Source organism: Setaria viridis, chromosome 1, assembly GCF_005286985.2.
Source record: "Setaria viridis chromosome 1, Setaria_viridis_v4.0, whole genome shotgun sequence".
Taxonomy (NCBI): Eukaryota; Viridiplantae; Streptophyta; class Magnoliopsida; order Poales; family Poaceae; genus Setaria; species Setaria viridis.
Window position 1 is genome coordinate 38,663,613 of NC_048263.2, and position 111,109 is coordinate 38,774,721.

At 47.0% G+C, this 111,109-nt stretch overlaps 14 protein-coding genes and 2 long non-coding RNA genes across 24 annotated transcripts; 7 read left to right on the forward strand and 9 right to left on the reverse strand.

Moving 5' to 3' along the window:
• Positions 1–14,024: 14,024 nt before the first annotated feature.
• LOC117851952 (lariat debranching enzyme) lies at positions 14,025–20,535 on the reverse strand. 3 transcript variants are annotated; one of them, XM_034734032.2, is made up of 11 exons: positions 19,237–20,535; positions 18,069–18,239; positions 17,830–17,946; positions 17,604–17,761; positions 17,033–17,154; positions 16,816–16,868; positions 15,977–16,159; positions 15,782–15,900; positions 15,543–15,682; positions 14,723–14,803; positions 14,025–14,537 (listed from the first exon to the last, which is right to left on the reverse strand). In XM_034734032.2, exons 2-11 carry the CDS (start codon positions 18,072–18,074, stop codon positions 14,434–14,436), a joined length of 1,083 nt encoding a protein of 360 aa, XP_034589923.1. In that variant the 5' UTR covers positions 18,075–18,239; positions 19,237–20,535; the 3' UTR covers positions 14,025–14,433. The 3 variants fall into 3 exon arrangements, with proteins under 3 accessions (XP_034589923.1, XP_034589791.1, XP_034589999.1); XM_034733900.2 differs by having other exon boundaries at positions 16,675–16,868; positions 19,237–20,533; XM_034734108.2 differs by lacking the exon at positions 19,237–20,535 and adding an exon at positions 18,552–18,673 and having other exon boundaries at positions 16,675–16,868.
• Positions 20,536–26,151: 5,616 nt separating this feature from the next.
• On the forward strand, positions 26,152–28,479 carry LOC117839667 (1-aminocyclopropane-1-carboxylate oxidase 1). The gene is made up of 3 exons (XM_034720064.2): positions 26,152–26,384; positions 26,701–26,930; positions 27,576–28,479. The coding sequence occupies exons 1-3, from the start codon at positions 26,262–26,264 to the stop codon at positions 28,171–28,173; spliced, it is 951 nt and encodes a 316-aa protein (XP_034575955.1). The 5' UTR covers positions 26,152–26,261; the 3' UTR covers positions 28,174–28,479.
• A 1,670-nt stretch (positions 28,480–30,149) lies between these two features.
• LOC117839650 (glucan endo-1,3-beta-glucosidase) lies at positions 30,150–33,154 on the reverse strand. Of its 2 annotated transcripts, none has more exons than XM_034720049.2 (3): positions 32,978–33,154; positions 31,511–32,866; positions 30,150–30,922 (listed from the first exon to the last, which is right to left on the reverse strand). In XM_034720049.2, the coding sequence occupies exons 1-3, from the start codon at positions 33,054–33,056 to the stop codon at positions 30,900–30,902; spliced, it is 1,458 nt and encodes a 485-aa protein (XP_034575940.1). In that variant the 5' UTR covers positions 33,057–33,154; the 3' UTR covers positions 30,150–30,899. The 2 variants fall into 2 exon arrangements, with proteins under 2 accessions (XP_034575940.1, XP_034575933.1); XM_034720042.2 differs by having other exon boundaries at positions 30,150–30,481; positions 32,978–33,153.
• A 5,669-nt stretch (positions 33,155–38,823) lies between these two features.
• LOC117839679 (uncharacterized) lies at positions 38,824–44,505 on the reverse strand. Its single transcript, XM_034720072.2, has 10 exons — positions 44,143–44,505; positions 43,946–44,029; positions 42,524–42,665; positions 42,124–42,411; positions 41,875–42,028; positions 40,863–41,801; positions 40,532–40,770; positions 40,380–40,453; positions 39,984–40,095; positions 38,824–39,244 (listed from the first exon to the last, which is right to left on the reverse strand). Exons 2-10 carry the CDS (start codon positions 43,999–44,001, stop codon positions 39,221–39,223), a joined length of 2,028 nt encoding a protein of 675 aa, XP_034575963.1. The 5' UTR covers positions 44,002–44,029; positions 44,143–44,505; the 3' UTR covers positions 38,824–39,220.
• Positions 44,506–45,832: 1,327 nt separating this feature from the next.
• LOC117844030 (putative transcription elongation factor SPT5 homolog 1) lies at positions 45,833–53,030 on the forward strand. The gene is made up of 21 exons (XM_034724814.2): positions 45,833–46,507; positions 47,682–47,929; positions 48,022–48,165; positions 48,232–48,393; positions 48,461–48,544; positions 48,864–48,934; positions 49,019–49,376; positions 49,470–49,625; positions 49,721–49,818; positions 49,908–49,956; positions 50,032–50,184; positions 50,283–50,426; positions 50,510–50,606; positions 50,741–50,911; positions 50,981–51,029; positions 51,100–51,191; positions 51,716–51,785; positions 51,947–52,001; positions 52,084–52,309; positions 52,439–52,539; positions 52,629–53,030. The coding sequence occupies exons 1-21, from the start codon at positions 46,186–46,188 to the stop codon at positions 52,869–52,871; spliced, it is 3,093 nt and encodes a 1,030-aa protein (XP_034580705.1). The 5' UTR covers positions 45,833–46,185; the 3' UTR covers positions 52,872–53,030.
• Positions 53,031–54,708: 1,678 nt separating this feature from the next.
• LOC117865531 (uncharacterized) lies at positions 54,709–57,478 on the forward strand. Of its 3 annotated transcripts, none has more exons than XM_034749851.2 (8): positions 54,709–54,896; positions 55,399–55,501; positions 55,738–55,787; positions 55,922–56,251; positions 56,424–56,497; positions 56,598–56,640; positions 56,729–56,797; positions 57,005–57,478. In XM_034749851.2, the coding sequence occupies exons 1-8, from the start codon at positions 54,828–54,830 to the stop codon at positions 57,023–57,025; spliced, it is 759 nt and encodes a 252-aa protein (XP_034605742.1). In that variant the 5' UTR covers positions 54,709–54,827; the 3' UTR covers positions 57,026–57,478. The 3 variants fall into 3 exon arrangements, with proteins under 3 accessions (XP_034605742.1, XP_072147308.1, XP_034605680.1); XM_034749789.2 differs by having other exon boundaries at positions 54,710–54,896; positions 55,738–55,817; XM_072291207.1 differs by lacking the exon at positions 56,729–56,797 and having other exon boundaries at positions 55,738–55,817.
• Positions 57,479–57,708: 230 nt separating this feature from the next.
• Positions 57,709–58,255, reverse strand: LOC140221697 (uncharacterized). The gene has a single exon (XM_072291443.1). The coding sequence runs from the start codon at positions 58,253–58,255 to the stop codon at positions 57,833–57,835; it is 423 nt and encodes a 140-aa protein (XP_072147544.1). The 3' UTR covers positions 57,709–57,832.
• A 5,038-nt stretch (positions 58,256–63,293) lies between these two features.
• On the forward strand, positions 63,294–67,072 carry LOC117840040 (homeobox-leucine zipper protein ROC8). Its single transcript, XM_034720495.2, has 10 exons — positions 63,294–64,044; positions 64,140–64,257; positions 64,391–64,576; positions 64,711–65,193; positions 65,336–65,434; positions 65,541–65,756; positions 65,865–66,045; positions 66,136–66,398; positions 66,490–66,579; positions 66,668–67,072. The coding sequence occupies exons 1-10, from the start codon at positions 63,947–63,949 to the stop codon at positions 67,067–67,069; spliced, it is 2,136 nt and encodes a 711-aa protein (XP_034576386.1). The 5' UTR covers positions 63,294–63,946; the 3' UTR covers positions 67,070–67,072.
• Positions 67,072–67,753, forward strand: LOC117840050 (uncharacterized). The gene is made up of 2 exons (XM_034720505.2): positions 67,072–67,401; positions 67,449–67,753. The coding sequence occupies exons 1-2, from the start codon at positions 67,085–67,087 to the stop codon at positions 67,567–67,569; spliced, it is 438 nt and encodes a 145-aa protein (XP_034576396.1). The 5' UTR covers positions 67,072–67,084; the 3' UTR covers positions 67,570–67,753.
• A 4,444-nt stretch (positions 67,754–72,197) lies between these two features.
• LOC117839703 (uncharacterized) lies at positions 72,198–81,563 on the forward strand. Of its 3 annotated transcripts, none has more exons than XM_072295555.1 (12): positions 72,198–72,756; positions 73,798–74,212; positions 74,435–74,770; positions 74,874–75,483; positions 75,572–75,740; positions 76,436–76,790; positions 77,370–77,492; positions 78,146–78,500; positions 78,845–79,067; positions 79,589–79,810; positions 80,352–80,976; positions 81,101–81,563. In XM_072295555.1, the coding sequence occupies exons 1-11, from the start codon at positions 72,254–72,256 to the stop codon at positions 80,503–80,505; spliced, it is 3,465 nt and encodes a 1,154-aa protein (XP_072151656.1). In that variant the 5' UTR covers positions 72,198–72,253; the 3' UTR covers positions 80,506–80,976; positions 81,101–81,563. The 3 variants fall into 3 exon arrangements, with proteins under 3 accessions (XP_072151656.1, XP_034575995.1, XP_034576003.1); XM_034720104.2 differs by having other exon boundaries at positions 81,104–81,563; XM_034720112.2 differs by having other exon boundaries at positions 72,199–72,756; positions 77,370–77,480; positions 81,104–81,563.
• A 153-nt stretch (positions 81,564–81,716) lies between these two features.
• Positions 81,717–85,172, reverse strand: LOC117839716 (uncharacterized). 2 transcript variants are annotated; one of them, XM_034720124.2, is made up of 5 exons: positions 84,513–85,172; positions 84,231–84,397; positions 83,624–83,741; positions 82,624–82,959; positions 81,717–82,287 (listed from the first exon to the last, which is right to left on the reverse strand). In XM_034720124.2, exons 1-5 carry the CDS (start codon positions 84,727–84,729, stop codon positions 82,013–82,015), a joined length of 1,113 nt encoding a protein of 370 aa, XP_034576015.1. In that variant the 5' UTR covers positions 84,730–85,172; the 3' UTR covers positions 81,717–82,012. The 2 variants fall into 2 exon arrangements, with proteins under 2 accessions (XP_034576015.1, XP_034576023.1); XM_034720132.2 differs by lacking the exon at positions 82,624–82,959 and having other exon boundaries at positions 84,513–85,163.
• Positions 85,173–90,764: 5,592 nt separating this feature from the next.
• Positions 90,765–93,866, reverse strand: LOC117833448 (UDP-D-xylose:L-fucose alpha-1,3-D-xylosyltransferase MGP4). Its single transcript, XM_034712964.2, has 4 exons — positions 93,089–93,866; positions 92,843–93,004; positions 92,544–92,759; positions 90,765–91,391 (listed from the first exon to the last, which is right to left on the reverse strand). The coding sequence occupies exons 1-4, from the start codon at positions 93,566–93,568 to the stop codon at positions 91,182–91,184; spliced, it is 1,068 nt and encodes a 355-aa protein (XP_034568855.1). The 5' UTR covers positions 93,569–93,866; the 3' UTR covers positions 90,765–91,181.
• Positions 93,867–95,968: 2,102 nt separating this feature from the next.
• LOC117838275 (uncharacterized) lies at positions 95,969–96,568 on the reverse strand. The gene is made up of 2 exons (XR_004636549.2): positions 96,525–96,568; positions 95,969–96,328 (listed from the first exon to the last, which is right to left on the reverse strand). It is a non-coding gene; the product is annotated as an uncharacterized lncRNA (long non-coding RNA).
• Positions 96,569–102,156: 5,588 nt separating this feature from the next.
• Positions 102,157–102,642, reverse strand: LOC117840998 (uncharacterized). The gene is made up of 2 exons (XR_004637140.2): positions 102,605–102,642; positions 102,157–102,483 (listed from the first exon to the last, which is right to left on the reverse strand). It is a non-coding gene; the product is annotated as an uncharacterized lncRNA (long non-coding RNA).
• A 1,678-nt stretch (positions 102,643–104,320) lies between these two features.
• On the forward strand, positions 104,321–106,403 carry LOC117839774 (universal stress protein PHOS32). The gene is made up of 4 exons (XM_034720194.2): positions 104,321–104,809; positions 104,930–105,039; positions 105,814–105,932; positions 106,028–106,403. Exons 1-4 carry the CDS (start codon positions 104,632–104,634, stop codon positions 106,116–106,118), a joined length of 498 nt encoding a protein of 165 aa, XP_034576085.1. The 5' UTR covers positions 104,321–104,631; the 3' UTR covers positions 106,119–106,403.
• Positions 106,404–106,576: 173 nt separating this feature from the next.
• LOC117839765 (D-cysteine desulfhydrase 1, mitochondrial) lies at positions 106,577–109,975 on the reverse strand. Its single transcript, XM_034720182.2, has 10 exons — positions 109,713–109,975; positions 109,500–109,565; positions 109,187–109,381; positions 108,993–109,103; positions 108,561–108,652; positions 107,976–108,065; positions 107,785–107,842; positions 107,602–107,715; positions 107,252–107,349; positions 106,577–106,973 (listed from the first exon to the last, which is right to left on the reverse strand). Exons 1-10 carry the CDS (start codon positions 109,953–109,955, stop codon positions 106,769–106,771), a joined length of 1,272 nt encoding a protein of 423 aa, XP_034576073.1. The 5' UTR covers positions 109,956–109,975; the 3' UTR covers positions 106,577–106,768.
• Positions 109,976–111,109: the final 1,134 nt, after the last annotated feature.

The following is a 111,109-nucleotide window of genomic DNA, read 5'->3' on the forward strand; positions in this document are numbered from 1 at the left end:
TCCTTAGTTTTTGCTCGTTGGTACTACTTTAATTCTTCCTCTCGTAGCAATTCTGCTAGTCCATTATTAAGAGAATGTTTAAGATTAAGCACATTGGTGTCTAAAGGTGTAGTTTCTAACTTTTTATCTAACTCACCCAGTTTATTCAAGAGCCTCTTTTTTCCCTTTTTATAAGCACCACTGATATTTTTGGCCCACCCCCTCAGATATTATGGTAAGCGTCTGATTTTTGCTTGCCATGTCTCTAAGGGGTATTTCCTTTAGCCACTCCTTGCCAGACATCTCTATATAAAAAAAACCTTCACGTAACAACCATTCCAGCTCAAACTTGAACAACGGAGTGTTGTTAACTGAAACTGTTTCACCCATATTTAAGAACAACGGATTGTGATCAGATTTCTCTAGTCAGTACTTGTACTGTGGTATATGCGGAAATTTCAGCTCCCATTCTGTGCAAGACAGGATTCTATCCAACTTTTCGAAAGTTGGGACCTTTAGGCTATTGGCCCAAGTAAACTGACTCCCTGAAAGTTCTAATTCTCTTAGATTAAAGGTATCTATTATTATGTTAAACAGGAACAACAACCTATCATTATAATTGGCATTATTCTTTTCGTGTGGTTCACGTATAATATTAAAGTCACTACCTATTAGAATAGGTAAAGTTTTTTTTATACATAACTGGACCAGCTCGATTAGAAAAGCCTCTCTGTACTATTATTGTGCTGCCCCCATATATACACACACCAACACTCATCGGAAGCCATCATGTTTATTTCTCACTTTAAATTTAACAAAATAATCACCTTCCTCAATTTCACCAATATCAAACGATAGTAGATTAACTCCAACCAACATGCCACCAGATCTTCCGCGAGAAGCTTTTCCATGCCACAAAAAGTCCTTCCCACCACAAAGATTTTTAGGAAATTTTGTGAGTAGTTATTCGTCCCGGTTTCTGATAAGGTCACGAAATCTAAACTTTTCTCATGAACAAGGTCTGAAAAAATTTTGTATTTTTTTTTGTCTCCGAACCCATTGCAATTCTAAAATACTAGTCCATCAACCTGTGCTCCCGCACGGGCTAATACTTTTAGAAGCTATTGTATAGAAAAATTATTTAAAAATTAAACTCTTAGCTAATTAAAATTATTTACCTATTACTCTCTTATTTTTCTAATACTTCAACATAATAATTATATAGATATGTACCTATCTTTGTCCAGTTGTGATTGCTTTTTAATCAATAATTACTCTAACTTTTTCATCCATATTCATACTTTTTCCATTTTGTATCACACCTCCAATCCTTCATACATTATGTTTAGCATACAAATCAATATTTTTCATCGATTCCTCACATACATGTATAAGTGGTCTAAATGGTGGCACTCATCATGTGTATATACTTTAACTTAGTATTTTTATATTAACAATGACATAAATAGGTAATTTAGAATCATATATTAATTTGCTTTTTGATATTTTTGTATGATGCACATGAAGATAATTAGATTAAGATTTAGGTGTTTACTTTAGGTTATTTTTAATATCGACATACGTGGGTAACATAGATAAAATTTTAAAATGACATTTTAAGTTATTCTTTATAATGATGTGTATTAGTAAATTGGATGAAGATTATGAGGTTACTTTATATTATTTTTTATAATAGCTGAGCTCGGTAATTTAGATATAGATTTAGAGCTCATTTTTTATATTTTCACAATGATAGTGGCAGGTAACCTTTTAAAAAATTATAATAGTTCAATGGCTATGATTATTAGAGTTTACATGATTGGTGTTTGATGTTTTTAATTTTTATGAGAATTTCTCTCTTTTTTCTAGCTTGTCTCGTGGGAACTAATGTGGAGTCTCCAATGAAAAAAAATGTAGGGTTACCTCATGTTATTTTTAATAATAGCATGTGTGGGTAATATAGATGCAAATTTAAGGGTTACTTAAAACTTTTAAGTAATAGTGGTAGGCAATTCAGTTGCGGGTTATTTTAAATATTGTTTATAATGGCATAAGTGGGTAATTTTGATGAAGATTAGGGGGTTACTTTAATTAATTTTATATAATGGCAGAGGTGGGTAATTTATATATAGATTTAGGGGGTTACTTTAGGTGGGTAATTTTTTAAAAGACATAATAGATTCAATAGCTATAATGATTTGAATCTATCGATCGATGGTCGATGTTTTGCTTTTTTTGATAATTTCTAGAATTTCTCTCTTTTTCTAGAGTGTCCACCTAGGAATCCTAGGTGGCTTCACCTGGAGGCTTCAAAAGGAGCCTCCAATTAGTAATAGTAAGATTCCTTTCACTTTTTCTTTTTGGAACTAGATTTTTTTCTTTCTAGGAGCAGCTAGTAAATCAAAAAGATCACTGCCCTCCCCATCACTCAAACCCTCCACCACGTCACCACAAAACTGGTTTAATTTAAGGATATTAAGCTCATCATCTATATCAATTTCATTTTCTAGAGTGGAGACTAAATTATTTCCATTTAACTCTATTACTTGAGGTGCAACCCGAATCCTTCTACATTCAATATTCCTAAGGCTGCTAACTGACTTACAAGTTCTAGCATCTGTTGAGCCTAAACAAATTCCCGTCTTACTAATTTTCTTGACTCGTTACCTTGTTTATCGGGCGCCTCTTAAGTTTTTTTGAGCTTTGACTTTTGCAGCCTTCTCAACTGTCTCTTGATCTGCTGGCATCGCACTCCTCTTACTCTTGCGGGTGGGAGTAGCTGTAGCAACAGGTGTAGGCGCGGGAGAGATAGCATGTGAAGGGAGTTCAGCAACAGATGGCCTGCTAGCTGATTTCTTCCCTGTAAAATTTTCAATGGCCGGCTGCCAATAAAATGCTTCAGCTACCCAAGCTTTGGTGCTCTCAGCTATACCTGTAGCTTTAGAGCCACAGTGTGTTGAGCTCTGCTTGGGTTTGCTGGACCAGTGTAATGACCGAAGTAGTCAATGAGGCACTCAGCGCAATACTGCCACCAGTGACATTCCCTCCTTTTCCTTTTCCTGATTCCTTCTCACTTTGGCCTGTGTTTCCATTTTCCTTTGCAGGATCTTCCTTGTTAGCCTCCTCCGGATCCTTCTCTTTATCCTTATTTCCATCCTCGTCAGGCTGAACATCCATATCAATTAGCTGTGGATTACTTTCACCCCAACCTTCTCTCCACTTGAAAAGAAGGGAAAGCGACAAGACCGGAAACACTTTTGACGATCCGGACTACGAGGAGGAACCCCTGAACGACCCAGACTTCGAGGAAGGCAAGTCTCACAAATTATCATCATCTTTTGATCCCAAGTGTTATTAATAAAACAAACCTAGATAATAACCAGTTTACTTTGTAAGCTTTGCATATTTTCTTTATTTCCTCTACTTATAGCCCAGCCTAATAATTTTGAGTCCTCCTTGGTGTCATGAACCCAATATACAATAGGTCATATCATGATTCATAAAATCCTAAGGAAGAGAGTGGGTACTTTTAAAAATAGCATAAAAACAACTAAAATAAGACTAACAACCAATTAAGGTTGGACCCGTGAGTAAGACGGTAGCCTCGACAAAGAATCCTATCCTAAAAAGCTTACTATGGTAATATGAGGACCGGCTCTGGCTCTTGGGAAAGTCTCTTCGGTGGACGGTACAACCGCACGTGCCAAAAGTTGATACATGCATGCTCTATATGCAAGTTGAGATTTCGTATTCCTTGCTTCCTTTTCCTTCTCATCATATGGTGTGAAGGCTTTGTAATCAAAGGGATAGTTGGCTATGTGCATCTTGGATGTACATGCATGGCTGAAATCCAATCAACGCGCATGCGCTGATCTCCTCATCGTGGGTAAAATGGACCTCTTGGAATGAAATAAAATTAGTTCCTAATATATGGCCTAGTTTTGACTTTTGAGCCTGGTCCATCATCTAAAAAACTGAAGCCCAATGGAGCCAAGCCCACCAGCCACAACTAATCAATCTCACTCAAGATCTCCGACTTGTGCCTGCATTTTGCAGCCAATAGGACAACAGAGGCTAAGTCACTTGCAGATACCTTGCTTGCCGCTGCAAAGGGCACGCCCCTCGAATGCCTTGAGGCATGTGCGTCGAACCTTACTTCAATGGATGATGTGTTGGCCAATCTCCCTGCTGGGCAGGATGACATGAATGCCTATCTCACAGCCAAGAATTTCAGAGCAAATTTCAAACACGATGATCCACCGATTTGCGAGAGGGATTGTCGGAACAAGGCGTCTACAGCTGACGAGACCATCATCACATAAAAGTTCCATGATATCTGGAATGTGGTGAAAGTTGTTAATAGCCTCATCGAACTTATGTTTCCATAGTCAGACAGCGAGGACGACGACAACAACCTTGCTTAAAATATCTCTTCATGTATTTATGTCTAATCCATGCCACCATGGTGTCATGGTGTCACCAGACTAGAGAAGTCGGATGCTAGCCGCTAGACAAGCTTGAGCCTCTGCACAGGAGCATCATCAACTTATTCTTATCTCCCTGCACCTGCCATTACTGCAGCCTTGTCATTAACTTTGTTTCATCAGGAAAGTTTCATCATTGTTGACTTTTTTGTAGTGCTTCTCATTTGTTTTTTTAACATAGTGCAATGCCATTTTTCTTGCATGATCCACCCCTTCTTCCACTATTCTTCTTTGTTCACCGGCAGTAGCTTCCATGCAGAACACATCAATTTTATTGCCTTCTAATTATAAGGTATGCAAGAGTGTTCATTCACACGCGAACTGGCAAATAGGTTATTTTTTTACGGGTCCTCGCAAAACCCGTAAAATGATTTTATTTACAGTCTTGTGGGCAATATTTTAGTTCATAGCTAAAGTAACATATTTTTTGCACTCTCTTTTTGTTAGGATAATCTCTCTTAATAGAATTGTGTGAAAACAAACACATGAACTTTTGGGGGTGATGTCATGAGCCACGAATGCAGAACACATGAACTTCCTTGTGCTGACATTTCTCCACTCCTTTTTACTAGTCTGTGTGTAATTTCTTCTTTTGGTTGGATATAGGGAAACATTGCATTCTCAGATATGAGAACTCTTGAGCTGGCTGTTGCTTATAAATCTGCCAATCAAAGGGGAACATTGATCAACTTCCTTAGATCCTGTCCCTACCTAAGAATCCTGATCATATGGGTATGTATTCAACTTTATCTGGTTCAATTCGATGGAAAAAATGATGTTCTGTTATATATGTCTTTGATGGATCAGAAAGTACTAATGTCAAGCAATGCCTTCTTTATTATGGCCGCACAGAGGGCAGATGAATCATCAGAATAAGAAGAGATAGGTGTTATCATCGATGATACATCTGCTAAACTAAAGCAAATTTACTGTGTAAGATTACAACTTGAGGTTCTGAGGTTGAAGGGATACAGAGGTGGATCAGCAGAAACCGTTATCGCATCAAGTGTTCTGGAGCATGCAGCAGCGCTCCAGACACCTTAACATTGAGACTGATACTGACAATCGAGTCAAGAGTTTTGCTTGAGAAAGCGCAGCAAATACTTCAGAGTGTTGATCGCATTTTCCCTCCCGCTAATATGCACTTTAACTGAGATCAGAGTCAGCCCTCAACGTAAGTTGAACTGTCTTTTTATTTGTGCGATCCATGTCTGTAGTCTTTTGTGGACTCTTGTGGTGCTATATGGTATTGAAATAGTAGTCGTTTTTTTCGCTGATGAGGAGTATTGAAATAGTGATCACTGATCAGGTGGTGCAATAGTGTGATGATGAAATCTACATTTAGTTCTGCTCAAAAGTAATTTTTGGTTCATGCATGGAAGTAATATATGTGTGCAATAGTTGATGAAGAAATCACTGATCAGGATGGATCGAGATCGAGTAGACGGTAGGGATCTCGATCTGCTAGGCGTAGGCTAGCTAGCGCTGACCGATCGATCGAGTACTATATGTGTGCTTAATTAATTACCAGCTTTTATTTTCTCTTCTTCTTTCTTACCAGAGGAAATGCATGGTTATTAATTAGAGGATCGCATCGGACGAATTAACGTACAGCTAGCTGTCAATTCTCTTGTGTATGCGTGGCACAAACATTAAAGGTACACTCATATATGTATGATTTATATGAGCCACGATTAAGCTGCCCGCCGATCATGATTCTCTAGCTTTATTAATTCCACCGATATTTAGCTTTCTTTCATGTTGTGCAGACATCAATGGTCTACCAGCATGCATATACTCCCTCCCTTCTAAAATATATAATATATGATCCCTCCCTTCTAAAATATATAATATATGATGCGTGACTTTTTTTATTTGTTTGACTATTCATTTTTTCTACCAATATTTTTTTCAAATAAATTTAAAGCACATTTGACAATAGACATAATGATACACATTTTATTTTAGTTAACTAACTCGTTCAATAAATACTGATGGTCAAAGTTGGAGTAAAAAGTTAATGACGTCATATATTTAAGAACGGAGGGAGTATATAGTTGCATTATATTACTACTACTACTACCACCACCACCACCACCACCACTACTAGAAAACTAAACATTCATCCCGAGGCTCAGTACCGGTTGAATTTTTGCATAGTACTAATATGATCATTAGTACCAGACCTAATGGATAGTTTCCGAGAAGCGCCCTGTGACCCCCTTTAGTACCGGATGGACTTCCCACCCTGTACTAAATCCATCTGTCCACCCGCACCCGTCCATGAGAAAAGCAAGGCAGCAGGAGGCCCCTTATCCATCCGTCCGTCCGCTCCTTATCCTCTCCTTCCTCTACCTCAGCACCCTCATCCTCTCCTCTCTCTCTTAGCTCTCTCTCTCTCTCTCTCAGCACTCCGCCTCCCCTCCCCTCCCACCTCCGCTCGCCCCTCACCGGTAGTGAGGAGCAGCGACGGGGCGAGGTGAGGCGGCGACGGCAGGTGGCGGCCGGGCAAGGTGAGGCAGCGGCGGGGGTGGTGGGAGCGGCGGCGGGCGAACGTGCGGGCGAGGGCGGGCGGGTGGAGGAGCGAGCGGCAAGCGGAGGTGGGTGGCAGGGGCGGGCGGGGGCGGGCGGCGGGTGAAGGCGGGAGCAGTGGTGGGCGGAGGTCGGAGGCGGGCGGAGGAGGGCATTGGGGCTGGGCGGAGGCAGGTGGCGGGAGGGGACAGGTGGAGGTGGATGACTTCAACGTGCTCGCCTGCTACCCCGTGGGGAGCTAGCGGTGGTGCACGTTCTCGCTGCCGCCATTTGTCCACGACCCCAGGTACAGGGCTCCCAACGACAAGGCTGCCGTCGCGGTGGTCGGTGGCGGTGCCATGATATGTGTGTCTGCCGCCGCTGCGACCTACGCGTTCGACACAGTGGCGCGCGCGTGGAGCAAGGCCGGCGACTGGGTCCTGCCGTTCCACGGTGAGGTTAAGCACGTTCCTGTGCTCGGCCTTTGGATCGCCATCTCAGCTGGCAGTAGTGGCAGCCGCAATGACGTGTGCGCCATGGACCTCGCCGCCGCTGGGATGGGCTTGCCGCCGGCAACGCAACATGTCGGGCTGGATCTTGTTGACCTGCCTAGAAACTGGTCGCTGGCGGCGAGCATGCGGGCTGGTGGAGCGCCAAGGGCACACGGGCCGCCGCCGGCCTACTCGCGATGCTAATGGGCAGGACGGGTTAGAGGCAAAGGGGCAGGGGGCATTTGCAAAAGTGGCCGGCGGGTGGCAGGGCGTTTAACTGCAAAATAATCTCACCACTTCATTGGATTAGCATCTTGTAGCCTTGATTCATAGTTTCAAAGTTGCACGGGTAGATGGTTTGCACTCGATACGTTCCCTCCCAACCGATACTAATGACGTTTTCCCTAGTAGTATACTACTTCTACTACTATTATTATTATGAGAGATAGAGGGGGGAGGGAGGGAGGGAGGAAAAGGAAGTACTAATATAATTATGCTAGGGCGGCAGCGCCATCGATGGTCGTCGATCATTGATTCATCCATATGATATGCTTTTTGATCGATAATTCATCGCCAAAAGATATAGTAGCTAGATAGCTCCATCTCAAGTGCGTTACGTACGATTTCGCGCACTGTCGACATCATCTTTTCCCGGCCCGGCCCTCTAGTGACAAGTAGTGCAGCATGCATGTGCCCTAGCTTCTCGCCCAACCCTAACCGTACGTCCCTAGAGCAGACAGAGACAGATCCATAGAAATGTATGGAGAGATCGAGCAAGTCTCCAGTAGCTAGCAAAGAGAGAATGGCAAATTGCCCTTTCCCTGTTGGCAGGCAGCACCAGCGTCCCCCCTCTCCGTCTCGTGTACGCATACGAGTATATGCAAACACTAGCTAGTCTCCCATTTTTTTGAAAGGCAGCATGCATAAGGTGTGTTTACTCATCACGTGGAAGCCTAACTTTTACCACACTAGCTACTGTGTCTATAGAGACATTATAGCAACTGTACTGTGTGTACCTACAACTCTACCATATATATACCATTTATAATATATATATATATATATATAATCTCAATATTTAATTACAAAGAGCAGTTTAGTGGCCTCTGGTAGTAATTCATTAGAATACTGCACCAGAATTCATGTGAACAAAAACAAGCTTGTAATCGGCATTGTCATGTTTACTAGAAGATTGCTATATTATTCTCACACCGAATTGCATTTTTTTAAGAAATTAAATTTTCTCAACAATTTGGACTTTTGTGGTAACAGACAGCGCCATTACAATACATTGCAGTCCGGTGAGCAGTGATAGCCAAGAGATGTGGCTGATGCTCATGACTTTAGCAAATTAGGTTAGCAATTAAAAAGTAGTACTTACCCATGCATGCGAATCAGAGTTAAACGTTACAATAATGCAGCACCGTCAACGTCATCTTTTCCCGACCGGCCCGGCCCTCTAGTGACAAGTACTGCAGCATGTGCCCTAGCTTCTCGCCCAACCCTACGCCCGTAGCAGAGAGAGACAGATCCATAGAAATACATGGAGGGAGCCAAGTCTCTGGCAAAGAGAGAATGCCAAATCAAAGTCTCCAGCTAGCACCAGCTCTCTCTCTCTCTCGTGCACGCATATATATCCAAACACTAGTTACCATTTTTGAAAGGCATGCACTAGGCACGCATGAGGTGTACTCATCACGTGGAAGCCTAACTTTTACAACACACTAGCCCATGCAAATCAGAGTTAAACGTTACAATAATGCTGTATGTAGTTAAAGGTAGGAAAAGTGTCATCAGAATTAACTCTTCTGATCAAGTTTTTTCCCTTCAGAGAATTTTTTTTCTAGAAAAAGGAATATTCTTTGAACTCTGCGACTTCTCTTCAGAGATGGATCCCAAAGGAATATTGGTTAAAACAGTAGCTATCATTTGGATGAAATGTAAATACATGTACGGAATATTTCATTTTACGTACCTTCAGTGCCGCCCTGCCCCGGCGCCTGAGAACCGAAACCGGATGGTCCGCCCCGCCGCCGCCGTCCTCGAGGGTCGGACGGGCTTCCGGCGGCCCCCTTCGGTAGCGGCGAGGTGAGGACGAGGGGCGGTGGGGGGTTTGGCGGCGGCGGCGCGGGCGTCACCTGGTCACCCGCCCGGGGGGGGGGGGGGAGGGGAGCGACGTGGGTGAGACTGGGGACGTGAGAAATTGCGCAATCATGCTAGCTCTCCCTGGTCAGAGGAAGCTTTTGCTGGAGGAGACCGGAGAGGCCGAGTGGGTAATCCTGCAGTAAGGTGATTGCGCGTGGCGTAATGGGGGGCGTTGGCAATGGCGTTCGTTGAGGGAATGAGCAAAGCAATAGAACACTGGTAGAACGGCGCCAGGGTGTTTTCAGACGTGTAGTCTGTTGCAGGTTTAGCTTGCGTTTGGTTCGGAGACAAGTGAGATGGGATGGGATGATCCCGTTTAACGTTTGGTTGAAGTGGGATGAGATGAACCTGTCTTGTGTTTGGTTGGATAGGGTTGAGGTGGTGGTATGGATGATATTGTTGACACCGTTAACTACAGTTTTGTGTGAACCCCACATGTCTTCCTGTGCACATTTTTCTTTTTTTTTTGGCCGTCCTTATCTTCTTCCTGGAACTGCTTGGCCGGCTGGCCGCTCGCACTTGTGGCTGCTGGGGGTCGGAGCTCGCCCCACCAACCATGGAGGTCTCCTCCGTGTCACCGTCATCGCGTGGCTGCCGGAGCTCACGCCGCAGCCCGTCGGGGGAGCAGGCACGGCTGCCGGAGCTTGCACCGCCGCCCGTTGTCGGGGATACATCCCCAGTACCCGCAAGGAAGGAAGAAGTCAGACTCCTACTAGGATTCCCCTGTAATCCGACTAGGACTAGTCCCGTGTACTCCTACTAGGACTCCTCCTTGTAATCCGACTAGTACTCTGCCCCCTGGAGTATATAAAGGAGGGCAGGGGTACCTAGCTCGGCAGGTCATACCTCAACACCCAAGCCCAGGACACACAACAACAACTCCAATTCATCAATCCCCAAGATCAATACAAACCAACACACAGGACGTAGGGTATTACGCGATCTAGCGGCCCGAACCTGTCTAAATCGTGTTCCTTACGTCACCATTGATTCCTTCATTCTCGACGACCCTTACCGCATAAAAGACCACCTAGGGTACCCCCTAGGCGGGTTGCCGGTCTAAAACACCGACAGCTGGCACGCCAGGTAGGGGTGCTCGTCGAGTTTCTCAGCGCGAACTCAATGGCAAAGACCATCATCAGGCCCGCCTTCTTCATCGAAGCCGGCGCAACCTTCGTTTTTGGATCCTGGCTCTGCATTGCCGATGGCGCCGGATCGTTCCGGCGCCAGATCGTCAACTCCGACGGCGACCTCGGGTTCCACCGCGATTCAAACTCGAACTCCGACGGCAACTCCGGATCCGACTACAACTTGGAGTCCGACGGCGACTCTGGGTCCAACTCCGACTCGAAGTCTGACAGCGGCTCTGAGTTCGACAACAACTCGAAACTCCGACTACATCACTAGCCCGCCGACGACTACGGGCGGCTCGCCGATGATTTCCTCGACTATGTCACGGGCACGCCAATGACCACGGTCGGCCTGCCGACGACTCCGTCGACTACGGGCAGCTCGTCAACGACTTCAACTACGTTGCGAGCTCGCCGACTACTATGGGTGGCTCGGCAACGACTTCGACTACTCTCCTTGACTACTTCGCTCGGCAAGATGCTGACGAGTACTTCGTCCTGATGCTCGCCGACGACTTCTCCGAGTACGTCACGGCGCTCGCCGACTACTACGAGCGGCTTGCCGACGACTACTTTGACCACATCATGACGCTCACTAACGACTACTTCCACTACTCGTCTCGACTACAAGGCTAGTCGAGGACGGACTACTTCAACTCGTCTCGACTAAAAATTAGTCGGGGCAAACTTTGCATCACCGACAACTCGTCAGAATTGCCTCCGACTAGTCGCCAACAACCGTTACGGCTTCATCAACGACTGTCACGGCTTCATCAACAATCATCCACAAATCAAGCTAAGTCACTTTTCTAAGTTATTTTCCGGCTTATTCTCCGTTTGCGCGCAACACGCGCTCTACTCGACGGAAACTCTTGCGCGCAACGCGCGCTCTATTCGCCGGAGGGCAGCAAACTCTTTCGCGCTACCGCGCTCCCTTTTTATCGCAACAACGAATTTTCCTTATCTTCTCTTGAGGTCACTACTCTTCTCGAGTAGTACACGCCTTAACTTGTGAAAGCCTCAGGCGCATCTGTCACGCCTAAGCCCATACACGTATACGAGGCCGATCTCACACACGCAGCGGCAACGGCTACCCAGAGACTGAGAGCCTAAGCGTAACAGGCTAACTACTCGGGAAGAGTATGATTGAAACAAGAGCTTGACTCGCAATCGTGCAGTCTCTTTCTTGTTGCAGCAGCGACTACTCTCACTTTTGTCTTCTCTTAAGATCACTACTCTTCTCGAGCAGAACACGCCTTAACTCGTGAAAGCCTCAGGCGCATCTGTCACACCTAAGCCCATACGCGTATACGAGAACGATCTCACACACGCAGCGGCAACGGCTACCCAGAGACTGAGAGCCTAAGCGTAACAGGCTAACTACTCGGGAAGAATATGACCGGAATAAGAGCATGACACAACTTTCATACCGATCACTGAATAAATTTCAGCAATTTCAAAATCCTACAAATATGCTACATAATGTATGCATTTTTTCTTTCAGGTCAAGCTTTGGCGACGATGCTCGTCGCAACGCCCACTAAGCATGCCTCCAACGGCACAGGCTAGTTCCCGAACTCGGGGGCTAAGCACCAATCAGTACTCGGAATATCTCCAGTGGCTCAGCTAGCTCCCAGGCTCGGGGGCTGGACGCCACAAAACCACTCGACGTGGCTCAAACGACTTACCTGGCGTATAAGCTCGGGGGCTGGACGCCGCAAGACTACTCGAATGATGACCTGAGTGAAGATTCAAGACCCTCGGGTTGATTATTCAATCAATCCAAGGCTCGGGGGCTGATAAGCTACACCCAACAATCGATTTTTTCAAGTCGAAAGAGGAAGATTCAAGATTTTGACCCTCAGCCTGATTCTACGATTCAACCTAAGGCTCGGGGGCTACTCCATATGGAGTGCGACTTTCGCCGCCCTCCATACATGAAGACTACAATATCATGTTGATCAAGACTTTGAGCACACCATAACCTCATGGCAGCTTTGAGAAGCATTGAAAGATTCAGCCTGACAAAGTACTCGAAGAGCACCAAGACTACTCGGCGAATATCTCAAGACTACTCGAAGACTGCTGCATTAGACTATGAAGCGTTCGGGGGCTTGTCGGGGATACATCCCCAGTACCCGCAAGGAAGGAAGAAGTCAGACTCCTACAAGGATTCCCCTGTAATCCGACTAGGACTAGTCCCGTGTACTCCTACTAAGACTCCTCCTTGTAATCCGACTAGTACTCTGCCCCCTGGAGTATATAAAGGAGGGCAGGGGTACCTAGCTCGGCAGGTCATACCTCAACACCCAAGCCCAGGACACACAACAACAACTCCAATTCATCAATCCCCAAGATCAATACAAACCAACACACAGGACGTAGGGTATTACGCGATCTAGCGGCCCGAACCTGTCTAAATCGTGTTCCTTACGTCACCATTGATTCCTTCATTCTCGACGACCCTTACCGCATAAAAGACCACCTAGGGTACCCCCTAGGCGGGTTGCCGGTCTAAAACACCGACACCCGTCGGGGAGCAGGCGCGGCCATCCCTGCTGGGGAGTTGCTCGTGTGGCCGGCGGAGCAGCTCGTGGCGGACCTCGCTCCCCCGGCCAGCGGCACGGCCCGCGGTGGACCTGGCCACGGACGACCACCAGCTCGCGGCGGAGCTCCTGCTCTATGGCCAGTGGCACGGCGGAGCTCCAACTCGCTCGCGGCCAGCGCTCGGGGGAGCTCCCATGACAGCGCTCCAGCTCGCCCAACGGAAGAAGACAGAGAGAGTGACGGGCAAAAGTGGGACGCCCCTGTCCGCTCGATTCGAAGGGATGGAGGCGCCCCGCATAATGATGGAATATTCCCCTTCGGCATCCCCCTCATCTCCCAACCAAACATCCCTAAAAATGGGATTGTCCCATCCTGTCCCATCCTCAGAACCAAACGCACCCTTAATTTCTGGACAAGGCATGGTCAAGGGACTGATGTCCATGAATTTCTTTCATAATGTGATACTGTGATCTGAGAAAGTTATTGTAAGCTTGATAGCATGATCCAAGAAAATTATCTGTAACGGTAAAGCATATTACTTCTGCTTTATGTACGTTTTGGGTCAAGGAAAACAGCAATGGCAACTGACTTCTGCAGGTTGGCTACAGCCTAATATTGAAAAAAAAAACGCAAAATTACAGCGTTCAGTCGTAAACTGCCCTATCATGATGCTACAAGTATGAAGGTGGATGAAAATAAGTAAAGTTGATAGAGATATTTTTGAAAAAAAAAGGGAATGCCACGTGAAAAGTATTTGTGCAATATAAAGTGCTCCAAAGTATTGAGTATTCATACATAGCAGTATTCTAGAAAAGAGCTAGGAGTTACACACACAGGTTTAAACCGGATGGGTTTTGGAAGTTGACCTCAATTTTGCTAGTAGATGTCATTTGGGTTAACATTTCCACCAAACACAACCTGTTGACTAGTGGACGTAGTTTTAAGGACACCAACAATTTAACACTGAAGAAAGTTAGCATTGTACTTAGCCCTAGCCAGTGAGTCCACAGACATTCTCCCATAAACAAGCAGCTATGTCACTACAATCAAGTACATTTTAGTTCCTCTCTCTACAGAGACAAAGCCATCCATCAAGGCAAAACCTGCAACTGGATGGTGCGATGGAACTTCTACAACTACTCCGTCTCACTCATCATCGTCTGCGGCATCTTCATCTTCATCTGGTAGTTCTATATCTTCATCACCAAGCGTGTTTCCTGGCTGAGAGCTTGACTCGTTTCTTTCAACCCCTGTAGACCAAAAGTTCAAAAAACACAAGATATCAGAAGCTCGAAGCATAGGTGACGGTATCAACTTTGTACGGAGGAAAATACAGTAAAGCCACAGCCAAAACTTTGTTACTTCTCGCCTTTACAAAATATGAAATACAGTGCTCAATATAACAGAAATGATATTAACCATTAAAAAAGGACACCTTCAGAGTTAGATGAATCCAGCAGATATGGGAGTTCCAGAAGCTGGAGAAAAGACTCAGTTTGCGGATTCCTGCAACTTCCTGTGTAAAAGAAAGGAAAAATGTTTTAAGCACAAGCTAGAAGTTTGATAAGAAGCATATAGATTCGAACAGTTTCAAAAAATTATACACGATAAATGTTTGAAAGATAACTGGAAATGCTTAGAATCACATATGAATTTTGTGCTAATTCCGACTTTCGATAGGAAATTCATGATGCCCAAACTAAATGACTGAAAAGTTTGACTCAATAAACATTTTCAATAGAAGCTGTTCGAGGTCAAAATTGGCATAGCTGGGCGATTAGGTCTCTGAACCGGTGTCCCCACCGGTCAGACCGGTTGGACCAAAGTCCTCAAAATGCAAATTGGACTTCACCATTGTGTAGCTCTTGCCGAGTAGATCAAAATGCATATGTAGAATGTCCAATTTGAAGTTCGGATGAGAGAGTTATGACCTCGGGAAGATCTGCACCTAAGAAAATTGGTCGGACCGGTTTGCTAGGGCGGTCAAACCGGTTTGGTCTGTGTAGTCCGAGTTAGGAATTGTATTTTGACACGGGATTTGTTAGGGTTTCGATTCTTAACGGGGCATGACCTCACCACCCTATAAATATAAAGGGCAACGGCCGATTGAGGGAATCCAATCGATCACAAATCAGGTTACAAGGAGCGGCTCTACGCGCTGCACGTTCGAGTGCGTTCGTGTGTTGGCCCGATTTTAGCGCAACAGAAGCTATCTTGTATAGAACTCATAGTTAAGATGTGAATATCAAACTTACCTATAACGGAGGAATTGGAGACTGGATTGGAAGGATTGAAAGCTGGTGCGGTCTGGACAAAATCAAATGGCTTAAACCCCCTAGTGTTCAACTTGCTCCGAACCCATTGTCGGTCATCTTGAGTGTCAAGCTGCTCATCCCTTCAGTAAAAGAATTAAACGACTCCACATTTAGTAATTGCTAAAAACTTTTAGAGTGCTGACTATATGCTAACAAAGAAAGACACTATATGCACCAACCTCATGGTAAATCGCCTTCGAGTTAAGGGGAAAACGCTATTGAATCTTCGGGTTATTGCAAGCCATTCTTCATCATAGTGGATTTCATATGGTCCTGGATTGGATGGAATGTCTATAACCTGAAATGGAATGGTACAATTTCAGAGACAACATACAACACAACTTTTTTTTAAAGAGAGAAACTATCCTAACCACCTGCAGAAAATTGCGCCCACGAAAGCACTTATCAAGGGCAAGAAACTTTGTCGTAGGTCCATTCTCTCCATGTTGGATGATGGCAGGAAACCTGCAGTGTAAATGCGCTGAAAACCAGTAGGGTGGTTTTAGTTTGTTCAGTAATTCAGCTGCAGGTTTGCTGCCTAGCGTTCTATTGTTAACCTGAAAATAAATGGATATTGACAATAGTATAATATTCAGATGCAGCAATATTCCAAACGGTATAGGAATGAGTTAGGGAAGAGTGAAACATGTACTCTGTAAGAAAGTGAATTCACTCAAAAACATACTAAAATCAAATAAAAAAAACTTATGAGCAGAAACCGTACATGCACATACAGAAGTCTATCCTACTATTGCTTTTCCAAATAAAAACAAAATTAAATTTTCGAGGCCCTGAGTGAAAGGAGACAACAAGTTGGATCCAAAGGAGGTGCCAAAGCAAGAGCAAGGAAGTCAAGACCCAAGAGTCTGAAGAAAACAACAGACAAGTTGGCTAGGTTCCACCTGGTAACTCTTGGCAAAATTTATTATTTGTAAAAAAATGCAAGGACCAGTGTATATTCTAGAACTAACAGGGTTTTGGTTCTCAGAATGAATCGTGCAGTATTCTAGCGTGCTATGAAGTTATAGGTTATAGGGAACATAAGGCAATGTCTTAATCCAGTTGACATTACCTCAGCTTCAAAGTGGTTTTTTGCCCTAATGAGTTCCTGCCAGTTCCCATACTCAGTAATGCCCAGAGGCCAATCATGTGACAAGAATATATCTAGTGGCTCCTTCACATGCATGAGCTTGAGAACATCATAATGCCTTACATGGTACACAGACCGTATAGTCTGTTCATTGTATGGAGGCCTCTCGTAGTGCCCTGCATCAGTAGCAACTAGCAATAAGTTCAGAGAACTCAATGCATAACAAAATTTACACTTGGGGTCATTTTTCATTAGGCTTCTCTCCTTCTATGCTATCTTCTAGATGCAAAGGCTAAAAAATAACAAATCCAAAGTGCCCCATGTAAAATAAAAGACTTGCCTGAGTGATAATTGTGTTGCTTATGTATTCCTGACAGTCCACCAATTCGGATGTTTCCAAACTTAACAACACCAGCAAATCCCAAAAAGTATATATTAGGTGCTGCCCATCCTCCATAGTACCTAACAGAAGAGCACAGCGCAAAATAGCAGGCATTACACCATGAGCAAAGAAACACATCAAACCAAGGTGCAGTATGGAACAAATGTACCATCGATCTCCTTGTTATTAATTTCTACATTAATTGTCAGTTAGAAGCAAAAGAGAGCCTAGTCTAATAGTAATAGCAACCAAGAGTGGGTTCAATTCCTTAACATGCCAGTGTTTTAATGTGGTCCATACACTGACTACAGGCGCACGGGGGAACGACTATAGAGGTGGCTACTGAATACCATAGTTCCACAATAGTCACTCCAATACTTGAGTTATGCTACAAAAATGTTCGCAATACTAAATTCAGCCCACTTGAGGCAATTCTAGTTATTTGCAAATGAAGATGAAGATATGTTAACAAAGATCCACTCCTACATGCAAAGGGAAACCACAAATTATAAAAATGACAAAGACTCACAATTCCCACAGATAATTGGATGCTTCATGATTTCCACCGATAAAGATGGTTGGGTAAGGAGCAACTGCTTGCCCTGAGTAGTACTTCCAAAATGAGTTCATGTTACGATACTTTAGTGGGACGTTAACACACCGTAAATCATCTGTATTCCTAACGGCCTGCGGAAGGAAAAAAATGCAATGTCATGATATGAGATGAATTAACATCTAGAGAACTACTACCAAACCTGGAAATCTCCGCAGCAAAGGAGGAGGTCAATCTTGATCCCCTCGGCCTCCTCGAGCTTCCGTAACGTGTCGTAGACGATGTCCAGCTCCCCATGCATGCAACCCTCCACCGCGATCTGCACGGGAGCGCCCGGTGAGGCATTGCGTCGAACACCTAGCCCCGAACCCGGAGTGGACGGTGCAGCAAGAGTACGCGAGCGAGGGGTCAAGTGATACGGGAAGTGTAGCGTTCGCTTACCTTCATGGCGAGCGGGCTGGAGCTGGCTGAAGAACGCCGGCGAGCAGCGGATGGAGCGCCGGAGGGGAGAGTGGCCGGGAGAGAAGGACCCGGCGGGAGTCGTGGGGTAGAAGTCGCGCGAGCCCGCGAGACGGAGCTTTTGGGGATTGTTTTATGGTCCCCGCGGTAGACCTGTAGTTCGGATTGATATGGGCCTCAGTCCAGAAGTGTAAGTTGGATTCAGAACTAGTGTCTAGAGGAGATTAGGCCCAGAGCTGTAAAAAAACAGGTTGACAAGTCAACTATAAGTATTCTGCTCGGACATTGACGTGCCAACTAATCATGGAGGGATTTTCATCGCAATTGCTTCCTACCTGATGTGCTGATGTTGGTTTTCCGGTGATTACGTGCGTCCGATGAGGTATTAACAGTTTTATTTCGAAAAAAGAGATTAGACACTAAGAAACTTTGGTTCTAAACTCTGCTTGCCTCGCCCCGCCTTACCTCAACGGCACGAGCAACGACGAGCTCGCCTGGGCGAGCCAATTTTACTCTCCCACGGAAGCAAGTTAAAACTCGCCCACAGAACACCGCCCAAGCAAAGAAACCAAACCTCTGCGCTGATCCTCTATCCTTGCTCAGTGAGGTAACATAATAGTCGGTGAAGGAACCAAATGTGCCCTAGCTCATTCCAGTGCGACCTACCACCGATTTCGACAAACTCGGCGCTGCAACTCGAGTACAGTCAAAGTGTCAACGAGTTGACCCATAGCCTAAGCAGCCAAAAATGATCGCGAAGGCGACTACGAGCGCACGTAAATCTCAAGAAAATAACTCCAGCATAACGAAAAGGCTACGCAACAAGATTATTTTACATGAAGGATATGCACAGATCGAATTCAAAACAAAGATGGAGTAGTAGTTAGCTAGCTAGCATATTAATTAATTTATCTACTCCCTCCGTTCCAAATTGTAGATCATTCCAACTTTCTTGGAGAGTCAAACTATTTTATGTTTGACCAAAATTATAGAGAGGATTAAGAAGATTTATAGCACCAAATACTATGAAAATATATTTAGTGAAGAATCTAATGGTGCTTATTTGGTATCATAAATGTTCGTAGTTTATTGTATAAATTTAGTCAAACTTAAGATGATTTGACCCTCCAAGAAAGTTGGAATGACTTACAATTTGAAACGGAGGGAGTATATTACTAGCTCGAGAACCAAAGGAGAACGAAGCAATCCGCACGCAATCCCTCGCTTCGACTCGGCGGCATGCACGCGTCTCCGCTTCGATCGTTCACGAAGACCAGCAGCGCCTCCTCGAACTTCTCTTCCAGCTCCTTATTTTCCGACGACCACTTGATGTCCTCGCTGGCGTCGCGCTCGTGCACTGTCTTCCCCTCCGCCCGCACCGCCGGTGCTGCAGCCTCCCGCCGCCGCTCAAACATCGGGATTGAGAGAACACTGCTCAGGCTGATCCGGAAGCCGCCCGCAGCCGCCTCCTTGCACGGCGTCACCTCCGCTGCCGGCTGGTGGAGCTGGTGGTAGCTCAGGAACAGCATCGGGGCCGTCGATCGCCTGCTTGCTCTCTTGCTAGCTTTTCAATCGAAGATGCCTGCAAAACGAACACGGAATTGTACTCGGATCGGTGGCACCGTGGCGGTAACGAGTTGCCGATTCCGGGTGGGAGGGTGTCAGGCGATTGATGCAGGCATGCAGGAACACAAGGATCAGGGGTGATCCACTTGGGATACGGTGGGTGGGGCAGCGGCCAGCAGGTGGTGTCCCGAGGTTTTTGTGGGGAAATCAGTGGGCTAGATTCAGAGTTTAAGAACCATAATCTAAGACTATAATCAGAAGACATCAAATATTAATCACAAGTAGTAGTAGTTTACAGAAGATAACAAGAAGTCCACAAGTACTAATCACAAGATAACAGTAACATAAGTATTAATCAGAAGTACAAGACATAGATCAATATTACAGAGCACAAGACATAGATCAAGTAGTAGTACAAGAACTAATCAGAGCGCAACACATAGATCAATCTTACATAGCACAAGAAATAGATCAATCACAAGTAGTAGTATTAATCAGAGCACAAGACATAGATCAAGTAGTAGTAGTAGCATTAATCGGAGCACAAGAAATAGGTCAATCACAAGATCAAGTAGTAGTAGTAGTAGCCTTAATCAGAGCACAAGAAATAGATCAATCACAAGTAGTAGTATTAATCAGAGGCTCAGAGCACAAAACATAGATCAATCTTACAGAGCACAAGACATAGATCAAGTGGTACTAGTATTAATCAGAGCACAAGCCACAGATCAAGACAGGATCGAGCACACCCAGACCACACCCTCGAGCCCTCCGTCGTTGACGTCGTCGGCTCGGCGGCTCCGTTCCTCAACAACGCGCGGCCCCCATAGGAGACCTGCCAGAGGAGCGACAAGTGAGAAGAGGAGGAACGAGAGGAGGATAAGAAGAAGAGGAACGAGAAGAGGAACAAGAGGAGGATTACCTGCGCAGCCGGACCCCGGAGCCGGAGAAGACGAACCGCAGCGGGTGCAGGGTAGGGTTTCGGGGGAGATGGGCCGGCGCCAGCCAGCCTTTCACCGGGCTGAGGCAGGCCTGGCAGGCCTAAACAGGCCGTGCCGCCCGTGCCATGGGCCGGCCCACGGTCCGCGGGCCAAATGACACTTGCTGGTAGACCTCCTAACCAAATTGTATTTCTTTCAGCGCCTAGCGTACCTTACATGTCATCTCTACCCACAGACATCACAGACTTTTGCCCTTGTTTACTTCACCCCCAACTTCCAACTTTGGCACTATGCAAAAAGAAGATTCCCCATCACATCAAACTTGCGGTACATGCATGGAGTACTAAATATATATGAAATTAAAAACTAATTGCACAGTTTTGTTGTACTTTGCGAGACGAATCTTTTGAGCCTAATTAGTCAATGTTTGGACAATAATTTACAAATACAAACGAAACGCTACAGTGTGCTACAGTGCCGGCACAGTAATTTTGACACTCCCAATTTTGGCAACTAAACAAGGCCTCGTCGTGACAACAAGACGATGCACTGCCACACGGCTGTACGCTCCGTACGCGGATAATTCCGTGCCGGCCGGTGCTCCCATCATGCATACTTGGATATCTCGCGACGCGAGCCATGCATGGCTGCCATGCGGCCCATGCCATGCCCTCTACATGTGCACTGCAGAGTGAAGAACGGCTGCTCGATTGGCGATTGGGGGTTTGGTTGGTAGCTGGTACGTGACATGATTGGTGAGCAGCCACCTCGTTTTCAGAGCCCTCGTGCGGACCGGGCCTACGGCACGTAAACACGCATGGGCCGCAGATTCGCCATCATCTCATCATCTCTCTCTCCTACTCCTAAATGAGTCCTACTACTACGAGTAGAGTTGTTCTTCAGTCGTCTTCTCCAGCTTTCCGGGAGGATAAACACAACAGATTAAAGTTCATTCCACTTCATACCTGGCCACTAAGATGTAGTAACAGGCTGATTATGATAAGATTGGCTATCTTGTTACGTCTCAGTGTATAGGTGTTATCCGCTAACCTGCTGTTGACACGAGTTCAGATTCTGATTATTTGAGGTCGTCACCAAGTTCGTCAGGGTTGGAAAGTCGCCCACTCGCAGGAAATGCTGAAGATTTCTTAATCGTGCATAATATAAAGTGGTAAAAAAGCTGCACTAAAGCTTGTGTTCCCTGTCGCCATCAACTAAGCACATCCTATTAGTTCAGTGCAATAGTGCAAACGTAAAGAAGGATAACTTCATGGGCTAGTGAACTTGATTCCCAAAATCTACCTGTCCACATCGAGTGCTCGCCTTCGCCTTTCTTTCTCCCCCATCTGGAATTCTTGGTTGAGGTTCGCAGGAGCACATATGCAAATGCAACCGAACCAATTATACGTGCCAAGGTTGCGTCTCCTCCAAGGGTGGCAACCGCTATACACAACACCAGAACGAAATATTCTTGCACCAACAGAAACAGGCGACGAAGCTGCCCAACATCTTCACCGAAAAAGAAGAGCACAGTGTTTATCCAAAGGGAATCCCAGCATAACCCCAGCTAACCTTCCACACTGTACTGTGTAAAATCTTGCTTTTTGTAAAGCAGCTAGCGCGCTCGATCTACCCCGGAAAGAGGCTGGAAAATTCCTGCTTTGCTTACGATGCCCGATTAAGGTTGTGCGATCTTGGGAGAACATTTGTAGGATTGGATGGATTGGATTGGATTGGATTCCCCTGTCTGCTGCTGCTGCTGCAAATGTTCTTCCCAAAGGTAGCCGCCGGAAAGCATGTTTGTCCGGGGATTGCAATCTGAATAAACTCATCACGTGTTCATGCTGTAGCATGCAACATAAGGCGGGTACTGTACAGTGATACTAGATCTCGATCACATTCTGGTCCAATCTGACTGTAAAGAGCACTACCTCTGCGCGATCGATCACCGCACTCTCGTTCGTATTCTCGCACGAGAGATTCTTTGCCAGTTTTCTGGAGCTGGAGCTCAAGTTGAACTTGAACACAGCTCGATCGAGGTGACGAGGCGTGGGCTTCAGTGCGCGTGACTGCATGTACGACTGTACGGACAGTGCCGAATTGCACGTCAGAGTCTAGATCGAGTCTACGCCCTAGTGAAAAACACGGCATTGACAATTTGTCATGGATGTACTACTCTCATCAGCCGTCAATTTGTGTTGTGTAACTTTTTTCTTCTCTGAAAAAGGCGTCCACTTGCAGTTTGTAGGTATAGTACAGAGAACAGCAACGTCGACAATCTGACAACGTCCACAGCTTAACAAGTCCACCATGAAGCAGGCCCAAGCTCACGGAGCAGTGCCAGCGCCACACATTGCCGACAGCACAGCACTGACTTTTCTACTGCCCCATGCCACGTTGCCAACACCCCCATAGCTAGGCGCCCAGGCCGCAGGGCGTGTCAATGCACATAGCGCCAATGCCATCGTGATCGTGGCATCGTCAAGAACACTCCGCAAGGCAGCAGCGTGCCGCCGTGAAAGCAAAACACTGTCGCGTCGGCGTCGCGGTTCACTCGCCGTCGCCGATCATACCCGTATGAACGAACGATCGGCGTCGGCCAAGCTGCTGTCGCTACGTACGGCCGGGTTAAATCTTTAAATCGTTCTTATCTGCACGTACGTGATCGCTGTCGGCGAACGGCGACGGCGCTTGGTGTTCCCGTCTTCCCGAACCCTCTCGCACGTCGTCTCTCCCTCAGCGACACAGTGCACCGCACGCGACGGGTCGCCGGCCGGGGGCTGGGCGTGCCAGCGCGTCGTCGTCGGCCGCTCGATCCTTTTCCGCTCGACTAATAAGTGTCCCAATTATTCGAGGCCGCTGCAAGCGTGGGCTGCCTTGACTTCCCGGGCGCGCCCGTGATCTGAATCTTGACCTGGGCACTCGACCGGCAATATAATATGTGTACGGCAATAACAAATTCACTACAGGTCTCTCCCTTCCCTTTTTACTGCAGTTGGAGCACGCGCGAGGAATCACGTCACGTCCGCGTTCCAAGTGGATTCGAGAGGCCAACGGCCGATAGAATATTTCTATCTGAACGATTAGGATCATAAAATACTCGACCGATGCTTAGATTAGAAGACTAGTCTTAGTGAAGTTTTATAGAGAGTTTTATCAACATTAATTTCTATGTCACATCAACAATTTGCTGATTTGGCAAAATCTTTACGAGGAGAGAGGGGACATAGTTTCATGAAATTAAATGAGAGAAAAGTTTCATCCCATCAAACATATTAGGCACAGTTACCTAATTTGTAGTCTAGGTAATAGGATAATAAAATTGTGCATTGAGTCTAGCCGAAGGCCGGTTAGGCTTTCCTATGCCTTTTGCCGGAGAACCCGGCTGGCCGGCTGGCCGTACGTGCGCGAGTGCGCGCACGCGCGCGTTCGCGTCGCCTCGTGGTCCGGAAGCAAAAGCCCCCGCCGGCGAGGTAGCTCGATCGGCTATAACCATATCGTCCCAGACTACATAAAAAAAAAAAACCCCCGACGCCGAATCCAAATCCAAACGCAACGCAAATGTAAACGCCATAATTCTTGTGAATTCATCGTGACGCCGGCGCCGACGCAACGGCACAAGCGACTAGTTGCGCGGGGGGGCTGTCGCGTAACCAAATCTTGGTCTCGGCTGGCACCGTGTCGTTTTTATGGCGACGGCCGATGGTGGCGAATCGGAGGTGGTCGAGATCGACACGCGCGGCGCGCGGGAGCCCACCTTCCGCCATGCCGCGCCAGCTCGCTCGCGCCGCACCCGTGGCCCCCCGTGGGTGGCCCGGCGGTGGCCGCAAGCTAGCGCGACGTGCATGTTGCGTCGCCGCGGGCTTGTCAAAGCAAAAGGCACTACGCTGTAGCAGCTGCTGCTTCCGTGACAAAGGAGACGGCGAGGACGACGCCGATCCATCCGCCGGGGTGTCCATGCGAAAGGCACGGCTCCGATTTGACCCGACGGCGAGCAATCAGCCGCTGCCGCCCCGCCAGCTCGATCGCCGTGGGAACATGGCTTCGTCGAATCGCCGGTGGGTGATCGTCCATGGCCCGCGACACCTCAACAGTAGTGGGAGCGATGCACGCACCTGCGCATGTGTGTCGAGCAGCCGAGTAGGTTGAGGTGGCCGTAGTAGGGCCTATGCAGCACAGGCATCCTGTGTAGCAGCATCTGCTGCATTATTCGCTCGGATTCCAGAGAGAAGGCTGTGCAACTTGGATGATATATTCTGGCACGTATCTTGTACGAGGACTATATTGAGTTTAGTGGCCACTAAGCTTGTCCCCGGCGATCGTGCCGCCCAGCTAAAAAGGTGGCCTCAGTATGCATCGTAGGCCTCATGTAATCAAATGCAGGTACAACAATGATTTGACGCTTTTATGCTTTTGCAGTTTACGTCGATTATCTAGTCTTTTTTTTTTGAAAGTAAACCGAGCCGATTTACAAAGCTTCTGCCATGCTTTTTGTTTGCTTTCCGCAGCTACAAAGTTTCGGCAACGCCGAAATTGGCGCGACAGGGTAAAGGACTAAAGGTAAAAGGCTCGCCCATTCGTCGATCGCGAGGACGATTAATAGGTCAGAGAGAAACTGAATCATTTGAAAGATTGCATAGATCGGAGCGACGCGGCCGTGTCTAATCCGGCCCCTACTGGTGATGGGCAACGGAGCGATCAGGAACAAGGGACACGCCGATCAGAGATGACGATACACTCTGCAGATCGACCAGATTTGGGGTGGTCCAGCTGCAATGTCGGGTCCAGGATAAACTCAGCAGATGGAATTGTTCTAGTTGGTTCCAGCAGATGCGCCTATGGAAGTATTGAGCTCCAAGAGCACAGTTGTCAGTTTTCCAACACTCATCATATGTGTATATACTGGTTCCAGTAAATCGATGGAGAGTGAACCTGTTGATTTCGAAGAAAAAATTGTTGGCTAATTTGCATTTAACCCACCAGTGACTATCAGACTATGTACATGCGTACCATGCTTTTTAGGATTAAAGTGTTAAACTTTGACTTATATAAATGGAGGAGCCATTACATCATTGACCATTATCAATGACTTAAATCCCAACATGCCTAAATTTGGTTTGTAGCTGAACTGACGTCCAAATTAGTTCATACTGAATTTGGCTTGAAAGTCCAGCCAGGTGTAGTTGCCAAATTTCCTAATATATATACCTTGACCCCATCATCAATCTGTAATACTAGCGAGGTTAGGTAATAGAATAGCAGCATATGTAGTGGTAATATAATATTATACTACTACTTCTGCATCATATCAGGCATTAGCTGGGTCAGTTGCAGACTAGCAGTGCTCTGATCGAAGAGGACTTGTCTGCATCAGGAAGCCTCATTGCCGGTGAACATCCACACTGCTTTATTTTGCGCACCACGTACACTTTGTTTCCTAATCCATTTGACCGAATTAAACATGTAGTAGGAGTACCTCCCAAGGTCATTCTGGTAATCTAGCATTCTAGCTCAGCGCTGCCTTCACTCTTGCGCCTATAAATTGGGCACCACTCACCGCCTCGGTCTGCACACATACTCATCAGCTTACTGAGCAACACCCAGAGAGAGCACGAGAGAGTGAGTGAGAGAGAGAGAGAGGGAAAAAGATCGAAGGCGAGCAAGAGAGATGGCAGCTACAGGCACCACGCTCTCGTTCCCGGTGATCAACATGGAGAAGCTCCAGACCAAGGAGAAGCCCGCGACCATGGCGGTCCTCAACGACGCCTGCGAGAACTGGGGCTTCTTCGAGGTGCCACTCGCAACCACATACATAACCAAACCATAAAACCTTATGAATAATTTGATGCTAACATGAAGAGTTCATATGCTGTTTATCGCGTCTTCAACATTCTGTCAGTCTGTCTCTAGCGCCGTGGGTTTCTTTAAGCATTCTGCCTTTACCTAACAAATAGTACTAGTCTCGAACAGATTCTTATTCTCTGCATCAACCGGTCGACCATAATTGATTTCTATTGCGTCTCCCGGTTGATTGGAGCATCAGTTCTCATGCCGAGCGATGATATATCATTTCATCTCATCATGTTCTTTTTTTTTCTAACATGCAGCTGCTGAACCATGGCATCTCCCACGAGCTGATGGACGAGGTGGAGCGTCTGAACAAGGCGCACTACACCAGCTGCCGGGAGCCCAAGTTCCAGGAGTTCGCGGCGCGGACGCTGGAGGCCGGCGAGAAGGGCGCCGACGTCAAGGACGTGGACTGGGAGAGCACCTTCTTCGTCCGCCACCTCCCCGCCTCCAACCTCGCCGACCTCCCCGACCTCGACGACCACTACAGGTGTGTTCAAACAGACAAGTGCGCGTCATCAACGACGTTATTCGTAGGAGTATCATATTATTAGTTGGTTACAATCCACTCGGTCGTTGATAAACCTTCTGTTGGCTTCTGAATAAAAGTTGAAGCGCCATGTCACCAGCTTTTGACTCTGGTCGCAAAACCTTGGGGATAATCAATTTTTTAATTGGGAGATTCTCAACTTGAATGTCTTTGGTCTACCAAGTTGAACTTGTTTAATGGCTTTGATGCAAGCCTACAAATAGAGGCTGACGAAGCCACCTATTGTGTGCTAGGCCCAATCAGACGCTTTGTACGCATCTCAGAAAAAGCTATACTACCTGGCATGACCTGCTCCTATTAGCAAATTAAATAATGTTTCAAATGCTCGTACAGAGTTATATCAAAAGGTTTTTTTTCCTAGAAAAGTAAGTTTTATAGTGTGCGTGCGTGTGTGTATAATTTTGCCTGACGACACGCTAGAGTTCTATCCTGCCGACCATTTCATTGCTTGACAGTGCGCATCAGAATGGTGTGTTAGTCCATCACAAGTCGAATCACTCTTTAGCAAGTGACAGTGAGATGGACGCGCTTTTATCTGCTGGAATGTTCCTGTGATTAAAAGAAAAGCCTTCCGTGTCGCTGCAGGCAAGTGATGAAGCAATTCGCATCGGAGATACAGAAGCTGTCGGAGAAGCTGCTGGACCTGCTGTGCGAGAACCTGGGCCTGGAGAAAGGGTACCTGAAGCAGGCCTTCGCGGGGTCCAACGGCCCAACGTTCGGCACCAAGGTGAGCGCGTACCCGCCGTGCCCGCGCCCGGACCTCGTCGACGGCCTCCGCGCGCACACCGACGCCGGCGGCATCATCCTGCTGTTCCAGGACGACCAGGTGAGCGGCCTGCAGCTGCTCAAGGACGGGGAGTGGGTGGACGTGCCGCCGATGCGCTACGCCATCGTCGTCAACATCGGCGACCAGCTGGAGGTGATCACCAACGGGCGGTACAAGAGCGTGACGCACCGCGTGCTCACGCGCCCCGACGGCAACCGCATGTCCATCGCCTCCTTCTACAACCCCGGCGCCGACGCCGTCATCTTCCCGGCGCCCGCGCTCGTCGCCGCCGAGGAGGAGCGCGCGGCGTACCCGAGGTTCGTGTTCGAGGACTACATGAACCTGTACGTGCGCCAGAAGTTCGAGGCCAAGGAGCCACGGTTCGAGGCCATGAAGTCCGCCATCGCCACCGCGTGAGCAAGAAACGCCGAAAGCTAGAATGGGCGTGGTGGCTGCGTGCATGCGAGAGCTAGCTGGACACAATGGCCACGTGTATCGTGTACGGTACATAGCCTGCTTATAGGTGTGGTGTGGTGTGGTGTGGTGTGGTGTAATGTATTGTATTGTTTAAGTTGCGTCTCGGATCTATATGTACGTATGTATTGCACTGTAAAGTGTGTAGCGTGCCTATTTGTACGAGCAACGTGTGCGTGACCAGGAGTTGGTCTGTTACTGTTACTGCCACATCATGTTTGGCGATAAGTAGTTTTCATCTTTGAGGCAGTGAGTTATGTGATCCACTTGTCGGGAACAAATCAATTGAAGCTTAAAAAAGAGTGAAACTAGATCACTAGTCTCTAAATAAACATGCCCCCCGTCCTCTACAAATTCTCAAATTGCATCCACGTAGCAACCTATGGATTGTGCGAGTCATATGTGCACCTAGTATATATTTTCAACGACCTGGTTCTTCAGGTTAATGGTTGGAGGTTACAATGACGTATATCTTTGCAGTAATGGGTGAAGGAAACCCGTTACGTATTTGAAACTTTGGTCATGTGTTGGCACATACTCTTTGATTTTTTTTTTGTTTGCTTCTCAATTTAGGTCAAGTTGTAATAACAAAAGAATATATGCATCGTTAATCGATGCATCGTCTGTTGTTTAAAAATTGTAAAACATTGCTTCTCAATTTAGCTCCTTGAGGACTTGCCTAAGTGCTTTTGGGCTCTCAATCTGCGCTACATATCACATACTAAGCCCAATAGCCCACAAAGGGGACCCGCTCCAATTCTTCTTCGTGCCAATCCTGTACGTCCAAGCACGGCCCAACAGCGAACCGGCACATCTAACTCGGTCCGTTTTCTGTTCGTGTGCGACCGGCTCGGCCGCTCGGGCTCAACGCTCACCGCGCCAGTCAAAAAGCTTGCACCAGAAAAGAAAAGGAAAACGAGCCACGCACAGCACGCTCGGCCAACCCGCAACACCCAGGTGCGGGGCGGGCACGGAAATCACCGCGGATGACGTCGGCATACCTCTCGTCTCGATCGGTGAAATCAGTGGGCCAATATTCCCTTCTCGGCTTCCCCTCCGGTGGTGGTCCAGCCTGCCGTGCCGACTCCAATTGGCCGCTTCTTCACATGCGCGCCAGCCGGCAGTCGCGCACACACCGCACACGCGGAGGGTCGGACTCGGACGCAGCGGCCTCACGCCCGCAGGTGGAGGCGGAAGAGGCCGGAGGCCACGCCACCACCTACCGCAGGTGATGGCGAGGGGGCCTAATGGCGGTGGTGGCCAATGTACATGTTCCCACCCCATGTGGCGCCAAGCCCCGGCCGCCCAGGCGCCGAGCACTACCGGCACGTACGCCCCGTGGTTGTCGAAAGGCTAAGGGAACATGCGCCCGCGGTGGCCGTACAATGGTGCGGGGAGGACGGCAGAATTTGGGGAAGTTTGGATCCGTTCCCATGCCTGTCCAGTGTCCACTAGACCACTACCGTGCGTGCCAATACCAGTTGAGCAGTTGCGCCGCTTTTCATGGGATCAACGACTTCTCCATTTCTAGAGCGATCGCAGGTGATTTCGGGCAGGTTTTACTTACAAGATGCCAAAAGCAGCGTTGCTTTGTGACCTTAGACTTTCCAACGCGGCTCGGCGCAAATCCTCGTTCCTACGGTTTTGTAGCCAAAATGCTCGCCAAACTACCTAGACAGTTAGCTTAAAGAAGTTTTAAGGATTAGGGGTTGGGTGCTAAAAGCCAAACACTGACGCCGCACGAGAGAGGCAGGCCACTATCATGAGTTCCTCTACTCGAGTGCGAGCTAGTGCACATTGCCGTCCACGCTAAGCACGACCATTTCCGGCACACAAATACTGAGACAGACAGCGATGGAGCAAGAGTCAAACGGATCACTCGAGGGCCGAGACCGAGACAAACCTTAGTGGGTCACATGGGAACAAAGGCTAAGCCATTAATTAATTAATCTATACTAATCAGCTTATAACAGTAGCATAGTTACATATAGACTAAACAAAGGTATCCCCCATTAGCCAAGGCTGCAAAAAGAAGGCGTACTACGCTGCACCATTGCTTGCTGCAGCAGGAGTCAAAGCTGCAGTAGAGGCACAGCGGCAGTATAAAGAAAGGATGAAAGGGGCGCAAAGATTCCAACATCCTCTCCTCTCTCTAGACTTTCGCCCTCGAGATAGCTGCTGGCCTTGAATCCTCGCCACTGCTTGCTCGAGTTTCTTCAGACCGTCGATGGGAGGTCGCACTTGCCCATCTCTGTAAACAATGCAGAGAAATCACCAGTGAGATCGCAGGTTACAGCACAATCAACCTTTAAAAAACAGCACATTCTCTGATCTAACAGCAGATTATCGCTCTCCCATCCCATCATGTGAGCATGAAGACTCCTGAGACGACCACTGGTCCAAGGAGACACGTACGCTCAGGATACGTAATGAGTGGAGTAAAGAATGCAGTAGGGTACAGAGTAGGCGATGCAAAAGGCACCGGAAGTGGCAATCCAGCCAGACAGCCACAACGCGGTCTGCGACATCCAGACACGGCACGCATCACCATGAAGGAAACCAGGACGGAGTAAAGAACACTGGACACAGGACGGGTCATATCACGCCGAGCTACGAGCCACACAGGCCCCCATCTCTTCGCAGTCATTATTGCACTTGTGCTAGTACAACTAGCAGGCCTGAAGCCCTGAACCTGAGCAAGTGAGCAGGCAAGTCATAACTCGATCGCAGTGAGAACGGTCATAGAGCAAGTGACTGCTTAAAAGTTAAATCACAGTACAGATTTGGTCACAGAGCAAGAGCAACAGTAACGGCTTGCAATGGACCGAAGCAGCATGCTGTTCACTGTGCCGGCCGCTTTCAGACGTGGTTTTACTGGACGTGACAGCCTGTGTGGTGGTAAAGAACTGAGGATAATACCCGTACAGTTGCAAAGCACCTTTAATTTGATTTGAACTATGTACCAATCTGTAATCTGCCGGGTGATTGAACATGGACTGTACGGGATGTTTGACACCTGGAGTAGTTTCCTGCGATCACTTTTACCGGAACTGTATGGCTTTCGCAGCATACTCCTACAGTCCTACTTGTCATCATTTACGTGTGCGAAATAATAATGGAATGTACCCTAGAGTACCAACATTTTGCTATGTGATTGAACGATTTCATGGAGATCAGTTGAACGGATGGTACTACGTTGTAGCGAATGAAATCACGAGCAAGAAACGATTTTTAGCTGTGGTGAAAATGGCACGAGGAGGTGAGCGGTGGGGCGACTTACTTGGTGCCTGGTTGACGACGTATGCGGCGCCGGCGAAGTCGCAGGTGCCGATGGTCCGGCCCTTGCGCTGGAAGTAGTCGTTGAAGGCGTAGGAGGCGTGCGCCACCATGGTGTTGGGCTCGAAGCACGCTGCGCCGGGCTGGATGTCCTTGCAGTTCGCACCGCCCTCGCCGCAGGCGTAGTTCAGCGCCGCCAGCAGCCGCTGCTCCCCGACCGCCGCGTTCGCCACGCACCACGCCTCCCCAGTCGTGACCTTCACCCCGCTCGGCGGGTTGCCGCTGGTGCTGCCGCTGCCGCTGCTTGGCCCGCCGTTCTCCTGCCAACCGAGGCCGCCGTTGCCCTGGCTGCCGCCGCCCGCCGCGCCGCCGGCGCCGAGCACGAACTCGACGTCGTACACCTTCTGCTGGTTCGGGTAGAACACGCCGTAGTTCCGTTCGGATGTCGGGCCGGGCTTCTGGTTCTCGTTGAAGAGCGCGAAGAGGTAGACGTCCATGTCAGCGTTGGGGCGGAGCGGCGTGCCGGCGTTGCCGGAGAGCACTCGGCGCGCCAGGTTGCCGTTGTACGCGGCGGCGTTGGCGGGCGAGGCGCCGACCTCGCTGGCGTCGCCCTTGGACGGCCACCCCGTCTCGGAGACCACGACGCGCACGCCATTGTAGTTCCCGAGCCTATTCACCGCCGCGAACACGGCGTCGAGCTGGGCGTCGAGGAGGCTGTAGTACTTGAGGCCGTTCCCGGCGTCCTGCACGCCGGCGTTGGGGCGGAACAGCGCGTAGTCGAGGGAGATGTCGCCCGCATTGGCGGAGTAGGCGAAGAACGGGTAGGCATTGACCATGAGGTAGGAGCCGGTCTGCGCGAGGAAGTCGAGCATGGGCTTCATCACGGGCTGCGCGAGGTCCTCCCGGAACACGCCCGCGGAGGACGGGTACGAGTTCGCGAGCGCAGTGAGCGCGACGGGGGACGACACCTTGACGGCCTTGTCGAGGCCGAGCCTGGCCAGCGCGGCGTGCACGTTGACCATGGCCGGGACGAGCTGCGCCGTGACGTTCTTGGCGGTGGCGAAGACCTCGTTGCCGACGGCGATGCCCTGGATCTGCGTGGCCGGGTAGTAAGCCGCCACGTTCCGGCGCACCCAGAGGAGCGCGTAGGAGGCGCGGGACGCCGCGGCGGCGACCTGCTCGTTGGGCAGCGCGACCACCACCTTGACGCCGGTGTTGGCCAGCGCGCGCAGCACGGTGGGGTCGGTGTCGTAGAGCTTCACCTGCGTGATGCCCTGCTGCTTGAGCAGCTGCACCACCGCCGACGGGTTCGGCAGGTTGTTCGCCACCCGGCCGTAGTTCACGCCCACAGTCCCCGCCTCTGCAGCGCACAACAAAACCACAACGATCAGTCACCGAACCCCCACCTGCATTTTGCCGTGCCGCATTGTCAGAAAAAACATCAATCTTTGCACATTCCGGTGGCGGTTACCTGCCGGGCAAACGAGGAGCAGCGGCAGCGCCGCGGCGAGGAGTCCGGCGACGAGGAGGGCGCGGCGTGGGAGCGCCATGCTCTGCTCTGCTCTGCTGCGGGCGCGGAGAGGCAGAGCAAGACAGACGGCGCTGAAGGTGAGTGAAGCGAGCGTGTGGGGGCGGAGGGAATGGGCGTGGGCGGGTGATTTATGGCTATCGACCTCGTGACACTGCCAGGCGGGGCCCGCCCCCGCGGCGCGTTGGGGGTGGGAAAGGGGAAAGTGGCGGGTATGTTGGGGCGCGGGTGGGGCACGTCGCGGAGGGCTCGGCTCGTGCGTGGAGTGGTGGGGCGACGTGGAGGGATAGGCGGGCGGCTGGTGGTGTGCGCGGGTGTTTCGTGTTTTGGGATGACCCCTGGGGGGATCGGGTCCAGCTTCGATGGAAAGTGGCGGGGAGCGCCGGCCGCCGGGGGGCGGGGGCAGGGAGGCGTGGCCCTCTCGCGGCGACCGTTGCTCGCTGCGCGCCGGGCCCCAACGTCCGGCCGTTTCGTCTGGGCTCTGGTGGTGGTTAGTGCCTAATCAATGTCGACGCTGTGGTGTGATGAATGGGACTGATGCGAGTTGGGGTCTCAACGGCTCTAAAATCTTGCGCTCCTTTTCTTCTTTCCTGTTTTGTCCCGTTGGAAAAGTTCCTTTATTCTCTTCCGTGCGTTTCTATGCCGTAATGTGATGAATGAGATCGAAGCCAATACGTGCAGGTTACATGTGATAGAACAACGTTTTTGCTTGGTCAGAATCAAACATTTCGATTTGGATGCCTGCATTGGTCCGACACACGCAGAAGCCGTCCCGTCCCGTGCGCTCTTATCCGGAGATCCCAAATATCACTGTCGCATCACCACGACTGGAGGGATTTTACAGACCAACGATAACAGGATAGCGCGTGGTTGGCCTGTGAAGGGAAAGGGGAGATAATGGTTTCGTTGGCATTGGCAAATGACCAAACACGGGGGGAAAAAAGAGAGTAGTAGCTGTCAAAGTTTGGCCGCCTGCCCGTACTTGCGTGTTCACGACGGACAAGTTAGGGGGCTAGTAGTCGACAAAGGTCTCGCCGTTACTGTTCCCGGAGACTTACGACGACCGTACGGTGTCCTGCTAATCTAATCTGGCTGTACCTGTACTACGCCTGTAGTATGGCTGTATTGTTCAGTTGACAATCACGGGGAAGCCGCGTGCAACGCCTGCCGCGTGACGCCGACAGCGCTCGATCGCCGGCTCGTCGAGGCGACAGCGACTTGCACGCGTGGTCCTCTGGGATGTCATAACAGACTCGATCTGCCGACTTAAATCGCGTGGTTAGCGGAGGCAAGCAAGGGGCGCGTGAACGCGAGAGCATTTACAAGCCAGTCAAGGCAGGTCTAGTTGCTGGAGCCACCGCCCACTGCTCGACCATGCAAGAGCACAGCAGAGATAGTGCACCGACTAGGCCATGGGAAGTGGAGTGAAGCCACCGGCTGCCGACTGGCTTTGCCGTTGCACAGCGATAGATTACTAGAGCAGGTAGCCGAAGGCTTTGCTGGGTTTAACAGAAAGTGTGGCTGGGGTGGTTGATGGTTTGTTTAGTAAAGGCAAAGCGAGATGGACCAAAGGGGACGCATCCTTTTTCAACTTCGGTTACTTGTTTGCATGGCCGTGCAAGGGCAATAGCCAAGAGTACATGGAGATCGAGCGTGCTGTGTTTGCGTTGCGGGGAAAGGGAGAGCAGCACCTTTTAGGTGAAGAGAAGATGGACCAGCGGCCAGCGGCTCATAACAATGGACAGCCACGCAGTGACACAGGTCAGAGCAGGTGCGACCGTGTAGTCATGAGCAAGACGAGAAACGCGACGACGAGATGGAGACGGGCGCGCTGTCAGGGTGACGGGGGCGTCCAAATTATGTCCTAACCACACACGGTTTCTGTCACAGGCTCACAGCTAGTGTGCATTGTGACAACAGGTGGGCACAAAGGAAAAAGATCTGAAATTTCTAAATCCACACCCCATGATCCATACTTGCTAGGCGACTGCTGAGTAATAATGTACGAGTACGTGGCAAGGTAACGTAGCTGCTACGAAGCATCATGCATTCATGCTCACTCCCGCGTGTTCTCCACTCCAGCTGTAGCATTTATCGGCTGCAGGCCATTTCAGGCGAAGCTTGACACGCTCCCAAAGCATGGCTGTTCAAGAGAAAGCCGGAAGCAATCAGGCCGCACGAGACGGCCCCGTGGAGGACAGGTTTGCAAGTAAAGGAGCTTTGAGAGCAATTCACCGGGTAGGCGCGCGCGCGGGGCCCCCGGCCCCGTGGGCACGGGACGACGTGGGAAAAAGCGAGGACAGCTTGGCAACGGGAAAGCGGCCTCGTCCTCCACCGGGTGCGCCATGTGCGCCGGGACGCCGCGCTCCGATCCGCCGTTAGGACCCCGCGTCCGCGGCGCGACGCGATCAGTCGTCAAGATGACTCGCGGAGCTTGGCGGGGGAGGCACAGTTAACTTAGGGGTGTTTGGACACCTCCTATTAAACTTTAGCACATATCGGATGTTTGATACTAAGTAGGAGTATTTTAAACATTGTCTAATTACAAAACTAATTGCACAGATGGAGTCTAATTCGCGAGACGAATCTATCCAAATTAGTCCATGATTTGACAATGTGGTGCTACAGTAACTATTTGCTAATGATGAATTAATTAGTCTTAATAGAACCGTCTACGTCATCTATGCAATTAGTTTTGTAATTAGCTTATATTTAGCTTTTCTAATTAGCATCCGAACATCCGATGTGACCTGCTAAAGTTTAGCACCTCATATCAAACACCCCTAACTGGTTGACAATGCAGCAATGCTCATGTGGGGCAAGTGGGGAAACAATTATGCACTCCAGATTGTTCGCTCCGTGGATCGGGCACGTTCATCCGAGCGCACCGAGTTGGGCGAGTCATCGGCGGCGGCGGGTCGCCAGTGTCTGCTTCTGTTCGGTTCTGGCACGCGGATGCCGGAGGACTGGAGGAGTGTGCGCGCCAGAGCTGGGTTGTTCGGATCTGCAGCCTCCTAATGTACTCTTTTGACGAATAAAACATGAGAGCAGAGCGAGCCTCTATTCATAGATCTCACTGTTCCTTGCCTCATTATTCTCTGGCAGTTTCCTTCCCCTTTCAAAGCATAATGGCGTGCCCCATGAAGGCACACTGAGAGCATGTGGCAATGGCGGGCTTGGCATTCTCAACTTCCTAATTTTTTCCTTGAAAAATCCTTTTAACTTCTTAACTAACAGTACTACTAGTATCTTGCCTATCGTGTGCAGTGAGGCAAATAAGCACTGGTTGAATAAACGATCATCAAGCCTGCATGATACGATTGTCGCGCATCATTGCACCGCTTGTTGGAGTTAAGCTTCCTTTTACACTCGCCTCGGTCAGACTGTCAGCCCCGCATGTCAGTGCTGCAGCTGTACGTGTCACGGGGATCTAGTTGCAGCTCCCAAATCATAACCTGTCAGCGTGTCTCCCATGTGGATGTTGAGCGTTTCAGCCCCCCTCCGGAGGCGTTTCTGTCGGTGTGACTGAAAAATTCGCTACTCCCTTGCGCTGCGGCACCAAAGGTTGGGGTCCCCGGTGGACAAAATGACGAGCACGCTCGGCCACTCGACGTCACGGCGGCGTCATCCCGGTCGATGATTGGAGCTTGGATTATATGTACTGTGCCTGCCACCCGATCGGTCGCAGTAATGGGACAACCATGAAGGGTCAAGACTGCAGCGCTCATGTGAACCGCACCTTTATTCGCGCAGCGGACACCTCTCCCTCTCTAGCGCTGTATCATACAGCCACACCAGGTTTGTTTAGTTTGCCTTACTTATTTTTAAGGACTAAAACTTGTTTATTTGAGGGATTAAAATTTAGTTTCTGTTTGGTTCCAGAGGTTAAACAACATTTAATATTCTGTACAATAAGTACATTACCCCTAATCATTGCTATCTTTCTTTTTTTTTTCCTTCTTTACCTCCCCACGCAGGCAAAAACAACACACGCCCAAACCTCAAATTCATGGTAGCGGGAGCGGCGGCGGGGTGGCCGGGGTCGGCGGTGGGAAAGGAGCGGCAGGCGGGGGCTAGTGGCGGGCTAGGAGCAGCGGCGGGTAGCCAGGAGCGGCGGTAGGGGCGGGAGCGACGGGCGGGGGTTGGCGGCGGGTGGCTGGGGCGGCGGCGGGGCGGGAGCAGGGGTCAGCGGCGGGGTAGTGGGGTGAGAGGGGTGGGAAGTGTGCTGGGGCGTATGGATGGGTGCGACTCGGAGTGGGGTAGGGAGGAGAGGCAAACAAACAAGCATTCAATGAGGATAGGGGTGTCCAGGATACCTTTTAGCCCCTATAAGCAATCCTTTGGTGGCTTATGGACTAAACTTTAATCCAAACAAGCAGGGGTGTTTGAAGGTTTAGGGGATAAAATGGACTAAAATTTTTTAGGGAGGGATATCCAGTAATCGAGTGAGCTCTCAATCTGTCTGTCACTCATGACCCGCTTGACCATCGGAAAGCCAGGCAATAGCCTCAACGCTCTGGTTGCGATCACGGCACCCTATCAAGTCAGCAGGTTCATACTCAGATCAGGAAGGCGGAGGCCGGAGGCCAAACTTTCTGTATACAATGCAGCTGGTTAAACAGTTTCACATAATTTGGTTAACCAGCTTCAGTATCTGGTTAGGAGAAAGAACCTGTTTCACTCTTCGCTCTCGCCCGACGCCCGTGTTTGGATATAGGACTAAAGTTTAGTCCCTATCATGTTAAATATTTAGACACTAATTAGAAGTATTACAAAACCAATTGCATAAATGAAAGCTAATTCGTGAGATGAATCTATTAAACCTAATTAGTTCATGATTTGACCATGTGATGCTACTGGTAAATATGTGCTAATAATTGATTAATTAGGTTTAATAAATTCATCTCGCGAATTGCCACGGCTTATGCAATTAGTTTTATAATTAGTTCACAATTAGTCCTTCTAATTGATATCAAATATATCATGTGACCTGAACTAATTTTTAGTCCATGAATCCAAACATTCCAACGGGGAATCTCAAGCCTGTCAGATCTGGCACTGTTGCACACATGGATCTGTCTACCAAACCCACATGTGGCATGCCCATGGGGTGACACAATCATACACTGATGCACGCATGCGGCACCTCCTCCATCCCCATGTGCAGCTGGACAATACATGACACAGGAGAAGAATAGACGATGTCTGGGGAGAGGAAATGAGATCAAGGCGAGCTAGTTTAAACACCTCACTCCTCCAGATTCTTCTCTCTCGTCCTCCAATCGAGGCAGAAAGAAATCGATTTCAAGTTTTAGGATGGGAGCACAAGGAGGAAGGCAATGGTAAAGACCGAGAGTGCTAAGATGCTCCTTCCAACTCAACGTACGTTCATAAGGATGAAATTTAATCAAATTACATTGTTAACCCTTCATTTATGCTACATTGAAAATAGATATTCATTTTTCAGTGAGAGTAGTAACATGCTTTAGCAAGGGCAGAAAACAACTGAAAAGCGCAAAAATGCCTATAATTTTCAATGACATATATTTTGAAAAATAAAGTTAAGATGCTAGAACGAGAACTATTTTGAATCAGAAGGGTAGTACCCAGGGGAACAAATGAACAGTGCATACCAATCTGAAGGGCTTATGCAGATGGGCTTATAGTGCTAATTTTACATGTACAGTACCACTGATGGGTACCAGATCTTTTTTTTGAGTAACTGAACTCTGAACAGATGGTTACTAGATCTGTAAGATGAAAGAATGACAATTTTTTGCAAAGGAAACTGAACACTGAACGGATAGACAATATACAAAATTGCTGTTCAGAGGAACATTACAGGAGGATATGCTGATATGCACAAGCCTACTACACATACTAGCTATTGCAATTTTACAACGAAAATAAGTAAGGTGATCCGCGTATGTACAGTTTGCAGTGTTTTTCTTCACTGCTTTGCCGCTACTCTGTACAAGGAAACTGCTGGTTAGAGCTATGCAATGGAAGTTTCAGCGTTAATGTACAACTCCTGTATTTGACTCTTCCAAGACTTATGTTTTCCGAAGGCCCCAACAAACTCAGTTACTGATTGTTCTCTCCCCATACGATGTTTGGTTTACATTGTATTGTCTCTTGCCTTTTGAGGATTTCCCGAGTTAGCTTGTTAACATGCCAATTCCATTGTTATCTCGTCTTAGTCTTCCTTCTCTGCACAGAACCATACATGAACACATTCAGAGAAGTGAAAGGAAAAAAGAAATGGCAACAGAGAATTTGGAAGCCTATCCATATCTCATATTTATGTAGAATGCAGATGTTAGGATAAGAAACAAACATCAAAGTTATAGTCCTAGTTATATGAGTAGAAAGCTGACTTTATCTCAGATCTCAATACTGTCCTTTTAAGAATACAGTTAAACTTCCTTATATAACCAGATCCTGATTCCGGAGTAACTCAAACCAGCTCGGTATCCAAGAAACATAACACGATGAAGATTCAGAGAAGTGAAAGGAAAAAAGAAATGGCAACAGAGAATTTGAAAGCCTGTCCATGTCTCGTATTTATGTAGAATGCAGATATTAGTAAAAGAAACATACACCAAAGTGATAGTCCTAATTACATGAGTAGAAAGCTGACTTATCGCAGTTCTCAATATATGTCCCTTTAAGTACACAGTTAAACCCTTATATAGCCAGATCGTGATTCTGGAGTAATTCAAACCAGCTTGGCATCCAAGAAAATATAACACATCATAAGATTCTTCCATTCACTTTTCAGATTCTTTCAGAAATAAAGGTATAGGTTTACTGAAAAGGAGTAGGCTATCACAACATAAATGAATAATGCCAATTCTGAGGCAAGGTCATACTTCTATGAATTCACAAGTATTGTTGAGTGAACACAAGAGCAACAGTCTCCAGGAGTATCGAATGCACAAGTACTTACAGGATGATTCTGGCTACTATACTTCCGTGCTCCTTCACGGTAGGCAGTATACCGTCCACTAGTTGAGACATGAGAGAGGCGCCGGAGAAACACTTGAATGTGATTGTAAATGCTGCAGGAAGTAGTAGTAGTTAACACCTAGCACACTCGAAGTCATAATGCAAGGTAACTGAGGAATATGAAACTCCTTTAGGGCCACCTAACTGTACTACAGAGTGTGTACAAGTCACTTAACATTCAGATCTGTACAAATTGACAGAAAATAGAAGCCATTTTGAAAGACAATTTCAAACTCAACAGTAATACTGAGGCTTCTTTATCATTCTGATCTCATCTAATATTTTTCTGATCTTACTAAACTGTAGCACTGCAAATAGATGTGAGAGGAAAAATTACCTGAGCCGGTGCCTATTACATGTTGAAAAGAAGGCGACAAAACCATACAAAATGCTTCGTATTGCACGGAAAATCTGAAAGAAAAATAAGGCAAAGTAAGTTCCATACATAGTTTAATGTAAATTTTGGCTGTGCCAACAAACTTTTGATACCTGATACAGAAGATCTTTCCAGAGTGACCCCCAGATGCTGTTATCAGATGTTAGCACATGCGATCTGGGTACAGATCCAGCTTGATATAATGCACTTAATGTTGACCAGCTCTGCCTTAGAACACTGATAATATCAACAAAAAGGTCCACAACGAAACTTGATAGCCCAATGACTAGTCGGAAAGGTGCAGCTAGTATCTCTCCAAGGAGCCAAATTACAGGGTACAGAACTGAATTTACTGGCGAAAGGAAACAAAATAGCAATGTATAAGGAACAAAACGTGGAGGAAAAAAATGAAATAGATGACGTGAGAGGTTACAGCAACCATACCAATGTTAACAAGAGTACTGAAGACAAACCAAAATGGCCAGATAATCATCTGCATTGTACCTAAAACGACACTCCAAGACGTCTCCAGCGATACCATGACAACTGAACTCAGATATCCTACTGTTTCAGCACAAAAGTTCCACATTGGCAGAGTAAATTCAAAAACCTCCAAAATTGGTCCCGCAATTGGCTTTGTCAAAACACTAAGAGCAGATTTAACAGCACGCACAATCTTAAGAGACCACGTAAAAGCCTGCTGGAAGTTATGCAGGAAAAGCATAGTTCCTAGATACTTAAGTCTTGATATCATTTCCCATGTTTCTATCCAATCAAAGAAAGGGCCAAACAATCTTGATGCAGTTGCCTTCAACATGGGGACATTCTTGTAGAGGTCATAGAACCCTATAAGAACAGTAATTAATGACATCAAGACATATAATGCTCTGGCAAGAGGGCACATCCATGGGCGATATATCTTGCAAAACACTGGATATGACTGAAGAAATATAACCCATGAAGGAAGGCCATACTCAAGTAACGTTAACAATCTCACATCAGATAATATAACTTCTTTCAGTCTAAATGGGAGGTCATGATCATCAAAGCGGAAGCAGATCAGTACATCCTTATATGTGCTAGGCTCTAACAGCGTCTTAGCACTCTCATTATCACTGCCACACGATGAACATGAAGATGATGAATATTTTGGCGAGGTCACAATTTCTGAGTATGATTCTTCAGACATACTACTTCCATCATCAAATTTTATTATTTTTCTTCTTTTGTAAGGCCCAGAGCAAGGAGGTGGTGTGTAAGATGGGTCTGTGAAACTTGATGACTCTCTGATGATTTGAACATGACAAGAATCATCACTATCACTTGGTGAATCCTCCCATTCAGGTGTTAAGAAATCGTTCCGAGCATCATAAAATACATCACCTATACAGCAAGCACATAAGTGATTAGTACTATAAGCTATGAAGAAGAGAAGGGTTACTACTAGTATTTTTACCGTTAGGAGAGATGCTGTCCAAATAGTCTTGTAGGAGCTGACATTCAGAGTCATTTCCTGAGAACCAAGAAGTGATCAATGATGAAGCCTGGTTGACACTATCAAATTCCCATCTCTTCATAATTTTAGACTCCACAGCCATAGATGTATCTGTCTACAATGATACTAAAAAAAAATGAGCTCGTGCCATCACTTTAAATTCATCAATGTCATCTGTAATTGTAGGATTATCAACATTACAGACAGTACCTGAAGTTCATTCAAATAATTGATGCCACGCACATCAGCCCAGTCTACCTCAAAAATGATAAAACCGTATAAAGTTTGATGCAGTTCCCTATTCAGTATGCGAGCATCCTTCAACTTATTTACTTGAAGCTTCTTTTCCCGCATGGCCTCATCGATCAAGGAATACCATCTGGATGGTTTATTTCGCAAATGGGGAGCAGATATTGGGCTTGCTGAGAATACAAGCTTTCCTTCAGTTTCATCTCTCTTTCTCCTAGTCCTAGAATTTGCGAAAGGGGAAAACCTTGACTGGAGCACAAGATACCAAGAATCAGATTGTTACAGCAGTGACGTGAAATTTAAGGAAGAAAGAGATACTGCAATAGGCAAAGTGGTGCATAAAGCAGTAGAAACAAGAGACCTTAGTAACCATCAACTGCCATAGATGAGCAGGTTTTGTATCCTGATCTAGCAACCATGGGCGGTTGTCAAGCAATATAAGGAACTTCTTGGTATGAGGGCACAGAAATATTGTCAGCTCTGCAAGATATGACTGTAAATCCCTGCATTTAAAATAAAAGAAAAAACAAGTTAGTTATATCGGATGAAGCAAGTTCATGATAGATAGAAATCAAATTTACTATCGTATACATGTACCATTGGGTTACCAAATCAATGTCAAAATTGTGTGCCAAAAACATATTGTGACTTACTTGAGCTAGGATAAATAGTAGCAGATGACAGAAATAAACAATGAGATATTACAGACCCAGAAATTAAACAGATGTAGTCATGGAACTGAAACTGAAAAATGCCCATATTTGTGCATCACTTTCTTCAGTAACGTGCAGATCAATAAACATGCTTATGAAAAGATCACAACATGGCATTTATTTTCATTTGATAATATGGGTGCTTGATGGGAAAGAACACACAGGGAATTGAACTGTGGAATTATCTTGAACTGGTAATCTATTTTAGAATTTCTGTCATTGGTCATGGAGTGCTCAAATCCAAATATGAACCAAATTCTTTTGTTTTTAAAATTCCAGTTTTGGATATACAGATACGCACAGAACATCATACTGACTCCAAAAAGTAAAATAAAAAAACATACTGATCAATCTACACGATGGAAGGTAACAGGCAACTTAGAATCCTGGGGAGTATTTGGTGGGACCACTAAATAGCATGCAGATTTTACTCTGGGTGGTCGAGCACATTTCGTGATGTACAAGTTGGGAGTAACGCTATGAATGGTAAATATTAGACGGCTCCAGTGCATGGCAATTTTGACCCATCTGTCGCCTCAACTAGTAATATTCCCAACAGTGGATTTCCTTTCCCTATGGCTACCATGTACAGAAGGGAATACAACTACCCACTCCCATTGTGATAGCTCCTGTTTGTTTCTCAAAAACAGTTTGGAACTTTCTTCTCAAAGCGACACAAACAAGGAAGTCCCTTCTTTTGAGGTTCAATGGTTCATGCCACTTTCCCTGGCAGTAAACTGAACTTAGAAGAGCAAGTTTTCTGAGAGAGGCAAATTATGAATTGCGCACACCTATGTCACTCACTGAACATCGCTTTCCAGACCTGTAGTATTATCACTATCAGCGCAAACAACACATGCCACCACATCAAAATACCACCACAGGTTGTGATGTCAATAAATGCTGTAGACCAACGCAATTCGCAAGGGAAAAGAACTGGCAGCCAAACGCAACTCCCTTCCAATCAGCACCAACGCCTCCCGGCAGCCGGCAGTCACATTGCGGTCAAACGAGCATCGACCACACAAGAAATTCCCAACACAGGAGAGAAAATTCCATGAAACACATACCCGATTTGCAAGCTGGTGAGCGGGAAGAAATGCCGCTTCTCGCCGCCCCGCACCATCTCGCCGCCGCGGCGTCCTCCTCCGCCCCTGAGAGATGCCAAATTCCGGGCATCAAACGGCAGATCAGACGCCGGAGACCCCAAATCCGCACGCGAAATCGAGCAAAATCAGCGAGGCTCCCTCCTCGGCTCCTCGTGTACCTGCGCCGAGGTCAGCTGTGTCCTCCCATGGCGTCGTGCTTATCCGCACGGCAAGGTGGTTCGGCTCCAGAGCCCGGAGTTAATGCCCGGAGCGGTAAAGACACCGGCCGCCACCCTTTTTCTCCACGCGGCACCAATCGCCAATGGCTGGGTAACTAGAAGGCTAGGGGAAGCGCCGCTGCCGCCGCGCGGTCTCGTGCTCCGCCGCGGCGCCGCGGCGGGGGAGAGCGGGCGGTGACAGGATCCTACGCGGGGGAGGAGGCGCGGCGCCCCACGGCCCACGCGGGAGAAGGCGGGCGGGCAGGCAGGCAGGCAGCCAACCAACAAGCGGCGGGCGCGGGGGGGTTTCTGCCGTGGCAGCCTTCCCTTTTGCTCCGGTAAACTTCTTCTACGCGGAGGCAGTTCGGATATTTAGCTCCTGATGACATGTGGGCCGCGACGCTTCGGTGGCCCCACCAGCCAGGCATCTCGGCTTTGTTTAACGCAGGCGGATGCGTCCGGCGCGGTGTCGCGCGGACGCTGCGGGCTGCGGCACCGCGTTACTGCTGGTGGGACCCGCTCGGCGGTTTGTGCTTGCCCCACAAGGCAGCGTGATGCGCCTCCGGCACTTCTGCTTGCCGCGCGTCCAAGCAACGGGGGAGCACTACGGGCGTCGCAGTTCCTCCCTGACGCGTGGGTTCAGGCGCCGTGGGTCCACACGCCAGCGGAAGGAGCTAGATCCGACACGAAGTGACCTATATCCTCCGTGGCCATGCTGGGATCGTCTACGCACCTAGTCCTGTGGTCCGGCGTGCAGGTCTCCTGAGGCTCTGACGTGCGGCGTGGGCTTTCCGAGATGGGCTTTTCCGACGCGAGGACGTGGGGTGTGCGGTGTTTGGACACGGCGCACGGCGGCGCGGAATACCATGGGGGCACGCAAGTACTCTAGGGGCGCACGGCGTGCGCGTGACGCCTCGGTCGACGTGCAACGGATTTGTTGCTTGCAGCGAAATTATTGGCACGCACCCAGCAACTCTAGAGTTGATCGGAAGCAGTCGGTCAATGATCGGGGGCCAATGCGGGTACAGCTCACGTGGTATGGAAGTTAAGCCGCAGAAAACACTAAAAAAAGGTCACGTACTTGCATTTTTTTTCCCTCGACGGCAAATAAGTGTGTCTGAATGGAATATTTGCTTTTATTTTCGTCGACGGCAAGTGCCAACAAATGCGCAATGCAAATGGCAGCATGGAAAATGATCGTATACGATCTCCGGGAGGAATTTTGAAAGGAATTTAAACAATCCGTTCAAATTACGCACAAACTCTTACTGGGATGGCACTATCACAGTCCCCATGTCCTACTACGTGCTACCAAAGGGGTAAACGGGCTCCAACGGGCACGCCTTAGAGCCTGTTCGTCCCATGCCAACAGCATGATCGAACATCCTCAAAAAAAAAAACAGCAGGGGCATGATCGGGGCATGCATGATGACTGATGGGATAATCGAACCCTTTTCACTTTGTCTTGCCTGCATAAAAAGGGCCAAGTGGTTCATTAAGGTACGGACTGACATGTTAGTGCTGTTTGGTCGCTGCTAATGCCACGATAAAGTGGAATTGATTGAGCCCTAGCTCTGCATTCTGCACATGGCGTATCCAAAAGGTATATCCGCGATGTGGTCATGGGGATATGCCGACCCGACCAGATGATGAGCCCGTGGGCCACATCATTCTGCAGCAACAGCCCAGTGATGATGGTCCGTGTTTGATTGTTCCGGGCTAACGACAAGGCCGGCCCAAGAAAAAACACGCCGGCCCAGCCACGATCAAACGCTGTGGATTATTATAAGTCGGTTCCAGTCTCCCAGCCCTTAAATACCCTCTTCCGGCAACCGTGTAGCCTCTTCCCCTCGCCCCGCTAGCCTTCGCACCCACCAACATCGCCGAGGCCGCAACTCAAGCTCTCGAGGGTTTTGCCACCGCGCCCAAGCCCCCGAAGCTCCACCCCGCCGAGTTTCTCGACCCGCGAGGAGGGCTCGAAACCCTAGCCCCACCGCCGCCGCAATGCCTCGCCGCAGCCACGAGGAGGAGGAGGAGGTAGAGGAGGAATACGACATGGAAGAGGAAGAGGAGGAGGAGAGGAGCGGGAAGCGATCGCGCGGCGGGGGGCGCGGGAAGCGCTCGCGTGGGGTCGAGAGCTTCATCGACGACGCGGCCAGCGAGGACGACGACGCGGATGATGACGATGACGACGACGACGACGACTACGGGGGCGGCGGCCGTGGGCGTGGCTCCAAGAGGTTGCGGTCGTCGATCCTGATTGACGACATGGCCCAGGTCGACGAGGACACCGATATCGACGACGCTGGTTCTGGTGGCGATGACGGTGAGTCGCTGATTGCCCTATTGATCTGGTTCTAACCGTGGTAGAATCGTTCGGTTGGTCTGTCCCAGATCCGAATTTGCGGAAATTACCGTGAAATTGCCAGATTTTGCACAGTTTGCCTTCATGCTCTGTGCCATTGGGGACAATTTTGTTTTTAGCTACTACTCCGGACTAATAATCTGAACCTTGATTGCATTTGGGAGTTGTCAGAACAAGCAAAATGGTGAGGGTGGTGAATTATCTACTTGGCTTTTGGTTCCTGGTTTGATCATGTGGTGTTATAAGCAAGGTTTCAGAAAGTACTACGTAGGCGGTCAGGCTCCACCTAGCTCCTAGGCGTGTGTTGCCTAGGCGAGGCGAGGCGTTTGTACTTTTTATAGGTTGCTAGACTAATCCTATGTTAGATAGAAGAAATTTGAGACATTAATACAAAGAGTTCGATGTTATTATGCATTTACGAGTTATGTGAGCATAGTTCATCATTTTCCATATCTATTTTGCCTACTTTCAAGCATTAATCAAGTCCTAAATCACTTTGGGTGAAAAACATGGCTATGCAAAATGCCTAGCTAGCTGCGGCAAGGTGGTGCCGCTCTGCCTAGGGCCTAGCCACGCCTAGGCAACACTTTTTAAACAGAGGTTATAAGGCATGTAGGTTTCACAAAGTTTTGGTAGTTTAGTTGCATCATGTAGTGATGGTTTCTACAGAGCCTTTACTTTAACTTCTGCCAGCCCTCAAGGAACTTAATGGGCAAAGTTGAATTTATTTCAGGAATTTTGTATTGAACTGGAGATCTTCTGGAAGAAAGCACCTAGTTCCTGCTCATACTTATAGCTACACCTACCCCAGAGATACTTGAGTAGTTGAGTGGTTGTACATCCAGTTAACAGTATGCCGGAGCGGTACTGTGCAAAGATTTTTATATTGTCATTAGGATGAAACAGAGAATCTTATTAACTATGAATATGTTATTTCTATGGTAGTTGTGTCTGTTAATTATGTGGTTGCTATTGTCATTTTTTTGGTTTCAAACGATTTCGCTCAGTTGTACAATGTGAATGTACTTAATTGCTCGCTAAATTGCAGTGATACACCTGTCATGAAATAAAACCACATTGCAGTTTAGTATCACTGTTATATCGCTGTGACTTGTGCGCCTTTTGCTTTTATCAGACTTTATTGATGATACTCGGGATGATGATGACATCCGTGGCAATGATGTGAGAAGGAGGCCTATGCCTCATTCTAGCTCTATGATGGAAGACGAAGAGGCTTTACAAGAGTATTTGAGGCGACTACAAGAAAGATCCAAATATGGGGCAGCATCCCATTCTGACTTTGATGAGGAAGTAACCGAGATTGAACAGCAAGCTCTCCTACCATCTGTGAAGGATCCAAAGCTTTGGATGGTCAAATGTGCGGTAGGATAGCTGCAATTTCTAGAAGAATTGAGATTGCTCCACCATTTATTCTTGTACATTTGAACATCACTGATATCTATTTATGACTTCAGATAGGACATGAGCGGGAGACGGCTGTTTGTCTAATGCAAAAGTTCCTTGATAGGCCAGACCTCCAGATAAAATCCGTTGTTGCATTAGAACACCTAAAGAATTTCATTTACGTTGAAGCAGAGAAAGAAGCCCATGTCAAAGAGGTAGGTGACACTTCACTTGACATTTTTATTCATTTTGGTTCAGGGTTTTAGTGAACTTAATTTCAGGCTTGCAAAGGTTTGCGGAACATCTTTGCTTCGGAAAAAATAACTTTGGTTCCTATAAGGGAAATGGCCGATGTCCTTTCCGTTGAGAGCAAATCTGTTGATCTTTCAAGGGACTCATGGGTTCGGATGAAGCTTGGTGTATATAAGGGTGATCTTGCTAAGGTATGGTAACCTTTGCTGCCTCCAGCCCTAACATACCTTCTCCATATTTTGATTTGACTACATTCAGGTTGTTGATGTTGACAATGTGCGCCAAAGGGTCACTGTTAAGCTCATTCCTAGAATAGATTTACAAGCGCTGGCAAATAAACTGGTAAGTTCATTTGTACTGACTATAATCTGAGTTTTGTTGTTACTGTTCAGTAAAACATTTACATGTATGATCTTGCGTTTTCTGTGAACCGAGCAATGTTTTTTTAGGTTTTACATGATTATACCATTTTGACACATGATTGCAGGGTTTTCTTATGAGATTCACCGATTTGTTTTCTTGCAATAGTATTCGAAATTTTACTGCCTTACATATCTAACGGATGTTCTTGTAACATATGTTATGGAGAAATATGCGCTTCATTTTCACGCTCTCTCTGGTTCTTACTTGTCTTAGTTTGATGAATAGCTGGTGTTTTCAGGACCGGAATGAGATTGCTAAGAACAAGTCATTTGTTACACCACCAAGGTTCTTTAGTGTTGATGAGGCGAGGTACTTTTTGGTCCCTTTTGTCACCTAATGTATTTTTGTATTTCATTTTTTTTTTGCTGTGGGTTGCTAAAACAAATGGAACAGGGAGATGCACATTCGCATCAACAGGAGGAGGAATAGAGATTCTGGTGAATACTTTGATGTTGTCGGCAGTTTAATGTTCAAAGATGGCTTCCTATACAAAACATTCTCTATGAAATCAATCAGCACCCAGAATATTCAGCCCTCATTTGATGAATTGAAGAAGTTCAAAAGACCTGGTGATGACCTGAATGAGGATGTGGCTAGCTTGGCCACTCTGTTTTCAAATAGGAAAAAGGGCCACTTCATGAAAGGTGATGCTGTAATTGTTATTAAAGGTGATCTCAAGAACTTAAAGGGCTCTGTTGAGAAGGTGGAGGATGGTACAGTTCACATTCAACCAAAACTACCTGGGCTTCCGGTAGTTACTCATAAACTAAATTACTATTTATATTCCAGTAATTACTATTTATCAAAAATTACCTTAAGGACTGATAAAATCATCATAACCCAGAGAACACTTGCCTTCAGCGAAAAGGATCTCTGTAAATATTTCGATCCTGGAGATCATGTTAAAGTCGTATCAGGAGTTCAAGAAGGCGCGAGAGGCATGGTTGTTAAAGTGGAAGGGCATGTTTTGATCATTTTATCGGACACTACCAAAGAACATGTGAGATATTTTTGCTTCAGATGCATTTATACCTGCTTAGTGCAAACTCTTTTTTTTGGGTATGCTTTAACCTTTTACCGTCTGTGTGATTACAGATCCGTGCGTTTGCAGACCATGTTGTGGAGAGCTCTGAGGTCACCGCAGGGATTACTAGAATTGGTGATTATGAATTGCACGACCTTGTTCTTCTTAAGTAAGCTCAAATTACAAGTAAACCATTCTTGTTCCTGATTTATGTCTGAATGGATATGGACTAACTTATTCCTCTCCTTCATTTCTCAGCAACTTGTCGTTTGGGATTATTATACGGGTCGAGAGTGAAGCATTTCAGGCAAGCAGATTCTTTCTATCTTTTTTCATGGATTTTAATGTTTCATGTACTATATTGACCTTTATATGTGATTAGATTTTGAAGGGAGTGCCTGATAAACCTGAATTGGTCCTTGTAAATCTGAGAGAAGTAAAAAGTAAGATTTATCGACGCACATCTGCTAAAGACCGATCCAATAATACTGTGTCAACTAAGGATGTTGTGAGGGTTGTTGAAGGAGCATGTAAGGTGTGTCTAGCTTCACATGATCTTGTCTGTTTCAGTTAGATTTGCTTGCTTTGAATATATTTAATACATCTAATCTGCATTTTTTTTTGTGATGACAGGGAAAACAAGGTCCAGTGGAACATATACACAGAGGCATACTTTTTATCTATGATCGCCACTATCTTGAACATTCAGGATTTATCTGTACAAAATCACAATCTTGTCTCCTTGTTGGGGGGTCAACTGGCAGCCGCCGTGGGAATGTATGTGCCAATATGTATTAATTTATCTTGATTGGTAACTTTGAATACTGTGTCTGACCGTACCATTTGATTATATCATGCAGGCAATGGATATAGTTGATCCCTTTCATGCTTTTAGCTGTACAGCAAGGACTTTACAGTCTCCAGGGAGGCTGCCCCCAAGAGGACCTCACATAAATTGTAAGAATATGTTTTAGTTTGGAATACTAATTGTTATGAGTTGCAGTAGCCTCTTTAATCGACTGTATTACTTCAGCAAATCCAGCCACTTCCTATGTGCTCATACAATAATGCATCCCTCCTATGCGATGCAGTTGGTGGAAGGTTTGGAGGCAGAGGTGGTGGTGGCAGAGGGCATGATGCCCTTGTGAATAGATGTATCAAAATCAAATCTGGCCCATACAAAGGATATCGTGGCCGTGTGAAAGAAGTAACTGGTGCACTTGTGCGCATAGAGCTTGATTCACTGATGAAAATTGTCACAGGTAAGTCTTTATTGTAAATGTTCTTCTTGTTATTTCTCTTATTTTAGTTCTAATATTTATGATATACAGTTAAGAGAGAGGATATTGGTGACACAGCTGCTGTTGCAACACCATTTCGGTAAATTTCCTCTTGTTTGTCATCCATATTTCAATACATAGTTTCATTTGCTAACGAGTTGTATTAGCAGTGAAACCCGTTATTCAAGGGGCGTTGAAACACCTGTGCATCCTTCTCAAACACCACTACATCATATTCAGACTCCGATGAAGGATTCTGGAGGTGTGTTTTTACATGCCTTATTATGGTTCATTTAAGATTTCAATAATATTTATAAACATTCGCCGTTTTGGACATGATCCACAAGATTTTCACATTGCTAAGAAGCACTAATAATTCATATTTTGTGGTAGTTGTTTGGTGACAGTTCTTACTACCATCACTTTCTCTGGGCTTCTACATGAGTTTAGATTGCAGTAAAGTTAGGAAAGCTAGACTGTATGTTCCCTAAAAAGTTTAGCATTGGAAAGTACTGTGATTCTGCTGTACCTGCATGTAATTATATAATTGTGGTTCTTATTAAATCCTTGAAGAGAATCCGAGTATTTTTATTATTTGATCTGTGTGGAGGCAACCACTTGAGAATTTATATCGATAAGCACTTCTTTGTATTTTGGTGCCATTTTCAGCCCACACAACTGGATAAAATAACATATATGTGTAGTTGCTGTCATCTGTTTCTTTTATTTTTCTCAGATATGGTTTCTTCTTTTATTTGTCTAGTAATAATTATATTATTTCTACAGCGACCCCAATTCGAGATGGAATGAGAACTCCTATGCCTAGTCGAGCCTGGGTGCCAATGAGTCCTCCCCGGTGTGTATGCTCTTTTTTGTAGAATAAATTGTTTTGGTGCACGTTATCTTCAGAAGCTGATAGCTTGAACTATTAATAGATCAGCTCAAGAACATAAATCATCTCAACATTTCGGCAGTAACCTGTATATGTTGGGTGCTGACTGTTTGAATTATTTACAGGGACAGCTGGGAAGATGGAGATCGGTCCACTTGGGCAAGTAGTCCAGCCTACCAGGTTAGTGTGCTGAGCTTGTTCATTATGTATATATCATTAAACTTTTGGCTACCAATTGATTATGTTTCTGTACCCTTTTCAGCCTGGAACTCCACGAGCACGACCATATGAAGCTCCCACTCCTGGATCAGGGTGGGCAAATGGTTGGGGTGATGCTTCAGGAAACGCTCAAAGCACGTATGCACCTTCAACACCTGTTGTGCAACCGATGACCCCAGTTCCTGCTGCCTCCTATTTGCCTGGTACTCCAGGTGGCCAGCCGATGACTCCAGGGGATGCTGGAATGGATCTAATGTCTCCTGTAATAGGTTCGCCCCTTGGCCTTCTGTACTGTCACATTTGAATTGAAAAAAAATATTCTGCGGTCTGGAGCTCTGGATCGGGTCGGACTGGAGCAGATAACCAACAGATCAATCTTCTTGTCGAAATGCTTGCAGGTGGAGAGGCTGAGGGCACCTGGCTTCTGCCAGATGTTTTGGTGAACGTCTCGAGGGGAGGGGATGAGGTCACAGACGGTGTGGTGAAGGAAGTGTTCCCGGTAACGTGTTTGAGTGGCTGTTAACTTTGTTCCCCCAACCCTTTCATTTACTTTGCAGTGCTAACATTGTTGAAAATATGGACTTGCAGGATGGGTCATGTCGTGTTGCCCTTGGGTCGCAGGGCAACGGAGACGAACTGATTGCAAGTGCAAACGAGCTGGAGGTGGTCAGGCCGAAGAAAAACGAGAAGCTCAAGATAATGAACGGCTCCATGCGTGGAGTCACGGGGAAACTGATTGGAGTTGATGGGTCTGATGGCATCGTGAAGGTGGAAGGTACCTTAGACGTGAAAATAGTTGACATGGTGATTCTGGGCAAAGTGGCTGCTTGAGGACGCCGCACCGTCTAGATTCTTAGTTTAGTACTCATCTAACTTAGCGTACTAAATGTAATTTGTTTCTCTTGAAAAGACAGCACCCGTGATGTATTTATTAGGCGGAGAAAGTACAGATGATAAAAAAGGGGGAAAAAATACAGCTGAGTTGACTCATACACTGCTGAAAAATCTAAACGGCAACCATCGTTGCTGCCCGGATTCCCCTGTCCATTTTGCTCCTGCCTAACGATCGTCATGACTCATGCGGTTTGACAATTCACGTTTGCTCTGACCATTCCGTAACTGCTACTCGATTGGTCATGCGAACGCTTAATTTGCAGGAGCGTGCCCGTCAGGCCCGTGGCATGTACAGCGACAGGCAGCCGACGAGCCACGCCAGTAACGCGAAAAACAGGCGAGGCAATGGCACGGGCGCCGCGGCCGCGCCGACGATCACGGTCGCGCCGAAGAGCATCAGATGGAGCGCGGGTCCGCGCAGCGGCTGGCCGCGGCCGGCGTCAGCAGGGGCGCCCTGCTCCATTTCTGGCTCTGGCGCGGTGGCCTCCTTGGTGGCAGCATTCCCCTCGCCCTGAGCCATCGGGTTTGCACGGACGCTGCACGCTAGGCCGCTGTGAGTCTTGAGTGGCCCTGTCCGAGCGTCCTCCGGCAGAGACGATCGATTCACGAATGCCTTGGGTAGATGGTTTTATGTGGCAGGCCGGTGAAGAGCTAGCTTTTTATAGAGAGCTCACGGCCTCACGGGACGCGCAACGGCTGGTCACTAGAGATTAGTACTGTCCATCTAAAAAACTATAGATTAGTCAGAAGGTGCGGCGGATTTTAGAGAGCCACGTACGCATGACATGCTGGGGCTTACACGGCAGAAAAAGGGGTCGGCTGAAGAAGACCCCTTGTTGGGAAATAAAACGGAGAAATGTGTGATGTGACCAAGGTGACGTCACGTCCCTGGACATCCGGACAGAAATCGGCGAACAGAGCGACGTCTTGAGTATAACAATAGCCGAGTTCGGGTTCGCATTGCATTTCCATCCATGCTTGGTTTAGCATTAGCAGTTTAGCGCAGGATGGTTCTTCGGAGTTTCCTTGCCACTCAGGAGCTGACCAAGTCCAAGCCTCACATCTCATGCCTGTCGCCTTAGCAAAAGCAAAACCAAGCGGCATTGCTTTTACGGGACAAGTCAGGAGCGGGCAACCGATTGATGGCAGCTTCAACGTGTGATGGCCCGGCTATTTACCAACTGGCGGTGCCTCGCACAGTTTGTCAGTTTCTAAGAACTTTTTACACGTTCGTGCGTTCTAGAGCCGCAATTCCGGCTACGAGGTGGTATTTTAGTCTTGAACTTCGGCGCCGCTATTCCGGGATTATTTTATTGGCTGTCCAGTATCGAATTCGGCCGGCCACAGCCACAGCCGGACTGACGGGGTCGTTGGAACGTCAAGAGCCAAGGCTAGCAGAGTAGAAACATCGTAGGGGCGCGTTGCCACCGCATGGATATATATTTTCGATCAATGTGCGAGGAGGGCTCTTTCGTCGTGTTGAGTATACATTTTCGATCAAGTTTCCAGCTAACCTAAGCAGATTAAAATTCTGATGACGTGGCAGAATGCACGTAATTTTTGCTAACCTCTAAATTACATTCAATCAAGTTTTTGGTCCAGAACCAAAAAGCCTGCTGCCCACATATTTGAACTGAAGAGGCCCAACTTTACAAAGGAGACTGCACACATTTCGGAACGGCCAGGCCCATTACAAAGAATATTTCACAGAACGAGAGAGGCCGGAAGGCGAAGGACCAGCGGTTTCCTTTGTACAGGCCCTCTATGAAGAAGAGATTTCACTCACAGAACAAGGCCCAGCCGTTTCCTCCGTCCTCCCCTCTCCCGTGCGGCCGTGCCTTCCTTCTTTCCCGTCCGCGTCGCCTTCCGAAACGGAGCTTGAAGGCGACGGTAATGGCGACGGCGGTGAAGAAGAGGCCCCGGATCAGCAGCGCAGCGGGGAGGAGGCCAAGTAGAAAGGAGGTTCGTCCCCCCCCCCCGTCCTCCTAGTTGGGCTGCAATCGCTGAGCTCCCTTTCTCTGCTTATTCGACTGTCTGTTCCTATTCCCCATTGATGCATAGTTGCGCTTGCTACGGGCACTGGCAATCTACTAGGGAAAAGTTGGTGTATGTTCCTAAACTGTATTTGTTACGTTATACCAAGGGGCCTTGCTAGATTTTATCGGTGTCACCCAATGTTATACAGTGGCCGAGAAAGCTGGAAACTGCTGCAGGTTATTGGATTCGGGATTCCCACGCAGCCACGCAGGATATATTTTCTGCATGAGATCAAACAGCCATTATATGGAATAGACGTGCTGCAAGATAAACTTTAACGCACCAATTAACCATGGTGTTGTCCTGCTGAATTTGTGTGTCGTGACATTCGTCTTTCAGTGCTGTCTTAAATCTGCTTTTGGAGAGAACTGCTAGATGTCTATAGGTATATTGGGGCTCACGCTGGTAATTCTATGCTCTTGGCTAGGTATTGGAGAGGAAGAAGGCAATCGATGAACTTATAAGGAAAGCTATAGCTGTGAAGGACCATCTAGTGCAATTCCCTGCCTTTCATAAATTTCAGGGAAATGGTAACTACATTGTTTACCTTAGTGAAAAGAATTTTGGAACTGTAGAAGTACCAATATCACGATAGGACTTAGAACACCTATGCTTTTCAGAAAGTCAGCAAAGCAAAATTGAATGCAAAACTACTCCATTGCAGTTCTAATTCAGCACACTGCTTGTTGCTTTCCAGTCAGTTATGCTCTGTTGTTCTGGGGGCAAGATATCAAGCTCATTTTTCTGAAACTACCCTGATCTATAGGCCTTTCAGTCTACTTGGAGTCTGGACATGGGGATCAACTTACACTACCGGTGAGGAAGTACATCCAAAATCTTCTAAAGGTTATATGCATTTGCTTTTGTTGTATTCTGTTCTTAGCACAGCATTTTACAATTTTGCTTTTACATGTTCCGACTCTGGATGTAATGCTAGTAAACAAATTTAGGTTAATATGGAGGAGCCCTATGGACCGGAATGGCCATCAGAAGAGAAAGTTAAGCGCCAGGAAATGGTGGCCCCAGAAGCGCGATATATCTTTATCAAGCAATATTCAAATGGGTTTACTACTGAATGTTCCATGAATCAAGATGCAGGGGTGGAACATATGCACACACCATGTAATGAAGGCCACTTGGTTGGTTTTGTACACTATAGGTTTGTTTTGGAAGAGGAGCTACCTGTTGTTTATGTGTATGAGCTACAAATGGAGCCTTCTGCCCAGGGTAAGGGGCTGGGAAAGTTTTTGATGCAATTGATTGAACAGATAGCTTGCAAGGTAATATGGTCTATTCGTAGTCCTAGCTATTTATTATTCCAATATTCTGAATATTATGTCATGATATTAATCTCTTTTTTATGTAAATGTCATGATGTAAACTGTTATTGCACGTTTTCTTCTAGCCACTTGCATGTTTTAGTTCAACTGACATTCCACCACATGTACACAGAACCAAATGGGAGCTGTGATGCTAACAGTTCAGAAAGCTAACACACAAGCTATGGCTTTTTATACTAAGTTGAGGTAAGCTTATATACTGTACATTAGGCTGTATTTGTACCTTGCAGTTGCCTAACCTTGTGGGAATTACTTTGCTTTTAGTCTAATTGTTTCTCTCATCCAGATATGTAATATCTAGTACCTCACCATCACGAGTGGATCCTCAGGTATCACTTTACCTATAACTTTTTTCTTATAGCCATAATAAATTTGCAGTTTCTTATCATGGTTATATGGATCTCTACATTTTCACAGATAGGACTTGAAAAAAGCTATGAGATATTGTGCAAGACATTTGACTGTGAAGCTAAGTCCAAATTAGAGGTTTGCAGCGTGCTTATTACATATGGCATAAGTTTGTTGCTAATCTTGCATAACATTTGCCAAATCTGACAGAAACTTATCCACCACTAGTTTGCACTACATTAACTGGTTGTACTGCTCTAATATATGTAGTTCTTGAAAGTACGAGTGTTGGGAGTTAGTATTCCCTCTAGCAGTGCTGATTTTCATTTTAATAAATGTTTGCAGGATGGCGACGAAGAGCTCTGAAGTCAAAAGTCTCAGGAACAGGAAGGGCGTGATCTGTAGTTAAGGCACAAGTTTACACGTCATATTGTCATGCGGCCCTGTTACTGCAATTAAATTCAGTGTGATGCCCTTGGCCGAGTTCACAACTTCCATCCTATTTGCCGGTATCTTTTTTTGGGGGGCAATGGATACATTATTTGGTAGCGAATTGTGTCCAGCTGGATGCTTAACAGTTAACATCTCTGCTCAACTTGCTGGAAGCTTGAAGGGCCCTATCTTAAGAAAGTTACAAGATGAAATACATGCAATGTGCTAACTAACAGAGTAATAGTTACAATGAATCTATGCGACTAAAATTACATGAGGTGTTAGCATATAATTTTCTTCTAAAAACTCTCTCTCTGTATTTTTATGTGCTCCAAACATGGCCGTCGTATTGGGTGGTTTAATACTACTATGTTGGTATATTCTGCATTTCTCTCTTGCCCTATAAAGTTCCTCTCTTTGGGTTCTTATATACTCCGTTATGAAAATGCTGATATTTCCACTCGTTTTGTCAGGCATTCGGCATTTCTTTTTAACACTTAATAAAGCATTAGATTGCCGTGCAAACTTGGTGGATTTGTGGCAACGTTTTCCAATTTACTGAAGGGGCTAGGAGAGGTCAAAGCATAAGGAGAGCAGATCAGATTAAGAAAGAAAGATTTAGAAAGAAATATATTTTTTTCTAGATGATGAACAAACCAGTAGCTAGCAGCATCATGAGAAGTTCCCCGCTGATGATACTACTGGAAAGCACAACCCAGCACAAGCGCACAACACACAAGACTAGTCATTCAAACTTGAAAGCTCACAGCACAGCAAGTCCGCGCGCTTTCTCCTGGGCCCCCTCTTCCCCTTGGTGATCGCGCTGCCGCTCCAGCAGCTCGGCCCCTCATCCAGCGGCGGCGCCGCCTCCTTCTCCTCCTCCTCGCAGCCACTGCCGAGGCCCTGCAGCACCTGGAACTCTCCCAGCCTCCTGAACGTGGAGCGCTTGCGCGGCGGCAGGAGGTCGTCGCTGACGCCGGCGTAGGGCTTGTCGTGCTCGCCGCGGTGCATCCCGCACTTGGCGCAGATATGCCGCCGCAGCTTGCAGGGGTACCTGAGCTGCTCGCCCGTGAAACCGCCGCGCTCGTCGTCGCCGCCGGCGAACGTGCACCGGAGGGTTGTGCACAGGGGCTTCTTGCTGCCGGCGCCCTCCTGCGTCGTCATCTCTCTCAGTCGATAGTTTGTTTTACAGGCCGGTACCTCTCGGTCGTATCCTAATTCCTAGTGTCTGATCATATCTGCTGATCCTGACGGCAACACACGAATTTATAGGTGTCAAGAACTTGGAAACATATGGGGGAGCATGTTAGAACGTGGCTAGAACTCCAATTGTATTAGGATAGGACTTGTCTTATAAACGTGGTGATTCCTATGCTGTGATCTATTAGGTTTTGGTCTTGTAATCGTGTATCACACGGTCTGTTGTGTGAGCTGAATATATAATGAAAGGTGCGGCCCTTTGAGGGTTAACGCTTCCAAATATTCCTTTCAGAGCAAATGTATAGCAGGACTGGAAGTGGCAGTGACTAGCACGCGGAGAGCCTGCCTGATCACGCATTGAAAAGACCGTAACGCCTGATGACGTAGTATAAGCCATATTGTCACTGCCAGGTCAGCAAGGAACGCAACAGGGCACGGGAGGGGAAACACGTTGCGGCTCTGATGGCCCGTGCATGGCTCTGTGCCGTGGCTTGCTTTTCTCTGATAGGCATCATCCGAGGAGGATCGATACGAGTTCAACCACGTCGCTCGTGCGAGAGGCCACGCACGTACAGAGCTTTCCATGTCTCTGAAACCTCTCTCCCCCTCCATGGTGAGCTCCAGAGCGAAGCGTCAGAGGGCCGTTATATCTTTTTCTCTTTGTCCGATTCATCTTTTTTTCCCCCAGCGATCCTGTGGACTTGGTAATGCGAAACCTGCAGCTGTTTAGAGCATCCAAACAAAAGGATCCCGAAAAGTGAACGTGAACGAACGCAGATAACAGTGCTGATGTATTATCCATCACAGTATGTCAGTATCACTGAAGCTGGCATATCGCATGGCAAACGTGAAGTGAAGGCCACTCCAGCCGCCCTTCGATCGATCTCCACGTAGAACTAGCGCATTTCCTTTTCCTTGAAGCAAAATAAGCCCAACGTAAGAAAGGAAGCCCAAATTATAGTTCCACCACAACCCCTCCATCCGAGGCCCAACAAGGCTCTGGCCCTGTTCGCGCATGCAACCCAGGCCAATCCACCCCGACCGCATTCTGCAGCCCCACGACGACGGTCGACGGCGTTCCCACTTATGTTACCCCGATACTTCAACATGACCCGTATCACGTATCCGATATGTATTCACGTATTCGTATCCAATACTTCGATATGCCCTTTACCCTTAAGTTTTTACATATTCACGTATTCGTATTCGGCCGATACTGATACGCGTATCCGTATCGGTGCAGCGTAGGTCCCCGTGCCGCCTGCCAGTGGGCCACGGCCCCGTACGGGTCAATGTGGATCGACGACCAGAGAGGCAAGGTGGGTCCGTTCCACCTGACGGGTCAACACTCCAGCACAGTCCATCCCACCGTGCCGCAGCAGTGCGCGCTCTCGTGCAGCCGCAGCTCGTGCCTGTGTCTCTCTCCGGCCTCCTCCTCCCCGGCTCCCCGCCGTGGCGGAGCACGGCAGCCGTCCGATCCCCATAACACCCAAGCCCAAGCCCCCCGAGCCGCGCGTTGAAGGCAGGCGCTGCACCTGCCCAGCACGGTACCCCGAGCCCCGCCCACGACCTGACCAAAAATTTCCAAACCCCCCCTACGGCACCCACCCGGCGGCTGTCCTGCTCCTCCCCCAGGCGCCAGGCAGGGGGACGCAGGGCGCGCCGGCCGGCCGTGCGCTGGCGGGCGGGTGCGCGGGGCGCACGACGGCGAGGCGGAGGCGCCCCGGCCCCGTCCGTCCACCGCGTTGGCGCGTACCACCGGCGAGGACAAGGCCAATCGATGGGTTTCATCATTTATTTATGCCTTGCTGTGTTGGGTTCCCGCGGTACTGTCTGGGCGGGGGAGCCCTGGGAAATCAATGGAAACAACGAAGCGAATCATAATGCAATCAGCCGTGGACGTCCCTGGGTGATGGTCTTTGGCCGTGAATAATGATCTCGCCAACACCTGCGTGCGGGCTGTGTGTGATGGGTGGACAGGAAGATCATTGAGCAGCCTCCTTGATGCGCCAACGCGTCTCTTGCAGTAACGAGCTCACTGCACTCTGATGTAGTAAGTGTGCAAGTGCAACAACAACAAGAAAAGAAAAACACTGGTATAAAACTATAAACGCAGGGGAATGGTGATGAATCATGAATGAGACAAATGTGGATGGGTTGGTCTAAGACAGAATTAAAACGATCGTTAACGGCTCCCTCATGTAAGATTGCATCAAAGATATGATTCGTGATAAATACATCCATCCACCAAGAACTCGGCCAAATGAATTCAATCGATATGCTGCACAGGATGTGAGAGCAAGGACATTTAAGAGGGGCTATGAATTGGAGTAAATGGAAACCAGAAATAGCTATTCAATGTAGAGTATCTTCCTCACCAGCAACTCCGTTTTTTTCTTCCTTCCCTGGCCTTACCTCAGTCCTCACACTTGCTCTCTCTGAGTACCGGAGCTGACCTCTCCTCAGAAGTTTTCAATACCCGTACATGCAACGTGGCATCATGTATATGAATGAAAATTGTCTACATGGACCTTTACAGAGAATGAAAAAAGACGGTAGAGGATTGAACTGGCAAATTGCCAATATCAAAGAATAAACCGGCACCCTTTTTTTTTCTTTCACTATCAACATTGCTAGGCTAATAATCATGCAAACCATAGACCATTAATTATATACTTCTCGTAAAAATAAAAAAAAAGACGAGAAAATTCTTGATTATTTTTTAGTGACATTTGCTAACATGGGCGATTATAAAAATGGAACTATTTATAAATTTGCATAAAGTAATTGGAGGGGTCAAGGAGTATCACCAGACTGAAACTTTATAGGACAAGCCTCTTTTCTGGTAAAGATGACCTTTATCCCACCAGCCACCAAAGGCCAGCAGAACAATTAAGGGAACTTGATCCATCCCGGCTTCCATCTATCAATTCACGAACTTCCGGAAATGAAAACTTGAAAAGGACATTCAAACACTTGAATACCATGAATTCAATTTACCTGCATGCTTCTCGTATCAATGCATATGATTACTCCTTTTTATTTATTTTTTTCTCAAGTCAGTGGAGCTTGTCACGCCGTACGTGTACATCCATTTATTTATACCCGTTCAAAGTCAATGCACATCACATCGGCCTTCACCTCTGATGTTTCAGTGTCACTTCTAGGGGGTCATATAAAAGAGGGTGGTGATTCTACTACCACTGAAAGAGTCGTCAACCCGGCACGCCTCCCCATGGGGAGCAAAGCAAGAAGCAAGTGCTCTCGCTTAGGAAACAAACTTCCAAAAAATACTCCATGGTCAACAGTCTGCTAGAGTTCAAACTTGTGTAACTGCATTTTTCTAATTGATCTACGGCCGAGATTTCAGAATCTTAGGCTTTGGAAGCACCTGAATTTTTGCATGGGATGGTGCACCCAAGTTTGGACCTCGAACCGGTGGTGACTTGACGAAGCCCATGCACGCGTGCAGTGCAGTCTGATGCAGCACACCAAATGGGGTGTGAGGCCATGGAAGTGCCAACATGCCGGTTTGCTTGGTCTGCCCTTGCATGGATCCAACCCAGCCCAACCCCGTAGAAGGAAGTCTTGAGTTTGATCTTTCGGTTTTGGATCCCGATACCATTATCACATTTGGGAATCCACCAACGATTTAATGCTGCTTCGTCTTTTTCCAGGTTTCGCGTTACAGCAGCAAAGTCGGATCTGGGTTCAGGATCCGGCCCGTTTTGTCACCTGACCTGTCCAAGCCATGCAGGAAAATGGAACAGATGCTACATGAATTATTTTGGGGGCATTTAAAAGACTGCTACCACAAATAATTTCAGATGATCCAGGTGAAATCTACAGATTTTAGTACGATTATTATATGTCCGGCAGGTCACAAAATCACACATCAAGAGTTTAAATGGACGATCATGGTGGCATTATCAACTTATCATCATGTCAGGGGCTTTATAAATTCATCTCACCTTTTCTTGGGACACTCCTACCTCTATTGCTTCATTGTAGAGGTATCATGACAGTGATATTAAAGTGTCGAAATATTATACTTCAATAATTTTTTTTGGTTTTCTATTCAAAAGAAAACACATGCAGATTGGTCCATTGCTCATGCCTTAGAAATCAGGAGAAAACGGTGCTACCTCACTCTTTCAAAATAAAATCTGATCTGAGCAATTAGTACCTTCCGATAGCAGTAAATTAATTGGGAGCAATGTGTAGTTCCAGCTTCCATGGTGCCTTGGATTTTAGTTTTGATGAGCCGTGTATATATCCACCAAATCTTTTTTTTCCTGCACAGGCTAATCCTTTGCAGTCACGCATGGAGCCGCATGATTAGTACTGTTAAGTATGAACTCAAGACGACCAAGTATGGAACGCGTAGCCATAGACTGATAGACACAAAATTAAAGATACTGTGATTCTGGGAACGAAGCACCATGCGCGAACAGTAGAATAGGGCTGGAAACGTACTTGCCTGTTCGATCGCGGGTGGCGAGAAAAGTTAACATGCCCGACCCGTTTGGTCCTTGCACGGTACTTGTACGTCACTCAAAAATGAAATCTGACCTGAGCAATCAATACCTTCTGATAACAGTAATTTATTAATTTTGGGTAATGTGTAATTCCTGCTCTGGATTTTACTACTTTGGTGACCCATATCCAGCAAATCTTTTTTTCTGCACTGCAGGATGGTCCTTCCTTCCAGCCACACATGCATGTTTAGGAGGAGGAGGAGAAGTATGAACGCAAAGACAACCAGAGTTTGGAAGGTAGCCATAGCCAACGCAAGGACACTGTGAAGCACCATGCGCGAACAGTAGAAGAGGGTGGTGTTGGCGGGCGGGCGGGCGCGATGGAGAAAAGTCAACAGGCCCGACCCGTTTGGGCCTTAAATGGCTCCAGCTGTTCCCACCCAAACCCAAGAAAGCAACAGTAGGGCCGGCCTCGAACCGAGCGGGTGGGGCCCTTTTAAATACTCCTCCGGCTCTTAATTCGCATCGGTTATTACTCCGCCCCGCCTACCGCTCGCTCTCTCCCTCTCTCCCCTCCGTTGCCGTCGCCCCCACTGATCACTCTCCTCTCCCCCCCTTCCACGCGCGAGCGCAGCGACGCCAACTCAGGCGGGGAGCGAGGGCGAGGTCTCCGGTCACACACTGCTCCCCTGTTGTCTGTCTCAGTCCACTCCCGTCAGAGAGAGAAGAGAGAGAGAGGGAGAGGGGAAGGCGCGGGAGTTAAGGGTGGAAGGGAATTAATGGCGCCAGCCCAGGAGGAACAAGCGAAGGCCTGATCCATCATCGACCGATTACATAGGTGGTTCTTGGCTTGGCTGGTTCTCTTCTCTTTCTTCTTCCTGGCGAGCGAGCGAGCGGGGTGCCTGCCTTCCCCCCTCCTGAGCTGTAGCGTGCTGCTTCGTGAGGACCAGCGGGATTACTGCTCGTACCTCCACTATTTTCCAGCGTGGGAGCGAGGCTATATAGCGCCTAGGAGTGGAGTGACAGCTATAGCCAAGCCCTCGTCGTACTAGTACTGCCGCCCGCCCGCCCGCTACTCGACTAGCAGCAACCCGAGTCGTCCGAGCACAGCCGGATTGCATTGCGGTCGGAGCAATCCGCCGTCCGAGGCGAGGCGAGGCTCCGCCGCGGCGACGGGATGGACTTCGGCGACGACGTCATGGACGGCAACGACGGGCAGCGCCGGAAGAAGAGATACCACCGCCACACCCCGCGCCAGATTCAGCAGCTCGAGGCGTAAGTGTCTTCCCCCCTTCGCTTCAATCCCTTCCTTGCCCGGTTGGCCGGTTGGGTGTTCTTGGGTTCTTATTGCTGAAATGGCGTGCGCGCAGGATGTTCAAGGAGTGCCCGCACCCGGACGAGAACCAGAGGATGCAGCTGAGCAGGGAGCTGGGGCTGGAGCCCCGGCAGATCAAGTTCTGGTTCCAGAATCGCCGGACGCAGATGAAGGTACCGTACATGCCACCCCCAACTGCGCGATAATCCCTCACATTTTTCTTGATCGATTGATCGGTTGGTAGATGCTCGTTCTCCTGTTCGAGACGTGACGGCTATTTATTTTGGGTTGTCGATTGTTTCGCAGGCGCAGCACGAGCGGCAGGACAACTGCTTCCTCCGCGCGGAGAACGACAAGATCCGGTGCGAGAACATCGCCATGCGCGAGGCGCTCCGCAACGTCATCTGCCCGACATGCGGCGGCCCGCCCGTCCCCGACGACTACTTCGACGAGCAGAAGATGCGCATGGAGAACGCGCGCCTCAAAGAGGAGGCAAGTTTTCCGGCCTATTTGCTTCATCCACGCAGTCTCCATTTTGCTCTCGCCTTGATTAGTTGATTGTTGATTCCCCCCATTGCATTCTTGTTTTACACGACGTGACACGCGTTCTATGTTTGCACGCACAGCTTGACCGGGTGTCGAGCCTGACGTCCAAGTACCTGGGGCGGCCCATCACGCAGCTGCCGCCGGTGCAGCCGCTGTCCATGTCGTCGCTGGACCTGTCCGTCGGCGGCCTCGGCAGCCCGGCGCTGGGCCCGTCGCTGGACCTGGACCTCCTCAGCGGGGGCTCCTCGGGGTACCACCACCACCACCCGTCCTTCCACCTCCCGACGGCGGTGCCCGAGCTGGAGCGGCCAATAATGGCCGAGATGGCGACGCGCGCCATGGACGAGCTCATCAGGATGGCGCAGGCCGGCGAGCAGCTCTGGGCCAGGACCGGCGGCGGCCACGACGGAGGACGCGAGGTGCTCAACGTCGACACCTACGACAGCATCTTCGCCAAGCCCGGGGGCTCGTTTCGCGGCCCCGACGTGCACGTCGAGGGGTCCCGCGACTCGGGCCTCGTCTTCATGAGCGCCATCGGCCTCGTCGACATGTTCATGGACTCGGTAAGTTCCCAGTTCCCACCGCCGGCGTGTAACTTTATTTTGAATCGTTTCGTGACACAGTACTAGTTATCTTTGTTACGTTCTTCACCTACCGCATTGTATGTGTAAGCGTGACGTGCTATATGGTCACTGTTTTCCACAGAGCAAGTGGATGGAGTTCTTTCCTGGCATCGTGGCCAAGGCCCGTACGATCGACGTCCTCGTGAACGGCATGGCCGGGCGGAGCGAGTCGTTGGTTCTGGTATAGCATCTCGATCGTTGTTCATTGCGTCCACGTCGCACGGGGCATTCCGCTTGATCTCATCACGACTGATTCCTGTTTGTGTCTGTGCACTCGTGCGGTGCAGATGTACGAGGAGCTGCACGTGACGTCGCCGGTCGTCCCGACGCGGGAGTTCTGCTTCCTCCGCTACTGCCGGCAGATCGAGCACGGGCTGTGGGCGATCGCCGACGTCTCGGTGGACCTGCAGCCGCGCGACGCCCGGTTCGGCGCGCCGCCGTCGCGCTCGTGCCGCCTCCCCTCCGGCTGCCTCATCGCCGATATGGCCAACGGCTACTCCAAGGTAAGCTCCTACTACGCGCGTCTATTCCATCACGCCGGCGCGTCCCCCATCCTTGCCATGTGCGTTGGTTGCCACCGTGCAAACGTAATCTTGGTGAGGCGAATTCAGGTGACATGGGTCGAGCACATGGAGATCGAGGACAGGGTGCCCATCCACCTGCTCTACCGCGACCTCATCCTCAGCGGAGCCGCGTTCGGCGCGCACCGGTGGCTCGCCGCGCTGCAGAGGGCGTGCGAGCGGAGCGCGTGCCTCACCACGGCCGGGATGCCGCCCAGAGACATCGCAGGAGGTGTGTAGTGCTTGAACTTGACGTGGTTGGTGTGGTATGATAATTTCGGGTAAGAAATTAAGAATCCTCGTGCGCCCTTTTGCATTGCAGTGACGCCGGAAGGGAAGCGAAGCATGATGAAGCTGTCGCAGCGGATGGTGAGCAGCTTCTGCGCGAGCCTGAGCTCGTCGCAGCTCCACCGGTGGACGATGCTGTCGGGGCCCAACGACGTGGGCGTCCGCGTCATGGTGCACCGCAGCACCGACCCGGGGCAGCCCAGCGGCGTGGTTCTGAGCGCCGCCACCTCCATCTGGCTGCCCGTCCCGTGCGACCGGGTGTTCGCCTTCGTCCGCGACGAGAACACGCGCTCTCAGGTCCGCCATGCGGATGCCTCAAGAATTATGATCAGTGTGTTTGCTACTGTCCTCCGCATGGCGTCGCGTTCTAACCAGCGTTTGCTTGCAGTGGGACGTGCTGTCACACGGCAACCAGGTGCAGGAGGTGTCGCGCATCCCCAACGGCTCGCACCCTGGGAATTGCATCTCCTTGCTACGAGTAAGCTTCGCGCATCTCATCTCACTGAGAATTTGGCATACGTGTTCCATCAACGTGCCTGATGAGATGCAATGCATGCGTGCTGTAGGGCCTGAACGCGAGCCAGAACAGCATCCTGATCCTGCAGGAGAGCTGCACCGACGCGTCGGGGTCGCTGGTGGTGTACGCGCCGATCGACGTCCCGGCGGCGAACGTGGTGATGAGCGGCGAGGACCCGTCGGCGATCCCGCTCCTGCCGTCGGGGTTCACCATCCTTCCCGACGGCCGGCACGGCGCGTCGTCGTCGAGCGCGGGCCCGCTGGGCTCCCCGGCGGCGGGATCGCTGGTGACGGTGGCGTTCCAGATCCTTGTGAGCAGCCTACCGTCGTCGAAGCTGAACGCCGAGTCGGTGGCGACGGTCAACAGCCTCATCAGCACCACTGTGGAGCAAATTAAGGCGGCCTTGAATTGCGCCAGCCATTCATGGATGGATGGATCGATGGGGAATTGATGCTCGCGCGCATGCATGCATGCATGCATGCCCCCCCTGCGTAGGTCTCCCCCTCCCGGCCGGCCGCCTGCTGCGGGGAGTGAATTCCCTTCAAGGCGTTTGGTTTCGCGACGGAGCTCTTGGTTGGTTGGGGCGCTTCAATGCTGGCCATTCATGGAGGGCGGGGCTGCTGCTGCCATGGAGTTGTCGCCCGCTTGGGGTTCACCTGCCGCCGTTGCTGCGCCGTCCGATCACCACCCCCATGATCATTCATTCATTCGACTTCCTCTCTTGACCTCTCTCTCTCCCTCTGCCATTCATGCATGCATGATAACTTTTCCTCTTGGTTCTAGGTGTCCCGTCTCTGTTTACAGGGTTTGAAGTTTGCTTGCTTTGCGAGGCTTTGCATGAAACGGAGGAGTCAAGAACGCACCAGGCTCGTCACATTCCTCTTGCTGCCGTCAGCTGTTCTGTTTTTCTCCCTCTTTCCCTGTCTCCCCCCATCTATCTCCACTCCATAGTTTCTGCCATCCATTTGCCGCTCCCATTATTTCTTTTTTCTAGTTTGTAGCCGCAGCAGAGGATGATGATTGGTTCGGGTATTGACTTCTGTCTAATGGTGTTTAGCCTTCAATGAACATTGAATTTAATCTCTCAGTTTTTTTAGTTATAAGCTAAGTAAGGGAAATATCACTGTCAGTGCTCTGATTGTTTCTCCTTGTTCTTTCCCCTTAATTTCACTCACTCTCATGAGTCATCACTGCTTCATCAAGCCCGCCTTCAATTTCGATGGTCTGTTTGGCTCGTGGAATCTGTCATGATTGCCGGTATGAGCCAGCCAGCGAGCCGCTTGTCGATTTGTGAACAGGCTTTGTGATGTGCGCTAGCGCTACCACCCCCTCCGACTCCGATCCTACCTGCAGTAGTTAACTCTTGCCACCTGCTGGCTGGGCTGGGTGTACACCTCAGCCCGCTTGCACGTACGGAGGCGTAGTATTGCCTGTCCGCGACGCGATGCAAAATGAAGGTGCACGTGGTGTTCCAGGCTCGAGAATTAAGAGGCTGCCTGCACGGCGCAGGCTGGCTGCAAGTAGGGGCCGCCACTGAATTCAATTGCGATGCATGCATGCTTTGCATCCATCCACCCCATCGCCAGATCGCCTCCGGCCTCCCCCTCCCGGGCCGGCCCTTTCAATTGCTCCCTATTAATACCGGTGGTTGCATGCCTGAGTGAGTTGCCATTCCCCTGGCAGAATTAAGCCAGCCAGGCTTCATACAGCGAGGAGAGCCTGCCAGCCCGTCGTGGATGCACGCACGCACGCCTTCCATGCGAAACTAACTGTTCCCATCATCTTTGGATGGGTAATTCTGATCGAGCATGCTTCGGAATTCCTGGAGTTGGGCCGAGACCTGAGAACATGTGTGCGTGCGTAGCTGTGGTAGCCATGCGCCTTCCGGGCCGTGAACATACGTGTGTGCTCCACTCCAAGCTAAGCACGGCGGCGGCCCCGTATTGATTGGCGCAATGAATTTGCCATGCTGTTGCGACAGCGCCGAGCAGCCCGAATTTGTCACTATCGATCCCACATTTTCGGCGCCCGGGAGCTGGAATTGTTGTTGGCTAGCTCGCCGTCTTCAATGCCCGTGTGTTTTCCCAGCGGGTCATGTTTCATTCGCAACATGCGATGGGAGGGAAGGGCACTCGTCTCTGGTCTCTCGCCGTATCCCCCTCTGGTCCAGGACCGGGTGCCAGGTGCTGTTGCCCGTTGACGCAACGGAGTTGCCTGCGGCTTGGCGCGCGCTTCCTGTTGTTGACAACCAGAGCACCGTGCGCGCACGGCCACTCGTACACTACTGCAAAATTCCTCGTACTACTACAAGAACATGACATGGACCTGGAGTTGGGGTTGGGCTGGGCTCCATATGAGCAACAAAATGCTACCGGGCCCGGTCCAGTCTTGGGCTCTTGGCCCAAGGAAGTCTGCTACTTATTACTCGTCTACGCAAAACAAGCAGATCACTGCTCTTAGAGTTTTCGAGAGGGAAACAGCCCAGATCGTACGCTAAGGTCCCTAAGCAATCACTTAGTGCACCAATGATGGCATGGAATGGATCATGCACGATGCCGTGCGGGAGTGGCGGCGCGCATTTCTGCCCGATTTGCTGAAGCAGCTGGACGAAAACGGGGTGCCAATGCGAGCACGGGCATGTGTCCGTCCACCTAGGTGGCACGCAGTTTATTACGCGAAAGTGACGTTTGTTCGGTCAGAGTTTCAGAGAGTCCAAGTAGCAAGTCCCATGCCACATGAGTGCAGAACCAGACAGTGGCACACGACATGCTTGATTAGTTGATTTTACAATATTTGGGTCTTTTCCTCTGACCCTTCTTTGTTTCTTTTCTTTGTCATGCTGCATGCAGTCAAGCTCTGCCAAGGCTTGGGGTTGTTCAAGTCGGAACCGGCTTTAAATAACATGCAGGGACTTAAAACAGCCACTGCCATTGCATGCAGTGTAATGGCATGTCCAAACAGTGAAGGCGACAGCTGAAAACTCATGATTAAGCCTGCCTCTTCGGAGGGCAGAGAAGGAAGAGAAAAGAGTTAAAGAGGGAGAGAAAAGAACCAACCATTAGCCAGGCTTTCAGCTACCCTGACAGGAAGCTAGCTGGTTTGGACCCATCCAACGCAATCTGCAAGTAATGATCATGCAACGAGCCAAGAAATGTACATGCACGATGGTCCCTGTCGATGAACTCAAGCACGGCTGGATACTGCATTACGCAGTACGCTCGAGAAGAGTCAATTAAGCATTTAATCTGCGATCCACAGGCCAATCGCCATGCGAGTCCCCTTAACTCTCCCAGCTAGATCGACATGGCCACGGCAGGCAGGGCAGCCACCCGGCTCGGCCGATGAGCTGCGTGCTGAGTAGTGATCACTAATCAGCTACTCCATCACATGCATGATGCGTCCTCTCCAGCCTCTCGTCGTCAACATCTTGCAGCCTTGCAGGGGGTCCAATAGTCCATGCAGATGCAGCCTGGGCTGGCCCTGGGTTAATTACTCCATGATAGGATTTGATTAGAGCTTGCAGGACGTGTTGCGGCCGCGTTTATGGCGCTGCGGCAGTCGCAGGCTCCGGCGGCCTGCAAAGCGATTCGACGCGGTGAATCTCCGTCGCAGGTCGACAAGATCTCGGCACGGAAAAAGGTAAAGGCACCCGTGTCGGATCGCGGACTCAGGTTGCTTACCCGTTTCACAAGCTTTGATCGGGTCATCGGGCCATTTCCTTTCCCTTAATTATCAGGGGATCGGTCGACGCAAGTCAGCGACAGGACCAGACGTCGGCGGCGGACTCCCGAGATGCGCGGAGCTGCCGGAGACCCCTGCTTCTGTTGATCTGTTCTGAATTTGGACAAGAAAAAAACACTGCTTCGATAATGCATTGATTTTCAGAAGAATCATGTCATGTGTAAACACTATACGAATACCATGATCTGGTGGGGGGATGGTGATCCGATTGTCTTGTCTTCAAGGAAACCTTTTTGTTGCTGTCATTACAAGACATGTCAATGTCATGCCGTGTCAACAGTTAGAGTACATCCAACAAACATCAGCGATGAACTGTTTGCAGCCGACATACTGAGAACAACCACTCGGGAGCCCAAAGCAGGATTGTGTTAAGGTGAATGAACAATGAACACGCGATGGAAGCTTAAAACCAGCCGACATACACGAACTGTTCAACTGTAACTGGCAAAAAGTTATATGAAATCACTTGAAATAGGCAGAGGCAGATAGGGTGGTTTATGCGAACTAATGTGCAAATTGAGGCATTTATGGGCTCTGCGTGATGGATCCAGCGTTGTTAATTTAAGCCACGCATTACAGCTTAGCCCCTGCAAAGGTCTCGGTCATGCTCCAGGGAAATGCAGTTTGTTTATGAGGGACAGGGGTGAATGCAGATCCCAAGTACGGACCACAAATAATTGTGGAGTCACATTTGCCGTTACTAGCAGGGCAGCTCTCGATTAAGCACTACCACTCGGTATCATCGATGCTGCGACATGTTTTCAATCTAGTCAATGGCCAGAGTTTTAATATGAGATGACTAGATATCCTGAAACATGTCGGGGATTACCATCAAATCCAACAAACTGAACGAGGAGAAAAGGAAAATCGTAAACTTATTTGCATGCCCCCACTGAAATGAGTGCATGAAGAACTTATGATTGATAGTAACGTCCCTGGCTTTTGACCATTAATGCAAGTAACAACGTGTTAAGACCAGCGATTGTAGAAACTATAAAATCTATGATAGTGACCTTGTTTTCATGATGTACTGCTTTAATATTCAGAATCAGTGGGCTGTCGATGGCAAATTATTTGACAGATGGTAGTTGGTAGCAATAGTTTATTCCTGCAATACTCATCCATTCATCCTTAGGCACTGTTTAGCAGGATTCCGGTTCTAGAATTTTTTTGAATCACTTTAAGCTATACACTGAACTTAGATATGCAGGTACGTGAGCAGCATCTAGGTTAATAATTTTATCCATATATAGTTTGGACTCAATACAAATATTTAAATCACTTTATTTTAATCTTTAAATTATCGTTATTTAAAGATAACCATGAATTCTCGAAGATGGAGCTGTTTGGAGCCAAACGGGGTCTTATTGGGTCTGTTCGGCTGTACAGCGTTGCGACTGCAGCTGCCGCCGCCCGTATTTTATCTACTGTAGCAGCTGCAGCAAAGCAGGCTTGCTGGCTAGCTGCACAGCCGGAAGAAGCACAGCTGAACAGAGCCATTATCTTGCAGAGTTTTTTTTTCCCTTTGATCAAACCCAGGGAGAGTGATGGCCAGATTACCGCTGGGAGCCATAAGTTCATATAGTTGTGTTCCGCAAAAAAGTTTAGATAAATTGGGAAAAATAATTTCACATATAAATTTGTTTAATAATGATTTACAAGAAATAAAAGTATCCCAAAATTATAATGTTTTAACTAAAAAACTTATCGATTTTTAGCATAATGTAAATCCTTTTTCGGCCCCGGCCCACCCGGCAAAAAATCCTCTAGACTCAATCTTAGACACTCGGCCCATAGATGAAGTGAAAAGAAGCCCATATATCATCGAAGCTCACTGAATCGCGGGCTCCACCTTGTTCCTCCCTCTCTCGTCAGCTCGCAGCCTCGCACCGCCATGGAACCCTCGCCGGAGCCTTCCCCGCCGGTCACCACGGCCACCTTCCCCGCCGCCGGCGAAGGACACGAGCAGCACCTGTCTACGAACTCATCTTCCCTATTCCCACTTTTCCCCCTCGCCGCGTCCACCGCGCAATCCCAGTGGCTCTCAAACCCTAGCTTCTCCTTCGATGCCTCCTCCCTGAACATTCCGACTACCACCTCGTCGTCGCTACCGACGCCGCTAAGCCCCTCGTCCGAAGATGACGCGCCGCCGGCGCCCGCCCCTGCGAAGTACGACCTGGTGCCTTCGGAAACGGACTCCGACGATGACAGGGGATCGCGGAGTAAGGGGAGGGGGAGGAAGAAACGGAGACGGGAGAAGGAGCGGTATGATGGGGCAGCGGCGTCGCGGAAGGCTGGGGTCCGTGCTTGGGCTGGGTCAGATATGAAGCCGGCCAAGGATTACTACGTCGACGCAAAGGGCGACCATGATAACCTGGCGTTTGGATCCCTATACAGGTGTGTTTGATCATGACCTATTTAATGCAGCTCGATCCAATTGCTTGTTGTGTAGCGAATCTGTGGTGCTGAATTCATGGTTATTTTTGCCGTGCTGTTAGTTTGCTGAAGCTACTGTAACATTTACTTATGGGATAACTGTGTTAGATTACATGATGACAGGTGTGCAAACTGTTATGCAGTTTTGTTTTAGTGTGAAATCTAAGTTCTCATCATCAGTATAATTTGAAAAGATATCAGGAAGTAGAGGCCTGACCTGGGCTAATTAAGCTGTCCAAATTTCATTGGCCTAGTTATGAATTATTATAGTCAAATTCTGGAGTTTTCTCCACTAAGCCTAGTATGATAACTTGTATCTTATCTTCCTATAACGGTATAACCTGTTTGGTCCAGTCGACAGTTAAATGCTTGGCTGGGTCATCATTTTGATGTATACTTTATGAGTTAAACTATGGCTCATATGACTCATTCTATACCATCTTTGCACATTTCCTACTTGAATTTGCTACATGTAGAATGTTCCAAAATCAGGCTATTTTAAATGCTAGTGAATCAATATATCAATCTGAGCGCCATGTCTTGATCCTGGGTAACACTAGAACATGTTGATACGAATAACTGAACTTGAAGAACAATGTAACATGAATACTGTAAATTCCTTTTCACTACTGCAACAATCGATTTGATCAACTGTAAGACTACTATACAGTTAGCTGTTGTTAGATGTGAGAAAGTATCATAAATTTAGTGACTGCCACGTGTGATTTTTAAGGTATTTTCCTTGCACCTTCTATCACCAAATGATGCGCCAGATTCTCATTCCTGGACTCTTTGCAAACAAAAGTTAAGAGTTGCAATATCCAAATTATAGAACCCCCTTATTGGGTTGAGAAATGTGCTTTGCCATAGTTGTAATTGCTAGCAATGAGGGTAAATCCATAAATGCATAACATTATTGTTGATTAGTTGAACTTGTTTTGGTAGCACATGTTGATATGCTGTTCTATTCACTGAAGTCTAACACCTCAAGGAAATCTGCAGAATGGATGTTGCCCGCTACAGATCTCAGAGCATGCTGGAGGCACGTGGTTTGAATCGATCTATGTTTTTGAACCGGAGGTTTGGTTCATCACATATTGATTTAGATTCAGACTTGGATGGACTGGATAACAAAGTAAGAGCTGGGGGTCGCTACTATTCTGCAAAAAATGCAGTTTTTGAAAGAAATAAGGGTTTCAAACACCTGAAAGTGATGAAGGGAGATATCTCTGCAATGCTTGCTGAAGATTTTGTCCCCTTTGATGCACAATCAGTTCCTGTGAAAAGCACAACAGTGGAACAGGAGCTGGAGGAATCTTGGGAAGATGAAATACTTCGGAGGACAAGGGAATTTAATAAGATGTCTCGGGAGCGTCCTCACGATGAAAAAGTTTGGTTGGCCTTTGCTCAATTTCAGGTATTATGAATTTATATCTTTTTGTATATATGTTATCTCTTTTGACAAGCTACACTTATTGTGTCCAATTACATGTTGCCAGTTATTTTTTTCCACTTCATGCTTGTACAAATAGTTTGTCCTGACAAATGGCATTTTAAAATTCAGACTCACCACTAGAGTTTTGTCCCAGTCAATCTGTTACTCTTCTGTTCTGTAATTTCCTCTGCTGGTGAACTGCAGGACAAAGTTGCTAGTACTCAGCCACAAAAGGCTGCTCGTTTGCAAACTACTGAAAGGAAAATTAGCATATTGGAGAAGGCTGTGGAGCTTAATCCAGACAATGAGGAATTGTTGCTTTACCTTCTGAAGTCATATGGTGAGAGGGACAGCACTGAGAATCTCTTGGTTAAATGGGAACGAATACTTACGAAGCACCCAGATAGTTGTAAGTTGTGGAAGCAGTATCTGCTTCTATGTCAAGGGGAGTTCTCCAGATTCAAAGTTTCTGAAGTACGGAAGTCCTATGTGTATGCTGTACAAGCTCTGTCTGCAGCATGCACCAAGCTATGTAGGCAGGTTTAACTTCAGTGGTTCTCTGTAAAAAATTGCTTCTCTGTTTCCCAGAACCCTATGAACTCTGAAATGTTGTTAATGTTTTTTCTTATTTTTTTTCACACAGGTTAATGAAAATGTGGATCCCAAGTCACAATCTTCTTCCTTAGCTCAGCTAGAACTGGGTTTAGTGGATATATTTGTGAATCTGTGCCGATTTGAGTGGCAGACAGGACATCGAGAATTAGCAACTGGGCTATTTCAGGCACAAATGGAGTTCAGCTTATTCTCCCCTCCCCTTTATCTGACCACAAGTAGTAAGCAAAGACTCTTTGAACACTTCTGGAACAGTGGTGGTGCCAGAATAGGGGAAGATGGCGCTCTTGGATGGTCTGCATGGTTAGCAAAAGATGAGGAGAGTAGACAAAACTTGGCTGCACAAGAAAATTCACAAGAGACTGAAACAGGAGGCTGGAGTGGCTGGTTTGATCCTTCTGTTGGAAACACTGACACAAACAAATCACCGGAACCATCAACTGATGGAAATGATGCAGAAGACCTTGATGCTGAAGATACACCTGCACAAGATGATGTTGAATCCTTACTGAAAAAACTTGGCATCGATGTTGACGCAGAGTCTAATAGTGAAGTTAAAGATGCAGAAACTTGGAATAGATGGGCCTCGATGGAGTTGTCAAGAGATAATGAACAATGGATGCCTCTTCATGAAAAATCTGGTAATTTGAGTCTGTTTCAATTATTGTTAAATTTGTTTCTTTGTTCAGTTAACTCAATGCTAACACTGTATGCTCCATTCTGGGATAGGATTGCTTCATTCTGGTGATGTTCCATCTGGAGAAGACAATGTTCAGCTTTCTAGAGTAATCTTGTTTGAGGACGTAACCGAGTTCCTGTTTTCTTTATCTTCAGAGGAGGCCCGCTTTTCTCTGATTTGCCAATTTATTGATTTTTATGGTGGCAAAATTTCAAGATGGTATTGCTCTTACTTGTTGATATGCCATGATCATCCTCTTCACACAGCAAGAAATTAACTACTACATTGTTTCACTGGAGATGCCTTTTCTCCATAACATTGTGCATACATCATGCATCTAACTCAATTTCTGTTGGCATAACCCATACATCTAACTCAATTTCTGTTGGCAAAACCCATTCCTAAAAGCCATGGAGACCTCAAAACCCATCCATTGTTTGTGGTCAACCCATGTACATAAAAGGAACTTTACCTTTGCTCGGTTGGTGGGAGGTCTTTGCCCCACCCCCACCACCCAGGTTTGGATCCTCATCGAATTGGATTTGGATGCCATTGTTCTTCTTAATGAAAAGATACTTAATTCCTTCTAGGTATTCTCATTTTTTTTAAAAGTCTTTGACCCTAAAAGGTATCCATAGCAATTTACCATATGACAATATGGTCAAATATCTAGAAATATTCATTGGCGCCTCCTAATTGTTTTGGTCATGCCATATGCTGGATTGGTTGTTACTTGATCAAGAACATGACATAGTAAAGTGTTAATTGCTGCTTGTTTTAATTTTTTGCAAACCTTTGGCATTCTAAAGTAATGACATACAAAGCCAGCAACTGCCTTTGTATTTTTCCCCTAATTCTGAACTTTGATATACTATTATAGTTCAATGACCTGACTGCCAATTCTTAAATTCCAGGACCTCCACAAACAGTTCGAGTTGGCTTGATAGAATTTTGAGCTTAGAGACGATCACAGATGACATTCTCGAAGATCTAAGTGCTGTATCTGACATTGTCAACAAGAACCAAGATTCAAATAGTTGTAAGTTGGAATCATTATTGGGAAGTATGCACGACCTTTCTCAAAGACCTGGCCTGGCGAAGTTCCTCAGAAACGCGATACTGCTTTTGCTTGATGTTTTCCCTCGTAATCATGTCTTGGAGGAAGCTATTCTTGTTACTACCGAAATGTTTGCTGCTAAAGAGAATTCTTCCTCTAAAGCTAATACATCGCGGTCTTTGGCAAAAAATCTGTTGAAGAAAGACAGACAGGTATGATTGTTTTTCTTTTTGTTGTTTACATTGCTCTGTTGAGGAGTGTAACATGCTAAAAATCAGGTGCTAGTGCCAAGCCGTGTAATTTGCTTGCACAGAAGACAGTAAAAACATTGTCTTGTCTTTTTCGGCCAGCCTTTTTCATTTGATTAATTCGTAATGTGGTAATATTAAGTAATCTGCAATTCTGCATCATTTGATGGACTGAATGCATCCTACATTTTTGGAAATTGGAACAAAAACAAACCATGGCACTTTGGAGATTCGTGGCAGAATTCATCAATCCGATAGAAGCAATTTCACAATTTTCATTGAGTAGTTTAATCCAGCCTTTATCTTCTTGAAACTGTGAATATACTGACAATTCTTTAGGTGCATCTTTCCAATTCTACACATGCTATTAATTTTGTATTTTCTGAAAAGAAAAATTGCACTGACCAGTGATTCTTTTTTTCTCAGAGCATGCTGTGTCTTAAAAGAAAAAATGAACCAAGATGCTTTGGTTGGGATAATATCACGTGATCCCAATAATGGATGATTGTGTGAAATTTATTACTGTAATTGTTTTGTTTGCAGGATTTTTTGCTTTGTGGGATATATGGACGAACTGAGGCTATGCACAGGAACTTTGAACAAGCAAGGAAGATATTTGACATGGCGCTATTATCTACAGAAGCAACTACTGGGGTAAACTGTGAAGTATATGTGTTCTTAAGCAAGTTTGCATGGTTCATTCCAATTAAATTAACAGAACTTTGCATTTGTAATGTGCAATGCTGCTGGTGTAGCACAATCTGTTTCTTGAATGCATGTTTACAAGTATGGGTGTCTGCTGTTAATGTTTCTCACATTATGATTCCTTACAAGTATGTGTTTCTGTTAAACCTGCATGGCCACTTAGGAATTTTGTTTTGTTTTGCGAATTGATGCCATTCTGGATGCAACATGTTTTTTTTTGCCAAATGACACTTTATTATGGTAATATTGTAGAGTTTTGGTATTTGGATTGGAGAGATGGGTATGCAATTAACATGGGCAAGCTTTATTGAAAACCCAAAGCAACCTCTTTCATTGTTCTATTTATGGAGCTAAACAAATAATTTTGACTGGAGGAAGATAAAGTAATTTAAGTATCTTGATGCGAGTGTATTGTTTCATTTGTTGAACAGTTCATGTTCTTAGGGAGCTAATGCTGTGGGCATGTGGTCATCTATATCAGCAATATTGTTTTATTGGTTCCAGATGTAGCTTCAGGGCCAACTCGCTTTATTTTCAGTAAATAGTTTGCTTAATACTAATAAATTTGTGCTTTCATCTCATTCATGTTTTATATCATTGTCTTTGCTAAGCAGGATCTTAGGAAGAAGGTTCCCATCCTTTATCTTTGGTATGCTGAGATGGAGATAGCAGTGTCCACTTCAAGAAACAATTCTGACTCAATGCATCGTGCGATTTACATTCTATCATGCTTAGGGAGTAATATAAAATATGCTCCTTTCATTGGCCCTATTTCAAGGCCTCAGGTCTTGAGGGCCCGACAAGGGTTCAAAGAGCAGATTAGAAGCTTACGATCTGGATTTGCTTCTGGTGGTATAAAAGAAGAATCTGTTGCTCTGATATGCTCAGCTTCTTTGTTTGAAAGTATGACATCGGGTTATTCTTCAGGTCTTGAAGTGATAGAGGAGATCTTTCCTATGGCACTTTCAGGTCTTGCATTCTTCTTTGGCTATTGCACACAGTTTATTCATCTGCATGAACTAAGTTTAATTTATCTTTCTACAAATACCAAAATTTTGTAGCAGCAAGCTTGTGATTAGAACTTTTGACACTGTTATCGTGTTGTGTTGTACCGCATGCTCACATTTGTGTAACTTTGTATTGTTCTGTTTTTCTTTTAGATTAATTATCCTTGATCATTTCTGTTTTTTTTTGTTATTTTTCACCTTTACAAGTTTTTGTTGCCTTGGGATGTCTGTGAATTGCAAATTTGTTCTGTTTTGATGAACTTGCAATTGATAAACGCTCTTATTAACAACAAATTTTTTGTTCAGATAGCAGTCATAACTCGGAGTTTGAGGATTTGTGGGTGTACTACATCAAATTGCTTCAGAAAAATCTTAAACGATTGAGTCTCTCAAGGATCTGGCCAAGCGTGTCACAAGGAGTGCACAAATACCCGTACAATCCAAAATCATATTCGGCCATGTTAACCCTGAGCTATCTTTACAGTGTATCGAACAATCTCCGTCTCACACTCGACAAATGTAGTCAAAGGTGAAACTTGCACCCTTTTCCATGACAATTCTTTTTGTACCTATGTTCCAAGTTCTTTTCAGAATGCATACTTTCTTTGTTTTCTTTTTTTTGCCATCTTCATTACTTGCCTTAATTTTTCTCAATTTTTTTTCTTTTTGGGAAAAAATATTGCAAATAAAAGTGAACTTGTTCTTCCGTTCCAAGAAAATTCTAAGTTTGAACTTCTTTTCAGAGTGCATTCTGCTCCTTTTTTGGCCATGTTTATGCCATATGTTTTCAGACTGGAATTCAAAATATTTGTATACTTTGATTAACTGTTATTGCTGCTGTAAATGTTTATGCCTTATAACCCACCTGTAATAGTACTCCATTCTTTTTTTCTTAAATGGAAGTATATTTGATCTTGTGCGTATATAGCCTGCTTTTCTGCATGCAGCTTTTATGGGTGCATGCATTTTCTTTTCACCAAACATCTTGAAGCCCTAGGCGTTGTTGCATACATGCCTATTGACTTTAGCTTTTGTGTTTGGATGCAACAGGGACCCTTCCATCATCACCTTGCTCTTTGCTTTGTCCTTTGAATGGAGTAAAGCAGGATCTGACAATAGAATACACAGTCTGTTTGAGAGAGCTCTAGCTGATGATAAGTTGCAGAAATCTGTTCTGTTGTGGCGCTGTTATCTAGCTTATGAGGCAGAGAAAGCGTGCAATGCTTCTGCAGCACGACGTGTATTCTTCAGAGCTATACATGCCTGCCCATGGTATGACGCTGACATGTAGCATTGTAGTTTGATTTTGGTGTGGTTATGTGACTGTCTTTTCTTACAGTCTTCTGCCTAATTCTCGTTATCTAGTCAAATTGAAACAAAATTATTTATTGTTATGGCAGTTGATTTATTATATCTCCTGGTGCTGAACCACGAAAAATGAATCTTATTAGATGTTTATGTTTCCTTTTTCAACTGTTGATATCCGTTCAAGTGCATAATGCTCTTTCAATGACATTCCTCTATGAGAAGAACATGTTGTCACTGTTAATTTATGTTGCCACAACACCTAAACCGCTTATGAATTGCTTGGCAGTAACATCTTGGAGCTTTTGCCTTCCTTGCTTCCCATGTGTTTTGGGGAAAACCTTTTGACACCAAGTGCATTTAGTTTCATGCATGTTTCAAATTCTTTTGGAATTCTCTCATATTGACTATTACTTTATCTGTGGTTTAATTACCTTCAGACTCAAATGATAGTTTTTGTTCTTCAGTTTAGTTTCTATTGATTTAACTATAATACTTACAATTTCAGGTCTAAAAGGTTATGGCTTGACGGGTTCCAAAAGTTGAGCTCGATTCTTACACTAAAAGAGTTATCAGATCTCCAGGAAGTGATGCGTGACAAGGAATTAAACATCCGCACTGACATCTATGAGATACTCTTGCAAGATGAAACAGACACATGATTAAATGTTTCCCTGGTTTGTATCAAGAATTCCGGGACTGCCTCAAATGACATTGTGTGCAAGTTTGCTTCCAAGGTTTTAAGAGAGATTAGTTTTACATTGCAGACTTCTGACATTATTTCTTTTCGAGCACTAGGGGACTGGTCAGTCAGGAACCTGTTATCTACCATCAAGATGGATGCAATTTACAATGGTCAGCACGCCTTTATGACCATGTTTACTAGTTGTTTATTCAAGATGGACCTTGTTGGCTGTCACTCTGGTTATCTCATTTGATGCATTCTTATTGGATGTACAGAAGGGGCTTAAATGGGCCCTAGACAAGATCAATCTAGAACTGTACTGTAATTATTGTGAAGAAACCATAGCACAGCCAGCATAAGTTTTGACACTATGGAAGACCTGCAAAACTAAAACACCAAAAGCAACTGATCCTTTCGTTAACTATTTGTAGAGCAACTACATCCTCAGGCAAGCATTCATGCTATCAGAAGCAAACATCTTTTTTCTAGCCTCAGTCAATCATTAATGCTATCTGAAGCAAACATGTTTTCCTCCTATGATTTAGTTCTTTGTCATGGTTCTTCTGGTGCAGCAGGTTAGGGGGGCCTTGAAGTTTACTCGACTGTTCAAAGAAAGGCTTCTAGTGTGTAGCTCCACCTGACATATTATCGAAAGGAAGGGGAGACAATCGTGCTCAATGCTCATACACATATGGTCTTTTTGTTAAGACCCTCAAAGTTACACTGCAAAGTCAAAAGATTAGAGACTGTTATGCTTGGGTGGCACAAAAATAAGAGAAGTGGCAACACAAAGTGGACATTAGGTATTCCCCAAGGATTATGCCAGTTGGATCATCTACACTGCTTCAGTAATGTTGTGTTGACTGTTTGTGCGTGCTGCATTGGCTCTTCATTTGATGACAGTTGATTCGTGAGTTTGAGAGTTTCTGGACACTTGTCTCTAGCCATCGCTGTTCATGCGCGCTACCTGGATAAATTGCTGCTTCATGTACATGTGTACATTGATGTGGGAAATGCGATGGATCATTATGCGCGTGTGCCTGCCTTATAACCCAGTATAGGTCAGCCTGCATCTGGTTAATCTGTCTCTTATCCTGGTTCGGTTGTTTGCCTCATGCCCTGCTAGTAATGCAACATTGCAACAAACACCAAGTGGTGGACGTAGTATTATGATTTATGGACATGCGATTCGTTCAAATTTGATGCCTGACGCGTTGGGTTGTTGACTGCATGGATACCTCATGGCCCCAGGTGCTGCGGTGCAAATTGTCAAAGTTCGAGTTTGCCACCCGTCAGTTTAAGCTGCGGCTAATGCACATTCAGTTACAGTTGGGTTTTAGAGTAGACATAGCAGAAGTCTGCATTGAAACCCGAGGGTGTATTTACAACAGTAGCTACTCCTCTAACATGACTATCCTCAACAGCAGAGATGATGGCAGCTCGTTCAGTTTCCTAAGCAGAAAGGAGATGGTTGATCCCATCCATCAGCCTCGTGTTCTGATTATGGTTATGGTGCCCTTTCCTCCCGTTCTGATCTTGGTCAGGCTAACGACCGCCTTGCCGGACAGGCCTAGGCCGTGAGCCATCACGGCGGGGCCGCACGCGAACGGGCCAACGGGGTGCCGGACCGGCCTGGTTGGTCTCTTCAGGATCCTCTTGTTGACGTCGTCCAGCGTCGTCATGCGGCCGTCGTCTAACCCCAGCGGCTTGACGACTGCGAAAGGGTACAGCACTCCGACGCCTCTCTTCTCCTCCTCCCCTGAAAGATTTTCGAAAACCTTTTAATAATACCCTCAAAATAAATATTCACAGAAACTATGGGCTTGCTTGGTTGCACTTCAGCTTCTGGAATTGCATGCAAGCTGAAGTGAAAGCGAAACAGCAAAAGCTACTACAATGAAGCCTGCTAACATAAGCAGAATCACCAATACGTTCAAAATATTGCAATCTTGCTGCGTCTGCAACTGCTGCTCTGTAGCCTGCACCTGGCGCACCAGCGCCTGTCAGTGTCTCAGCAGCAGCGCACACATGCGCGGGCGAAGTAAATGATCGCCCACCGGTCAGCAGCTACCCAACCCAGAAGGCCAGAACCCACCTGCCAGCAGCGAGGGACAAGCGCAGCCGGGCGCCGTTGTGGCGGCCGCTCCCGCACCCGCACGGGAGCCCTCGCAGCAGCCCACACCGCCGGGCCGCGAGCGATCATCGCGACGCGCTGCCGCGTGGTCTGCCCCCGCATTACCCTTTTGCAGGGGAGCAGCGGCTCGCACGGCGGCGGGGAAGCGAGGACGACGAGGAGGGGGGACTACCACCGCGGCTGCCGCCCTAGCCGCCTCCTCTCCTCCCCCTCCGCGCTGCGCCGCTGGCGCTGGCAGCACCTGCGCGCTCGGGCCCCTCTGCTCCTCCCTGCCCGATGCACCTGCCCCGTCCTCCCCTGCACGTCCGAGCTTTTAAACTGGAGTGAGTGAGTGATCATGCCCAACTATTTATAACTAACGCATTTGCTTGCTACGCGGGCGCATTTAATCTGGGAGCAGAGGTGATCTGCAGCAGCGGCCCAGTGAATCCTGCGACTAATGGGCTATCTACCAGTCCATCAGTTTCAGTCTTTCAGAACTGGCGAGAACCAAGTACTAGTAACCACTATCTTGTCCGTAGCTGTTGTTGCCTACTAGCATCCCGCTGTCTGCTTCCTCTGCCATCGACTGTCAGCATCGGAGTGGCAAACGGTTGCTGGTTAACTACAGAGTGCACTCTGGTGACGATGACTTGATGAGCAGTGCTTATTTAAGTGACTGAATGGGTAATCCTCTGCTCCCTCCGTTCCAAATTATAAGTTATTCTAATTTTTTTAAATTCAAACCATTTTATGTTTGATTAAAATTATAAAGAGATCACAAAAGTTTACAGCACTAAATAGATATATTATAAAAATATATTTAATGAAAAAATATCATGAATATTAGTACTTATTTTATAAATTTAGTTAAATTTGAGATATTTTGACTCAACTTATTTGGACCGGAGGGAGTAGGGAGTAATAATGTAAGCAGGTAATGTGGCAACGTGTACGTGTTGAAAAGGACGTGTCGAATCACCTGAGACAAAACTGCAGCGTATCTCCGCCTCCGGGATCGTGGTATTCAAATCATGTGGGAGGAGATCACCGTCTCCGTCTCCGTCTCCTTCTCCCTCGGCGCTAGAATCCCAAAAGCTCTGCAAGCCGAGAACAACCGGACAACCGGCGACGCTACAAGTTAGAAAAGAGGCAGAACAAGACAAGGGCGCCACTGCCTTGCTCAGTTGCTCTCTGCGATGAGGCATGGCTGTGGCCAACTATTTTGTACGTATGTTTCATTGTTCGGCGCGACGGCGAAGCTACAGCTTTTTTCGGTTCGTTTGGTGAATCGATGTCGACAGTGACTAAGAGTACTAGAAGATGGACTTGCATAGTTGCATCTCATTTGCATTGAGGCTCTACTCTTGGTAAAGAAAAAACTAAGTAAAGAACAACATCCTACACGCACTGCTGTTCTATGATGGTTGCCAAAGTTTCTTTCATTCAGAGCTCAACTAACCACCAACTCTTTCATAATCTATACGAATCATCATCATCTCTTATGAGGAGAGTAATTAACCTGTACTAATGTACTATCTACAACTATAGCACTAGTATCCTGGTACGAGTACGTACGAGCAACGTACCTCAAGAAGGCACTGCAGGTCCTCGCCGACGGTCGCCGGACGTCGAGGAGGAGGAGGCGTCGCCGTCGCCATTCTCTGCCGCTTGCTGCAGCGGCCGCTCCAGTCGGCGACGGCGTCTTGCAGGTACCCACTGGACGCCTCCGACGAGCCCGGCGACTCCACACCTGCTGCAGGCACCACAACGCCGGAAGCCCGGCCACTTCAGCTCACACTGCTCTAGCTAGCTGCCCCTACCATGCCCTAGCAGGCCTAGCTGATCAAAGAGTAGTAGCGATAGATTACGCGTCGCCGGGAAGAAGAAGCTGGGCTCCTGGGCGGCGCCGCCGCCTCCAGTTCCAGCTCCTCCGAGCCCGAGGGTGGTGTGCAGCTCGTCCCAATCCCAGTCCCAATCCAGCGGAGGGAGCACGCAACAGTCGTAGGAGTAGCTGTCTAGGGCCATGGCGTGTTGCTGGCAGTGTAGCTCTGGGCTGAGCCGGGGCCGAGTGAGATGGCTTGTCATGGATGGGTTGGGTGCGGCGTGCTGGGAGTGCGTGTCCTCTAGCCCTCTTAAATAGGAGGCCCTTTTGGCGGAGGCACCAAAAGCTGTGTCGAATTTGGGTGGATGGAAATGGACCAAGGCCTTTGCTCTGGTATTTTCCTTTTTTTCACAGCGTAATGGAACTACCAGTCAATGGGAAAAGAAGTAGTAAAACAAACCAAAAAAAAGGAATGGCAGCAAAAGAGCAAAGGGAAAAGTTGCGGTTGCCGGGGCTTGTCACTGCCTGGGCCTTTCTCGTGATTCGTTATGTTTTGAGTTTGATTGCTCTCTACTAGCTCCTTTCCTTTCCATCATCCTCGGAGAATGTTGCAATAGCATGCATCAAGTGCAGAGACTTTGAATATTAGATTCACTACGTATATATTAAACCAATAAAAAGACAGAGATTATACTGTAAACATTAGTCTTGAGACTCCTGAGTCGATGACATACACAAACAATGTGTTTCACATGCATGGGGGTAAAATTGTACTGTACTTGTCTAGCCTAATAAGAGAGCTCCTAGCTTAATCGGTTGTGTTATTACCTACCAGTTGTCATGAAGTATTTTCAGTGCAAAATCACTGCGAACCATGAGGACGTGGTAAAATTTTTTGGGGAACTGGTAAAAGGAAAGTTGTTACTTGCTTCAAAAAAAAAAGTTGCTACTTGCTACGTAGTAGCAGTACCACGATCTTGCTAGTGGAGTGGTAGCTGCCTGTTCTTGATGTTTTGTTCGTATCCTCGTGCCGCAGCAGACGGGGGCAGCAGCAGCACCAGCAGGCAGTAAGCTTTAGCATCCTTTGATGAAAATCTTCGGACGAGGCCCAAAATATTTCGTCCCCTGTTCCTCTCTCTCTCTCTTTCACTGCAACAAGGTGCAGGATAAGCTTGCCCGGCGGACCCCCTGCCGTATTACTGCCACCTTTGTAGAACAGCGGAGCTTATCAGTTATCATAGCTCCCATGTACTTGTTACACCAACTCTGATCGTAGTAGCTCAAGTGTGGCTGTGTGGGGCATGGCTTCACGAATCACCAACAGTAATGGCCAAAGGACGATGTGCACCAGCAGTGTAGCAGACTGGCAGAGTTGGGCGAGATTGCTCGGATCATAGAGACAGTGGTAGCAAATACCAGATCCTCACTGCTTTGTAAATCTAGGGATGACTCTGATTCCAAAATCTTTAATCTGTTGGTCCATGGATAGATACCAAACTGGTATTCTGAACCTGAACTCACTTAATGTACTCTGAACTTCTCTGTGGAAAGCTCCCAGTACCCAAACTATCATTGATTGCCTTCCATACCGATTTGATAAGAGGAACTATTCTAAACTTTGTAAATCCCGAAGATCTAAAGCCCTCATCATCGATCCAAACATCTCCCGATGTGTATCTTGCATCGAGAGATACATGCAGCAGATTGATCGAGAAAGCACACACGGTCCAAAAGCGAGATCAAACTGACCTGGAACAGAAATGAACTCCTTAAAAGGGGGTCAAGAAAGGCAGCCAACGAGTACTTAAAACTGACGTGTATCTGTAACCCGATACGACTCTTTTTTTGTGTAAACTCATGAGGTTAGAGACAAGCTTGTGTTGGGGCGTGACCTCTTATCTTTTTTTCAGTGGAGTGCTCGTACTGCTTCTCGTCTTTACTTGGCCGTTCTTTTCTGTGAGCGGTCAATGCAAAAGCAAGATGAAAATTGCCACTCCTTGGGAGCTGCTTCCACTATCATGCGTGATGACTGATGAAAGTGCAGTAGCTGTTGCTCTGCTGCTTGCGATTGCAGCGCCGTAGGTATGTACGTTTGTGAATACTGCAAGAATAACAGCTGCTCTATCTCTAGCCTTCTGCGACGCTGACCATTCCATCTCGAGCAAACCTTTTTTTTATCTTCTTCTTTTTTTTACCTGTGCTTCTGTTGGGGACTTATTTTACCGTGGCCTTTACCTACTCTTGGAATGATTGGTTGACACGCCTTGCATTGCAGGGCCGTCCTATTGTGTAGTGTGGTAGCGTCCTATCCTATGCCAAGAAGGGATGGCGGTAGCGCGGCTAGGAAAGGCAGGCGTTCTCGCGCCCTGTGTTGATGCTGATGATTCATGTACTTATGTTCCAAGTGGATTTTTGTCCCCAAGTGTAAACTTGGTTAGTGACTCATTTGGTTTATCATTTAATATTGGCTCTAAAAGATTACCCTATGTAAATGCACTTTTTAGTGATGTGATGTTGGAGAACCATTAACAATTGATCTATTGGAGCCATGGTTCCTGAAATCCGAGGTGACGCCAATGGTCTCCGATCCTGAGGATAAGAACCATGAACAAGAGAGGAACGGAAATGGTGCAGAGGGCGCCAAATCATCACTGCCGAGCGATTTTACTGTCTTCCCGACAATGCAATCGATGTTAGAATAGGGTAGTAGCTAGCATGGAATTATTGGCAACTTTCACCTCCCAAGCGCTTTTTGCCCCGGAGCAGTAGAACGCGCGACTTTCCGAGCGCGCACAGCAAGACTCGCGAGCGGCAAAGCATGTGCGGGACACTTGGATCAGGCAGTTGCATCTTGCATGCAGTGGCCGGAAGAACAGTTTGTAGTAGCTAGCGGCCTAAGCCTAATACGCCGTATTGCCACTGCTGCCCTGCATTGAGTAGTCAGGCGTCCGTTCTATCAGGCTGTAGTACTGTTTTGTTGGACAACGACGAGATAGATTTAGTATTGCCATTCGCTTTCTACTAATAGCCAGTAAGTTACTATACATGTCTCCCCATGATCTGAAGAGATGAACGAATTCGCATTGGCATAAGCACCTGCAGCAAACGTCAGTAATGGGTATGACGAGCTGATGACGTACTGAGACAAGAACTTCTGTTTGCAATACAAATGGGAAAGACCCTGAAATTTCAGCGTATAACTCCTCTGATGATCGAGGATCACAATTCACAAGTTAGAGCTGCAACTGTGTGGCAGGAACCTGCGTATATTTCAGAATTCAGATCAGCAAGTAACAAGCCTGCGTGCAAACAAAATTTCGAACTCGCCAGCTGCTAGTTGTTGCCGAGGTACCGCACCACTCCAAGCCAACTGTTTCGGGAGCTAAAACTACAGCGAGATCTAACTGAAAAGCGAGACCCACAGCATTTGCATTGCATCCATCCATCCACAACTGTTGCTCACCATTGCCACCCCTGACGATGATTGGCGTCCTTCACAGCGCGGACACAAATACAAGCGTACCAGCTCTGGTTTCCTTTCCGGTGCCCTTCTTTATTGTGCCTCTCGCAGCAGGTCGCCGCGCGCCCAGCATTCTGCGCCATCCCAGCCATCACGCTCGAGCTCGCGCAGGTGGCGTGTGCCACGACCACGAAACGGTACATGGACCGGCACCGGGGTCGCTGGCCGTCGACAGCGTAGGGTGTGGCTGCGTTATGCCGCGTGCAGAGGTAAAGTTTTCACTGCCGTGGTGAAAACTGAACGTCTGAAGCAGTCTGAAACTCTGAACCACACGGCCTGCGAACGTTTCTGCAGGCGACAGTTGAGGTGGCTGCCTATCTTTCAGTTTCAGCAGTTGAGCACTGTTATGATGCAACGCTTCAAACTTGTACTGGTTGTGAGTTGTTGATGGCGTCGTCCGATCCGAAATGATTCGGCGAAGGATCTAAGCTGATGAGCTTTGGGCCCCGGCGGCACGGCGCTTTTGCTACGCCCGTTTCAAATCAACAGGTCAAAGAGTGTGGGGAATGGATGGTTGTAAAGATTCGTAAAGATGAGCAAAGCGCCAAAGCGACAGGCTTCGTCTGGAAGTCTCGGCCTCGCCAGCAGCCCCGGTTTGTGATGGACTGATGGGTCGCCTCGTCTCGTCCCCAGCTAAACTGACGTGTAATCCGGGACGGGCGCTGCAGCCCACTGCCATTGGCTAGAAGCCTGCAACGAATCGTCGCAAAGAGAGAGAGCGCCAGAGCGGGCACAGACGACCACGGCCTGGGCTCACATCTCAGCCGAGCGGCAAGCCCGTCGTCCCCGATTTTTGAGGTTGGGATCCTTGTCCACAAGTGGTAAGGTCTTGCTGATTCAAACTTACTACTTACGAGGCCCCTGGCATGCATACACCTAGCTGCGAATCGTTTGGTTCGTTCTCCTTTGTTGGCAGGAACTTTCCGAAGCTTTTTCGGCTCCTCGCCTCGCAGTTTTACACAGCGAGCGTTGGAGGATCATCGTCGTACCACAAAGACTTGATAAAAGACCACGAGTATCGGGCCTGTTCGCTTCAGCTTATAAGCCGGCTGAAAAGCTGAAACGGCTGATTTGTTGTGAGAGGAAAACACTGTTTGGTGGCTGATAAACCGGCTAAATAAGCTGAAGCGAACAGGCCCATTGCTGATCATCGAAGCTGCAACAAAAGTCAAGTGAGGCGACCCGGCGCTCCCGGGCCATGGGCTGCGGTCCGCGCGTCGTCGTCGTGGGCCTGGCGCCGAGAGCCCGAGAGAGCCGCGCGCCAGCAGGAGAAGCACAGGCACGGACGTGGAGCGCGCCGAGTGAGTTGGGTGTGAATTCGGACCAAACTTTTTCTTGTAATCAAACCATTGGCCGATATTACCAATGCATGACATCCAATTTTACACACAACCGTGAAGTGCCCGGCAACGACCCATCCAATTTTAGCTAGACATAGCTTTCAACAGGTATTCTTAATGCACAAAACACGTTTGCAAAAAGAAAATGCAGTACAAACACACACACACACACCCATACAAACTGTACAGAACAAGGTCATACTTGCTTCAAATGCATGCAGTCGAGATGGACGCATCAACCACGAGCCAATCTTTTACGAAGAAGCACAGCAAAAGCAGCAGAATTTCAGGATCGCCTTCTTAACCCCACCGCGTTTCGGCGCCGGGTTGCTCGGCCTCCCCCTCGCGGACTCGTCTCCCACGCGTCCCGATCCTTGAGCTCCTCCCTCCATCGCGAACGGGCAGCCAACGCAAGCAGCTCGAGCAGTCGAGCTCACGCAAGCGACTCGAGCTGCTGGCTTTCTCTACACCACAGCTTAGCTTAGCTCGCACGGATGCCATATTTATACACGATTTCCGTATGCCTTTTTACCACAAATGTGGAGACATTTCACGCCTGTTTCGGAGTACGAGCAGGAGAAATGCCCGTAGCACTGCGACGTGCCGATGACGCGGGAGATGTTAGATCCGTACGGTGCCTTTCTCGGAAAGGAGGTGACCGCCCGACCGTACCGACCAAGGAGCTAGCTTTTTCCTACCACTGACAAAAATGCACGGTAAGTTCTCGCGTTATAGCGTGTGCCTTCGCCACACGTCACGGCCAACGAGCATCCAGGTGAAACGAGCTCTGAACGTGCATGGAACATGGGAACGGTTCAGAAGAATTTTCATATGTGAGTTCTGAATCCGTGCACGATCTTAATAGAGTACTCAATCAGTCAATCTGTACTACATTACGATCGTTGACAACGCTGCTAGTGCTAAGCTTGCATTACAATCCTGCTGCTGCTTCTACGACGCAATTGTACGGGCGGTGACATCCGCTTTCCCGTCGGGCTGGGGCCCATCAAATCTTGACTTCTTCTTTCTTTGTCTTTTTTTTGAAAAGCAACTGCCAAGAACTTTGCGAACTTTTCGCGCATGTATTATTAGGCCTCGTTTGGGTACAAACTAAACTTCAGTCATGTCACATCGGATATTCGGATGCTAATTAGGAGGACTAAACATGAGCTAATTATAAAACTAATAGCAGAACTCCTAAACTAAATCGCGAGACGAATCTATTAAGCCTAATTAATCCATCATTAGTGAATGATTACTGCAGCACCACATTGTCAAATCATGGACTAATTAGACTTAATAGATTCGTCTCACGATTTAACCTAGAGGTTGTGCAATTAGTTTATAATTAGACTATGTTTAATACTCCTAATTATGTCAAACATCCGATGTGACAGGAAGCTAAAGTTTAGCCCCTACCTCCCAAACACCCCCTTAGTAGAGAAGAAGACCCAATTAAATCTTGACACTTGACCATACCCGTTTATAGTTTCACTCAACCCCTATAGCTGAAAAGATACCAATTAACAATGTACAGACACTCTAAAGGTCTTAATGTTCCCCCTCAACATGCCATTTTCAATAAGAACAAATACAATCGAAAGAATAATCATCATGGCCTCATGGGAAAGGATACAAGGGCTTTTGACATACGGATCAAACAAGATGTTAGCAACCAATATCTTCTGCACAAGGATCTTATCTTTGAGTGCTGCATCTTGCGTGGTGGATCGAACATTATCCAACATTTGGTTCGGCAGAAACTGGCTTTGAGAGTCAAATTGCAGTTACAAAATTGTGATGCTTCCGCGAGGAGAGATGTGCTTCAGCCCCTTGGACCTTGGTGATAGCAAGATCATATTCTGCCAAGCGGTGACTCGTGGCTGTGCTCATCTACCAACCACAGCCCATGATCACGGAACCGTTTTATCTTCTTCTCAAACCCTGTGATGTAGTTATTATGTATAATCACATGCTTGCCCTTCGTCTCCTTGACCCATGTTTTATTCTTGAAATATAGGCCTCCAGTTGGAAATGCAGACTGAGGCAAGAGGTACACATCAACCTGCACGCATATATTCTGTTATTAATAGTTGACGGCAAGGATTCATATAAATATGACCAAGGAAGCAGAACAGAACCCTTAGCTATGTGGCATATTGTTATTCATTTCAGTATCTGGACCACATCCATAAAAATACTTCCAGAAACAGAAAGTAAACTAAAAACAAATATAGAATGCAGCAAGGTTGTTGCCAGAAGACATACAGGATTTTATTGTTCAGACCTTTTATCAGAAAGGCGCTGCACTTCACTCCACTCCACTCAGAAAAATAGGGAGTAGTAACTAAGAAAACACAGCTTTGTATAACCTATGTGTGCCTATTAAAGAGACACTATACAAATACAGTTCCTTAGAAGTTACTCCCTATGTTTCCTGACTTAAACTGACAGTCCTAAATAAAGCTTTTGGTGACCTTTATCTTTTCTAATTACTAATTATATGCTTGTACAAAATATAAAATATTAAATTAAAACATTCTATCAAGGTTTTTAGAAGGTTGACTACACACATTCTGAAAATGACATCCATATGGAAACAGAGGAAGTAGAAGCCTAAAACTAATATCATGATTTGGTTACTCTAAGGTTGATATCATCCGATTGAGGCCTCACCAAAGTTGATAAATTATATTTGACTCTAGGAAATATCATCCAATTGTAAAGAAAAGTCACTATTTTTAGGGGAGATCTGCAGATGATATTGAGAATCACGTCTAGAAGGCTGATGTGCTTATTGTAAAATCTAGATGGTTTCAGATTTATTATTTATAAGCAGACATGTAATGTTACAAATTCACAAGTCCATGTTGCCTAATTCACAAATTCATAAGTGATGGTGCAGCCCCCATGGTGCTACCACTCGCCCATCACATGCACATCTTACTTTCATTACTCAATATGCGCTCTTCATTTAGCATTATTAATGTACAAATTAACCACACACCATTAATTAGTCCAAGAAGTCGAGCAGATAAATGGTAAGATCTATTACCCTACTATGCATATGATCAGTTCAAACAAATGCTCCAAAACCATAAAAAAAAACAACTGCAAATCATCTGTTTAGATTTAAGAATAAATGCAGAACATATGCTAGTACAGCCTTTCCTTTGTCTCCTTGCATTGTAAGTGAAGAAATTTAGGATAAACAAACCTGCCCAGCAGTCTTGTTCAAAGCCCAGTTGAAAGCTGGCTGATCATTTGATTTCCTCTGCTTTGACCAGGGCTGCTCCTTGAGCTCCTCGATCCACTTCCTTAACAGCAGTTTGGCACCTTCTGTTGGCCGGAGGAAGATCATGCAGCTGCAAATATATGTCCGTCCTTTCTTTCCCGGTGGTGGCAGCTCATGTGAATGATCGAGTGGCTTCACCTGCAAACCACAATTCCAAGTTCCAACCCAATAAGTTATCTTCAACCAAACCCCAATTGCAAACGCGGCAACTGCTCACGTACAGGAGTCATATCATCCATGAAGTACACATCGTGATCCCCGACGAGGTAGGGAAACGGGTCGGCGAGCCACACCATGTCGACATCGTTGTACATGACACTGTACCCCAGCTCAAGAATCTGCAGCAGGTGCCGTGGCCGGCGCGAGGTGAAGTTGAAGAACCCCTGCAGTCACAGACGGACAAGATAGCCGCAGTTACGCATGAGGACATTTCATCGAACAGCTCGGATGGAAGGATTTCTCCTCACCTGGGATCCAAACTTGTGGGCTGCCTGAGCGTCGGGTGCGGGGGGCACGAGGACGGCGTGGCCGGGCCAGGCGGCGTTGATGCGGTCGAGGGTCTCGTAGTCCTCGGCGATGACGAGCACCTGGTCCGCGCGGCCGGCGCGGCGGACGCTGATGAGCCAGTTGGAGAGGAAGGGGAGATAGGGTCCAGAGACCGCGGCGAGGAGGACAGTGCCGTTGCCCGCGGCGGCGGCGAAGGCCGCGGCCTCCTGGAGCGTGTAGGCGCGCCACGGGGAGGCGGGGACTGAGGAGGGGCGAGTGGGGCCCCAGGGTACGAGGAGGGCGGCGAAGAGGAGAAGCGCGAGGAGGGAGAAGAGGTAGGGGAGCGTGAGGAGCGGGAGCGGGCGGGACGGGGCGTTGGCGGAGGTGGCTGAGGGGGAGGAGACGGGGAGGGAGTCGCCGGCGACCGGCGGCTTCTGGTGCGGCCGCTGGTGGAGCGACATTGCGGCTTGCCGGAGATCAGGGGTTCCGGAGGTGGGAGTGGGAGAAGGGGAGTGTGGAGTAGTCGTACTGTATAGTCACGCGGCGTTGGCCGGTGGTGGTGAACCGGTGATCCGGATCGCGGCCGGGGGCGGCGATGGCGTGGTTGATTCCAGTGGCGGACCCACCAATAGTACGAGGTAGGGCGGCCGCGATGCCGACGGTGAGACCCTCCGCCGGCTTTCCCCGGCGGCGAGCATCATCCGCCTGTGTATGCTGCGGGAAGATGATGATGACCCACCGAAGTGGTATATGGGCCATTGGGCCTTAAACGTTACAGACGAGGCAAGAGTCACTTCTTTCAAAAGATTTCGACTTTTGACCATGAACCACGCAATGATTCTCTTAAAAATGAAGCAAATATTCGATTTCCTTTCAATTTAAAAGGGTGATTACATTACATCATGACACATAGACGTAGTCCACAGGACGAAACAAACATATAAATTATTATGATAATCTAAACAGCACACCTGCAATATCACAAATCAAATGAGGAGCGCACAAGAACAAACTGCTTGGCGACAGACCCAGGACAACAACAGCATCTGGTTTGTCACGTATTCTGACATTGAAAACAGCACAACACACTATCACATGACATATACACGAACCCAAGAATAATAATTTCCATGAGGTAGAGCTGAAGACACCCTTTTGATTCAGAGGAGTTTTGATCTATCTCAATCTTTGGTCTTGGATGATGAAAAGCAGCCGAATATCAGATCCCACATGCCCTTCTTCACCTTGTTGTGGTCCGGCATCTATCTTTTATGAGAACTTGACAGCTAAAAACAATGGAAGATGCCTGAAAACTGCTTACTTAAACTGAGCACGGCAGGATGCTGGGTGGCTTTGGTGCAGACAAGCAGCGTCGTGAGGTCCCTTCTTATACAGGTCCTACAACGGAAGTACATGAATATTGATGTTAAAAAAGGACGAACAAGCTAGCTCCATATGTACAGTGTTATTGTACTGTGTTCCGCGCACTACCGCGCCCCACGACCAAGGAAACTTGGCATGCACGAACGAGGAAAAGTACATGAAAACCACAGAAAGGTTCAATCTGCAGGTCACATCTTGTCACACTTGAACACTACACTGTCATGGAATGTTCACTGAAAGGAGCGCGTAGAATCAATTCAACTAGTTGCCCCTTGTGAAGTTAAAAAGTGAGTTGCTTGCTATCCAAGGCTGCTTACTCTGAACCAGTCGTCTTACAACTGCACAATTCGTCTGAAAACTCCTGCAAATTCTTCAACCCTGCAACGCTAAACGCACGACATGATCAGAGACAGTGTTGAGAGTGCTAGCGTGACTGAGTGGCTGCTGTGGGCTTCAAGTCATCCCAGGTTTGATGCCTTCAATGGTCGGCATGCATGCGACACGACTAATGGATCCGCTGTTACGCGTAAAAGGGAACTCGGCGGTTCGACGGAAAAAAATATGCTCCCCTTGAGCGTCCTTGACTGTAGAAGCATAAAGCGTGCGGACCGTTTACCTGGCCAGCTTGGAACGGTTCAACACTTGAACCACTGCTGATGAATGATGATTCTTCCAAACTCCAAAGAGATGCTAAACGAACCTTTTTGCGTATTGCGTACGTTGCGACGTCGTCTAACGGGAGAACACAGCATCCCTACGCGTTGCGTAAATGCATGCCTTCACCATGCAGGAATATTTGGAGCATCGCGTTTTAGCTTCATCAAGAGAGAGGAACAGAAAACAGAGTGCTTGTCTATGTGACACCCTGTGGTTGCTCTCCATGTGCATGGAAAATGGCATGATACACATACACGTCTCTCTTGAACACTCGTCAAAGCTTCAGAGGACCTCCTTCCGGTTCACTTGCAACTTTTCAGAGAATTTGCTCGGGGAAGAAACATCATATACGTCTTCAGAGAGTTCAGAAAAACTAAGGGGAGTAATGCTATCGATCAGGGTGTTTACACATCTAGAACAAATTTGCCGAACCTGCAGCTGCAGCCCTCCAGAGTCTACTCCAGATTGCATCTGGTACAGTTTCGAGCAAATCAACACACCACGGAGGCACGGAGTGGTCGTGTTGCGTAGTTAAAATTTCAACTCCTACTGCCGGAGACCCATGGGGTTTGTAACCTCGTTCTTTAGGACCCACTTATGGTGGACCGTAAACATGAAAGATTTTATTCCAGGATCTGTTTTACACGATACTTAGACCTGTTTGGTACAGCTCCACCTAATTCTGATTCTCTATTGGAGCCGATTATCTGATAGAAGTGATTATGTTGCTGGAAGTGATTCTCTAGCATAAACTCTTAAAATCAGGATGGAGAATCACTTCACAGAATCAGAAGAAGCTACTTATTTCAGCTCCCAACCTCTTAGTTCATTTCAGAGAATTACTTCATAAAATCAGCAGAGAATCAGCTCTGAAGCTCTACCAAACGATCACAACAAACAAGACCAGACACGAATCGAATCAAACAACCAAGTACACGGACTCACTACATACATCGTGTTCCATCAGACAGATCCTGAGCAACCTATACAAAAGAATTTGGCTAGCTGATCACATCCCTTCACCTCTCGTGAGTTTAACTCCGAATCAATCACTTCGTCTTGGGCGATGAGCAGCCGCAGAGGAGCTCCCAAATGCTCTTCTTCACGCCGTTACGCTTTGCCATCCTTCACTCGAGAGATCGCCGAGCTCAACAAGTTCAAAGCTCTCCGAGAAGATGCTCCTGGAAAGAATACGAGGCATCTTTATTTTCTTTACATGACAACATTAGCTCAGAAAACTTTTCTCACAGCGAAAGAATAAAAAACATAACTAACTATTTCTTATATCCAAGTACTAGAATCAAAACAAGTGAAACCAGCTGCGACGAGAATAGAAGCATGCCATATGCATACTGCATCTCTTGACAAAGACGATACCTGAAATAGAAGCTCCCCTGAAACTGACCAAGCAGTGAGCAAGCAGCAAGGTGTGCCTTTGCTTGGAAGCCTGCTGCTCCTTTTATAGTGCGTACCGCATGTAGTAAGTTCGCTGAAGAGTATCCCCTTCTTCCTTCACTTAGTAATTGTACGAGATTTTGCTTGGAAAAGTTCGAGAGAATCAGCATGAATATTCAGTGAAGAATGAGTCCAGCTTCCAGGACCCGAACAGGAAATGTGCGGTCCTGTCTCATAGAAAGTTCAGTGACAATAGCTCGCCATTAGGTTAACTGAACTGTTGTGCATTCTACGCCCTGAATCTGAATGCATACAGCGAGTCTTGGACGCCCAAAAACGTTTAGCGCGGCAGGTTTTAATGAAATGGTAAGACGTAAACTGATGGAGACTGGTTCATATATCATTTAAAATTAAAAAAATAATACAGTGGGCTTCAGTTAATAGTACTTCATTTTATCTTTCAAAAAATAGTACTTCCTCCGTATCGAAATATTTGTCGCTGTTGATTTTTTATCGCAATGTTTGACCCTTCGTCTTATTCAAAATTCACTGCAAATGTAAGAAAAGATAAGTTATGCTCTGAATATCTTGATGGTAAAGTAAATCACAAACAAAATAATTGATACTTATGTAATTTTTTGAATAAGACGAATAGTCGTGACCAAAAGTCAAAAACGACAAATATTTCGATACGGAGATAGTACTTCATTTCGAGATATTGCTGCGTGCATACGCGTTCAACAAAAAGAAGGAGAACCTCGTGTACGGGCGTTGGTTATGTTGCTACCAAAAGTGCAGTCCAACTGATTGAAAAAATCAGCTCAGGAGTACTAGATGTCTAGATGCCTGCGTTCAGAGGGTCAACGGGCTTGGTGAGGGTGGCAGCGGAGCTCGCGGCTCGTCAGGTGGTCATTCCCTGTTTCCGGCGGGGTGTCGTAGTAGGATTGCTGATGCTCGGTGAGTTCGCGTTGTAGTGGAGAACCCCGCGGTGAGGTCAGTTTTGAGATGTGGGGCGACGGATTTTGGCGCGCGCGCGCACTGCCGGCGGGTGAACGGCAGCGACGTACGGCGGCGGCCGGCGGGTCTCACCGAACAGGGTGGACGGTATTTCATTTACCGTCCACCCCGGAACCCGGTCGGTGTTGACCAGTACCCCATGGATCGCCCCATCGCGGTGTTTCGGCCGTTTCCTGACCCCGGCGAGCTGGCCTCGTTAACGACGCCGGCGTCCTGCTGGAAGATGGAGAAGCCCACGCTGTGGCGAGCGACATACATGGCCCTCGCGCTGGCCGGCGAGCGGCTGTATGCCTGCATCTCTGCGCAGCCAAGGCGGTCAGCGCCGTGATGCGGTACTGGCGCTCGTGGGCTCGTTTCTACCGTTCAGCGCATGCATGCTTCCGACTACTGGATGGAACCCCGCAAGCTTGTCTCGTTCACGAGACGCCGGCGTCGTTGGAGGTGGACGAGACACGGGTAGCGAACGCGGATGGGCGTGTCTGCGCCTGCGCTACCAGGGCCGTCGGCGCCGTGAGGCTGTGCCAGCCTGCCGGGCCTCCACTGGCGCTACTGATGAGGACAAACACCTCTTTGGGCTTCGGCCGCCGCGGCCACCGTGTCTTGGTGGATGGAAGCCGCCGTGGGAGGACGCCGCGCATATGACGGTGAGAGGAACTGCCCGGCCGAGGCATGGCAAGAAATTACGAATTCGCCTAGATTTACCGACGACTCGAGTCGGAATGCGTCGTTTAAGTTGTGCAGTGTGATCGGGACCTCACGAGTAGCTAGAGACCACAGTACAACACTCGTGCAACTGGTTTTGCAATCTTTTAAAATTTTGTCCTTAACAGAAGATATATTGGACCAAACAATCAGCACGCTGCTAGCTAGATTTTACCAACAAAATGGAGCACACACGATCACTGACAAAAGTCCTACACTACGTTGAACAACACATCACACACCAACTATCAGACGGACTGAAGGACATATACGAATCTAGCTAATACTACTGTAACTTCCTTGCGGAAGAGAAGACTGAAGAAGCATCATCAGAGACTGTCGGGGGTCGATCCTTCCATGTCAATCGTCTGTCTTGGATGAAGAAAAGCAGCTGCAGAGCATAGCCAGCATGCTCTTCTTCACACCGTTGTGGTCGGCCTGCATCCTTCCTTCTTCCTTCGGGGCGAACGACTGAAAAAATGGAAGGCGAAACACCTGAAAACTCTAGAGCACTTCTGCTTCAACTGAGCAAGAGAAAGCTGGGTGTTGTGGCGCTTGTTGCAATCCAGCAGCGCTGCTGATGCCCTATTTATACTAGTGGCTGCCAAAGAAGGCTACTAGCCGGGTCTGCAGACTGCAGATGCAGGGCCGTCTTGGGAATGTAGGAGTGGGAGACTTTTTCAAGGAAATAGTTCCAGCCTCCGCAATCAGAAACTGAAAGCTTGCGGCTGTTGATTACAAACTGCAGTACTTAGACTGTCCACACCTTAAACTCAACAAGAGTTCAGCAAAAAAGACACAAAAATACCGACCAAACATACTCCTAAGACTATCTAAGCTTCCAGCCAGCCTTGCTAGCTCTAGCACATCTGATCTGACAGCCTTTGGCAAATTCAAACATGCTCCAGACTTTCCAAACCGGAACTGAACACACACCTCAACCAGCACACATGGTCTAGACCATAGAAACAAAGGATGAAAAAACGCTCTTCATGACAGAAAACACACTGTCCATCTGGGCTTACTGAAGATCCCCACCAGCATCATTTGGCACCCAGGCGCCAAGACAGACACTCCTGGGAGGCTAACCAACAAACCAACCAGACCTGATTTGCTATGCCTGTAGTTTGTTTCTAAAGTTCCACCACTTTTTGAAGAAGTCCAGAACATTAGTTTCTAGTTTGCGGCAGTTGTTGTTCAAAGCATCTTTCCCTTCCTCTTTAGAGAGCATCGCCTCCTGAAAATCACCTGCACAAACGAGTTGGGTATAGTTTTTTTGAACACTATCTCATTTTTATTCAATCAGATTGCCTAGCAGAAAGGTGATGCACCTATCAACATCTGTTTCTTAATTTGCTGCGAAAATCCTGTAAGCCAAGATCCCAGCATATTAGACACACTAGTTGGTGGTTGAATTCAAAAAAAAAAAGATACACCACATTCCAAATGAATCTTGCCATCAGGCAATTGGAAAACAAATGTTGTATTGTCTCCTCAGAGTTACAGAAGCAACATTTAGTGCTTCCTTGCCATCTTCTTTTGGTCAAATTATCTTTTCTCAAAAGAATTTTTTTTTCAAATACCACATGAACAACTTGATCTTGAGAGGCAGTTTTATTTTAGGATGCACACAAAGAAGGGTTCCTTCATATTGCATTATTTGTTTGTACATTAATTTTACTGTGAACTCTTTATTTTTATTGAATTTCCATTGGAAGACATCTTTTGGTCATTTAACCTGTGTGTACCACTTCAGCCACCAATTTAAGCCATTTCTTTATTTTATCTCCAATCAAAGCCCTTCTAAAGGACATATTCAGTGGAAGGAGTGGGAGACTTGACCACTGACAAGGAAAAGAAATGAAAAAACACAACAAAATTAATCTTTGCTCCTTCAAGGCTTCAACGGCTGAAGCTTCTGCTGTAGGGTTGTCTAGCATCTCGCTGTTTAGAGCACTTGCAGACTTAGTCGTCAGACGGCCAAGGAAACCTGCACGTAGACGAGGGGAAAAACATAAGATCGAATGTTGACCAGGTCATGGTTAAACACTGTACTTGCGATGCTCAGTTTGAACTTCCAGAGAATGCTCAGTGAAAGATGCACATATATTCGAGTTGGCTCTAAAAGTTGAAGACGAGTTGCTTGCAAGGGCTTTACACTGGACAAAGTCACAAAGCTAGTCTCAAAAGTACAAGCAAACTTCCGGAGAATCTTTGCATATCCTGGACGGCTTCAAGCATGATGACTTGACCTGACAGCAAGTGCAGGAGTGCTAGTGTGAGTGCAGTGTGTGACTGCTCGGAATCTGACGCTCTACTGGGCCAAATCGATGCCTTCAGGTCGCCATGCATGAAGCACGACTGCACGTACTAACTAATACGCGGAAACAGAGACTTTTTTTCCGCGTTCTGATGACTTGATGAGGACCGTATACTGTAATCTGACGCTTTATTTCCTGATGAAGTCTAATAATTGGACCGTTGGCTTATTCTACGACCGCTTTTACCTAGTATAGCTTGGAACGGTTCAGCTGCTCCTTCATTTCTTTCCTCTTTTTTTCTTTTTTACCTTTTTTGGCGTTGGCCAACTGTTGCTGGCTTGCTGCTGATACTGAAAATGTTGAGAGAGAATCGTTCATGTATTTACGTTACGTTTTGACGGCACATGATTTGTGTTTGTGCGTGAGAGCTGGGATGCACCGTGCAAGAAATACAGAGTACCGTGTAGCTTCCTCCAAAAAATGGAAAAGATGAATTCAAAATAAGGAACAATGTATTCAGTTAAACTTTTTTAAAAAAAAAATCGGCTAGAAACAGCCTACTATGTGTAGCTGCTAGGAGGCTACCGGTCTGATTGGGATAATTGATGAAAGAAAGCAGTTTACGGAGACTGTAGTTGCTCTCCAAATGCATAGAACTTGGCATAACAAATCTCATAATACTGAGCTCGCTACTAAAAAAATTACAGTAGTACTGAAAAATGCTCGTTGTGCTCTGTTTATTTCGTAAATTAAACAGGATGTAATTTTTTTTTGAGAGCTTAGAAGGTTGCCCTTTTGCCTGTTTGGTTCATACTCTATACTAAGGTCGTCATCGGTACCCATAAAAGTTCGCTAAACTTGCTAAGGTTCGTCAAGTTTTTTTTTGTTATACTTAGGCCTAAAACAATATTGGTACACTTTTACAAATCATTAACAAATGGGACATAGTTAGGGGTGGTAACGGATCATGACCCTCATACCTCCTTCACAATCCAACTCAGCTCTATTTATTTTTAATTTAAAATCATATAATATTATAATCCCGTCTTTATTGAACCCGATCATAAACTAAATTAGAAAGCCTTTTACCATCCGTAGACATAGTTTAATGTGATAGAATCTCGTCACAACTGCGGTAAGAACCAAACATGTGTCAAATCATGACTTTAAACAAAGAGGCGCCTGGCCCGACGGATTATTTTTTTGAAAAGCGTGGCCCGAAGGTTTTTACATGTACTAATCGTTTTGGCTCATAAGGCTGGTCAGGGTCTACGGACTTGTAGGACCAACTCCCCTCTTCAGAAGAACAAATCAAGTGCTACTGGTAGCACATAACCGGTGCATGAGAAAAATAAAAAAATATGCATGGAGGGATGATACAGTCATCTATGTGAATACAAATTTTGAGTTTAAATAAAAGCTTATGTAAGGAGAAAAAAAACAGAGATTAATACATATATAGATGAGGATTGCGTATCACCACAAAATAGTTGCAAGGGGACACGCCACCTCTTGATCGTCAAACCTGATTTTTTTTCCCCCAATATTCTATATGAATCAACACATGACAGCTACAACTTTTTTCACAACATAGATGCGCAACGCAAAGTACAACGAAGAGGACCCCGAACAAATTGAATGAAATAACTGAGGACCCACTCATTACATTATTCGTGAGTACATATAACAAGACCAGACACAAATTGAATAGAGCAGCTGACTGTGCCGTCTCAGTACACCTGCCGTGAAACAGCTACTGACGGCCTACGCAAAAGGATTTGGCAATCTCAGATGATGGGGCTCTCATGCATTTTACTCTGGATCAATCCCTCGTCTGGGGTGATGAGCAGCCGCAGAGGACCTGCCAGATGCTCTTCTTCACCTTGTTACGCTTAGAGTCTCCCATCCTTCTACCAAAGATCGCCGGACAACGCAAGCTGAAATGCTCCAAGAAGATGTTCCTGTAAAGAGAACAGAGCATGAGCTATGATTAAATGACCAAAGTTAGCTCAGTAAACACTGCTGAAGTGCAACTCAGCCTGCGGAGAGTATAACTGAGCAAGCAACTGCAAACAAGGGTACCTGAGAAGCAGCAGCTCTGAAACTGAGCAACGCAGGTTTGGCTCCTCTTTATAACGACGGTGTTGCTCCTTTTTATACGAGTCTCCCTGGACACTTGGTTTAGTAATGTACGAGATTTTACTAGGAAAAGTACTTGAGAATCCACATGAACATTCAGTGAAGAACTAGTCCAGCTTCCAGGATCTTGAACTTGAAACATGTGGTCCCCAGTGACAATTGCACACTCTGTCTGCACAGACAGACAGGACGAGGCGTCCCAGGAAGTTGAAGCACTGCAAGCTTGGTGAAAGTGTAAACTACATGTGTCTCGTTGATTCCGTCGTACTATAAAACAAAGGCACGTGTACGGCTACGGTGGGCTTGGGTGAAATGTTCGGAGACTTTTTTTTTTTGCGTGGGAAATGTTCGGAGACTTGACTGCGTGTATACGCGTAAAAGAAGAACGTTGCGTACAGAGGGAGTTGCTTATGTCGTAGTCATAGCCTTGTAGGAGTAACAAAAAGTGTGGTCTTTGCTGGTTGGAATACTCCCCCAGGTCCCCATGGACGACGTTACGGGAGAGGAAATGTACGGGCACCAGCGACGCCTAGCGCGACGACACCGTCGGAACGGGAGGCCGCGCCGGGCCGCCGGCGAGGAGCTCTGGACTCTGGAGCAGCCACAGCAACCAAAATCGGGTTCGGCGTTGTCAGTTGTCAGTTTGTCACCGGCCGCCCTTCACGGTGTTTGGTCCGCGACGGTGATCGTTGGATGGAAACCTAGTGCGGTCAAGATTCGTGCTACTTGGAGCACGCTTGAGCTTTGGATGGGCCTTTCGTGGAGGTCCATTGAGTCATATGTACGGGTCCCGGGAATACCGGCCCAGCCCGCGTGCGTGACCGCTGGTCGTGGCACTCAGCTCGTTAGCTCTTGTTCACTTGCGGTCCCTCGCCGTGCGCCGCCGTTCACGTTGTGCAGCGGCAGCGTGCAAGCAAGGGCGCCTACATACACGCACGCAGCGCGGGAGAGGAGCCGGTCTCTGCTGATTGCTTCTTCTCGTTGTGCTACTGTTGCGTTGACATGATTATTCAGTGCCCATTGGTGTCAGGCCCTGGTGATTAGCAAGTGTTGTGTTGTCTCTCATCGATCCCTACGCACGGCACGGAACAAGAAGTCTTCCCGAAGCATGTTATGATCGTATGTTTGCCGAGGCAAGTTGACCAGAGCATCAATATATGCCCGCGCCCTTGAAAATGAACGATATGACTGAGCGATTTGAGCCAGTGAGCTTTTCCCTGTAGGGGCTAGCCAGGGAGGAGGAAGAAGACCGGGTATACGATTCCCAGCACCAGCTTCCAGTTGCAAACCCGTCCACCAGCACACAGTTTTCCTTTGCCAACCTCAGCAGCTAATGGTAAAAGCTGCGTCGGATTCAACATGAACGCATGAATGAGGCAAACTATAGCTGTTACGCAAGTGACAGTTTCCATTTTCGAGACCTCTTCTAGTCGGAATTCCATGTGATTGCCCACCGGAAAGAGACCTCCGTGTGGTAGCTGATCCCAACTCATGAACGATAGCGAAAATTACACCTGGACCCCCTGCCTTATTAGCCCCAGCAGCTAATGACCTCGGGCCAGATCACAGCCGGAGCTTTTACTAAACTTAGACGACGAAGCCAGTATTCTTTTCTCTCTTGGGCTTTCTGGACAGGCAGAGAGCCTTCTGGAGGTTTAGGGGCATCATACTTGCCCAGCTGGCACTGACGACCTCTCGACCGTCAGAAACCAACTCGATCATCATCAAGGAATAAAGCCAACCTAGGCTACGAGAGTTCGCTGTCAGTAGGGGATATTTGGCTCGACTCCAACAACCTTAAAACTGTACTCGGAGCACAAGCCGAACTCTTCCCTGGAACAGCATTACATATAGCTCGGCACCTCTGCCTCCCTCCCATCAACTTTTCTTCCCTCCCAGCTTCACAACCTTTCCTTCACCGGCGACTCCACAAGAAACTCGTCGGCGTTTAGGCTCGGATTGAGAGAGACATGGCGACCGGGAAGCGCACCATTGGCATGGGCATGGACTACTCGCCGTCGAGCAAGGCGTCGGCGAGGTGGGCGATCGACAACCTGCTGAAGGCCGGCGACCGGATCATCCTCGTCCATGTCATCCCCAAGGGCGCGGACGCCAGCCACAAGGAGCTCTGGAAGAGCACCGGCTCTCGTAAGTAAAGAGATCATTGTTGGATTCTCAGTTCTGCTCTCTTGGTTCGGATTCTTCTCGATCGCGAAGATTGTTAACTGACAGCACCATCGCTTCCTGTTTTTTTTATATAAACTGAAGCTTTGATTCCTCTGCCGGAGTTCATGGAGATGAACGTGCAGGCGAGGTACGGACTGGTCCCTGATAAGGAGATACTGGAGATCCTGCAAGCTGCGTCCAAGGCCAAGCAGGTACTGTCTCACTACACAACAGCTTCTAACTTGTTCGCTGAATTATGTGTTGTATGGGATCATGTGCGACAATGTGGTACAGCACTCTTTTTGAAGGGTTTTTGCACTTATGCTTGATGATTAGGCTAGAAAAGGAAAATTGTATTGCTGCGTACATAGTGCTAAAAAAAGGCAGTACAATAGCAAAGAGCCTGGGTATGCCCTTATTCTTTGCTTGAATAGAACATAGTCTTGACAACTACATAACTGAATCATATAGTTAGAATTTCACTCAAATTCTCATAAAGTTGTATCGTCAGAAGTCTGATCAATCAGCGTCAGTCTTAAGGTAGCTGATTTTTTTTTAGATAATGTAAGGTAGCTGCTATATGAATCTTTTTAGACACTACTGTCTCCTATTAGTGTATAAATAGTGTGCATGCCTGTGCAAAAGTCAAGGCAAAACCATGGGCTATGAAACAACCCACAAAATTAGTAAGGGCCATCTGCTTTACATATGAAAACATTACCTGCACAGCCAATAGCTCTCCTTTACTTTCTCTTGAGGTTATTCGCACGGCCTTGGAAGCGGCCCCTTTTTTATATTTTTATTAGAAAACTAAGGCAAACAACCAAACATTAGAAAAGTAATTCTGAAGCTTGCCTATTGCAAGCCTTTAATGGCTCCATCTACCTGCAAAAATATTTTTCTTCAACGCATTAAAGTAATACGAAAATAATCCGTATCCGAATATGCTGTTTAGTAAAAAGTTGCCTCCATGTCACCTTGATCAGGTGGAAGTGCTAGCAAAGATTTACTGGGGCGATGCAAGGGAGAAACTCTGCGAGGCAGTAGATGATCTCAAGGTGAACTCCTTTGTGCTTGGTTGCAGGGGCTTAGGGCCACTTAAAAGGTTAACATCTAAACCTCTCCTCTGTCACCAAACTACAAGAGTCTTTGGCTAACACAGCTTCCTCATATGTCACATCTCCTTGGATCTCAATGCAGGGCTCTCCTTGGAAGTGTCAGCAACTATGTAGTCAACAACGCAACATGCCCGGTTACAGTGGTGCGTGGACCAACTGCATCAAGTGCCTGATCTTTTTTTCTGCTTAAAGGTGGAGCTTTTGTAATGCAGGGCACATTTGGTATATCTGAGTTGAGGTTGTTTGAAAGGATGGTGATGTTTGGCTCTCGTATTATTACTTGAAATCTGTTGTCCAGTTATGATATCAGCAAATTACCTCTGTTATATCTACCTGCATTTATGGTGTTATTTTCTATGAAAGATATGTAAGCAATTGTCTTGAAACTGATTTAATGTGCCGCGCCTATGTGGTGAAAATGCTTTTATGTAGAGCATGACAAGGAAGCTATTTTTGCATGACAAGAAAGCAAATAGGCGGATGCTTTGGTAGTTATTCTATTGACGGTGACAGCAATAAAGAGCTTCTGCTAGGCAGGTCCTTGTCTTTAATAGAAAGGCGTTTCCAAACTAGCAGTTCTTACAACTAACAAAAAAGCTTGCATAACCAAAAAAGATTAAGACAGAAAAGATGCCCAAACATCAATATTGAAATATTTATTTCCAAATAGCAGAAAGATTTGCTTTATTCTTAAATCACGACAATGATCTGCACCATGCGAATCATCTATTATGCATCTTCTTGCACAAATGTAAGAGTACATGCTCTATGATGAACACAATCTCCAGAAGACTGAACCATGGAAGCTTTTGGACCATGTCGATCAGAACATCTTACCAGTGCCATCTTTGCGTGAAATGGAATCTTCAAGATTCATTCTGCGCCAGCTCCCAGCCAAAGATGACAACTGGTCCGCCTTATCATACAACCCAAGAAGACCACCTGTATGGACGAACAAAATTTTTCGTCCTTTCCACTTGGCTGGATTACCAGACATGTCTTTTAGCAATCCATAAGCCGCCTTCCCACTGCATTAAAATGAACCATGCACATGCTCATTAGGAAAGAAACAATCAAAAGGGTTTCGCTCAACAGAGTAAAACTCTTATACCATTTTATGCCTAGCAAAGACTATAAAATCCTATACGCCATGCCAAATCTATTGAATTAATTCAGAATAGAGAATGCTCAGCATTAGCTTGACAGGGTAAAATTTTTATACCATTTTATGGCTGGCAAAGACTATCAAATCATACATACCATACCAAATCTTTTTCTTTAATTCAGAATAGGGAATGCATTGCACCTGTAGACTGGATCAAGGACAATGCCTGTTGCTGCAGCTATGTCTTTGACAAACTTAAGCTCCTCAGCTGTGTTCATGGCGTAACCTAACCCCTTAGCCTGTCAAGTAGAGTTGAAGCCAAGAAGTCAAAATGTTCACTTACTTGGCCAATTTGTGAAGAGGATGAGTTGATTGATTAAAGCTCAACTGTAAAAAGTTCAATTATGAGCAAACGAGTTGCAGACCAAACGTGTATGAAAAAGGTCACAGGTTGTAGGATGTGGTGCAACATGACACTGCATATGACCTTTTTGGAGTTGGCACACCAAAAGGATTACTGATAAACAATGAAAGCTCCAAAGTATACTTACATTTTCGATGCTGACTATATCATGTGAGTTCAAACCAGATTGAAGTCCATCAATCAGGCCTTGAACGTAGTCATAGAAGTATTCAGGATCATCACAAACAGAGAATGCATGGACCTATCTTACAAGCCCATGATTAGTCTGAGAACTTCAACAGGATACACAACAAAGATGGGTAGATCGTACTTTTGCCTTTAAGCTGCTCAATCTTGATCCTAAAGCAAGACCAGCAATCGTTCCACCACTGCATGAAGTTAATATCACTCAACCATAAAGTGAAACTTTGCAACTTTCTGAATCTAGGCATGGTGACACAATAGGAATTGCCATGCACAAAATTACACATAAATATAAGAAACAGTCTGTTAATCAAATACCTGCCACATGCAACAACAATATCATCAAAGTGAGCATCTGCAGATTGCTGAATTTGCTGCTCAATCTCCCTTATCACCTCAATATATCCCCTGAACAGTAAGATTAATAAAAATCAAGTTGCACTTTCTAAACTGAATTCACTTGAATGAATTCCTGAGACAGTATCTAGACCCTTATAGCATTTAATTTCGTATTCTTGCTAACTTGACAGTTGACTCCAGACCCATAAAACATGTTATGTTTACATATTATTAATCAACACGAGGCAATGTCCTGCACTTCACTAGCCAGGCAGAATATGACATGTTACACAGCCATTGCCTTATGTCCTTATCTGATATCAATATGGTTCAGCACCTATACATCTCCCTGAGTAGCATAAAGGCCAACAGTTGTTTGTAACAAAGGTGCTAATAGTGTCCAACTTTTCAAGCATGGCAGTAAACACTGTTTTTCAGATGGACCAGACAACAAGCACAAATCCATGAATGTTATCCCCTGAGGGAACTTCAAAAATATGCTAAAAACACCAAAATGCAATATCCAACCATGGATTGCACTTAGCATTAAGTATATGATAATACCATGTTCCCAATGAGTTTGAACCACCGACAGGAATCACATATGGTTTCCTCCCTTCTTCCAACAGCCTTTTTTTCAGCAAGTCAGCTAAAGCCTACAAAAAAGAATGATGTGATTGGAAATTTCCAAATCAAACACAAGCTAGGATAAGTGCTGATACATAGTGCACAAAGCACATTATTGATTTACCTAAAGACATAAAAAAAATAGGCAGTAAAATCAAAACGTTGGGAGGGGGTAGCCTATTAAATCATGTAGCCAGAAGGTTATGCTACCACAGAGGCACTTTATCTGTTTCTAAAGAAGTGCCTATTCGAACATGGATGACAAGTAGTAACATTTACTGTGGAACAAAAGCATTAGTTACAGATGGCCAAGCAGAACTATGAAACAGCTCACAGCAGTGATGGAATAAAATATGGAGAAAAGCTTACCACACTGCCAATTTTTCCATACTCTTCTTTTGATACAAGATCAATGTGTGCCCCCACCAGTCTCTCGACAAGGAGATTGCCAACCAAACCTGGGTCTTTATCCACAAGAAGCTGAAAATGTCCCACCAAAACCAATTTACGCGACAGCAACACAGCATTGTACAGAATTCACCTCACTAGCACACAGAAATCACCTTGGAGGTACGAAGTATCAGGTAGCAATCAAGATTGAGATACTTAGCAGCCACTGCTGTGGCGCGGCAATGGTTGCTTTGGATACCACCAACAGTGATAATGCAGTCTGCGCCTTGAGCTACAGCATCTGCCATCAGAAACTCCAGCTTCCGGACCTTGTTTCCACTCAACTGCATGCCGGATAAATCATCTCGCTACAAATATCCGCAAAAGTCCCGTGTCAGAATCAAAGTGTCACTAACAAATTCATGTGAATTGCATATTTCCAAATTGTAACGGGAACTGGGCAGGGCGCTTGCTCTTTTGTCGGACCTTGATCCATACTTCCGTACCTTCCGGCAAATTGGGGAGATTCCACTTGTGAATTGGTGTTGGGAACTGTTTTGATTAGAAAGAATATAAGTTACGAGTCACACGAAAATTATCAACTCAAACACAGAATTCCAATCAATCTGAACTAATCTGAAGTAATGGATGGAGCAGGTAGCGGTCAGATAGTGAGGTAGAATAGATGGGGAAGCTTACATGGCCGAGCGAGAAGGTGTGGGAAGGCATGGGGGAGAGGTGCGTGGCCCACGAAGGCGGCGCGTAAGGCTTCTTCGAGAGGAAGCCCCCGATCTGAGCGGTGGCTGAGGAATAGGTGGCGGGGACTCCGGCCATCCCGGCGGCGGCGCCCAGACTCCGGTGGCGGACGGCGGCGAAGAGGTAGAGGAGTGGGAGAGTAGAAGTGACGGGGAGGGCCGGCCGAAGGAGCCCGACAAGGACCATGGGAAAATGACGACGTTTCCGTTCCGCGCGGCCGGCAGAGATGCGCCCGCAGTGACCCTGGTCCGGGATCCGGCCCAACAAGGCCTAAAAGACTGGGCCTCCCGATATGGATGGACCTTGTCCGTCAGATATGCGTATTTTCGTCATGTTTGTCGGGAACGAAGGCGTTTGCATACACCATTTGATACGATCCAAAGTTTCACTCTTATTAATAGTTAATAAAATAATATATTAAATGGGATGGCTTCATCTAAGATGGGTTGGTACAATTCACTTAACCAAGTAAAAATATCATTATTATTTTAAATGGTTCCCTACATGAATCAAATGATATAAACAACTAAACACACCTGAAATGATTCCACGTCTCCACGACGAATCGATAGATTTGTCACACAAAAATAAAATATAAACTATCATTAATGCGATATGCTTGGTATATCACAAGTTCGATACTTTAAACCCATGGTAAGCTTTTCCATTTATTTTCATTAGTAAACAAAAGTATACGCATAAGTGCATATACAGACCGCGTGAAGAACAACAACGCGCGGTGTTTTGCTGGCTGTTAGGATGCAAGCACCTACAATTGGTCATTTTCATACGCGTTTCTTCTATGGTTTTCAATAACCCACGAAAAAATGGTAAGTTTGAGCCTCGCGTACAAATTTGCTTACATCTCTATTGGTTGTTTGCCGCACGGTGGTTACCTGGTTGATGATGCGGTTGTATGTATAGTAGCACTTCTTGTTAGTAAATGCGATTTCATGTCCGAAACACATGTTGGTATTGTCTACAAGCTTGTCCCACCAAACATGATGCACTGATTTTGTCAATTGCTAGCGGAGAAGTCCACTTTTAAGTCATATGACAAAATTTGAGCAAGAAATACATTATCACACTTCGAGAAGAAAATGATGCATTAGTGCATTGCTTTCGCCAAACATGTCTACGTTGCGACTTTGCCAAGCGTGAGTTTCGTCGATCGACTGGCACCGTACAAATTTGACACTAGGAAAGTTAAGATTGCGATGGATTCGGAAACAAATCAAACAAGACAAACTATTTTCCGATGAGAGAAGGATGTAACAAACCAGCTTTTTTTCCAAACAAAAGATTTTATTAATAACAGATAAAATTCATTTGTTACACAA

Bases quoted from the DNA above. Each gene is read 5' to 3' on its own strand.
- LOC117839716 (XM_034720124.2), bottom strand. From the start codon at position 84,729: ATGACAAGCCATCTCACTCGGCCCCGGCTCAGCCCAGAGCTACACTGC. The intron at 83,742-84,230 runs GTACGTTGCTCG...CTCGGCTTGCAG, and splicing joins ACCTGCAGTGCCTTCTTGAG to AGCTTTTGGGATTCTAGCGC. The intron at 82,960-83,623 runs GTGATTCGACAC...TCGGACGTGCAG, and splicing joins ACGCTGCAGTTTTGTCTCAG to GGGAGGACGGGGCAGGTGCA.
- LOC117844030 (XM_034724814.2), top strand. From the start codon at position 46,186: ATGCCTCGCCGCAGCCACGAGGAGGAGGAGGAGGTAGAGGAGGAATAC. The intron at 50,607-50,740 runs GTAAGAATATGT...TATGCGATGCAG, and splicing joins AAGAGGACCTCACATAAATT to TTGGTGGAAGGTTTGGAGGC. The intron at 51,192-51,715 runs GTGTGTTTTTAC...TTATTTCTACAG, and splicing joins TCCGATGAAGGATTCTGGAG to CGACCCCAATTCGAGATGGA.
- LOC117840040 (XM_034720495.2), top strand. From the start codon at position 63,947: ATGGACTTCGGCGACGACGTCATGGACGGCAACGACGGGCAGCGCCGG. The intron at 65,435-65,540 runs GTATAGCATCTC...CGTGCGGTGCAG, and splicing joins GGAGCGAGTCGTTGGTTCTG to ATGTACGAGGAGCTGCACGT. The intron at 66,580-66,667 runs GTAAGCTTCGCG...TGCGTGCTGTAG, and splicing joins ATTGCATCTCCTTGCTACGA to GGCCTGAACGCGAGCCAGAA.
- LOC117839667 (XM_034720064.2), top strand. From the start codon at position 26,262: ATGGCAGCTACAGGCACCACGCTCTCGTTCCCGGTGATCAACATGGAG. The intron at 26,385-26,700 runs GTGCCACTCGCA...TCTAACATGCAG, and splicing joins AGAACTGGGGCTTCTTCGAG to CTGCTGAACCATGGCATCTC. The intron at 26,931-27,575 runs GTGTGTTCAAAC...GTGTCGCTGCAG, and splicing joins GACCTCGACGACCACTACAG to GCAAGTGATGAAGCAATTCG.
- LOC117851952 (XM_034733900.2), bottom strand. The intron at 17,155-17,603 runs GTGAGTCTTTGT...CTCTTCTGTTAG, and splicing joins TCCAATTATCTGTGGGAATT to GTACTATGGAGGATGGGCAG. The intron at 16,160-16,674 runs GTAATGTCAACT...ATTTATTTTCAG, and splicing joins AAAACCACTTTGAAGCTGAG to GTTAACAATAGAACGCTAGG.
- LOC117839765 (XM_034720182.2), bottom strand. From the start codon at position 109,955: ATGGTCCTTGTCGGGCTCCTTCGGCCGGCCCTCCCCGTCACTTCTACT. The intron at 109,566-109,712 runs GTAAGCTTCCCC...TAATCAAAACAG, and splicing joins ACACCTTCTCGCTCGGCCAT to TTCCCAACACCAATTCACAA. The intron at 107,716-107,784 runs GTACGATCTACC...CTTGTAAGATAG, and splicing joins TGAGCAGCTTAAAGGCAAAA to GTCCATGCATTCTCTGTTTG.
- LOC117833448 (XM_034712964.2), bottom strand. From the start codon at position 93,568: ATGTCGCTCCACCAGCGGCCGCACCAGAAGCCGCCGGTCGCCGGCGAC. The intron at 93,005-93,088 runs GTGAGGAGAAAT...CTGTGACTGCAG, and splicing joins CCCACAAGTTTGGATCCCAG to GGGTTCTTCAACTTCACCTC. The intron at 92,760-92,842 runs GTACGTGAGCAG...TGTGGTTTGCAG, and splicing joins TCATGGATGATATGACTCCT to GTGAAGCCACTCGATCATTC.
- LOC117839774 (XM_034720194.2), top strand. From the start codon at position 104,632: ATGGCGACCGGGAAGCGCACCATTGGCATGGGCATGGACTACTCGCCG. The intron at 104,810-104,929 runs GTAAGTAAAGAG...TATAAACTGAAG, and splicing joins CTGGAAGAGCACCGGCTCTC to CTTTGATTCCTCTGCCGGAG. The intron at 105,040-105,813 runs GTACTGTCTCAC...CACCTTGATCAG, and splicing joins CTGCGTCCAAGGCCAAGCAG to GTGGAAGTGCTAGCAAAGAT.
- LOC117839703 (XM_072295555.1), top strand. From the start codon at position 72,254: ATGGAACCCTCGCCGGAGCCTTCCCCGCCGGTCACCACGGCCACCTTC. The intron at 74,213-74,434 runs GTATTATGAATT...GGTGAACTGCAG, and splicing joins TGGCCTTTGCTCAATTTCAG to GACAAAGTTGCTAGTACTCA. The intron at 79,811-80,351 runs GTATGACGCTGA...TTACAATTTCAG, and splicing joins GCTATACATGCCTGCCCATG to GTCTAAAAGGTTATGGCTTG.
- LOC117839679 (XM_034720072.2), bottom strand. From the start codon at position 44,001: ATGGTGCGGGGCGGCGAGAAGCGGCATTTCTTCCCGCTCACCAGCTTG. The intron at 42,029-42,123 runs GTACTGTCTGTA...GTATCATTGTAG, and splicing joins ATTATTTGAATGAACTTCAG to ACAGATACATCTATGGCTGT. The intron at 40,454-40,531 runs GTATCAAAAGTT...TTTTTCTTTCAG, and splicing joins GGAAAGATCTTCTGTATCAG to ATTTTCCGTGCAATACGAAG.
- LOC117840050 (XM_034720505.2), top strand. From the start codon at position 67,085: ATGCATGCATGCATGCCCCCCCTGCGTAGGTCTCCCCCTCCCGGCCGG. The intron at 67,402-67,448 runs GTGTCCCGTCTC...TTGCTTTGCGAG, and splicing joins ACTTTTCCTCTTGGTTCTAG to GCTTTGCATGAAACGGAGGA.
- LOC117839650 (XM_034720042.2), bottom strand. From the start codon at position 33,056: ATGGCGCTCCCACGCCGCGCCCTCCTCGTCGCCGGACTCCTCGCCGCG. The intron at 32,867-32,977 runs GTAACCGCCACC...TGTGCGCTGCAG, and splicing joins GCTCCTCGTTTGCCCGGCAG to AGGCGGGGACTGTGGGCGTG. The intron at 30,482-31,510 runs GTAAGTCGCCCC...CATTGTTTACAG, and splicing joins CGTCGTCAACCAGGCACCAA to AGATGGGCAAGTGCGACCTC.
- LOC140221697 (XM_072291443.1), bottom strand. From the start codon at position 58,255: ATGACGACGCAGGAGGGCGCCGGCAGCAAGAAGCCCCTGTGCACAACC.
- LOC117865531 (XM_034749789.2), top strand. From the start codon at position 54,828: ATGGCGACGGCGGTGAAGAAGAGGCCCCGGATCAGCAGCGCAGCGGGG. The intron at 56,252-56,423 runs GTAATATGGTCT...ACATGTACACAG, and splicing joins TTGAACAGATAGCTTGCAAG to AACCAAATGGGAGCTGTGAT. The intron at 56,798-57,004 runs GTTTGCAGCGTG...AAATGTTTGCAG, and splicing joins AAGCTAAGTCCAAATTAGAG to GATGGCGACGAAGAGCTCTG.